The sequence below is a fragment of the Triticum urartu genome, chromosome 7 (assembly GCF_003073215.2).
Source record: "Triticum urartu cultivar G1812 chromosome 7, Tu2.1, whole genome shotgun sequence".
Lineage (NCBI taxonomy): Eukaryota > Viridiplantae > Streptophyta > Magnoliopsida > Poales > Poaceae > Triticum > Triticum urartu.
This window is the reverse complement of record NC_053028.1, coordinates 108234434-108378612: the sequence shown is the minus strand read 5'-3', so window position 1 is coordinate 108378612 and position 144179 is coordinate 108234434.

Here is a 144179-nt window from a genome sequence, read left to right as displayed (position 1 = left end):
CGTGAGATGTGATTGACTGGGCCGATGGGTATGGTTTGTTGTGATGAACTGATGATCCAAATTGTATATTTTTATTATCTGAATGAGCTCTTCAAGTCATAGGAAAAACACAGAAAAATATATGATTAGAAAAAAATGAACACATACACGCTCATATATGTGCACATACATTCACCCCCTACGAACGCACGCACACACATCATATCTATATGAGTATCTTTGAGAAAATGAGCTACCAAATTGTCTTGAGATTGACGAAGTCACCAGAGGCAACTTCGTAGTTGACAGGATGTCTCCTCCCGCTGAAAATATGAGCACCGCCGCAAGTCTAGGACTTAAACCCAGGTGGGCTAGTTCCACCGCAAAGAACCTAAATATCTGAGCTAGGCTCACTTCGCAATTAGGAATTTTTCATGTGGTGAGAACATCTACAAGAAAATCCTGTCCCTTATATACCCATGGACACGTCCATACAACGCCCGAGCTTGTTCGTTTTGAACCCTCACTAGGGGTTGGGGTGCCACCTGGTGGCACCTCCTGAGAGGAAGTTTGTGCGGTGCCAGATTGATAAGCGACCCTTTCACCCCCTTTTTTCTCTAATTGCTGACGAACATGCACATATAAGCAAGGAACTTGCAATAGAATTTCTAACTGATAACAAAACAAACAACCTTTGAACAAACAATAATATTTTAAAGATCTTGATCCCCTTAGGTAGTGGATTATTCTCAACCAGATTAAACACATTCAACAATTAAATATGACTGCCCAATAAGTTTTATAGTAACACTAGGAGGAAGTTTCCCGCACTTGCTGTGTTTTTTTCTCCATGGTAAAAATCTAACTTGCCCGCACAGTGCAGGCTGCCGACATGGACACGGTGGCGCACCCCTGGTGCGTCGCCTGAGCGGAAGCTCTGCGGTGCCAGGTAGGTGGCGTCCTTTCCACTGTCCTTTTTATGCTAATGACCGTGATTAGTGAAGAAAGTGACATTTGTAATAGAACAAAACAGGAGAGATGGAGCACATGTAGCTAGATAATCATGTTATAGACATGAAAGCTGATCAGTGGCAATCTTTGAGGCTACATGCACGAGTTCAAGCTGAGGAAAGTAGTAGTTACAGGACCAACAGAAATGCATTGCTGGAAATGTACATTATTAAAATAAATCAGAGATATTATCACTAGACTTATATGAACATCTTTCATGGACGGTACGTCGACGATGGACAGTGAGACAAAAATTTCTAAACTCAAGCATACACAAAATGAAATCATTTGTTGATGATGATGAATGAGACTTTACTGCAGAGACCCAACAGGAAGCCAAGATTCCTGGACTAAAATTTTGAATCGCGAAAGAGAGTCATAGCAAGCCTATGATCTAAACTACAACCGAGTGCCTTGCTCCTTATTCCGAATTAGAAACTTTAGATTACCAAACAAAGACAATGTTTTAATTTATAATGTCAACAACTGCAACAATGCCAGTACCATCTTTTGGCAACCCGGCATATAATTTTGCTGCATAGGACTTGAGTATTCTTTGAAATACCTAAAGAATGTATTTGATCAGTAATTAATCTACTTAAATTTATCTTATGGGATAACTTATCGAATCGGAAAACATAACTATAGTTACTGAATTAATAAACATGTGTTCAGTTGAACCATATGGTTGATTATTCAAGATTATTTCATGGTACATTCCAGTTCTGTAGGTATGATACCTGTCCTACTCTTTTGAACTGAACGATGCATAGAATCAATAGTAGACACTGCAAGCACACTTACATGGCTCTCCATTGCATGCAACATTTTCAGCAATTGAATTGCGAAATCACCTAATCTTCTTCAGCTATCTGTTGGAAAATAACCAAATTCATGAAGTAATTATACTGACAGACTCCACACAATAAAGAATTGCTTCCAGCAGGACAAAAAAACTAAGCCATTATACTCAGGATCAATGAACATATATTTATCGAACTGAAACTAAGACCAGCTAGATAGATACATTTCAGAATATATGCATCGCTTTGATACCTTGTACTATGCAAATTCTACATCTGATTACCGAAAACGAAACCAATTGCTTTCACAAATTAGTTGAAAACCACTCAATAATAACAAACATTACCTCTACAAAAAGTCCCACCCAAATTATGAGAAGCACAGTATATAAGAACTATCATGAACATGAAAAAACATTACTCAAACAAAAATGTAGTACAGTTTGAATCCAAGCTAATAAGTCAAACTGATAATTATTTAATAAATCTGATTCCACATCAACAGTTAGTTCTTGGCACCAGCTCTGCGCAGCGCTGAACGACCTCTCCCCATCGCCAAGTCCTGCACCAATCCAACAGAAATGAAACACATAACTCAGTGCAATGAAAAGTAACCGGCACTATAAAAATTCTGAGAGATTGGTTTCAAAACGACAACAATGTTACAAGCATATAAGCTCTCAAAGTGCCACATGTACATTGAAAGTAAAGATACTATAATTCTGTTCTACTCGGTGTTGAACCACCTCTCCCCAACAGAAACTAAACACACAATTATGTAGTGTAAAATTATAGCTTGGTGTGCTCAAAGTGGCATTGTTACAAGCATATGGATGCTCAAAGTGCCACACGTACATTGAAATAAAAAGGCCACCTTTCATGCATTTTAATTTTTGATTGATGTGAGATGGAACCAGTGGCATGAGAGAGAGAGAGCAGAGCAGAGCAGAGGAGAGGAATACCTATGCCGGAGTCACTAGTGAGGAGGATCGATCCAGTCGTCGACAGCATGGTGTGCCACTCGTGATCACCACCAGGGGCGGTGTGCCGGCCCTGTCGGGCGCAATCAAGGAGATCCCCCGGGAGTAACAAATGGTGTCTGTTAGGATGAACTTGGACAACCAGCCGTCAAGGGCTTCGATGTATGCCTTCTGAGCGCTGACGTAACTCACGAAGGAGAACCTCTGGTGAAGGAATTCATCTCAGACTTGAGAGTGGTGTGCCGCTGGACATCATTGCAGAATTTCCCATAAGCAGGGTAGGTGAAGGAATTCACCACAAACATTATCTGTCTCTCTTCTTCATGGGAGTCCACCATTACTTTCCTAGCTCTCGCAAAGTTGTCAAGGAGAAGGGAAAAGGCATCAGTATTTTGATTCAGTGAAACTACATCAATCATCAATTCTACACACGGAAAAAGAGAAGTGAAGGTTGTGCCGTTTATAAGTAAAATTAAATTAACAGATTGGAAGCATAGAAGATGCTGAAATATCATAGATGAAAATCTGTATGTAGGTTCCCAGGTCGAATACAATGGTGACCTACAACAGCAATAAGAAATTTGGACAGAGATCAGGTGACTGGAAAACTGTTGTGCTGCTGTTTGTTAACCGATTGAAAAGCTGTTGCTTATCTCTGTAGCTTATCTCAAAAAAGCTTCTGAAGTGTTGCTATTTGTTAACTAACTGAAAAACTGTTTGTTAACCAACTGAAAAAATGCCAATGACTCGCATTCAGTAAGTAACAGGCTGAAAAATGCTACCATATTTGTATTGTTAAGTGACTGTTCATACTATTAACTGATTGAAAAAATGCTATTTGTATTTTCTAATGACAGAAACGGGCTGAAAAACAAGTTTTAAGTATTAGGAATTTCCGAAATGTACATTAGAGAAAAACTTTGGTCAGCAATTCCACTATGTAAACTTGCAGCTACATATTTTACTAACCAATCTTTTCTCTCTCTCTCTTCTCTTAATTTCTAATCTAGAACACGATATATACATATATATATACACACACATATATATATATATGTATATATATATATATTGACTTATCCCCTGTTGAAAAGGCAGTACGAACACTCGATTAGAGGATCCTGCTAGGCCTCTCTACCTCATAGAATTTGATATGGGTTGCCTTGTTCCTCTCATTATTATTCTTCTCAGAACTTAGGGTTCAACGTCCAACCCTAAATTCTGAGAAGAATAAGAATGAGAGGAACAAGGCAACCCCCTGAGAAGAATAAGTCATTATATATATATATATATATATATATATATATATATATATATATATATTGACTTATCCCCTGTTTCAGTTTACACAGAAAACTGAAACCAACCTGTGCATGTATGTTCAACGCCCAACCCTAAATTCTGAGAAGAATAAGAATGAGAGGAACAAGGCAACCCATATCAAATTCTATGAGGTAGAGAGGCCTAGCAGGATCCTCTAATCGAGTGTTCGTACTGCCTTTTCAACAGGAAGATCACAACAGCAAGGGAGCCGACAAAACAATATTAAAATATTACAATATTAATCAATATAGCATGAAGAAACCAACAAATTTAGAAAGAGCAAGCAAATTACCTCCTTCCGTTCAGCGACACTGCCATGTTACACATCATATAACTCTGCAGATTTAGACACAACATATGGCCTCAAAGTTATCACATTGTCTTGATCTTTCTGCTAATGGTGGAATCCCCACAGAACCCACACACGACATGCATTAGTTAAAAGGACACAAAATCACCCTAGATCAAGAAAATGTGATAAGAATCCCATAGAGCGACCAATTCTAATAGGGAACAAAATAGCAACACCAACCCTCTCTCTTTGTATATGCATTAGCAGCAAAATTTTCTCTTCTGCCCTCTGACTTTTTAGTCGCATACACATTAGCAGCAGGAACATCACCTAAATCTTTGCTGACTTATCTCCTCTAATCTTTTGAATTAATCCCCATCGCAACCGCTAGTACAACACTTCCTTTCCCACCTCTCTTTTCACAAACAAATGAACGGTGTAAAAACGGAATCCCAGAGAAATGGTCAGAGAAAAACCTCAACCGGTTGCAAGAAAAATTTCAGGAACTGCCGGCTCGTAGCACTCGTCCACCTACAGAGGAAAAGAGGAGCAATCAATCAGTATAGGCATACCGTCGAACAGATGGTACGCACCTCCCTCGTGCTCCTGCCAGATCTCGCCACTGTTGGAGAGGACATAACACCACTGACCTGCGGAGGAGGTGGTTGCAGCATAGTGAGGAAGCCAACATCAAGAAGGTCGACTAGATTGCTAACCCGCCCATCACCAGATGCATCAGGAGTCGCCGGCTCCGCCTCCGGGAAGATGTTCCCGGATCTGGAGCTGTTGGCCCTTGACGGCGCAGACGAAGAGGCCGTGTCGATGGCGACTTGCCTCCGCGTGACGGTGGTTCTTGTCGAGCTGCTTCTGGCGCCATCGGCAGCACCCTCCTCCACATCCTCGTCCTCCCTGCCGTGCCTGGGTCGAGAGGAGGCGTGGGCGCTTGGATGTGGAGTCTGCTTGGCCGGCGTCGGAGGACGAAGCAAACAACGGGCGATGGGGCGAGGCGGTGGTGGCGGCAGCGAGACAGATATTTTGGGAGAGGCCGCGTGAGTCGAGGGAAAAGGGCTGGAGCGATTTCCTATTTCTCTCCCTCTTTCTTTTCTTCTGGACGAAGCCAACGATGGCGTGGGGGAGCGAAGGGCAAACTGCTACTCCATTTTGTCTTTTACCTAATCCGACGTGGCATGTGCGAGCGACCGCCCTTGATGCGCAGCTGAATGTTTTGGATTTATCCATGCACGCAGGCAATTTGTCTGGTCAAATGCATATATTGGTGAGATGGGAGAGAAAAAGAAAATAATGAATTAAGAAAGAGACAAAGTGATCCATGTCTGACAAGGCGAACTACCCCCAAGACATCCCCATAATTCATAGTATTCTCATATATGGGCTGAGTTTGAGGGTTCATGGACAACCCGAACATACGAGGACGATTTGGGGTGGGGGTGACGTTCTTTCTTCTCTCTCATGTTCAGATCCCGTTCGGGTTGTCTGCCCGGACATATAAGGGCGGTTTGAGGGGTCTGGTTGTACATGATGTGACATTGTTCATCCATTTGTTAGATGAATAGTCTATAGGAAAAATGGAGAAAAAAACTATGAATTCACTTTCATACGAAAAAATACGATCGAATCAAATCTCCTTTTTACATTCCTATGCACAATAAACATGACAATGGTCATAGTTAGCACATTATAACTACATCATACGTTTTAGATATGTTTTAGCTCCCGGTCATAGTTAGCACACCATAACTCCCAGTTGGTGTTTGGTGTCCTCTTCGGTAATGACATCAACTTATGAAAAGTTTGTGGATGTTTTGAAGTGTGTTTGTGTGGATGGTGTCTTGCGGCGACACTCTTCTTCTCCGACCATGTTGGATGAGACGGCAGGGATCAGGTAGAATCGGGGATGATCCCTGGTCGACGTGCCACAAAGACTCGTTTCGCCGCGTGATGTGTGCTATTTAATCGGCTCACAAAGAAGTGTGGTATACAATGGAGCCCTTCCAGATCTTGGTGTGGTGGTTGTTCATGTATTTGTTCGGCGGCACCACGACGACAACAAGAAACGATGACAGTCACTACAAGAAAATTGGGATAATGTGACAAAACTCCTCGTGGCAGTGGGAAAAATGTCACATAAATACCCAACTTGTGATGTTATATACCTAGCATCACAGATTCACAATGGCTAGGTTTAGGACAGGGATCTCCTAAGGTTGAGTTGTAATTATTTTTATTTTTCTCGAGCCTTTTGTCTTTTTAGAGCATAAGGGGATTTGAGCCCTCAGTTCCATTAACGAATGAAACCACACAGTCTTACATTACACTCCCAACTGGAGCATGTTTCGCATATCAGTTCAACTATATTAAAGGGAAATTCAACTGCATCGGCCTCCAGCCTTTCTAATTAAAACTTTTTATATTACATTAATGACGAGCTTCTAAAGAAACCTCAATAGCTCCCAGGCATCATCTCTGATTCAGTCCCATTGGGGGGGGGGGCAACGCAACCTGGCCAGATCGCCTTGTCACGAGCGATCAGCATCAACCTTGCCATCTTGATCTGCTCCACGACATCACTCTTCATCTTCTTGAGCGGCTTGGTCGGCGATCCAGGCATCTCTAGAGGAGTGACTGGGCTTGAAGTAGCTTGGACTTTTTTCTTCGACGGTAAATCCAGCGCCCGTGTAGTGTTCTGTTTCCGAGGATCTTCGCCCGTTTTCAGCGACAGATTAGCGAGCTTAGAGGTTTGTGAGACACCTTCAGTGTCCACTTCACCATCAATCACCCCACTGTCAACTGAAAAGGGGCTGCAAGAATGCTGGATACCCAGAGTGAGATTTGCTGAAGCTTCTCCAGCGTCTCCCCTTTGTACAGGATCATCCATCTTTTGAGTGTTCTCCAGACTAGCCACCATATCTGTTTCAAGTCAGATCAGACAGCGTTGTTAAACACATGGTTATTTCTAATTTTCCATATGCTCCACAAGACACAAGCCACAAAAGCATTCATCGTTGTATGTATTTTGTTAGCTAGCCAAAATCTGGCAATGGATAGATAGTTTGCACCTAAATCAATAGAGAAGAATTTTGAAATATCACTCCAGATTTTCTTGGCAACCACACAATCAAAAAACAAATGATCAACCGTTTCTTGCTCTAGACAGAAAACACATTCCGGGGGGTTTTCAATTCCCCTTTTGAGCAAGTTATTTTTGGTCATCAGTTTGTTGTGTGCTAGTAGCCATAGGAAGACCTGCACTCTGGGTGGTATTACCAAGGAGCATATAGAGGGGATATAAATAGGTGTCACACCCCTAAAATTGATAATAGCATATAGAGAGCTAGAGGTGTAAATCCCTTTCAATTCATACTACCAAATCATAGCATCATCTTCCTCAAAGAGGGGAGTTTTCTTAATGATTTGTTCAAGACAGTACCAATCCTCCATCATAGAAGTGGTAAAGGTTCTTCTAAAAGTAAACTTGATATTCTCTCCATCCCAAACCTCTGACATTGTCACACATTGTTGGTGACAAATAGAGTACAAGTGCCAGAACTGCACAGAGAGGGGTGAGGTCCCAAACCAGATGTCTTCCCAAAATCTGATTTTTGTTCCTCTCCCAACTTTCCATCTATACCCAAATTTCAATGCTTTTGCAGCCCACATTACACCTTGCCAAAAGGTTGAGGCTGCTTGTGGTCTACTAGCAAAGATATTGGGGGCATTTCTAACATACTTATTATCTACAATGGTCTTCCAGATTTTCCCATCATCTTGAGAATATCTCTTAACCCAGCTCCCAAGCAAACAAAGATTTACATCCTTGATATTAGGCACCCCTAGTACTCCATGTTCTTTTTTCATGCAGACTAGGTGCTAGTTTGCTAAGTGAAGCTTCCTATTCCCCTCAAAATCACTCCACAAACAGTGTGCCATTTGACTATTGATTAAGTCCAAGGCCCATTTTGGGAATCTAAAGAAGGATAATAGGTAGACTGGAATACTTGCTAAGAAAGCTTTGATCAGTGTAAGCCTAGCTGAGTAAGAAAGTAATTTCCCTCTCCACCCAGCCATTCTTTTCAAGATCTTGTCTATAAGTGGCTGGATGTCCTCCCTTCTCAGCTTATCATAGTGCAATGGGATCCCTAGGTATTTTATGGGAAAATCACCTATAGTACACCCAAAGATATCTGCAAAAGTTGCTACCTCCCCCTCATCTACACCCAGGGGGATCAGCTCACTTTTAGAATAATTAATTCTAATACCTGAGACATTTTCAAAACAAGTTAGGATTTTTTTAAGATTAGCTGCTTTTGTCTTATCTTCATTCATGAACAGGATAGTGTCATCTGCATATTGCAAGCAGATGACCCCTCTTGGAATGAGATCAGAGGCCAGCCCTCTAATCAAGCTATGTGAGGATGCTTTAGCAAGCATTCTAGTCAATACATCTACAACAAGGTTGAAAAGTAGAGGAGAAGCAGGATCCCCTTGCCTTAATCCTTTGTTTGTTACAAAGAAGTTGCTCTCCACCCCATTTACCTTGATACCCACTGACCCCATATGTGTGATTTGATGGATCCAATTAATCCAAACAGGACCAAAATTCCTTTTATGCAGGATTTCCATCAAAAAAATCTAAATTAACTTTATCAAATGCCTTCTCATAGTCTAGTTTAAGCACTAGACCTGGGTTGTCAGAGTGGTAAGTAGAGTGCAAGACCTCATGGGCAGTCACCACACTTTCTAGAATGAACCTCCCTTTAATGAAGGTTGTCTGATTATTAGAGGTTAGGAAATTCATAATGACATCAAGCCTATTAGTTAGCACCTTGGTGAAAACCTTAAAGATGCAGTTTAACAAGCTAATTGGCCTAAACTTTTTCATACTGGTAGCATCTTCCTCTTTTGGGATAAGAGTAATCATGGAAAAATTGAGCCTGTAGATGTCTAAATTACCAGCATGAAAATCTTTAAACATTGCCATCACATTTTATTTGATGACCTCCCAAAATTCCTGGAGGAATAGGAAAGAGAGGCCATCTGGCCGAGGAGCTCCATCAGAGTAGGAACCAAATATGGCCTCGCTCACCTCCTCCTCAGTAAATGGAGCTTGAAGAGCTTCATTTTTCTCATTTGAAATTTTCTCCTCTGGGGAGAAGAAATCTTGGCTTAGAGAGAAGCCATATCTATCTTCTTTTTTAAATAGATCCTTATAGAAATCAGAAGCTATTTTCAACATCTCATTGATGTTAGATGTGGTGCCATCTGGCCCTTCTAAAGCATGTATCAGGGTCTTCCTTCTCCTTTGATTAGCTACAGCATTAAAATACTTGGTGTTCCTATCTCCCTCCAGGATTTCTTTATCTCTAGATCTCTGCCTAGCTTTTGTTTCTTCCTTCAGCCAGATGACATGAAGTTCCTTAAGGATGTTCTGCATTGTATTATTTTCCACATCAGACAGATGTGTGGTTTCAGATTTGATATCTAGCATATCAAATTCTACAGTAAGCTCATTCTTCTTTTTCCTAATATTAGCCTCTAAATTTCTACTCCAGCCTCTAGAGAATCTCCTAAACCTTCTTACTTTTTCCTGCCACACATCTATAGGTTTAGTCATTTTAACTGGAGCAGCCCAGTTTTTAGCAACTAGGTCTTTGAAATCTTGGTGTAATAGCCACCATTTCTCAAACTTATAGCTAGCTGTTCTAGGGGAGCTCCCCATGCCTGAATCCCAGAGCAGAGGAAACATGCCTGAATCCTTTTGTCTTAATCTCTGAAAGAAATGCCCCCGTGTTTATCTCTTGAAGTGACCACGTGAGTACACATTGTAATTTGTTTTTTGACTGAACATGTGGCAAACCCTATAAAAATTTACTCCATTCATCTTGCTAGCACCAATTAATAATAAAATTATATGGGAAGTAAAGATACCACTACAAATTAAGCATTTAACGACAGCCGGCCATGGGGGAGGCGGTCCGGGGTAGGTGGCCTCGGTTCCCTCCTCCCCGGCGGCGGCTAGAGCGGCCACATCTCCAGTGGCGCAGGGTGGGGGTCTGGGGCAGGTGGCCTCGACCCCCCCTTCTCCTTCGACAGTCAGGACGGCTGCGCCCTCTGGCCTGAGGGTTGGGCCGGGGGGAGTGCTCGGGCAGGCGGCCCCCGCACTTCCCTCTCTTGGCTTACCAGTGACCCAGGGCTTCGGGTTGACGCACTCGTCCGTGGGGCTTGGGAGCCCACCGCCGCCTCCTCCGATAACTTTGGCTGACCCTTCAGCGCGAGGTATTACTCAGGAGGAGGTCATTGCCTTTGGTGGGATCCTTGACCCAGTTTCTGCGGGGCGACAGATGAGTTCTCGTATCCAGGAGCACCCGGAGGTTGATGACATGCAGCAGAGGTGCGCTATGAGGGCGGCCAAGCTTCGTGACATTGAGGTCACTACTGGTATGTCTGTCAATGTGTATAATTATATATTGCATTTTTCTAAAGAGGAGATTATTAATCATGCCAACCAATTAGGAGTTTTGCTAGGGAGTAATAATAGTGAAATTTCCAAGTCGGTTAATGATCTCCTAGATTTGGAAGCGGAACGTGCTTTAGAAACAATTCAAAACCTAGCAGCGGTAAAACCCATGAATGATGCAGAGATTGATGTGTTGGGGGTCAGAGTGCTCAATAATCTTTGTGCGGATCTTGCACCATCCACTCCTGAGTCTGAGGAAGAGATGTAATTCTAGAGGATGCAGTTGCTAGACCCACTGAGCCCGGTTATGAGGACCGGATGGAGGACCAAAGTAAACCCAAACGTAAGTGGAAGCAGAAGATTTATCCCATTTCAGCGATTGTAGGAGTGCTAGGATTCAGACTACCAAAAAATTTCATGATGAACTATGAAAGGAATCTTTTGGAATAGCAGAGGTCTGAAGGACTTGGCTGAAAGAAGGTTTCTTGCTGAGGCGTCTCTCAAGCATAGATTAGATTTTATTGCTCTCTCAGAAACTGGTAGGGATAATTTTGCGCCCCAGTTTCTCAACACTTTATCGGGCGGTGTCGTTTTTATTTGCATTGCCTTCCTCCGCGAGGAAGATCGGGTGGGATCTTGCTTGGAATGAATTGTGATTCACTGGAAGTCCGAAGTGTAGTGATGGGTGACTTCGCGGTTAAGTTTCAGGTCAGGTCCAAAGCTGATGGGTTTAACTGGGCTCTGGTGGCGGTTTATGGTGCCGTGCAACCCGAGCTTAAACCGGAGTTCTGGCGGACCTTGTTTGAATCTGCGGATCCGAGCAGCTCCCAATTTTAGTTGGGGTGACTTCAACATCATTAGGAGGAGAGAGGAAAAGAATAATGATAATTTTGACGTCAGATGGTCGTTTATGTTCAATACCATTATTGAAAGTTTGGATCTGAGAGAGATAGAGCTTTCCGGTAGAAAATTTACCTGGGCTAATGCTTTGCCTAACCCGACGTATGAGAAGCTTGATCGAGTCCTCGCGAGTGTCGAGTGGGAACAAAAGTTCCCCCTCATAATGGTTCAGGCTCTCTCGCGCGGAATCTCGGATCACACACCTTTATTCATGGACTCAGGTGAGCCAAACCATGTGGGAAACAAAAACACCTTCTCTTTCGAGCTGGCGTGGTTTGAACGAGAAGGTTTCTTGGAGCTGATTGCCAGGGAATGGGCTAAGGATGCAGGAGGTATGACTTCTGTCAAGCATTGGCAGAATAAGATTAGGCATTTGAGGAGTTTCCTACGGGGATGGGCTAAACACCTTAGTGGGATTTATAAGGTTGAAAAGGAAAGGTTCCTTTCTCTGATTCAGTCCCTAGATATAAAAGCCGAATCCACGATCTTGCAAGCCGCAGAGCTCCAGGATAAACTAGATGCGGAGATGAGGTTGAAAGAACTTCTCCGCGAAGAAGAATTGAAGTGGGCGTTGCGGGCTAAGGTCCGCAGAGTGGTCTAGGGGGACGCAAACACTCAATTCTTCCACTTGATTGCTAATGGCAAGCACATAAAGAAGAGAATATTTCAGCTTGAACAAGATGAAGGAACTATTGTAGGACAGGACAACCTGAAACTTTACATAACCGAGTATTATAAGCAGTTATTTGGACCTCCGGAGGATAGTTGTGTGTCCCTCGATGAGTCCAGGATTGAGGATGTGCCTCAACTAACTGCTAATGATAATGATATTTTGGTTGCCCCATTCTCGGAGAAGGAGGTGTTTGATGCCAAAGCGCAGATGAAAAACAATAAGGCTCCCGGGCCTGATGGATTCCCGGCGGATTTTTACAGAAAGTGTTGGCATATTATTAAGGGGGATTTGCTACCAATGTTCCATGATCTTTTCTCTGGACAACTTCAGTTATTTCACTTAAATTTTGGAACAATAACATTGCTTCCTAAGAAAACGGATGCTGTGAGAATTGAGCAGTTCAGGCCGATCTGCCTGCTCAATGCTAGTTTCAAAATTTTCACCAAGGTTGGGACTAATCGGCTCACACAGGTTGCGCATTCTGTGGTGCAGCATTCCCAAACTGCTTTCATGCCGGACAGAAACATCCTAGAAGGGGTGGTGGTCCTTCATGAAACGCTCCATGAGATTCACTCAAAAAAATTGGATGGAGTTGTTTTTAAGGTGGATTTTGAGAAAGCATACGATAAAGTAAAATGGCCATTCCTACAACAGGCATTGCGTATGAAAGGTTTTGATGAAGCCTGGCGACGCCAGGTTGAATCATATACGCAAAAAGGGAGTGTTGGAATTAAAGTGAATGACGAGATAGGTCATTATTTCCAGACACATAAGGGCCTGATACAAGGGGATCCGATGTCCCCTATTCTGTTCAACATTGTAGTTTATATGTTAGCAATTATGATAGGAAGGGCTAAGGAGGCTGGTCAAGTGGGTGGCTTGGTACCTCATCTCGTTGACGAAGGTGTGTCTATCCTTCAGTACGCCGATGATACAATCATATTTATGGAGCATGACTTGGCCAAAGCAAGAAATATGAAGCTAGTGTTATGCTTATTTGAACAATTGACCGGGTTAAAGATTAACTTTCACAAAAGCGAGTTGTTCTGCTTTGGTAGAGCCAATGACGAACAAGAGGCATATAGACAATTGTTTGGGTGCGATTTTGGGGCTTTACCTTTCACATACTTAGGAATACCAATCCACCATCGTAAGCTGACAAACAGAGAATGGAAGTGCATCGAGGACCGATTTGAAAAGAAACTGAGTTGCTGGAAGGGCAAGCTCATGTCATACGGAGCCGATTAATTCTGATAAATTTGGTTCTCACGAGTATGCCTATGTTTCTTTTGTCGTTCTTCGAAGTCCCAGTTGGAGTTAGGAAAAGACTAGACTTTTATCGATCACGTTTCTTTTGGCAGGGTGATGAACTAAAAATAAAATACCGTTTAGCCAAATGGGATATCATCTGTAGACCGAAAGACCAAGGGGGTCTTGGTATTGAGAATCTTGATGTTAAGAACAGATGTCTTCTCAGGAAGTGGCTGTGGAAGTTATCAAGTGGGACCGACGCCACTTGGGCACAAATCCTCCGTAGCAAGTATCTTCAAACAAAACTTTGTCTCAGGTGACAGTAAGGCTGACTGACTCACCTTTTTGGAAAGGGCTTATGAAAGTAAAACTATCCCTGTTTAATAGGACAAAGTTTATTGTTGGTAACGGTGCTAGTACGCGTTTCTGGGAGGATACTTGGCTCGGAGAGACACCCTTAGCCATTCAATACCCGTCTTTGTATCGTATTGTTCAACGACATGAGGTGTTTGTTGCAACGGTACTTCAATCTATCCCCCTTAATATTCAGTTCAAAAGGGCGCTAGTGGGCAATCGTTGGGAAGAATGGCTCCGTCTAGTAAGTAGACTGATGGAGGTTCAACTTTCTCAACAACCCGATGAATTATGTTGGAAGCTTACTAGGTCTGGAGTATTTATAGTTAAATCAATATATGTTGATGTTATCAATTCAAGCTCGATTCCTAGGTCCAAACATGTTTGAGTTGTCAAAGTCCCTCTGAAAATCAAAGTGTTTATGTGGTTTGTCCATAAACAAGTTATTTTAAGCAAGGACAATTTGACAAAGTGTAATTGGACAGGACCTACTAGGTGTAGTTTCTGTGATCGGGATGAGACGATAAAACACCCTTTTCCTGATTGCCCGCTAGCCAAAGTTTTATGGCGGACAGTCCATATTTCTTTCAATATTACTCCACCGAGTTCTGTCAACACATTATTTGGAATGTGGGTTAACGGGATAGAGCCTGAGTTAGCGAGACATATTCACGTAGGAGTCTACGCCCTGTTGTGGGCGCTATATAATTGTAGAAATGATTTGGTTTTTAACAGGACAACACGCATTCATTTTTTGCAGGTTATTTTTCAGAGCCACGGCGTTGATCCGTTCGTGGTCGCTACTCACTCCGACGGAGGCCAGGGAGCATTTGGTTACTGGATCTATCGGCTGGGAGATGGTAGCTCGGGATATCTTCAACCGGTTTGGATGATGGTCATGTAATAGGATAGGCAATTAGTTTATCTATCTCTCTTTTGCCAGCCGGTTGTGGCGTCCTTCTAGTCATTTTGGCTCTGTGTGAGCCTTTTTTTATTTTCATTTGGAGACTTTAAGACCTTGTTGGAACCTATTTATTTGTTTAATAAGATGGCCGTATGCATCGTTCTGATGCAGAGGCCGGGGAGCCCCCCCCCTTTTCAAAAAAAACTTTGGTATCCCATAAAAGAGGTGATTCCTAACAACGTATGATCTTTCTAAGCATAATTGTCATGATAGTAAATGGTTTTTTTATGTTGTAAACATGGAACAATCAAGCATCTCTTTTTTCAATATCAATTTGCTTAGGTTGCATGATCGGTTATCCATGTTGCTTCTAATTTGTGTTTGCTATGGAGTGTTACCAATATGTTTGCTAACTGGTTGGGAATTGATATGAATCTTAGAACTCCAGTCCAAGCACGGTGGCATCGTTGTGTTGGTTATAGTTTCTATGAAAAATAATGTGACCTTTCATAAAAGGAAAACTTCTCCCCCCTAGAAGTTATATACTTATATATGTATTGGTCCAGTATTTGGTCATTGATTCATCGATAGGTGCACATGGAGTTGTTTATGGTAGCATGTATCTAGGTGGAACATGTAACGAAGGGTGTTTACTAACCATGAATGGTGGTGTAGTCTTCAAATCGCTCCTTCATCACCTTTATGTTGTTTGTCCCTTTTCTTTACTTTTGATTGTTCTTTTCATCATACTTTTGTAATAAGTAATATTTGTGGGCTCTATGCATGTTGTTATGTGGCTGGGTGTGACTATAATCGTCGTGTCGCCTTGATGTGACTAGAGACTCTATCAAAAATTTGTACAAATACATATAAAATTATGATCCGAGTCATTTATCTATTTCTTATTTGACTGCTTGTGGGTTAACTTGGGCTCTTGCACATTCTGCATTTTAGTCAATAATTACATTTACTCTTAACACACAATCAAATATACTTCAATAACCTTTTATACCCTTTTTCTCAAGTTGCCCCATGATACCATCGGATATATGCATGAAGCAATATTTTTTTAATGTTCAAGTATTATAAAAATTAAAGATGTAATCTCAAATCCTATAACCGTATTTACGGTTGTACTGTAAGATATATGCATGACTTCCTATGTACTATACGGTTATGGAACTTAAGCTTCCAAGATTACACCCTAACACGTGGTCTAGGGATATTGTGGTGGACTCTATGTTCACTGACACTGATAGGTGCAAGATAATTACAATCATGCATGCCATCTGGACCTCTCGAAACCGCTGGACTCATGATCAAGAGGGATATAATCCTGTTTAGGCCATTAAGTGGGAAAGAGATGATCTGTTACTCCTTGAGCTCCCTAAGAGTAACAACAAAATTTACAATGGTCAGTGTTGGCGACCACCTGACCCTGGCTAGATTGAGATCAACACCGATGGAGCGGTAGATCTTCTGGAACAAAAGGGTGGTGCGGGAGGTGTTGTCCGATCACATCTCTCCTTTATTGGGGCATGGAGTAAACCGCTTTCTGGTGTTACAGACCCATTCATCGTCGAGGTCTTGGCTATGCGAGAAGGATTTATATTTGCTCGTCTGAGGGGCTATTCGCATGTGGTGATGGAGGTTGACTGTTTAGAGGTTGTAAACCTCTGGTATTCGCGTCATAATTCGAGGATGCTTCAAGGGAGAATAATGGTCCTACAGACCTGTGCGCCAAACATGCTCTATCTTTACAGGTTTCACATTGTTGGTTGGACGTCAGTCCATCTTTCCTTGTTAGTAGCCTTAGGGCCGACTGTAACCGAATCTCTATTATGTAATAAAGCTCCTGAGTTCATGTCAAAAAAAGATGATTTATTAGGTTACCACTTTCGATATGTAAATGTTAGTAAAATTTAAGATTTTACATTATGGAATATTTTTATGTGAAATCTAATGATACTAGTTTCACAAACCATTATCGGTATTTTCTCATGGATTCAATAATTATAGGTATACATTTTTAAGTGGGTTCGGATTAGGCTGCTTGTCGTATTGGCACTAGTAGAAAACAAGGCTTTGCTTCCGGCCTGGCCAGACCATTAGTCCCGGTTCAGTCACGAACCGGGAACTATGGGGGCATACGTCCAGGTTCGTGAGGCCAAGGGGCCGGCCGGGCCTCGTGGGGCATTGGTCCCGGTTCGTTTGGACCCTGTTGTCCCGGTTCCAGACACGAGCCGGGACCAATGGTCGTCGCTCCTGGCCCACATCCATTGGTCTCGGTTCGCGGCTGGAACCGGGACCAAAGGGTGGCCTTTAGTTCTGGTTCCAGCCACGAACCGGGACCAATGGGGTGCCTATATATACCCCCTCGCCGGCAAGCAGAGCACTCCACTGCTTTTTTTTATGGCCGGTGAGGGGAGGGCTTCGTGGTGCTCTAGCTCACCTCCTATGCACATGAGGTCTTCGATGAAATGCCCGAGCCACACTACTTAAGCTTTCTCCTCTTCAAACTTGACCTCCAAGCTCCATTTTTCTCAAGATTTGTCTAGGTTTAGCGGTCCATCACGTCCCGTCCCCATCTTCACCGCTGTCGATCGCCCGCGCCGATCTCGTCGCCGGCACCACCGTGGTGAGCCTCTCGTTCTTATCTTCTTTCTAAAATAAAAAAAATCTTACTTGTATGATTAGATAGATACTTGTCTAATTTTCTTACTTTTATTATTGCTTGTTATTATATAGTGCGATGGTTTTGGTATCCGCCCCCGTCGGCCCTCGTCCTGACTATGATTCGGATGTGGTATATATATTATCTTTTATAACTATTGGTTCATTTATTGTTTATGACAATTATGACGACCAACGTGACATATATTTTATTTATCTAGGAGGTATGTGAATTGGAAATTTCAGCCGACCCTATTGTCAAGAGGTTAATGAAGGAAATATGCCCTAGAGGCAATAATAAAGTTATTATTTATTTCCTTAAATCATGATAAATGTTTATTATTCATGCTAGAATTGTATTAACCGAAAACATAGTACATGTGTGAATAAATAGACAAACAGAGTGTTCCTAGTATGCCTCTACTTGACTAGCTCGTTTATCAAAGATGGTTATGTTTCCTAGTCATAGACATGTGTTGTCATTTGATGAACGTGATCACATCATTAGGAGAATAATGTGATGGACAAGACCCAATTGTTAGCTTAACATTATGATCATTACAGTTTTATTGCTACTACTCTCTTCATGACTTATACATGTTCCTTGGACTATGAGATTGTGCAACTCCCGAATATCCGGAGGAACACTTTGTGTGCAATCAAATGTCACAACATAAATGGGTGATTATAAAGATGCTCTACAGGTGTCTCCAAAGGTGTTTGTTGGGTTGGCATGAATCGAGATTAGGATTTATCACTCCGTGTTTCGGAGAGGTATCTCTAGGCCCTCTCGGTAATACTCATCACTATAAGCCTTCCAAGCAATGTGACTAATGAGTTAGTTGAAGGAAATATTCCCTAGAGGCAATAATAAAGTTATTATTTATTTCCTTATTCTCATGATAAATTTTTATTATTCATGCTAGAATTGTATTAACCGGAAACGTAATACATGTGTGAATACATAGACAAACAAAGTGTCACTAGTATGCCTCTACTTGACTAGCTTGTTGATCAAAGATGGTTCTATTTCCTAGCCATAGACATGAGTTGTAATTTGATTAACGGGATCACATCATTAGGAGAATGATGTGATTGACTTGACCCATTCCATTAGCTTAGCACTCGATCATTTAGTATTCTGCTATTGCTTTCTTCATGACTTATACATGTTCCTATGACTATGAGATTATGCAACTCCCGTTTACTGGAGGAACACTTTGTGTGCTACCAAACGTCACAACGTAACTGGGTGATTATAAAGGTGCTCTACAGGTGTCTCCGAAGGCTCTTGTTGGGTTGGCGTATTTCGAGATTAGGATTTGTCACTCCGATTGTCGGAGAGGTATCTCTGGGCCCACTCGGTAATGCACATCACTATAAGCCTTGCAAGCATTGCAACTAATGAGTTAGTTGTGGAATGATGTATTACAGAATGAGTAAAGAGACATTCCGGTAATGAGATTGAACTAGGTATTGAGCTACCGACGATCGAATCTCGGGCAAGTAACATACCGATGACAAAGGGAACAACATATGTTGTTATGCGGTTTGAACAATAAAGATCTTCGTAGAATATGTGGGAGCCAATATGAGCATCCAGGTTCCGCTATTGGTTATTGACCGGAGACATGTCTCGGTCATGTCTACATAGTTCTCGAACCCGTAGAGTCCGCATGCTTAAAGTTTGATGACAGTTATATTATGAGTTTATGTGTTTTGATGTACCAAAGATAGTCTCGAAATGATGTGATCACGGACATGACGAGGAGTCTCGAAATGGTCAGGACATAAAGATTGATATATCAGAAGCCTATATTTGGATATCGGAAGTGTTCCAGGTGAAATCGGGATTTTACCGGAGAACCGGGGGTTACCGGAACCCCCTCGGGGGTTTAATGGGCCTACATGGGCCTTAGTGGAGAAGAGGAGGGGCGGCCAGGGCAGGTCACGCGCCCCCTCCCCCTCTAGTCCGAATTGGATAAGGAGGGGGGCGACGCCCCCCTTTCCTTCCTCTCTCCCTCCTCCTTCCCCCTTCTCCTACTCCAACTAGGAAGGGAGGGAGTCCTACTCCCGGTGGGAGTAGGGCTCCTCCTGGCGCGCCTCCTCCTGGCCGGCCGCCTCTCCCTCCTTTGCTCCTTTATATACGGGGGCAGGGGGCATCCCATAGACACAACAATTGATCATAGATCTCTTAGCCGTGTGCGGTGCCCCCCTCCACCATAGTCCACCTCGATAATATTGTAGCGGAGCTTAGGCGAAGCCCTGCGTCGGTAGAACATCATCATCGTCACCACGCCGTCGTGCTGACGGTACTCTCCCTCAAAGATCGGCTGGATCGGAGTTCGAGGGACGTCATCAAGCTGAACGTGTGCTGAACTCGGAGGTGCCGTACGTTCGGTACTTGATCGGTCGGATCATGAAGACATACGACTACATCAACCGCGTTGTGCTAACGCTTCCGCTTTCGGTCTACGAGGGTATGTGGACACACTCTCCCCTCTCGTTGCTATGCATCACCATGATCTTGCATGTGCGTAGGATTTTTTTTAAATTACTATGTTCCCCAACAGTGGCATCCGAGCCAGGTTTTATGCGTAGATGTTATATGCACGAGTAGAACACAAGTGAGTTGTGGGCGATACAATTCATACTGCTTACCAGCATGTCATACTTTGGTTTCACGGTATTTTTGGATGAAGCGGCCCAGACCGACATTACGCGTACGCTTACGCGAGACTGGTTCTACCGACGTGCTTTGCACACAGGTGGCTGGCGGGTGTCAGTTTCTCCAACTTTAGTTGAACCGAGTGTGGCTACGCCCGGTCCTTGAGAAGGTTAAAATAACACTAACTTGACGAACTATCGTTGTGGTTTTGATGCGTAGGTAAGAACGGTTCTTGCTCAGCCCGTAGCAGCCACGTAAAACTTGCAACAACAAAGTAGAGGACGTCTAACTTGTTTTTGCAGGGCATGTTGTGATGTGATATGGTCAAAGCATGATGCTATATTTTATTGTATGAGATGATCATGTTTTGTAACCGAGTTATCGGCAACTGGCAGGAGCCATATGGTTGTTGCTTTATTGTATGCAATGCAATCGCCCTGTAATGCTTTACTTTATCACTAAGCGGTAGCGATAGTCGTAGAAGCATAAGTTGGCGAGACGACAACGATGCTACGATGGAGATCAAGGTGTCGTGCCGGTGACGATGGTGATCATGACGGTGCTTTGGAGATGGAGATCACAAGCACAAGATGATGATGGCCATATCATATCACTTATATTTGATTGCATGTGATGGTTATCTTTTATGCATCTTATCTTGCTTTGATTGACGGTAGCATTATAAGATGATCTCTCACTAAATTTCAAGATAAAAGTGTTCTCCCTGAGTATGCACCATTGTGAAAGTTCTTCGTGCTGAGTCACCACATGATGATCTAGTGTGATAGGCTCTACGTCCAAATACAACGGGTGCAAAACAGTTGCACACGCGGAATACTCAGGTTAAATTTGACGAGCCTAGCATATGCAGATATGGCCTCGGAACACTAAGAACGAAAGGTCGAGCGTGAATCATATTGTAGATATGATCAACATAGTGATGTTCACCATTAAAACTACTTCATCTCACGTGATGATCGGACATGGTTTAGTTGATATGGATCACGTGATCACTTAGATGATTAGAGGGATGTCTATCTAAGTGGGAGTTCTTAAGTAATATGATTAATTGAACTTCAATTTATCATGAACGCAGTCCTGGTAGTATTAGCATATCTCGTCGAAACGGCTCAGCGCGCGAGGTCCACCCGTGTTCAATATGTCGTGAAGCATGCCTTCATAGGTTGCATCCACGGCGGTGAATACTCGGAAGGATCGGTGGATGGCGGTGAGACGACCATCTGTTCTTACGCTACATCATCAACGGGCGAGACAGACTCTTTGTATCAGCTGCAGGATGGCATGCTCGGGGGATGTTCCGACGGCAACAGTATTCCGGACCCCTTTGAGCCGCCAAATCGGGCTGGAGTCTTCATGGCAGGCACGCAACCCGGGCAGAACTCCATAGCTGCAGCAGCAACAACCACCGGGTCGGCAGCAGCCGGGTCAGGAGACCCCGCGCGCCCCCCGACTCAGATTCTAATGGACCTCACAGATAAGTTGACAGCTCTGTTGACTGCCGTGGTGGAGCCGGCGGATAAGGTTTAGCACGACGCGGAGGTGGCACGCGTACATGGAGAGATGGTACAAGCTAAGGAAAATTTAGTAGCAGAAGAGGTCAGGATGGCCGTGGAGCGGGCGGCTTTGGACGCTCGTGCTCAGCAGCTTCAAGCGGAGACTTTCTGGCTCTCGGTTGACCTGAACGCGTCAAACGAGGTCATGAGAAGAAGGCATCAAAAAACTCAGTCACGGCTACCTCTGACGCTCGATCCTAGGAACCTTTTCCATACGCCCGGAGACAACCCAAGTAACCCGACACCCGAGGTACCGGTCAGCCATGCGCCATGGAACCACCGCGTGTACATACCGCTCCACCTCATTATGGGCCAACACCACCGGGTCACTTCCCCAATCCTTTGGAAAACCCCATTGCTACGTCGGCTCGTTTGGCGGCTCTCCCGATGGAAGGCGACTCTCCGACCGCGATCGAGACGCGAAGGGTGAGAGAACTTCTTGAAACAGCTCTGGCGCAGCAGGATGCGTACTCTTACAGTTGAGACAGAATCCATTCAACCCCTCGCCCGAGCCGGAGCCCAAGCTACAGTAGGCATATGGACTCAGCTGATATGTGAAGCAATGCTCAACGCCGCAACTGGCCGCACAGGCACGAGCCGGTACAGGCTGGAGCCCTTAACTTAGTGGATCAGGAGAGGATCCGACAAGAGGCTGAGCGAATGGTTCAACTGGCAGCGGAGCAGGCGGCTCATCAGACTTTTCCGGCTTATCTGGCAACCTCGGTTGAGGGAGGAGTGGCCACGAGAACCGGAGGTGTCCCTTTCCTGGTGCCGGCCATACGTAATGAGCGTTTGCCGAAGGATTTCAAGGGGCCTCGTAAGGTGCCTAATTACACAGCCGACTTGCAGCCTGGGGCCTGGATTAAGAGTTATGAGATGGCAATGGAGCTGTTGGAGGTCAGCGACGCGACAATGGCTAAGTATTTCACTATGATGTTAGATGGAACGGCTCGCACTTGGCTAAAAGGATTGCCCCCCAATTCCATCGGCTCATGGGCAGCATTAAAATCCCGGTTCATTCAAAACCTCAAGGACACATGCAAACAACCTATGTCCATCGTGGACTTGACTAATTGTAAACAAGAGGAAGGTGAGTCCACAACCCATTGGGTACGCCGGGTGAGGGAGTCCGGGATTAGGGGTCTCCGGACAGCCGGATTATACCCTTTGGCCGGACTGTTGGACTATGAAGATACAAGATTGAAGACTTCATCTCGTGTCCGGATGGGACTCTACTTGGCGTGGAAGGCAATCTAGGCAGTACGGATATGGATATCTCCTCCTTTGTAACCGACCTTGTGTAACCCTAGCCCCCTCTGGTGTCTATATAAACCGGAGGGTTTTAGTCCGTAGGACACATTAACATACAATCATACCATAGGCTAGATTTTAGGGTTTAGCCTCTCCGATCTCATGGTAGATCAACTCTTGTAATACTCATATCATCAAGAATAAATCAAGCAGGTCGTAGGGTTTTACCTCCATCAAGAGGGCCCGAACCTGGGTAAAACATCATGTCCCCTGCCTCCTGTTACCATCTGCCTTAGACGCACAGTTTGGGACCCCCTACCTGGGATCTGCCGGTTTTGACACCGACATTGGTGCTTTCATTGAGAGTTCCTCTGTGTCATCGCCGTTAGGATTGATGGCTCCTACGATCATCGATAGCGATGCAGTCCAGGGTGAGACTTTTCTCCCCGTACATATTTTTGTATTCGGCGGCTTCGCACTGCGGGCCAACTCGCTTGGCTATCTGGAGCAGATCGAAAGCTACGCCCCTGGCCACCAGGTCAGGTTTGGAAGCTTAAACTACACGGCCGATATCCGCGGAGACTTGATCTTCGACAGATTCGAGCCTCTACCTTGTGCGTCACGCGGTCACGATGAGTACGATTTAGCTCTACCATCAGACAGCGTCCGGGAGATCGCACCGGCAGCCGCTCCGACCCTCAATTCAGAGCCAGTTGCGCCGTCCATGGACGGGTGGATAGACCCCGCCATGGAGGCCTTACCCTTAGCGGCGATCGAGCCGAACATCGACCTTACCCTGCACGAGAGCCATGTTGTCAGACTGCCGGATCCTTCTCCGCCCATGGACTCCGAACCACCTGCGCCCGTTCCTAGCGAATCTGATTGGGCGTCGATCATGGAGTTTACCTCCGCGGACATTTTTCAGCACTCGCCCTTTGGCGACATACTGAACTCATTAAGGTCTCTCTCCTTGTCAGGAGGATCCTGGCCGAACTATTTCCGGCAGGATTGGGATGCGGATGATGAAGAAATTCGCTGCCCACCCACCACCCACTTAGTAGCCACTGTCGATGACTTAACCGACATGCTCGACTTCGACTCCAAAGACATCGATGGCATGGACGACGATGCAGGAGACGAACAGGAACCAGCGCCTATAGGGCACTGGAAAGCCACCTCGTCGTACGACATATATATGGTGGACACACCCAAAGAAGGCAATGGCGACGGAACAGCGGAGGATGACCCCTCCAAGAAGCAACCTAAGCGCTGGCGTCAGCGGCGCCGCTCTAAATCCCACAAAAGCAAAAACGGTGATTCCGGCACAGGAGATAATAACACCTCAGACAGTGCCGAAGACAACCCCCTCCAGCAAGATTCAACACAGGAGGATGGAGAAGCCAGCCCTCATGAGAGGGCGGCAGATAGTGAGGAAGAGGATGATAATTACATACCTCCCTCCGAAGACGAGGCAAGCCTCGACGATGACGAATTCGTCGTGCCAGAGGATCCCGTCGACCAAGAGCGCTTCAAGCGCCAGCTTATAACTAATCTTAGTCTCCATCACAAACATGTGCATGGTCTATCTCGATTTCTCTCGGGGCATCTTTCTATCGCGCACGCACTCCCTCGATCTCCCACCCATATAGTCCCCTCATGATCTCGATGGGATCTCTCTATCACAAGCACACCCTCTCTCCCTCCCCATGCGTCCATGCCATCCATGTGTCCCTCTCGACCTTTGTTCCTTGTTGGCCAGACCTCTATTGGACATGTGCTACAGGGGTGTCTCTCTCCGTTGCAAACAATCACACACTAGCTATCTTCGTGTATCTCCTCGCCTCGCTTTTCCATCTCGGAGATGCATGCGTGATATGTTTGCATAAGAAACGAAAAAACACACACTCTCTCTAATTTATCGTTTGTTGTTACTTTCTCTTTCACACACGTACTCTTTTTGCACACTTACTCATTCTCCTTCATACGCACTTGATCTATCTCGACTGAGGCACTCTCCTCGGTCCATAGCATATAGATTTATTGAAAAGTCAAACATCACAAAGTTTGACCATGTACGTGGAGAAAAAGAATTACATCTAGTACGGCAAACATATACCATTAGATTCACCATGAGATGTAGTTTTGTATGATGTATCTTTGATATTGTAGATATAAATAACATTTGCGTAAACCTGATCAAAGTTTCCAAAGTTTGACTTCTAAAAAATTTACATGCACTGCATTATCGAGCGGATGGAATATCTCTTCCCCCCTCTCAGCTATCTGACGCACCACTCAGCCTTATCGGGGCTCCTCAATCTCTCTCAAAGTTTATTGGTTAGTTTGGTTCGTGACCTGACCCTCATGCCTTGATGGCCAGTACTGCCTGGTGTGGACATGGGATGTAAAATATTTCTGCCTGGCCAGGCTTGTGTGGTGCTGAAGCATTTGGTTCATGCCTGGGCCAGGCAAACATCAACGTCCCATCAATCAATCCATGCATCAATTATTTAATGCTAATATCCATCCATGTTGCTGTTAGCCTCGTGGCCACACGACCAGGAATGGCCAGGCATTCGAAATCGGTCGCCTGGGCCAGACTACTTGCAGTGTCTGGAGTTCAGCCAAGCTAATTAAAGTGCAAGGGAACCCAGGCCAGGCGGGCTTTCTTTTTCACAGGGTAGCAACCAAACAAGTGTGCATGAAATCCAGCCACAACCCTAGGCCAGGCAAAAGATGCTCAGGACGCAAGCCAAACTGGCCTTATATCTCCCTGGTTCACACATACACATGTCTCGCTCGCGCTATACTTATAGACCCATCCAACACTCTCCACCCTTGTTCTCTCTCCATGTGACACGCACCCCCCTAAGTACCATAATCCCTCACTCCAACATAGGCGCAAGCACTCCCCCTCCTAAGTATGATTATCTCTTACTAGCCATCAGGAACACACGTATTGTCTCCTCCCATCCATATGTCTATCTCGATATCTCTCGGGGCATCTTCTATCGTGCACACACCTTGTCACTCGATCTCCCACCAATGTAGTCCCATCACGATCTCCAGGGGATCTCTTTATGACAAACATACACTCCCTCCTCCCCATGTCTGCATTTTCTCCGTACATCTCTCTCGACCTCTCTCCCTTGTTTGTCAGACCCCTCTTGGCCACGTGCTAGGGGTCTTGCTCTCTCGGTTCCAAACAACCACACACTATCTCCTCACCTTGCCTCCGTTGTCGAAGATGCATGTGTGATATGTTTGCATAAGACACGCACGTTTTTTTCTCTACTTTTATCGTGTGTTGTCCATGTCTCTTTCACACATGCACACACACTTTTTTCACTCACTCACTCTCTCTCTAGTTAGGGACTCTGTCACGTCCATAAGCATATGGATCTTTTGAAAAGTCAAACCTCAGAAAAGTTTGACCAGGTATATGTGGAGAAAAACATTTACATCTGGAACGATCATTAGATTCATCACAACATGTACTTACTTCATACTATCATTTATCTTTGGTATTGTAGATATAAGTAATTTCTTTATAAACTTGGTCAAAGTTTCAAAAGTTTGACTTAAAAAAATGTTGGAACTACATTATCGAATGGAGGGAGTAGCTCTTTCTCTCTCTCTCTACTATCTCTCACAGGCCTCCCCTCTCCCTCAAACTCTCTATACCGACGGATTATACGCTCACTGTGTCAGCGTATAGCTCCGTATATTGTTTAGTTGACCGGTCAACCAATCCACATGCTGCCTTGTCAACTCGTGTTCTGTATCTTCGTGTGCTGGCCCATGTGGCAGTGGGTGAAAATAAGTAAACTAGAGGCCCATCTGACACGCTATGAAGTAAACAAAGTTGAAACCACTTGGGTAGCACCACGCACACTAGTAAATTGAGGGCGCATTGAGGACAAACTTCTTGCGCGCTAAGGACGCACTCGCACACAATTCACCACTGCGCGGCGGCATGCACAGAAGGACGTACTCGCGCACACCCAGCACACAACACACACCAGCACACGTGTACACCGGCGTCGCCGCCGGTTGAGATGGACGGCGAGGCAGCCAACAAGCGGAGGCGACTCGAGCCAAAATCGCATCCGGCGAGCCTGGACTTCATCAGCAGCCTTCCCGACGACATGTTGCTCGTCATCATCGGCCTCCTCCCTACAAAATCTACCATGCGGACCGCCCTGCTCTCCCGGCGGCGGCACCCCCTCTGGCGCTGCGTCCCCCTCAACCTCACCGTCGATAGCTGCCTCTGCGACGGGGATTGCAAATGCATGGCCGCAGTCTCCAAGATCCTTTCATCGCACCCTGGGCCAGCCAGACGCCTTATCATCCGCATGTTCAGTACCAACTACAAGGTCCAACCCAAGTTCGACGAGTGGTTCTTATCCCCCGCCCTAGATCAGCTCGAGGAGCTCAGCTTTGAAGCTGGACGATGTCGCTCTCTGCCGCCGTCCGTGCTATGCCTCACGCCAACGCTGCGCCGCGCCAGCTTCAGCTCCTGCTATCTTCCCTAGATTAACGCCGCACCCACCCTTATTCTCCCTCAACTCAAGTAGCTCGACCTCTTCGACGTTGTCATCTCGAAGAAGGCTATGGAGCACCTGCTCCGCAGTTGTACTGCGCTCGAGTACCTTCGTCTTGAGAAGATCCACGGGTTCATTTGCCTCCACATCGCCTCGACGAATCTCCGATGGATTTATGTGTCTTGCTGGCCCCGCAACAAGACATCAATTGGGAAGAGATCACTCCAGCTGTTCCACGTTATGGTCATTGAGAATGCACCTTTCCTTGAGAGATTGCTTGTATCAGATCTAGAAGGTCCAACAAAAATCAGGGTCATTGACGCGCTGAAATTGACAGCGTTGGTGTACTCATCTACCAAATTCTCCGAACTCTTTATTGGATCCGTAATCGTTCAGGTACATGATACGCCTCCAACATATCTACTTTTCCAAACACTTTTGCCCTTGTTTTGGACTCTAACTTGCATGATTTGAATGGAACTAACCCGGACTGACGCTGTTTTCAGCAAACTTACCATGGTGTTATTTATGTGCAGGAGCAAACGTTCTCGGAATGACCTGAAACTTCACGGAACAACTTTTCAGAAAATATGAAAAATACCTGCAAAAGATGAAGGCCAGGGGGCCCACCACCTCTCCACAAGGGTGGGGGGTGCGCCTGCCCCCCTAGGGCGCGCCCCCTACCTCATGGGCCCCCTGTTGCCTTCATCTTTTGCAAGTATTTTTCATATTTTCTGAAAATTTGTTCCGTGAAGTTTCAGGTCATTCCGAGAACGTTTGCTCCTCCACATAAATAACACCATGGTAATTCTGCTGAAAACAGCGTCAGTCCGGGTTAGGTCCATTCAAATCATGCAAGTTAGAGTCCAAAACAAGGGCAAAAGTGTTTGGAAAAGTAGATACGTTGGAGACGTATCAACTCCCCCAAGCTTAAACCTTTGCTTGTCCTCAAGCAATTCAGTTGACAAACTGAAAGTGATAAAGAAAAACTTTTGCAAACTCTGTTTGCTCTTGTTGTTCTAAATATGTAAAGGCAGCATTCAAGTTTTCAGCAAAGATTATAACTAACCACATTCACAATAACGCATAGATCTCAAGTTTACTCATATCAATAGCAAAATCAACTAGCGAGCCATAATAATAAATCTCGGATGACAACACTTTCTCAAAACAATCATAATATGATATAACAAGGTGGTATCTCGCTAGCCCTTTCTGAGGCCACAAAACATAAATGTAGAGCACCTTTAAAGACCAAGGACTGACTAGATATTGTAATTCATGGTAAAAGAGATCCAGTCAAGTCATACTCAATGTAAACTAACAATAATGAATGCAAATGACAACGGTGCTATCCAACTGGTGCTTTTTAATAAGAGGGTGATGACTCAGCATAAAAGTAAATAGATAGGCCCTTCGCAGAGGGAAGCAGGGATTTGTAGAGGTGCCAGAGCTCGGTTTTGAAACAGAGGTGAATAGTATTTTGAGCGGTATACTTTCATTGTCAACATAACAACCAAGAGATGGCAATATCTTCCATGCTACACACATTATAGGCGGTTCCCAAACAGAATGGTAAAGTTTATACTCCCCCTTCCACCAACAAGCATCAATCCATGGCTTGCTCGAAACAGCGAGTGCCTCCAACTAACAAGAGTCCCAGGGGGAGTTTTGTTTGTAATTATTTTGATTTAGTTTGCATAAAGCATGGGACTAGGCATCCCAGTGACCAGCCATTTATCTCGCGAGTGAGGAGCGGAGTCCACTTCTCTTGAGAATAACCCGCCTAACATGGAAGATACAAACTGCCCTAGTTGATACATGAGCTATTCGAGCATACAAAACAGGATATTTATTTGAAGGTTTAGAGTTTGGCACATACAAATTTACTTGGAACGGCAGCTAGATACCGTATATAGGTAGGTATAGTGGACTCATGTGGAATAACTTTGGGGTTTAAGGGATTGGATGCACAAGCAGTATTCCCGCTTAGTATAGGTGAAGGGTAGCAAAAGACTAGGAAGCGACCAGCTGGAGAGCGACAACATTCATGAACATGCATTAAAATTAATCAACACCGAATGCAAGCATGAGTAGGATATAATCCACCATGAACATAAATATCACGAATGCTATGTTGATTTTTTTTCAACTACATGCGTGAACATGCGCCAAGTCAAGTCACTTAAGTCATTCAGAGGAGGATACCACCCTATCATACCACATCATAACCATTTTAATAGCATGTTGGCACGCAAGGTAAACCATTATAACTCATAGCTAGTCAAGCATGGCGCAAGAAACTATGATCTCTAATTGTCATTGCAAACATGTTTATTCATAATAGGCTGAATCAGGAACGATGAACTAATCATATTTACAAAAACAAAAGAGGTCGAGTTCATACCAGCTTTTCTCATCTCAGTCAGTCCATCATATATCATCATAATTGCCTTTCACTTGCACGTCCAAATGATGTGAATAATAATAATAGTGCACGTGCAATGGACTAAGCTGGAATCTGCAGGCATTCAATAAACAGGAGAAGACAAGGCAATATGGGCTGTTTTGTCAGATAAACAATAATGCATATAAGAGCCACTTCAACAATTTAATCATGGTCTTCTCCTATCGACCCCAAAGAAAAGAAATAAAACTATTTACACGGGAAATCTCCGAACAAGCAAAAAGAAGAACAAGAAATCTTTTTGGGTTTTCTTTTTAATTACTACTACAAGCATGGAAATTGAACTGATTAAAAGCTACAACTATTTTTTTGCTTTTTTCTTAAGGTTTATTAAACACACAAGAAGAAAACATAAAAGGGAATTAAACTAGCATGGATGATACAATGAAAAAGTATGAGCACCGACATCTAGTAATGAGTGTGTGAACATAAATGTAATGTTGGTGGGAAATACATACTCCCCCAAGCTTAGTCTTTTGGCCTAAGTTGGTCTATGGCCACGGCTGGCCTGCCGGATATCCACAATAGTAGCTGGGGTCGTACTGAGAAGAAGAAGAGGAAGACTCCGCTTGCCACTGGCTGACAATCATCTCCGGATCCCACTGGTAATTAGACTGTCGTGAAGGATCAACTTATGGTTCCAGATCTGGCTCCACGGCTGGTGCAGGGTTCCGGTAGGCATGAATAGCCTTCAATGGAACAAGGTACGTTCCTACAGATAAATCAAACAAAGAAAGAGCAGGCAGGGTAGTAGTCTTAGGATGATGTTTATTAAAGAACAATTGATATTTAAGCTTTCCTTCCCTATTCTTAACAATAAAATCATGTGCCACCATACTTTTATAATCTAAATAAACACGAGGCAGCACTTTTTCTTCCTTCTCATAATGCCTAACAGGTATGTTAAAATGTGCAGCTAGGCGTGAAGCATAGATGCCTCCAAATATGGGGCCCTTTGTACGGTTCAGACTTAACCGTTTAGCAATAATGCCGCCCATACTAATAGAGTTATCACCATATAAACCATGGAGCAAAATAATAATATCAGGGATACTAAGGTTTCCACAGTTTCCACGACCAATTAAACAACGACTAGCAAATAATGCAAAGTAACGTAAAACAGGAAAATGTATGCTAGTGATTCGTGCATTGGAAACCTTCCTTGTTTCCCCTACAATGATAGTATCAATGAACCCCTCCACATCATCGCGATGTGGTTCTTCTGTCTTGCCCTCAAAAGGGACTAAACAAACCCGACAAAAATCATAAAGTGACATCTCCTTATGCTCATCATATAAATGGAACTCCACCATAGGTGGTGAGCTCCTAGAATGGAAATGAAAGTTTTGCACAAAGGTATTTGTGAGTAAGAGATACTGATCGCATTGGTCGTGGAGGAAAGCGGTGAGGCCTGCATTCTTAGCCAATTCATGAAAACCTTCATAAATACCAGCTGCTCTCAAGAAATCATCAGAAGTCCATTCACACGCCCGAATCTCCGCGGTGCGAGGCAGATTATACTTAGGCTTGTGAATCTCCTCTCAATTCACATGCCCGAATCTTCATAAAAGCAATCCACTAACAAGGTTGATCAAGTCTTGTTAACGAACTCATTCCGAATAACATGGAACCGGAGAAATTTCGAATAACACTATGTTACCTCAACGGGGATATGCACATCCCCAATAATAAGAATATCATATTTCTTCTTGACAGTAGGAAGAGGAAATTCAAAACCTCCAATTATAATCAATGGCATTATTCCAATAGAGTTAAAACTATGAACTTGAGGTTGTTTCCTCGGAAAATGTACCGTATGCTCATTACCATTAACATGAAAAGTGACATTGCCTTTAGTGCAATCAATAACAGCCCCTGCAGTATTCAAAAAGGGTCTTCCAAGAATAATAGACATACTATCGTCCTCGGGAATATCAAGAATAACAAAGTCCGTTAAAATAGTAAGGCACATCCTCACAAATGCCGACAGGTATAGCAGTTGATTTATCAGCCATTTGCAAAGATATTTCAGTAGGTGTCAACTTATTCAAGTCAAGTCTACGATATAAAGAGAGAGGCATAACACTAACACCGGCTCCAATATCACATAAAGCAGTTTTAACATAGTTTCTTTTAATAGAGCATGGTATAGTGGGTACTCCTGGATCTCCAAGTTTCTTTGGTATTCCACCCTTAAAAGTGTAATTATCAAGCATGGTGGAAATTTCAGCTTCCGATATCTTTCTTTTATTTGTAATAATATCTTTCATGTACTTAGCATAAGGATTGGTTTTGAGTATATCAGTTAATCGCATACGCAAAAAGATAGGTCTAATCATTTCAGCAAAGCGCTCAAAATCCTTGTCATCCTTTTTCTTGGATGGTTGGGTAGGAAAGGGCATGGGTTTCTGAACCCATGGTTCTCTTTCTTTACCATGTTTCCTAGCAACAAAATCTTTTTTTATCATAATGTTGATTCTTTGATTGTGGGTTATCAAGATCAATAGCAGGTTCAATTTCTATGTCATTATCATTACTAGGTTGAGCATCATTATTAACATTATCATTAACATTATCACTAGTTTCAGGTTCATTACCAGATTGAGTTTCAGCATCAGAAATAGAAATATCATTTGGATTCTTAGGTGTTTCAACAATAGGATCGCTAGAAGCATGCAAAGTCCTATCATTTTTCTTTTTCTTCTTTTTAGAAGAACTAGGTACATCTATATTATTTCTCTGAGAATCTTGCTCAATTCTCTTAGGGTGGCCTTCAGGATACAAAGGTTCCTGAGTCATTCTACCAGTTCTAGTAGCCACTCTAACAACATTATCATTACTATTCAATTCATTGAGCAAATCATTTTGAGCTTTAAGTACTTGGTCTACTTGAGTGGTAACCATAGAAGCATGTTTACTAATAAGTTTAAGTTCACCTTTAACATTAGCCATATAATCACCCAAGTGTTCAAGCATATTTGAATTGTATTTCAATTGTCTACCAAAATAAGCATTAAATTCTTCTTGCTTAGCCATAAATTTATCAAACTCATCTAAGCATGGGCTAGCAAATTTAGAAGATGGGATTTCAGCTTTATCATATATATAGAGAGAATTTACCTTTACTACCTGTGTCGGGTTATCAAGACCATGAGTTTCTTCAACAGGCGGTAAATTAAGACCATGTATTTCTTCAATAGGAGGTAAATTCTTAACATCTTCAGCTTTAATACCCTTTTCTTTCATAGATTTCTTTGCCTCTTGCATATCTTCAGGACTGAGAAATAGAATACCCCTCTTCTTCGGAGTTGGTTTAGGAATAGGCTCAGGAATTGGCTCCGGAGGTGTCCAATTATTTTCATTTGTCAACATATTATTCAAAAGAATTTCAGCGTCATCCGGCGTTCTTTCCCTGAAAACAGAACCAGCACAACTATCCAGGTAATCTCTGGAGGCATCGGTTAGTCCATTATAAAAGATATCAAGTATTTCATTTTTCCTAAGAGGATGATCAGGCAAAGCATTAAGTAATTGGAGAAGCCTCCCCCAAGCTTGTGGGAGACTCTCTTCTTCAATTAGCACAAAATTATATATATCCCTTAAAGCAGCTTGTTTCTTATGAGCAGGGAAATATTTAGCAGAGAAGTAATAAATCATATCTTGGGGACTACGCACACAACCAGGATCAAGAGAATCAAACCATATCTTAGCATCACTCTTTAATGAGAACGGAAATATTTTAAGGATATAAAAGTAGTGAGTTCTCTCATCTTTAGTAATCAGGGTAGCTATATCATTTAATTTAGTAAGATATGCCACAATAGTTTCAGATTCATAACCATGAAAAGGACCATATTTAACCAAAGTAATTATATCAGGATCAACAGAGAATTCATAATCCTTATCAGTAACAAAGATAGGTGAAGTAGCAAAAGCAGTGTCAGGTTTCATTCTAGCATTTAGAGATTGCTCACTCCATTTAGCTAATAACCTTTTGAGTTCATTTCTATTTTTGCAAGCTAAAATAGCTAAAGAAGCTTCTTGATCAAAAACATAACCCTTAGGAATAACAAGTGATTCTTCATCACCACTTTCATCAGTATCATTAGATTCAATATTTTCAATTTCTCTAGCCCTAGCAAGTTGTTCATTAAGAAAATCACCAAGTGGCATAGTAGTATCAGGCATAGAGGTAGTTTCATCATAAGTATCATGCATAGCAGAAGTGGCATCATCAATAACATGCGACATATCAGAACGAATAGCAGAAGCAGGTGTAGGTGTCGCAAGCTTACTCAAAACAGAAGGTGAATCAAGTGCAGAGCTAGATGGCAGTTCCTTACCTCCCCTCGTAGTTGAGGGATAATTCTTGGTTTTTGGATCTCTCAAGTTCTTCATAATGATAAGCAGATATATATCCCAAGTGACTCAAAGAATAGAGCTATGCTCCCCGGCAACGGCGCCAGAAAATAGTCTTGATAACCCGCAAGTATAGGGGATCACAACAGTTTTCGAGGGTAAAGTATTCAACCCAAATTTATTGATTCAACACAAGGGGAGCCAAAGAATACTCTCAAGTATTAGCAGCTGAGTTGTCAATTCAACCACACCTGGAAATTTTATATCTATAGAAAAGTATTTAGTAGCAAAGTAATATGATAGTAGTGATAACGGTAACAAAAGGTAACGGTAGTAAAAGCCATGTTTTTGGTATTTTTTAGTGATGATAGCAATAGCAACGGGAAAGTAAATAAGCGAAGAACAATATGTGGAAAGCTCGTAGGCAATGGATTGGTGATGGAGAATTATGCCGGATGAGGTTCATCATGTAATAGTCATAACTTAGGGTGACACAAAACTAGCTCCAGTTCGTCAATGTAATGTAGGCATGTATTCCAAATATAGTCATACGTGCTTATGGAAAAGAACTTGCATGACATCTTTTGTCCTACCCTCCCGTGGTAGCGGGGTCCTTATGGAAACTAAGGGATATTAAGGCCTCCTTTTAATAGAGTACCGGAACAAAACATTAACACATAGTGAATACATGAACTCCTCAAACTACGGTCATCACAGGTAAGTATTCCGATTATTGTCACTTCGGGGTTAACGGATCATAACACATAATAGGTGACTATAGACTTGCAAGATTGGATCAAGAACCCTCATATATTGATGAAAACATAATAGGTTCAGATCTGAAATCATGGCACTCGGGCCCTAGTGACAAGCATTAAGCGTAGCAAAGTCATAGCAACATCAATCTCAGAACATAGTGGACACTAGGGATCAAACCCAAACAAAACTAACTCGATTACATGATAGATCCCATCCAACCCATCACCGTCCAGCAAGCCTATGATGGAATTACTCACGCACGGTGGTGAGCATCACGAAATTGGTGATGGAGGATGGTTGATGATGACGATGGCGACGGATTCCCCTCTCCGGAGCCTCGAATGGACTCCAGATCAGCCCTCCCGAGAGGTTTCGGGGCTTGGCGGCGGCTCCGTATCGTAAAACGCGATGATTTCTTCTCTCTGATTTTTCTCTCCCTGAAACTCAATATATGGAGTTGGAATTGGAGTCAGAGAGGCAACAGGGGGCCCACGAGGTAGGGGGGCGCGCCCTAGGGGGGCAGGCATGCCCCCACCCTCGTGGAGAGGTGGTGGCCCCCTGGCCTTCATCTTTTGCAGGTATTTTTCATATTTTCTGAAAAGTTGTTCTGTGAAGTTTCAGGTCATTCCGAGAACGTTTGCTCCTGCACATAAATAACACCATGGTAATTCTGCTGAAATCAACGTCAGTCCGGGTTAGTTCCATTCAAATCATGCAAGTTAGAGTCCAAAACAAGGGCAAAAGTGTTTGGATACGTTGGAGACGTATCAGTACAACACTCATCTTCTTCTCCGTCTTCTTGAAATTCACATTTTTAAATTTCTTCTTGATGTATTTACGATCGTCTTCCAGAAAATGATTCCCACAAGCTTGACCCAGTCTATGCGCACAGTGAAGATCTTAGCATTAAAATCTATTGACCCCAATCTGGATCAAGTTGTTGGATTCCTTACATGCTTTCTGTGCACGGAGAAGCTACTCATTGAGGTGAAACTTCTTTCCTATAAGTAAACGGTAATCACAACGGAGCTCAATTTTTTCATAATTTTCCCAAATTATGATGACAAGTGTAGTGTTCAAAACTGCATCTATGCACTGCACCGAAAGAAATGTTTTTAGTATTTTTTCTCACGTGATCACCTGCATCGTTTTTATGCTGTACTACTATAGTAGCCTAGGCTAGTCATAGTGGAAAGTAACTTAGACTACTCCAGTAACTCTATGGTTACCCTAAGAGCAAGTACTACCTCTGTCCTGGTTTACTCTTCCAATTTTGTAGTATCAAAATTTGACCATAGATTTAACTGACAACATGTTAATGCATGTCACTAAGAACTATATCGTTCGATTCGTATTTGAACATAATTTCAAATGGTGTAATTTTTAGTGACATGCATTGGCATTTTCTTAGGTAAATCTATGGTCAAAATTTTATACTAAATACGAGGTAGTATTCCCTCCGTCCCAAAATTCTTGTCTTACATTTGTTTAGATACGGATGTATCTAACACTAAAATGTAACTAGATACATCCGTATTTAGACAAATTTAAGACAAGAATTTTGGGATGGAGGGAGTACAAAAGTGGGCCATGTAGGCCAAAACATGTGCCAAATTCACTTGTGATGCATTTGGCATCGATGCCCCTCCATTGCTCACCTGGTGTGCCAATCTGGATCACCTACTTTGCTCCGGTGGCAAATTAACTCACACAATGAAAAAACACTGTGTGGGAGAGAGAGAGGATCGAGGCAATAAAAAACACTTGTTTGGGATAGTGAGAGGCTGGTGTAGTTGGTTTGATTGATTTGTTTATACATGTGGGTCTGTGTGCATAGCGGTGCCAACTGTCTCACATCGCGAGAGCGGCGCCAAAATCTTTTGATTTGACATCGATGCGTATTATGTGGCATACTTTTGCGAAATATGGCATCGGCCACATAGTGGAAGGCAACAAATGCCCAAGCTCTTCACGTGCTCCTAGTTAAATGAGAGGAAACAGAAAGAGAGAGAGAGAGAGAGAGAGAGAGTGAAAAAATATCAATAGCCAGCCAACCCTATCATATGAGCGAATGATACTGGTACCTCTTGATGACACGACAATCTTATGCAGCCAGCTGCTCTAATATGTTCTCTTCTTTTGCAGATAAAAAAATACCTGAAAGTGAAAAATGTGCTGCACTATAACAATCTCATCGAATGCCTTGATCTCCATCTTACAAAAATTGATTTGATCGACTACCGAGGCAGCACATCTGAGATTAAATTGGCCAGGTTCTTTGTTCTGGAGGCAAGTGTGCTCAAGGTAATGAGGTTTGGCGTTCTCTGGCGCAACAATGAATGGTGTGCTGATGACCGCAAGCGTCTAAGCCTAAATGACAAAGTCTCTGCAAAAGCTGAATTTGTTTTTGAAACATCAAGTGGCCAGAGACTCGAAAACTCATTTGCCCATTAGTGACTTATCAGGGCGGTGGATTTTAGTTTGTATGATAATGCTGCATCCACCTAAAGTAACGAAAGTTCTTACGTAAACTTCCTAGTAATTCCCTCTTCGTAGGTGCAACATTACTCCTAACATTTGTAATATCAGTTTGAAACTTGTAATATTGCCGTGTCCTATTCCTGCGTTTTCAAAATCCTGCGAATCAAACAGGTCCTGAGTTGGTGATGATGTTGTGCCTCCCATCTTTCACCAATAGCCGTCGGATCTAGATCTGACGCATACAAACCAAGCTTCTCCATTTTTGCAAAAAGATGCCCGCACTTGTTCCCTATTTACAAACAACTCCTTGTCTCTCACAATCAGCCTTATCTCCTCCCCACCACATCTAGAAGGCCGTGGAAAAATCTGGCGTGATGGCCGCTGCCGGTGCCGTCCACCCCCAATCTTGGTGTTCCGTGCAATGCACGGGCATCTACGCACGGGAAATTATGTCGAACAGGGCTAGTTGTAAGCAGGCTAGCTCTACAGCCATGATGATAGTGACTGAAGACGGTGAGGTTGACTATGGTATGCCAAACACGGCGCCTATACTCAGGTGTCATCTCCGGCGCAGGGTCTTGTCACTTCACTGTGAGGAGCAGCATGTAATAATTTGACCAACGTGTAGTACAGTGCTAGTACTCCTACTACTACATTGGTAGTACTACTACTAGTACTAGTAGCACCACCGTCTGGATTTAGGAGTACTACCACGTCCATCTGGATTTTAGTATTTGACTAGCAATATCTAGTAATGCTTGTCACAAAAAATGTACTGCTCCGTCTGTAAATAAATACATGGTGTTTTATTCCTATCGCCGAGAGAACTTAATGTTTTTTTGCTAACTAGAGTACTGATAGGATTACATGCAATGAACTAAACACTGCATGTCATGTTTGGTAGCCTCAAGTCATTGAAAGCATGCACGGCCCACATCTCTCATTGGTTGATTTGTCACGAAATAAGAAACAAGGAGGGAGTTAATGCACCGTGCCTAAGTATTTTGGGAATATTTGGTTTTCGTAAGGTGACTTACACAACATTTTTGTTTACATGCATTAACATTTTATTAGTTAAATCAAAGGTCAAATCTTGGCGCAAAATGCAAAGGGGACCAATAAACCAGTAAACATCAAACTTCTCTCGTTTGGCCCCAACTAGAGGTCCGGTGAGATGACTATACTGCACCGGCACGGAGGGGGACACAGCTTCATTGACTTACGGCAACTGCCTTCGGTGAATGACACATGGGCCCAGGGGGTGGCTGGCCCACCTATCATACAGCCAAAGGCAGGTGCAGTAGAGGGCCGAGGAGTAGTACGAAATCCTACGCACCTACGCACGCTAACCAAGGGCAAGAGTGATCACTCGAATCGCAAGATCAGTTGACTAGAAGCTAAGCTAGACCCATGGAGGCGATGAGCGCGAGCATCAGTCGGCTGTGCCAGATGGTCCATGACGCCGGCCTGCGGCCCGGCACCGAGGAACGTCTCCAGGTAGTATTGCTTGAGGCCGCCAGGGCAAGGGGCCGCTTGGACGACAGCTTCGTATCCTTGTTCGACGAGGTCCTCGTCTGTTTCCTCGACAAGTTCACCATCGTCAAGAAGCTTGCGGACGACTTTGACATCAGCCTCCAGCCGACGCGCCCAGGCTCTGCGATGCCCGCCACCCTCAACGGCCACTATGGTGACAACCTCTTCGATGCACTGGTGGCCCTGCAACTCCCCGCCGTCACGCCAGAGAATGTCCACCTCGAGGTGGCGCTCGCCGCGCAGCGCCTGGCGCAGCAAGACACCATCGACATAATCACCCACGTCTACGCGCAAATCGTCCACAAGGACTACTACATGCAAGAGGAGGACGATAGGACGCTGGCCTTCTTGGACCGCATGGCAACCTTCGACGACACTGTTCATAAGCACGTTGAGCTCGCCGCCAACGCCACTGCTCCTCACACGTCGGTTGGTGACCCGGCGCACTAGGGCGTGAGGATGTCGTTGATGGATCCGTATGTATTTTTATCTTTCCGTCAAATCCATGTAGTAGCATATGATACTACAGTAATTATCTTACCTTTCCCATCAACTTCATAATTTTCGTACGTACTCCATGCATGAACGGCGCCAGAACCAAACTTCTCATTACTCTAGGCAAAATCGGTATTTTCTATCTATCGATCACGCCATGGAGCAGAACCAAATTTTACAAGTTACGAGTTCAAAAGGAAAATCCTGTCGTGTTCGCGTCGCACCCCCACACGGTTGGTCCGGCACGCCGCTCAAGCGGGAATGCGTGCGGTGTTGCATTTTCACTTACAAGTGGGACCGCAGTTGAGCAAACCGACTATCGGCAAACCCCCACCCCGCCCATCGCGCGATGGCTGAGAAAACAGGAGGGAGAAGAGATGGCTGTAGCATGGACTCCAAGAAAATTGGTGTCGAATGGGACTCGTGTGGGTGGCGTGTGCCGTACTGCTAGACGTGAATGCTAGTTATGGCCCATGCCACCCCACTATATCGAGCCTATATCGAGGTACGTAGAACAAATTTCCTGCAGTCCGTGCTCAGCCCTCCTCTATCTCTCTTCTCAGCCAGCCAGCGGACGCGCGGAGCCCATCGTTTGTTTGCTGACATGCGGCCCCACATGTCAGTGAAAACTCAAGAGGACCCACTGAACCTGCACATCTTTCACCTCGACGTGCTGGTGATGAAAAACAAATCCAATAAAGATCTTCGGTGGCCGCTTTTGGAGTTACTCAAGAGTAGTAAGATTCCATTTACAGTTTAACCCAAGATGCACATCTCGTGGCTTCAACTACCACTCTATTTTCTTTCATGACATGACCTGAATGCTGGATGTCCCATGTGTCGGCAAAAGGAGGAAGAACCCGACCAAATCTTCGGTTGTGCTCTCGGATTAGACTAGTTGTGCTAACTTAAATTTTTTATTGTGTACTCCCTCCGTTCCAAAATAATTGACTTCCATTTGTCCAAAAATGGATGTACCTATATACTAAAACATGTCTAGTTACATATATATTTTGACAAAGAGAAGGCATGTATTGTGCAACGGAGGGAGTAGAATGGATGCAAGTTTTTGTATTGGGAAGAAGAGTACATCCATATATTGATAGAGCGCAATTTAGTAGATGTTCTATCACTTTTAGCTAGCACAGAGGCTAGAGATGAGATTAATGCACTTGTTGATACTCCTACTAGAATAGAGGCTAGACATGAGACTAGATGCGAGGAAGCAACGTCTACTTCTTTACCCTCGAAGAATAAAGAAGCACGCAAGATTGAGCCTCCACAGATCAACAATGAATGCATCGAGAAGGCACTAATCCAACTTACAGGAGTAGTAAAATGTATTATTGTGGTTCTTGTTTTCTTTGGTCTTGCTTTTCTAGTCAAAATTATCGTTGGAGTTCGTGCAAAACGGAGGTCCGTTTGGGGTCGTGCGTTGGAGTTGGCCTTACAAGTGGGACCGCAGTTAAGGAAACCGACTATCGGCAAACCCCCACCTCGCCCGCCACGCGATGGCCGAAGTTAGAGAAACGACGAGGTTGAAGAGATTGCTCTAGCACGGACTCCAAGAAATAATATGGTGTCAGATGGATGTCGTGGTGGTGGCGTGTGCCGTACTCCTGGACGTGAATGCTTGTTCTGGCCCATGCCACCCTACTACTCCTACTACTTACTCCTACTATATAGTACTAGTATCGAGGATTCGAGGTGCTGGTTACGTACATCGAACACATTAACATATGGCTACAGTAAAAACACCCGCCCGACGCGCGAAGCATGTGAAGCTAGTACAAATAGTGTACTACTATTGTTGATTGGCCTCATCCGATAACCTGTTGCAATGCATGTACAATTATGTATTCGGAAAATATTTTTTTGCCTCGTCGCACCACTCACTCAGAGAAGCGACTCGAAAGCCATTCATAAATTTAGTAAGTTTATCACAGGCATATCATTTTATTACATACAACAGGTCATCAACCCACATCGACAACGAGGATACATTATAAATACTAAAGTTTTCACCACACAACAAATAACAAGCAATGAAATGAACTTCAACTCAACCATTCCTCGGAGTTGGAAACGCTTGCTTTGAACCACAAGTGATTCTCTGGGATGGGCCATCTATTGTCGATCTAGAGACCAACGCAGGACTGATCATCCAGGCTGAAGCGGCCTACTATATCAGTACCAGGGTAGGGAACCACCCAAATGTCCGAGGTATAGACACAGTTGCTTCTCATAAATGGTACTAGTAACGTAGGACTGATCAACAGCAGTTGCTTCTCATCTGATTGTTTTATCCAAGGAAGAGCGAGTTTTCTCCAAGACTATCAATTCTGTACCAGGGAGAAGGAGTTGGTGCTAGCACACTAGTATCCATCCCGAATACCATGCAACAGGTGTTGGAATAGGTCCGGAGAGTGCGACCATGGGAGACTACACCTGCTTCCTTAGCAGTAACATCATCAGTGGGTTGTATACACACAAGAAGAGGTGATCCATTGGAATTAGTTGCCAGGTGCCACAGAGTATATGGGCGCTGCTCGTCCTCATGCTCGTGATCATCACCATCGTCATCTCCCCCTTGGTTATAAATTTTTTCAAGTATAGGTGGTGGGATGTTCACAGGACCTTGGAAACACAAGAAGAAGGTTAATTAGTAAAGGGAAACTTGCTAACCCGCATGCATGTGGATGAAACAATTATAATTACGGTGGAATACAAACATACCGAAACTACGAGGATCCCATGCAAAAACAGTTCCACGAGTGGTGGCAGCAAACACAAGGCCCTCGTATTGAATTGCATCACAGTACTCATCCGTGTACAGAAACTGATTTTTGAGCAATATCAATCGAGTCAAACCACCAAGGACGGCAACAAGCTTGTCGAAGATAGCAACAACTTCATAGTTGTTGTAATTCCAAGAGCGGTTGGGAACTCAACAAATTGCTATCTTCCATAGAAGACAGTCACCATGATCGTATTTGAACGTGCGTACAATACCGGTGTGCTCAACCTCGGGGTAGTCTGCTGAGATTTTTGGAAGTGGGACTCGGTCACGAGTGTACACATTCACAAGTTCCCACTCGTAGTTGGACCCAATGTAAACAACCCAATCTCCATTTGCGCCCGCCCAAGCCTTGCCCTCAAGTGATGGAATCTTAACATCATACGTATCATTATCAAGCGGCATCAACTTGCACAGGGTGAGGCCTCCGTCGTGCCGGCGCCAGTCATCAGGGTCACGGCGAAGAAGATAGGGGAGATCAAACCGCTCCTTGACTCTTGGGTTCCTTGTAATGATGTTATTAGTTGAGTTGAGAATGGGCTTGAACGAACCTGCCATGCTAGCCGAGGTGATGACGTCGCATCGATCAATGAGTTCCTCCACCACATCATCTTTCAGATCGGGGCAAGAATAACGGGGTCGTTTCTGGCCTATTCCCTCCATGGAGAAGACGATCGAACAATGGCAGAAGAAAGGGTGAAGGGCTGAAGGAAAATGGAGGAGGGTGAGGAAGAGCGTGCGACAGCAGTTCCAAATCGAGAGGGAAAGGCGAAGAGTCGGTGGACGGTTGCGAGTTTGCCACGGTTCACGAAGAGGCGCCCCGGCCTACACGTCCTTTTGGAAATACTCCTACTACTCACCGTCGTCTCACTGATATGTTGGAATGGGACCACATGTCAACAAAACATGGTCTGTAATTTCTCGTGCAAAATGCGATCTGGCCGCGTTGGCCCGAGGTGCCGCATTAGTTATCGACCTTTATTTTTTTAATGGCGTGCCGATCAGTTTTGAAGCATGACTAACTGGTACTGTACGCAAAGAAAATATAAACTACTCTACCACTACTCCACCTCCAGTACTAGTAGTATAAAAAAGATATATAGGCTGGAGCTTCAGCGCTTTCTTGCTAAGGGCTGCCCACTTGCTTCTCACACTACCACCCTCTTTCCAAATCTAAAAAAGACGGACCCTCTCTCCCTCCTCACCGGTGGTCACAGATCCGCCGGGGAAGAAAAGGACGTGCAGTGTTGACGCACTCGTCATCGGCGAGCGAGGTCATGCACTAACGACAAGGCCGTCCTCTCAGACCTAGCGCCCGCGCGGGATGGCCTCCGTCCCCAAGCTCGCTGCCGTAGTGTGTGCGGAGGACGACGACCACGAGCGAAGCCACTTCCCGCCGACCCTCAGGTATGCTACCTCTTTTCGAACCATAACCTTGTTCTATTGCCCCATCTGCCACGTCGTTGCATGTGGATCTTTTTCCACTCCACCATCTTCCCAATTTGCTATCCTCTGCTTTGCTGGCCACACAGACGAAAACCATAATTTGCACTATTAAAGGAAACCCTACTTCATGCAGACTAATCCATGTCTAGGTTGAATAAGGAAAGGAAGGGAGACTGTACTGTCCAAGAGAGTAGGCATCGAACCCGCATCTAGGTTGAAAAGGGGAAATCAGTAGCTAAGGAACGAGTCTCGTGTCTCTTGGTTGAAGAAGGGTAGAAAGGAATGACAACACAATAGAGAATGACCAGGTCGATCGGTTTGTCGTCCTCGCATAGGAAAAAGGTGGCTAAAGAGAACAAAAATGGGACGTAATCCACATATGCTGCCTAGATATTTGTTGTTCTCGGCAACCATACCTCCCTCACCACTCTGCGTCCGTGGAGGTACATCGTACTGGTGCGCCACTGTCCGAATGGGCCTCCCATGCTCATATTGCCACTTTTTTTGCTGTTAGTATAACGCCAGCAGTCAAGTCAAGCAATGCTACTGCTAAAGTGATGCCACATTTAACTAATGCCACTCTCAGTCTAATGCCACCGATAAATTTAAGCAATGCCATTTAATGTCACTGGATTATTTCAGGGTTAGCTGTTGATTGTGGATGTATTAAAGATTTTTCAGCTAAGGCATTCTAATGCTGTTGCACAGCCAGTATACCAACGATGAAACTTGTTACTACCTTCAAATTTTTGCACTGATAATGCTTATAGATTACATACCTCACTTTCATGAGATAAGTTAATTTTTTTGTACAGTGTCACCAAAATGCCAAGGCGCTGATGTCATTTTATTTTGGTTAAACTACACAGACAATTATGAAGACAAGAGGAAAGGTCAAGAGTGGGCACCTCCTCCTCCGGCTGTTTTCTTGATTCGTTCGATCAAGTTTTTATGTTTGATCGATTATCAAGATTGGGATAGCAATTTTAAGGCCCCCCCGAGTTCGAAATGATATTTACCTTGGAGGTACATGGTTTGCAAATTTTTATACTGTTATTAGTTAACAATGCTAGTTACCTTTAGACTTTTGTATTTGGTTTAATGCTCATGCACAGCTAGTATACCATTGCTGAAACTTGTTACCTTTACATTTTGTATTGTTAATTCTTATAGAAACCTTCCAGTGCTAGAGTTTATTGAAATCTGTTCAGTAAAACCATTGTACTGTACCCTGTAAGAAACTAACTACTCTACTGTTGCACTAGCCACTGGATTAGTGTATATTTGTAGTATTCGAATGGTGTTGCATTAGCGTATGGACATAAATAAAGTGTGGCAAGCTTTCCTAGATATGTGCTCAAGAAAACTACTACCTGTTTTTCTAAATACTAGACGTTTGGGTACTTTAAATTGAACTGTGAAAACGTCTTATATTAAGGAACAAAGGGTGTAGAGTTCACTCAAATTATCCCAGTAAAGCTAGTCACACCTTTGTTAAAATTAATGTTCATTATGTTATCGGAGGAGGTCTGTATGTTTGTCTCTAATGCCTGTCAACTACATACCTGGCATCATGATGTAATGTTAAGTCATTTCCTTTTGTACAGTGTCACTGAATTGTCAAGGCAGTGATGGCATTTTATTTTAGTAGAACTGCACAAAATTTGCCTAAAAGAAGAGGAAAGGTCAGGAATGGCTTAGTTTTTCCAAAAAAACTATGTATGCCTTCCTGACATTAGCCGCTGTTGCTTTATTTATTCCTTCAAACAGGTGGTTAGAAACAGTCTTGCTACCTTTTCCCATTAAGAAATTGGAATGCTCATATTAGTGAGTCTATCCTTCAACTAGTGCCACTTTTAGAGTAATCACACTTTCAATATGTATGCAAACAGGAATGCTCAATTTTAGTGGATCTGCACAAGATGTCCAACTGGTTCAACATTAGGAGCATGTTTTTTTCCAAACCTTTATATCTAATTGGTGGCACTATGAGCTGTTCATTACGAAGGTACATGGTTTGCTACTATCTTGTTACTCTTTTTGTACTGTCATTAGATAGTAATACTAGTGGTTTGCATGTGAATTTATTGGCAGGGTGGACCTACATTGGAGGTGTAGGAAATGATTCAATGATTGGATGCTCAATTTCGGTTGTATCAATTTCACCTCTTCCATCACTGCGAACATGGATATCCTTGGTCTGATGAAGAATAGGCGCTATATTTCTGCTGTGAACCAGCAAATCAATTCAGTATGAAATTGTACAGGGCAAAACATAACTGTATCAGATTGTATAGTGCATAACATGATAGATGCTAAGCGGAAGAGACATGTTTAAACCAAAAATACAAGGTGTGGTATATGTTTACTAGCTGCTTGATATTTGTGCAGACAGAGATGTCTGCCCGTTGCTATTTGTCAAACAAACAAAGTGTCCGCAATTTTGGTTGAACTGCACAAGAGAATAGTATAGTCACTGCATGCAGTGCCATTTGAAAATAGACACAGAATGATTGGATAGTCACTTCATGGACTGCAGAAAAGTAGTACTGTACTATTTATTGGCCAACACTAGGTGCTTCATTGCTTTGTTCTGATTATACAATGGGCATCATTTTGCCTAAGTTAAAGTTTGTATTCCGAAAATAGTCTCGCGTGTGATCGAGAGAAGACTAAATCATATTGCAGTGGATATTCCTCCATCATGTGTGGTTCATTCTCATGGTTCCATCTGTTGGTGAAACCACTTACGTTTGCAAGAGGAATTGTAGACTTCACAAAAAAAATTGTCTTTCAGTCTGTACTGAATGTTGGCCAAGAGAAGCATCCATGTTAGTAGGAAGAACATATGTTTTTTCTAGATCTTTGCTTTTGGAGCTACATATTTGTATATGATCTGTGAATCATTGAGATGCATTAACATGTTGATCTTATGTATGGGAATCATACTAGTTAGTTTTAATTGCGACGCAAGATCCGAAGTGGCTGATCTTTGCTTTTGGAGCTACATATTTGTATATGACCTGTGAATCATTGAGATGCATTAACAGTTACTTATTTCTGTTCGCTCAGTATTTACAAGTTACTGATCGATCACTAGCTAGCCTACAAATGCGCTCTTGGCAGTTTTATTTGCGACGCAAGATGCGAAGTGGCAGTTTTTCGAATAAAAATGCCTACCTCTGAAGAAACTGACAAGCTACACTATCGATCCTACACGGATAAAAATGCCTACCTCTAAAGAAACTGACAAGCTACACTATCGATCCTACATAGATAAATAGCGGATCACGCACGTACTACCTCCTTTCCGGTTTGCAAGGCTCAATTCAAGAAACGACCTACTTGATCCTACATGAATAAATAGCAGATCACGCACGTACTAGTACCTCCTTTCCGGTTTGCAGGGCTTAATTCAAACCTCTCACCAACCAAGGTACTCCCTCCGTCCGGGTTTATTAGTCCTGTGAGCAAAGCAGCAAGACCAAGGCATGGCAATAATTAATGGCATGCAGAAGTTTAAGCCTAATTAATTCTAGCGATTTAAGTGGCTGCATGCGTGCCCTCGGCTGCGACTCGTTGCATGCTGCTTCGCGTACTGCCTGCGAGCGATTCTGAGTGCTTGCATGCAGCCGGCCGTAATTAAGGCAGCTAACTTATGCAAAAAAGATACGCTTTAATTGTTGCGGGCTTTTTAAATCCGTGGAATCATTATTGACAAGGAGGGAGATGATTCGAGTGCACTCGTTTGACCGCCATGCCGGCGTGCGACCCAGACGGGATGGGACGGCACAGTCATAATTTCAGTTTCTCTAGTTTTCCACGGCAAGCTGGCACGCTAAGCCATTATGCATTGAATTCCGATGACCGTCGCGCTACCTTCCGCCTATAAGTACTGTTTCCCGGCCTTCTCCGGTGCCACCGTGACCCAACTCGCCATATCCTCATAAGCCCCCACCGGCCCGACGTCGCTCGCCACGTCCGCCATGCCCCCGCCCGTCCGCGGTAGGCGACGCCGGAGGCGGTCACCGCTGGAACTAGTGTTCGGGTTTTCACTGGAAGGCAGACGGAGGGAGGAGGCATTCTATCTGTCTTTAGATGTTAATGCGGAGATCGAGGAGTTGTTGGAGCGCGACCGCATGACGGAGGAGCAGGAGTTGTTGGAGCGCGACCGCCTGGCGGAGGAGCAGCGTATCGCTGATTTGCGCCGCCAGCGGGACATGGAGCAGCAGCGCACCGACGCTCTAAGTCGCGAGCAGAGCGCCCGCAACTGGGCCGACTACATGGAGGCCGGCGCCCAGCAAATAGCCCTGGAGGCTGTCGGGCATGCACACGTTCGCGATGCCGATTTTTACTACCAGCTCGTCAAGTGGGTTTCCCACTTGGAAGCCGAAGCTTCGGTGGACCAAGCCGGCATGGAAAGGGCCAACGCGTGCGAGCAACACGCCCTATCGCACCTCTTGCAAGTCCGAGGCGAGGCGCACGACGTCGGTGCTGGCGTTTAGCGTGTACCACAGATGGCGGCCGACATCGTCTAGTTAGCTAAGAGTAAGTTAGTACTTGTACGCTACTAGAGTATTAGTGGGAGTAGATAGTTAACTTGGCTATGATGGTTGTCAACGTGGAAGTTCAGTACTCTATATGTGGATCAGACCTGTTACTTTGCTCTGAATGTTGAACTTTCCGTTTGAACGTATGGAATGGGCTGTTATTTTTTTAAATGGGTTGTATTTGTCCTCCACGGGTTTAGAGGCTGACTTGTGGGCCTAGCAAGTTGACGCGTACACAATCAGGAGATGATTGTACGTGAAGAGGATGACAGCAGGGACCCGCCAAGGTCATGGCAGTACGCAAGCAAGTGCCTCCTTATTTCAAGCCAATAAAAAAATGGCTCCTCCTAGTGGATTTCTGACATCTGGGTCCCATGCCATTGTCAACGTAGTCAATAAACAAGAGAATTGCACAACGAGCGGTTGACACCAGGGACCCAGCAGCTCGCCCAGTTATTCTTCTTTTGGGTTAATTTGATAAATGCCACTCCAAATCTGGTGTATCCGAGAAATGCCACTGCAATTTCCAAATTTTGAAAAATGCCATTTCTAGTGGCATTTTTCGAAGTCTGGAGTGGCGTTTTTCAAAGTTTGCAAACTGCAGTGGCGTTTTTCAAAGTTTGCAAAAATTGCAGTGGCATTTTTCAAAGTTTGGAAATTGCAGTGGCATTTTTATGAATCACCATAATTGGAGTGGAATTTATCTAATTTGTTTTTGAGACGGAAGCAGGGTGTCAACTGGGTTGTGCAGGACACTCTGGCCTGTCTAGACAGCCTTTTCTTTTATGTTTACCACAGACCAGCCCAGTAGTTTTTTTTTCTTTCTGAAAATGGCTAGCCTAGTTTTTTTGTGATTTGTCAAGTAAGTCGCTTTATCAAGCTTGTTGGGCTACAAATCTTTCAAGACGAGGAGAGCTTCATTCGGTTGGCCGAGAAAACGGCCTATCAGTAATGAGAAATGGGATGTACATTTTTAAAACACATCAAACCGGCAATTAGTTTCAAATATCTTTTTTTCATTTCAAGATTTTAAATTGCATTGATTTTTATGTGTGGACAATTTATTGGATTTTATATTGATATACATTTATTTTTAAAATCAGTCTAAATGTGGCTCGAAATTTCGGGATTAAAAACAGTTCAGACCGCACCGACATATGCAAAATTTCGTATAATTTTTTAACCGTGGCCACAATATGGGCTGTAATGCTAACAAAAAGAATATGGGCTTCAAAAAAACCCGTAAGAATTAGCAAATGGGATGTAAATTATTTGAAATAATGGTAGATGGGTTGTATGCTGTTTTCCACATATTTGAGGCTTTCCACAGATGGCCTGTATACTGTTGGATGTCCATCCAACGGCCGTCGTGCTTCTTCAATCTCTGCTCTTCCTGCTCCAGCCGCTCAAACAAGCGCCGGCGGGACTGCCTGCTCCCTCCTCCCCGCGGCCGGCTGTGCTGCCGCGCAGGCCTCACCGCCCCACCGTACTCCCATCGCTGGCCTAGCCATCCCTCTACTCACCCACACCTGCTGTTATTCTCCGGCGATGGCAGACGAACCAGTAAACCCTCGTACAGTCGTACTCCCCTCCGCGTGGGAAACAAAAACAACTGCCGAGTCTTCCCTGCCTCCGTGTCGTTCCCTTCCTTGGCCTCGCCGTCGTCCACCGCCCTGGTGTTCTCGGCGTGGCGTGGTCAACGTGGTCAACGACCGACATGCATCTGAAGTGGACTGTACATGGAGAGGTTGAATGCTGGGTCCACGGCCGCATGCAAGGAAATGCCTCCTTATTACACGCAAAATAATGATTTCTCCACCTGACATCTGGGACCCACCGAAAGGGCCTCTGTATTTCGCAAAAAAAATGTTACCGCCGCTGACAGCTCGGACCCACCAGCTATATCTTCGCACGCAAGGAAGTGCCTCCTTATTACGCACAAAAAATGAATACTCCCCCTGCTAGCTGGGACCCAGTATAGTGGGCCTACTAAGTTGACGGGGACGAAGGGCTTTGTCAACTTAGTCAATATGCACGATTCTAGCTCGACTGACCGTACGATGTCCATCCAACGGCCGTAGTGCTTCTTAAACCTCTGGTCTTCTTGCTCCAGCCGCCCAAAGCTGTGCCGGTCGTGCCGCCTGCTCCTGCCTCCCGTGGCCGGCTGTGCTGCCGCGAAGCCTCAACGCCCCCATACTACTCCCACCGCTGGCCAGGCCATCCCTCGACTCCACTCACCCACACCCCCTGTTATTCTGCGACGACAGCAGCGCAGCCGAACCAGTGAACCCTCGTACTCCTCTCCGCGTGGGCATGCACTGCCGCGTCTTCCCTGGCTCCGCGTCGTCCCCTTCCTAGGCCTCGCCGTCGTCCAACGCCATGGTGCTCTCGGCGCGGCGTGGTCAATGTGGTCAACGACCGAATTCCATCGGAAGAATACTGTACATGGAGAGGCTGACAGCTGGGTCCACGGCAGCCGCAAGGAAGTGCCTTCTTATTACGCGGAAAATAATTATTCCTCCACCTGATAGCAGGGACCCACCGGATGCCCACTAGTATTTCGCGAAAAAAATGTTTGCCCCTGACTGCTGGGACCCACCCGACGGGCCACCGTATTTCACGAAAAAAACATTCCCCCTGCTGTCAGCTCGAACCCACCGGAGGTGCCTCCTTATTATGCACAAAAAAATGAATACCCCCATGCTAGCTGGGACCCACCTTGGTGAGAGGCTGACTTGTGGGCCTACTAAGTTGACGGGGATGGAGGGCTTTGTCAACTTAGTCAATATAAACGATTCTAGCTCTAGTGACCGTACGATGTCCATCCAACGGCCGTAGTGCTTCTTCAACCTCTGGTCTTCTTGCTCCAGCCGCCCAAAGCAGCATAGGTCGTGCCACATGCTCCTGCCTCCCGTGGCCGGATGTGCTGCTGTGGAGGCCTCACCACCCCCTACTATTCCCACTGCTGGCCAGGCCCTGCGGCGACGACAGCCTCACACTGCAGCCGAAGCAGTGAACCCTCGTACTCCTCTCCGCGCGGCCTTCCACTGCCGCATCTTCCCCGGCTCTGCGTCGTCCCCTTCCTAGGCCCCGCCGTCGTCCAGCGCCCTGGTGCTCTTGGCGCGGCGTGGTCAACGTGGTCAAGGAACGACTTCCATCGGACGTGGACTGTACGTGGAGAGACTGACAGCTGGGTCTACGGCCGCAGCAAGGAAGTGCCTCCTTATTACGTAGAAAATAATGATTCCTCCACCTGACAGCTGGGACCCACCGGACGGGCCACTGTATTTCGTGAAAAAAACGTTTCCTCCTAACTGCTGGGACCCACCAGCTACATCTTCGCACACAAGGAAGTGCGTCCGGGCAAAAAAACGATTCGCCCCCCTGACTGCTGGGACCCACCAGCTACATCTTCGCACGCAAGGAAGTGCGTCTGGGCAAAAAACGATTCGCCCCCTGACTTCTGGGACCCACTAGCTACATCTTCGCACGCGACAAAGTGCCTGACAGTCGGGACCCACTTGGTCGAAGGGTACGTAGCGTTGTCATTCTGGTTGCGAACGTGTACGTACATATATACTGGTGGATGTAGAGGCACGCACGTGTCGTAGTAGAGGCACGCACGTAGCATGTACACGTACGTACATCGGCCAGGGTGCAAGAAAGAAAATACGGCCACGTATGTGTACATACGGGAGGGGTCTTGAACGCTTACTCGCGCATACGTACGGCGAGGGCTCGTGTACATGGCTGGGTCGGAACGGAGAAAGAGCGTCGTCGTCGTGTTCATGGGGAGGCAACGAAATGTGTCGTGTTCATCGGGAGGCAACATAATGCGTCGTGTTCATCGGGAGGCAACGGAATGCGTTGTGTTCATCGGGAGGCAACAGAACGCGTGGGAACCAACCGACTGGGTCGGAACAAAATGCGTGGTTGTGTTCATCGGGAGGGCTTGGATGGAACAGGCGATGGAAACGAGGCCTGGCGTACCACAGAACGGAGGAAACAGACCTCCTACGGTCAAAACGGGGGTCCTATTGATCGGGAGGGGGTGTGGTGTACCGCAAAACGGAGGAAATGGACCTCCTACGGTCGAAACGGGGGTCCTGTTGATCGGGAGGGGTGTGGCGTACCGCAAAACGGAGGAAACGGACCTCCTACGGTCGAAACGGGGGTCCTGTTCATCGGGAGGGGTGTGGCGTACCGCAAAACGGGACTCCACGGGATACTGTTCATCTCCACCGTCGACGTCCTCCAGCCTCCACGGGCTACCGTCGACCCCCTCCAGCCTCCACGGGCTCCTGTTCATCCAGCCTCCACCATGCGCTTCTCCACGGGCTACTGTTCAACCACCCCTCCACCGTCTACTGTTCATCCAGCCCTCCACACCACGGGGTCCTGTTCAACCACCCCTCCACGGGCACCCCTCCACTGTCTACTATTCATCCAGCCCTCCACACCACAGGGTCCTGTTCATCCGGAGGCAACGCCACCGCTCACTGTTCATCCAACCCCCCGGCAACGCTCACTGTTCATCCAATCGATCGGCTTCAGTTAGCAGCAGTAGCGAAGGAATCACTTGATCGGGTTCAGTTAACAGCCATCGATCGATCGCTCGGGTTCAGTAACGCGTAGCCTGCAGTGCAATCGCTCGGGTTCAGTTAGAGCCCAACGCCTCGCTTGGGTTCAGTTAGAGCCAACGCCTCGCACACACGCGCGTACGTGTACGAGAGAAATGCGCATCACTCAGCCCCCGACCTCCCACCGTAACCGGGAACTCCCCGAAATTTTCCTCCCCCTCGCTTCTACCACGGTTTTTTCCATCATGGACGACCCAAAGAATGTCATGCAGCTGCGTCTCCGGCCCGCCCAGGACGAAAAGCCCATTTTCTGTCATGATTGTTTGTCATAGAAGTAGGAGCCCACCACATCTATGATGATACCGGGTTTTGTCACAATTATCGTCATATAAATGTCATATGTATGACAGAATTTTTTTCGTTTGTCCCAAAATGTCACAGATGTGTCTTTTTTTGTAGTGATGACTACTTGATAGTTTAGTGCACCATGCTTTATGGCTAAGAATCGGGGCTTCAAAGACGTTTTGAATGCCACAGAGCATATGAGATGTTCCAAGAGTTGAAATAGGTATTTCATACTCATGCCCGTGTCGAGAGGTATGAGACCTCTGACAGTACTTTGCCTACAAGATGGAGGAGAATTGCTCATTTAGTGAGCATGTGCTCAGAAGGTCTAAGTACTACAATCACTTGAATCAAGTGGGAGTTAATCTTCCAGATAAGATAGCGATTGACAGAGTTCTCTAGTCACTATCACCAAGTTACTTGAACTTCGTGATGAACTATAATATGCAAGGGATAACGGAAATGATTCCCAAGCTCTTCGTGATGCTAAAATCGACAAAGGTAGAAATTAAGAAAAACATCAGGTGTTGATGGTTGACAAGACCACTAGTTTCAAGAAAAGGGCAGAGGGAAGAAGGGGAACTTCAAGTAGAACGGCAAGCAAGTTGCTGCTCAAGTGAAGAAGCCCAAGTCTGGACCTAAGCCTGAGACTAAAGTGCTTCTACTGCAAAGGGACTGGTCACTGGAAGTGGAACTGCCCCTAGATACTTGGTGAATAAGAAGGATGGCAAAGTGAACAAAGGTATATTGGATATACATGTTATTGATGTGTACTTTACTAGTGTTTATAGCAACCCCTCGGCATTTGATATTGGTTCAGTTGCTCAGAGTAGTAACTCGAAATGGGAGTTGCAGAATGAACAGAAACTAGTTAAGGGCGGGGTGACAATGTGTGTTGGAAATAGTTCCAAGATTGATATGACCATCATCGCACACTCCCTATACTTTCGGGATTAGTGTTGAACCTAAATAAGTGTTATTTGGTGTTTGTGTTGAGCATGAATATGATTTGATCATGTTTATTGCAATACGGTTATTCATTTAAAGTCACAGAATAATTGTTGTTTTGTTTACATGAGTAAAACCTTCGATGGTCATACACCCAATCAAAATAGTTTGTTGGATCTCGATCATAGTGATACACATATTCATAATATTGAAGCCAAAAGATGCAAAGTTAATAATGATAGTGCAACTCATTTGTGGCACTTCCATTCAGGCCATATTGGTGTAAAGCGCATGAAGAAACTCCATGTTGATGGGATTTTGGAATCACTTGATGCTTGCGAACCATGCCTTATGGGCAAGATGACTAAAGACTCCGTTCCCCGGAACAATGGAGCGAGCAACTGACTTATTGGAAATAATACATACTAATATATGCGATCTGATGATTGTTGAGACTTGCGGTGGGTATCGTTATTTTCTGACCTTCACAGATGATTTGAGCAGATATGGGTATATCTACTTGATGAAACATAAGTCTGAAACATTAGAAAAGTTCATATAATTTCAGAGTGAAGTGGAAAATCATCATAACAAGAAAAATAAAGTTTCTATGATCTGATCGTGGAGGAGAATATTTGAGTTACGAGTTTGATCTTCATTTGAAACGATGCGGAATAGTTTCGCAACTCACGCCACCCGGAACACCGCATCGTAATGGTGTGTCCGAACGACGTAATCGTACTTTACTAGATATGGTGCAATCTATGATGTCTCTTACTGATTTACCGCTATCATTTTGGGGTTATGCTTTAGAGACGGCTGCATTCACATTAAATAGGGCACCCTCGAAATCCGTTGACACGACGCCTTATGAACTATGGTTTGGCAAGAAACCAAAGTTTTCGTTTCTTAAAAATTTGGGGTTGCGATGCTTATGTGAAAAAGTTTCATCCTGGTAAGCTCAAACCCAAATCGGAGAAATGTGTCTTCATAGGATACCCAAAGGAGACAGTTGGGTACACCTTCTATCACAGATCCGAAGCCAAGATATTCGTTGCTTATAATGGATCCTTTCTAGAGAAGGAGTTTTTCGTGAAAGAAGAGAGTGGGAGAAAAGTAGAACTTGATGAGGTAACTGTACCTGCTCCCTTATTGGAAAGTAGTTCATCACAGAAATTTGTTCCTGTGACTCCTACACCAATTAGTGAGGAAGCTAATGATGATGATCATGTAACTTCAGATCAAGTTACTACCGAACCTCGTAGGTCCACCAGAGTAAGTTCCGCACCAGAGTGGTACGGTAATCCTGTTCTAGAGGTCATGTTACTTGACCATGACGAACCTACGAACTATGTGGAAGTGATACGTCTCTGTCGTATCTATAATTTTTGATTGTTCCATGCCAATATTATTCAACTTTCATATACTTTTGGCAACTTTTTATACTATTTTTGGGACTAACATATTGATCCAGTGCCCAGTGCTAGTTCCTGTTTGTTGCATGTTTTTTGTTTCGCAGAATATCCATATCAAACGGAGTCCAAATGGGATAAAACTGACAGAGATTTTTTTGGAATATATATGATTTTTGAGGAAAAAATCCACGCGAGACGGTGCCCGAGGTGGCCACGAGGCAGGGGGCGCGCCCCTGACCCTCGTGGGCCACCCGTAAGGCGGTTGATGCCCTTCTTTCTCCGCAACAAAGCTAATATCCGGATAGAGATCGTGTTAAAGTTTCAGCCCAACCGGAGTTACGGATCTCCGGGAATATAAGAAACGGTGAAAGGGTAGAATATGAGAACGCGGAAACAGAGAGAGACAGAGAGACATATCCAATCTCGGAGGGGCTCTCGCCCCTCCCATGCCATGGAGGCCATGGACCAGAGGGGAAACCCTCCTCCCATCTAGGGAGGAGGTCAAGGAAGAAGAAGAAGGAGGGGGGCTCTCTCCCCCTCACCTCCGGTGGCACTGGAGTGCCACCGGGGGCCATCATCATCACCGCAATCTTCACCAACAACTTCACTGCCATCACCACCAACTCTCGCCCCTCTATGCAGTGGTGTAACCTCTCTCTTACCCGCTGTAATCTCTACTTAAACATGGTGCTCAACGCTATATATTATTTCCCAATGATGTATGGCTATCCTATGATGTTTGAGTAGATCCGTTTTGTCCTATGGGTTATTTGATGATCGTGATTGGTTTGAGTTGCATATTTTATTATTGGTGCTGTCCTATGGTGCTCTCCGTGTCGCGCAAGCGTGAGGGATCCCCGCTGTAGGGTGTTGCAATACGTTCATGATTCGCTTATAGTGGGTTGCCTGAGTGACTGAAACACAAACCCGAGTAAGTAGGTTGTTTGCGTATGGGATAAAGAGGACTTGATACTTTAATGCTATGGTTGGGTTTTACCTTAATGATCTTTAGTAGTTGCGGATGCTTGCTAGAGTTCCAATCATAAGTGCATATGATCCAAGTAGAGAAAGTATGTTAGCTTATGCCTCTCCCTCATATAGAATTGCAATAATGATTACCAGTCTAGTTATCGATTGCCTAGGGACAAATAACTTTCTCGTAACAACAATCTCTCTACTAAACCTAACTTAGTTGTGTCTTTACCTAAACAGCCCCTACTTTTTATTTACATAATCTTTATTATCTTGCAAAGCTATCCAACAACACCTACAAAGTACTTCTAGTTTCATACTTGTTCTAGGTAAAGCGAACGTCAAGCGTGCGTAGAGTTGTATCGGCGGTCGATAGAACTTGAGGGAATATTTGTTCTACCTTTAGCTCCTCGTTGGGTTCGACACTCTTACTTATCGAAAGAGGCTACAATTGATCCCCTATACTTGTGGGTTATCAGGAAGTGATGATGAGCCCAGATTCTGCGAAATGGCTTGAGGCCATGAAATCTGAGATGGGATCCATGTATGAGAACAAAGTGTGGACTTTGGTTGACTTGCCCGATGATCGGCAAGCCATAGAAAATAAATGGATCTTCAAGAGGAAGATGGACACTGATAGTAGTGTTACTATGTACAAATCTAGACTTGCCGAAAAAGGTTTTGACAAAGTTCAAGGTGTTGACTATGATGAGATTTTCTCACTCGTAGCGATGCTTAAGTGTGTCCGAATCATGTTAGCAATTGCCGCATTTTATGAAATTTGGCAAATGGATGTCAAAACTGCATTCCTTAATGGATTTCTTAAAGAAGAGTTGTATATGATGCAACCAGAAGGTTTTGTCAATCCAAAAGATGCTAACAAAATGTGTAAGCACTGGTGATCCATTTATGTACTGGTGCAAGCATCTCGAAATTGGAATGTACGTTTTGATAGTGTGATCAAAGCATATAGTTTTATACAGACTTGCGGTGAAGCCTGTATTTACAAGAAAGTGAGTGGGAGCACTACAACCTTTCTAATAAGTGTATGTGAATGACATATTGTTGATCGGAAATGATGTAGAATTTTCTGGAAAGCATAAAGGAGTATTTGAAAGGAGTTTTATCAAAGAAAGACCTCGGTGAAGCTGCTTACATATTGAGCATCAAGATCTATAGAGATAGATCAAGATGCATGATAAAGTTTTTTCAATGAGTACATACTTTGACAAGATTTTGAAGTAGTTCAAAATGGAACAGTCAAAGAAAGAGTTCTTGCCTGTGTTACAAGGTGTGAAATTGAGTAAGACTCAAAGCCCGACCACGGTAGAATATAGAAAGAGAATGAAAGTCATTCCCTATGCCTCAGCCATATGTTCTATAAAGTATGCCATGCTAGGTACCAGATCTATTTTATACCCTACACTGAGTTTAGCAAGGGAGTACAATAGTGATCTACGAGTAGATCACTCGACAACGGTCAAAATTATCCTTAGTGGAATAAGGATATGTTTCTCGATTATGGAGGTGACAAAAGGTTCGTCGTAAAGGGTTACGTCGATGCAAGTTTTGACACTGATCTAGATGACTCTAAGTCTCAATCTAGCTACATATTGAAAGTGGGAGCAGTTAGCTAGAGTAGCTCCGTGCAGAGCATTGTTGACATAGAAATTTGCAAAATACATACGGATCTGAATGTGGCAGACCCATTGACTAAACTTCTCTCACAAGCAAAACATGATCACACCTTAGTACTCTTTGGGTGTTAATCACATAGCAATGTGAACTAGATTATTGACTCTAGTAAACCCTTTGGGTGTTGGTCACAGGACGATGTGAACTATGGGTGTTAATCACATGGTGATGTGAACTATTGGTGTTAAATCACATGGCGATGTGAACTAGATTATTGACTCTAGTGCAAGTGGGAGACTGAAGGAAATATGCCCTAGAGGCAATAATAAAGTTATTATTTATTTCCTTATTCTCATGATAAATGTTTATTATTCATGCTAGAATTGTATTAACTGGAAAAGTAATACATGTGTGAATACATAGAAAAACAGAGTGTCACTAGTATGCCTCTACTTGACTAGCTCGTTAATCGAAGATGGTTATGTTTCCTAACCATAGACATGAGTTGTCATTTGATTAACGGGATCACATCATTAGGAGAATGATGTGATTGACTTAACCCATTCCGTTAGCTTAGCACTCGATCGTTTAGTATTCTGCTATTGCTTTCTTCATGACTTATACATGTTCCTATGACTATGAGATTATGCAACTCCCGTTTACCGGAGGAACACTTTGTGTGCTACGAAATGTCACAATGTAACTGGGTGATTATAAAGGTGCTCTACAGGTGTCTCCGAAGGTACTTGTTGGGTTGGCGTATTTCGGGATTGGGATTTATCACTCCGATTGTCGGAGAGGTATCTCTGGGCCCACTCGGTAATGCACATCACTATAAGCCTTGCAAGCATTGCAGCTAATGAGTTAGTTGTGGAATGATTTATTACATAACGAGTAAAGAGACTTGCCGGTAACGAGATTGAACTAGGTATTGAGATACCGACGATCGAATCTCGGGCAAGAAACATACCGATGATAAAAGGAACAACGTATGTTGTTATGCGGTTTGACTGATAAATATCTTCGTAGAATATGTGGGAGCCAATATGAGCATCTAGGTTCAGCTATTTGTTATTGACCAGAGACGTGTCTTGGTCATGTCTACATAGTTCTCGAACCCGTAGGGTCCGCACGCCTAAAGTTTGATGACAGTTATATTATGAGTTTATGTGTTTTGATGTACTGAAGATAGTTCGGAGTCCCGGATGTGATCACGGACATGACAAGGAGTCTCGAAATGGTCGAGACATAAAGATTGATATAATGTAAGCCTATATTTGGATATTGGAAGTGTTCCAGGTGAAATCGGGATTTTACCGAAGAACTGACGGTTACCCGAACCCCCCCGGGGGTTTAATGGGCCTACATGGGCCTTAGTGGAGAAGAGGAGGGGCGGCCAGGGCAGGCCGCGCCCCCCTCCTCCTCTAGTCCGAATTGGACAAGGAGGGGGGGGGGCGCCCCCCTTTCCTTCCTCTCTCCCTCCTCCTTCCCCCTTCTCCTACTCCAACTAGGAAGGGAGGGAGTCCTACTCCCGGTGGGAGTAGGACTCCTCCTGGCGCGCCTCCTCCTGGATGGCCGCCTCTCCCCCCTTTGCTCCTTTATATACGGGGCAGGGGGGCACCCCATAGACACAACAATTGATCATTGATCTCTTAGCCGTGTGCGGTGCCCCCTCCACCATAGTCCGCCTCGATAATATCGTAGCGGATCTTAGGCGAAGCCCTGCCTCAGTAGAACATCATCATCGTCACCACGCCGTCATGCTGATGGAACTCTCCCTCAAAGCTCGGCTGGATCGGAGTTCGAGGGACGTCATCGAGCTGAACATGTGCTGAACTCGGAGGTGCCGTACGTTCGGTACTTGATTGGTCGGATCGTGAAGACGTACGACTACATCAACCGCGTTGTGCTAACGCTTCCGCTTTTGGTCTACAAGGGTACGTGGACACTGTTGGGGAACGTTGCAGAAAACAAAAATTTTCCTACTCGTTTCACCAAGATCCATCTAGGAGTTCATCTAGCAACGAGTCATCGGATGCATCTACATACCTTTGTAGATCGCGCACGGAAGCGTTCAAAGAACGGGGATGAGGAAGGCGTACTCGACGTGATTCAAATCACCGATGACTAAGCGCCGAACGGAAGGCACCTCCACGTTCAACACACGTACGGGACGGGAGACGTCTCCTCCTTCTTGATCCAGCAAGAGGGAAGGAGAGGTTGATGAAGATCCAGCAGCACGACGGCGTGGTGGTGGATGCAGGGCGTCACAGTAGCAGGGCTTCGCCTATACTATGAGGGAGAGACGTAACGGGGAGAGAGGGAGGCGCCAGGGGCTGGGGTATGAAGTCCCTCCTCTCCCCCACTATATATAGGGGTGCTAGGGGGGGCGCCGGCCCTAGTAGATGGAATCTACTAAGGGGGGCGGCGGCCTAGGGTGGGGGGCTTGCCCCCCCAAGCAAGGGGGCGCCCCCCTTTAGGGTTTCCCCTCAACCCTAGCCGCATGGGCCCTAGGGGGGTGGTGCCCCAGCCCACTATGGGCTGGGTTCCCTCCCAGTTCAGCCCATGGGGCCCTCCGGGATAGGTGGCCCCACCCGGTGGACCCGGTACAATACCGGTGACCCCGAAACTTGTCCCGATGGCCGAAACAGCACTTCCTATATATAATTCTTTACCTACGGACCATTCCGGAACTCCTCGTGACGTCCGGGATCTCATCCGGGACCCCGCGAACAACATTCGGGTTACTGCATATACATATCTTCACAACCCTAGCGTCACCGAACCTTAAGTGTGTAGACCCTACGGGTTCGGGAGACAAGCAGACATGACCGAGACGACTCTCCGGTCAATAACCAACAGCGGGATCTGGATACCCATGTTGGCTCCCACATGCTCCACGATGATCTCATCGGATGAACCACGATGTCGAGGATTCAATCAACCCCGTATGCAATTCCCTTTGTCAATCGATATGTTACTTGCCCGAGATTCGATCGTCGGTATCCCAATACCTCGTTCAATCTCGTTACCGGCAAGTCACTTTACTCGTACCATAATGCATGATCCCGTGACCAGACACTTGGTCACTTTGAGCTCATTATGATGATGCATTACCGAGTGGGCCCAGTGATACCTCTCCGTCATACGGAGTGACAAATCCCAGTCTTGATCCATGTCAACCCAACAGACACTTTCGGAGATACCCGTAGTCTACCTTTATAGTCACCCAGTTACGTTGTGACGTTTGGTATACCCAAAGCACTCCTACGGTATTCGGGAGTTACACGATCTCATGGTCTAAGGAAAAGATACTTGACATTGGAAAACTCTAGCAAACGAACTATATGATCTTGTGCTATGTTTAGGATTGGGTCTTGTCCATCACATCCAATGTCCATAGTCAGGAAACCATGACTATCTGTTGATCAACGAGCTAGTCAACTAGAGGCTTACTAGGGACATGTTGGTGTCTGTTATTCACACATGTATTACGATTTCCGGATAACACAATTATAGCATGAATAAAGACAATTATCATGAACAAGGAAATATAATAATAATGCTTTTATTATTGCCTCTAGGGCATATTTCCAACAGTCTCCCACTTGCACTAGAGTCAATAATCTAGTTACATTGTGATGAATCGAACACCCATGGAATTCTGGTGTTGATCATGTTTTGCTCTAGGGAGAGGTTTAGTCAACGGATCCGCTACATTCAGGTCCGTATGTACCTTACAAATCTCTATGTCTCCATCTTGAACATTTTCACGAATGGAGTTGAAGCGACGCTTGATGTGCCTTGTCTTCTTCTGAAACCTGGGCTCCTTGGCAAGAGCAATAGCTCCAGTGTTGTCACAGAAGAGCTTGATCGGCCCCGATGCATTGGGTATGACTCCTAGGTCGGTGATGAACTCCTTCACCCATATTGCTTCATGTGCTGCCTCCGAGGCTGCCATGTATTCCGCTTCACATGTAGATCCCGCCACGACGCTCTGCTTGCAACTGTACCAGCTTACTGCCCCACCATTCAAAATATACACGTATCCGGTCTGTGACTTAGAGTCATCCAGATCTGTGTCGAAGCTAGCGTCGACGTAACCCTTTACGACGAGCTCTTCGTCACCTCCATAAACGAGAAACATTTCCTTAGTCCTTTTCAGGTACTTCAGGATATTCTTGACCGCTGTTCAGTGTTCCTTGCCGGGATTACTTTGGTACCTTCCTACCAAACTTACGGCAAGGTTTACATCAGGTCTGGTACACAGCATGGCATACATAATAGAACCTATGGCTGATGCATAGGGGATGACGCTCATCTCTTCTATATCTTCTGCCGTGGTCGGACATTGAGCTGAGCTCAATTTCATACCTTGTAACACAGGCAAGAACCCCTTCTTAGATTGATCCATATTGAACTTCTTCAATATCTTATCAAGGTATGTACTTTGTGAAAGACCTATGAGGCGTCTCGATCTATCTCTATAGATTTTGATGCCTAATATATAAGCAGCTTCTCCAAGGTCCTTCATTGAAAAACTCTTATTCAAGTAGGCCTTGATGCTGTCCAAGAGTTCTATATCATTTCCCATCAAAAGTATGTCATCTACATATAATATGAGAAATGCTACAGAGCTCCCACTCACTTTCTTGTAAACGCAGGCTTCTCCATAAGTCTGTGTAAACCCAAACGCTTTGATCATCTCATCAAAGCGAATGTTCCAACTCCGAGATGCTTGCACCAGCCCATAAATCGAGCGTTGGAGCTTGCATACCTTGTCAGCATACTTAGGATCGACAAAACCTTCCGGCTGCATCATATACAATTCTTCCTTAAGGAAACCATTAAGGAATGCCGTTTTGACGTCCATTTGCCATATCTCATAATCGTAGAATGCGGCAATTGCTAACATGATTCGGACGGACTTTAGCTTCGCTACCGGTGAGAAAGTCTCATCGTAGTCAACCCCTTGAACTTGTCGATAACCCTTAGCGACAAGTCGAGCTTTATAGATGGTCACATTACCATCCGCGTCTGTCTTCTTCTTAAAGATCCATTTATTTTCTATGGCTCGCCGTTCAACGGGCAAGTCAGTCAAAGTCCATACTTCATTTTCATACATGGATCCTATCTCGGATTTCATGGCTTCTAGCCATTTGTCGGAATCCGGGCCCGCCATCGCTTCTTCATAGTTCGAAGGTTCACCGTTGTCTAACAACATGATTTCCAAGACAGGGTTGCCGTACCACTCTGGTGCGGAACGTGTCCTTGTGGACCTTCGAATTTCAGTAGGAGCTTGATCAGAAGTATCTTGATCATTATCATTAACCTCCTCTCTAGTCGGTGCAGGCACCTCAGGAACATTTTCTTGAGTTGCGCCATTTTCCGGTTCAAGAGGCAATACTTCATCAAGCTCTACTTTCCTCCCACTTACTTCTTTCAAGAGAAACTCTTTCTCTAGAAAGGACCCATTCTTGGCAACAAAGATCTTGCCTTCGGATCTGAGGTAGAAGGTGTACCCTATAGTTTCTTTTGGGTATCCTATGAAGACGCATTTTTCCGACTTGGGTTCGAGCTTTTCAGGTTGAAGTTTCTTGACATAAGCATCGCATCCCCAAACTTTTAGAAACGACAGCTTAGGTTTCTTCCCAAACCATAATTCATACGGTGTCGTCTCAACGGATTTCGACGGAGCCCTATTTAAAGTGAATGCGGCAATCTCTAAAGCATAGCCCCAAAAAGATAGCGGTAAATCGGTAAGAGACATCATAGATCGCACCATATCTAATAGAGTGCGATTACGACGTTCGGACACACCGTTACGCTGAGGTGTTCCAGGCGGCGTGAGTTGTGAAACTATTCCACATTTTCTTAAGTGTGTGCCAAATTCGTGACTCAAGTATTCTCCTCCACGATCTGATCATAGAAACTTGATTTTCCTGTCACGTTGATTTTCAACCTCACTCTGAAATTCCTTGAACTTTTCAAAGGTTTCAGACTTGTGTTTCATTAAGTAGATATACCCATATCTACTTAAATCATCAGTGAGCGTGAGAACATAACGATAGCCACCGCGAGCCTCAACACTCATTGGACCGCACACATCAGTATGTATGATTTCCAATAAGTCGGTTGCTCGCTCCATTGTTCCTGAGAACGGAGTCTTGGTCATCTTACCCATGAGGCATGGTTCGCACGTGTCAAATGATTCATAATCAAGAGACTCTAAAAGTCCATCTGCATGGAGCTTCTTCATGCGTTTGACACCTATGTGACCAAGGCGGCAGTGCCACAAGTATGTGGGACTATCATTATCAATCTTACATCTTTTGGTACTCACATTATGAACATGTGTAGTATCACGTTCGAGATTCATAAATAATAAACCATTCACCACAGGAGCATGACCATAAAACATATCTCTCATATAAACAGAACTACCATTATTCTCGGATTTAAATGAGTAGCCATCTCGAATTAAACGAGATCCCGATACAATGTTCATGCTCAAAGCTGGCACTAAATAACAATTATTAAGGTTTAAAACTAATCCCGAAGGTAGATATAGAGGTAGCGTGCCGACGGCGATCACATTGACCTTGGAACCATTCCCGACGCGCATCGTCACCTCGTCCTTTGCCAGTTTCCGCTTATTCCGCAGCCCCTGCTTTGAGTTACAAATGTGAGCAACTGCACCAGTATCAAATACCCAGGAGATACTACGGACACTAGTAAGGTACACATAAATTACATGTATATCACATATACCTTTTGTTTTGCCGGCCTTCTTGTCTGCTAAGTATTTAGGGCAGTTCCGCTTCCAGTGACCGCTTCCCTTGCAATAAAAGCACTCAGTCTCGGGCTTGGGTCCATTCTTTGGCTTCTTCCCGGCAGCTTGCTTGCCGGGCGCGGCAACCTCCTTGCCGTCCTTCTTGAAGTTCTTTTTACCCTTGCCTTTCTTGAACTTAGTGGTTTTACTGGCCATCAACACTTGATGTTCCTTCTTGACTTCTACCTCCGCTGATTTCAGCATTGAGAACAACTCAGGAATGGTCTTTTGCATCCCCTGCATGTTGAAGTTCATCACAAAGCTCTTGTAGCTTGGTGGAAGCGACTGGAGGATTCCGTCAATGACCGCATCATCCGGGAGATTAACTCCCAGCTGAGACAAGCGGTTATGTAACCCAGACATAGTGAGTATGTGCTCACTGACAGAACTATTTTCCTCCATCTTACAGCTGAAGAACTTATTGGAGACTTCATATCTCTCGATCCGGGCATGAGCTTGAAAAACCATTTTTAGCTCTTCGAACATCTCGTATGCTCCATGTCTCTCAAAACGTTTTTGGAGCCTCGGCTCCAAGCTGTAAAGCATGCCGCACTGAACGAGGGAGTAGTCGTCAACACGTGTCTGCCAAGCGTTCATAACGTCTTGGTTCTGTGGGACGGGAGCTTCACCTAGCGGTGCTTGTAGGACATAATCTTTCTTGGCAGCTATGAGGATGATCCTCAGGTTCGGGACCCAGTCCGTATAGTTGCTGCCATCGTCTTTCAGCTTGGTTTTCTCTAGGAATGCGTTGAAGTTGAGGACTACGTGGGCCATTTGATCTACAAGACATATTGTAAAAAATATTTTAGACTAAGTTCATGATAATTAAGTTCATCTAATCAAATTATTAATGAACTCCCACTTAGATAGACATCCCTCTTCTAGTCATCTAAGTATAACATGATCCGAGTTAACAAGACCGTGTCCGATCATCACGTGAGACGGACTAGTCAACATCGGTGAACATCTTCATGTTGATCGTATCTTCTATACGACTCATGCTCGACCTTTCGATCTTCTGTGTTCCGAGGCCATGTCTGTACATGCTAGGCTCGTCAAGTCAACCTAAGTGTTTGCATGTGTAAATCTTTCTTACACCCGTTGTATGTGAACGTCTGAATAAAACACCCGATCATCACGTGGTGTTTTGAAACAGCGAACTGTCGCAACGGTGCACAGTTAGGGGGAACACTTCTTGAAATTATTATGAGGGATCGTCTTATTTACTACCGTCGTTATAAGTAAACAAGATGCAAAACATGATAAACATCACATGCAATCAAATAATAAACGTGACATGATATGGCCAATATCACATAGCTCCTTTGATCTCCATCTTGGGGCTCCATGATCATCTTGTCACCGGCTTGACACCATGATCTCCATCATCATGATCTCCATCATCGTGTCTCCATGAAGTTGCTCGCCAACTATTACTTCTACTACTATGGCTAACGCGTTTAGCAATAAAGTAAAGTAATTTACATGGCGTTTCTCAATGACACGCAGGTCATATAAAAGAATAAAGACAACTCCTATGGCTCCTGCCGGTTGTCATACTCATCGACATGCAAGTCGTGATTCCTATTAAAATAGCATGAACATCTCATACATCACATATAGATCATTCATCATTCATCACAACTTTGGCCATATCATATCACAAACCACTTGCTGCAAAAACAAGTTAGACGTCCTCTAATTGTTGTTGCAAGTATTACGTGGCTGAATTAGGGTTCTAGCAAAAACGTCTTCTTACCTACGTTAAAGCCACAACGTGATTTGTCAACTTCTATTTACCCTTCATAAGGACCCTGTTCATCGAATCCGCTCCAACTAAAGTGGGAGAGACAGACACCCGCCAGCCACCTTATGCAACTAGTGCATGTTAGTCGGTGGAACCGGTCTCACGTAAGCGTACGTGTAAGGTTGGTCCGGGCCGCTTAATCCCACAATGCCGCTGAAGCAAGAAAAGACTAGTAGCGGCAAGAAAGTTGACAAATCTACACCCACAACAAATTGTGTTCTACTCGCGCAAGAAGAACTACGCATAGACCTAGCTCATGATGCCACTGTTGGGGAACGTTGCAGAAAACAAAAATTTTCCTACTCGTTTCACCAAGATCCATCTAGGAGTTCATCTAGCAACGAGTCATCGGATGCATCTACATACCTTTGTAGATCGCGCACGGAAGCGTTCAAAGAACGGGGATGAGGAAGGCGTACTCGACGTGATCCAAATCACCGATGACCAAGCGCCGAACGGACGGCACCTCCGCGTTCAACACACGTACGGGACGGGAGACGTCTCCTCCTTCTTGATCCAGCAAGAGGGAAGGAGAGGTTGATGAAGATCCAGTAGCACGACGGCGTGGTGGTGGATGCATGGCGTCACAGTAGCAGGGCTTCGCCTATACTATGAGGGAGAGACGTAACGGGGAGAGAGGGAGGCGCCAGGGGCTGGGGTATGAAGTCCCTCCTCTCCCCCACTATATATAGGGGTGCTAGGGGGGGCGCCGGCCCTAGTAGAAGGAATCTACTAAGGGGGGTGGCGGCCTAGGGTGGGGGGCTTGCCCCCCCAAGCAAGGGGGCGCCCCCCTTTAGGGTTTCCCCTCAACCCTAGCCGCATGGGCCCTAGGGGGGTGGCGCCCCAGCCCACTATGGGCTGGGTTCCCTCCCACTTCAGCCCATGGGGCCCTCCGGGATAGGTGGCCCCACCCGGTGGACCCCCGGGACCCTTCCGGTGGTCCCGGTACAATACCGGTGACCCCGAAACTTGTCCCGATGGCCGAAACAGTACTTCATATATATAATTCTTTACCTCCGGACCATTCCGGAACTCCTCGTGACGTCCGGGATCTCATCCGGGACCCCGAACAACATTCGGGTTACTGCATATACATATCTTCACAACCCTAGCGTCACCGAACCTTAAGTGTGTAGACCCTATGGGTTCGGGAGACAAGCAGACATGACCGAGACGACTCTCCGGTCAATAACCAACAGCGGGATCTGGACACCCATGTTGGCTCCCACATGCTCCACGATGATCTCATCGGATGAACCACGATGTCGAGGATTCAATCAACCCCGTATGCAATTCCCTTTGTCAATCGATATGTTACTTGCCCGAGATTCGATCGTCGGTATCCCAATACCTCGTTCAATCTCGTTACCGGCAAGTCACTTTACTCATACCATAATGCATGATCCCGTGACCAGACACTTGGTCACTTTGAGCTCATTATGATGATGCATTACCGAGTGGGCCCAGTGATACCTCTCCGTCATACGGAGTGACAAATCCCAGTCTTGATCCATGTCAACCCAACAGACACTTTCGGAGATACCCGTAGTCTACCTTTATAGTCACCCAGTTACGTTGTGACGTTTGGTATACCCAAAGCACTCCTACGGTATCTGGGAGTTACACGATCTCATGGTCTAAGGAAAATATACTTGACATTGGAAAACTCTAGCAAACGAACTATACGATCTTGTGCTATGTTTAGGATTGGGTCTTGTCCATCACATCATTCTCCTAATGATGTGATCTCGTTATCAATGACATCCAATGTCCATAGTCAGGAAACCATGACTATCTGTTGATCAACGAGCTAGTCAACTAGAGGCTTACTAGGGACATGTTGGTGTCTGTTATTCACACATGTATTACGATTTCCGGATAACACAATTATAGCATGAATAAAGACAATTATCATGAACAAGGAAATATAATAATAATGCTTTTATTATTGCCTCTAGGGCATATTTGAACATCGGAAAGGTTCCGAGTGGCTCGGGTATTTTTCCGAAGTACCGGGAGGTTACCGGAACCCCCCGGGGGGTTAATGGGCCTTCATGGGCCATAGTGGAAGAGAGGAGGCGGCGATCATGTGGAGGGGTGCGCCCCCAAGCCCAATTCGAATTGGGAGGGGGCCGGCACCCCTTTCCTTCTCTCCCTCTCCTCCTTCCTTTCCCTCTCCTAGTTGGACTAGGAAAGTGGGTAGCCTACCCCTAGTTGGAGTATTCAACCCAAATTTATTGATTCGACACAAGGGGAGCCAAAGAATATTCTCAAAAAGTATTAGCAGCTGAGTTGTCAATTCAACCACACCTGGAAACTTAATATCTGCAGCAAAGTATTTAGTAGCAAAGTAATATGATAGTAGTGGTAACGGTAGCAAAAGGTAACAGTAGTAAAAGTAGTGTTTTTGGTATTTTGTAATGATGATAGCAATAGCAACGGAAAAGTAAATAAGCGAAGAACAATATATGGAAAGTTCGTAGGCAATGGATCGGTGATGGAGAATTATGCCGGATGCGGTTCATCATGTAACAGTCATAACCTAGGGTGACACAGAACTAGCTCCAGTTCATCAATGTAATGTAGGCATGTATTCCAAATATAGTCATATGTGCTTATGGAAAAGAACTTGCATGACATCTTTTGTCCTACCCTCCCGTGGCAGCGGGGTCCTTACAGAAACTAAGGGATATTAAGGCCTCCTTTTAATAGAGTACCGGAACAAAGCATTAACACATAGTGAATACATGAACTCCTCAAACTACGGTCATCACCGGTAAGTATCCCGATTATTGTCACTTCGGGGTTAATGGATCATAACACATAATAGGTGACTATAGACTTGCAAGATAGGATCAAGAACTCTCATATATTGATGAAAACATAATAGGTTCATATCTGAAATCATGGCACTCGGTCCCTAGTGACAAGCATTAAGAGTAGCAAAGTCATATCAACATCAATCTCAGAACATAGTGGACACTAGGGATCAAACCTTAACAAAACTAACTCGATTACATGATAGATCCCATCCAACCCATCACCGTCCAGCAAGCCTACGATGGAATTATACACGCACAGCGGTGAGCATCATGAAATTGGTGATGGAGGATGGTTGATGATGACGATGGCGACGGATTCCCCTCTCCGGAGCCCCGAACGGACTCCAGATCAGCCCTCTCGAGAGGTTTTAGGGCTTGGCGACGACTCTGTATCGTAAAACATGATGAATTCTTTTCTCTGATTTTTTCTCCCCGAAACACAATATATAGAGTTGGAGTTGGAGTCGGAGGAGCTTCAAGGGGCCCACGAGGCAGGGGGCGCGCCCTAGGGGGCAGGCGCGCCCCCCACCCTCGTGGAGAGGTGGTGGGCCCCCTGGCCTTGATCTTTTGCAGGTATTTTTTATATTTTCCAAAAAGTTGCTCCGTGAAGTTTTAGGTCATTCCGAGAACGTTTGTTTCTGCACATAAATAACACCATGGTAATTCTGCTGAAAATAGCGTCAGTCCGGGTTAGTTCCATTCAAATCATGCAAGTTAGAGTCCAAAACAAGGGCAAAAGTGTTTGAAAAAAAGTAGATATGACAGAGACGTATCAACTCCCCCAAGCTTAAACCTTTGCTTGTCCTCAAGAAATTCACTTGATAAACTGAAAGAGATAAAGAAAAACTTTTACAAACTCTTTTTGCTCTTGTTGTTGTAAATATGTAAAGCCAGCATTCAAGTTTTCAGCAAAGATTATAACTAACCACATTCGCAATAACGCTTAGGTCTCAAGTTTACTCATATCAATAGCATAATCAACTAGCGAGCAATAATAATAAATCTCGGATGACAACATTTTCTCAAAAGAGTCATAATATGATATGACAAGATGGTATCTCGCTAGCCCTTTCTGAGACCGCAAAACATAAATGCAGAGCACTTTTAAAGACTAATAACTGACTAGACATTGTAATTCATGGTAAAAGATATCTAGTCAAGTCATACTCAATGTAAACTAACAGTAATGGATGCAAATGACAGCGGTGCTCTCCAGCTGGTGCTTTTTAATAAGAAGATGATGACTCAGCATAAAAGTAAATAGATAAGCCCTTCACACAGGGAACCAGGGATTTGTAGAGGTGCCAGAGCTCGTTTTGAAGTAGAGGTGAATAATATTTTGAGCGGTATACTTTCATTGTCAACATAACAACCAAGAGATGACAATATCTTCCATGCTACACACATTATAGGCGGTTCCCAAATAGAATGGTAAAGTTTATACTCCCCCTTCCACCAACAAGCATCAATCCATGGCTTGCTCGAAACAACGAGGGCCTCCAACTAACAAGAGTCCCAGGGGGAGTTTTGTTTGCAATTATTTTGATTTAGTTTGCATAAAGCATGGGACTGGGCATCCCGGTGACCAGCCATTTGTCTCGTGAGTGAGGAGCGGAGTCCACTCCTCTTGAGAATAACCCGCCTAACATGGAAGATACGGACATCCCTAGTTGATACATGAGCTATTCGAGCATATAAAACAGGATATTTATTTGAATGTTTAGAGTTTGTCACATACAAATTTACTTGGAACGGCAGGTAGATACCGTATATAGGTAGGTATAGTGGACTCATGTGGAATAACTTTGGGGTTTAAGGGATTGGATGCATAAGCGTTATTCCCGCTTAGTACAGGTGAAGGCTAGCAAAAGACTGGGAAGCGACCAGCTAGAGAGCGACAACAGTCATGAACATGCATTAAAATTATTCAACACCGAATGCAAGCATGAGTAGGATATAATTCACCATGAACATAAATATCGTGAAGGCTATGTTGATTTTGTTTCAACTACATGCGTGAACATGCGCCAAGTCAAGTCACTTAAATCATTCAGAGGAGGATACCACCCTATCATACCACATCACAACCATTTTAATAGCATGTTGGCACGCAAGGTAAACCATTATAACTCATAGCTAATCAAGCATGGCACAAGAAACCATGATGTCTAGTTGTCATTGCAAACATGTTTATTCATAATAGGCTGAATCAGGAACGATGAACTAATCGTATTTACAAAAACAAAAGAGGTCGAGTTCATACCAGCTTTTCTCATCTCAGTCAGTCCATCATATATCGTCATAATTGCCTTTCACTTGCATGACCGAACGATGTGAATAATAATAATAGTGCACATGCATTGGACTAAGCTGGAATCTGCAAGCATTCAATAAACAGGAGAAGACAAGGCAATATGGGCTCTTTTGTCAGATCAACAATTATGCATACTAGAGCTGCTTCAACAATTGAATTATGGTCTTCTCCTATCGACCCCCAAGGAAAAGAAAATAAATAAAACTATTTACACGGGAGAGCTCCCAACAAGTAAAAGAAGAACAAGAAATCTTTTTGGGTTTTCTTTTTAATTACTGCTACAAGCATAGAAAGTAAACTAATTAAAAGCTACAACTAATATTTTTTTCTTAAGGTTTATTGAACACACAAGAAGAAAGCATAAAAAGGAAATAAACTAGCATGGATGATACAAATGAAAAAGTCTGAGCACCGACATCTAGAAATGAGTGTGTGAACATATATGTAATGTCGGTGGGAAATACGTACTCCCCCAAGCTTAGGCTTTTGGCCTAAGTTGGTCTATGGCCACGGCTGACCTAGCGGATATCCATAATAGTAGCTGGGGTCGTACTGCGATGAAGAAGAAGACTCGGATTGCCACTGGCTGGCAATCATCTCCGGATCCCACTGGTAATTAGACTGTCGTGAAGGATCAACTTGTGGTTCCGGCTCTGGCTCCATGGCTGGTGTAGGGTTCTGGTAGGTGTGAATAGTCTCTAACGGAACAAGGTACTGGCCTGCAGATAAATCAAACAAAGAAGGGGCAGGTAGGGTAATAGTCTCAGGATGATGTTTATCAAAGAAGAATTTGTATTTAAGCTCTCCTTCCCTATTCTTAACAATAAAATCACGTGCCACCATACTTTTATAATCTAAATAAACACGAGGCATCACTTTTTCTTCCTTCTCATAATGCCTAATAGGTATGTTAAAATGTACAGCTAGGCGTGAAGCATAGATGCCTCCAAAGATGGGGCCCTTGGTAGGGTTCAGACTTAACCGTCTAGCAATAATGCTACCCATACTAACAGAGTTATCACCATATAAACTGTGGAGCAAAATAATAATATCAGGGACACTAAGGTTTCCACAGTTTCCGCGACCAATTAAACAACGACTAGCAAATAATGCAAAATAGCGTAAAACAGGAAAATGTATGCTAGTGATTCGTGCATCGGAAACCTTCCTTGTTTCCCCTATAGTGATAGTATCAATAAACCCATCCACATCCTCACGATGTGGTTCCTCTGTCTTGCCCTCGAAAGGGACTAAACAAACCCGACAAAAATCATAAAGTGACATCTCCTTATGCTCATCATATAAATGAAACTCCACCATAGGTGGTGAGCTCCTAGAATGGAAATGAAAGTTTTGCACAAAGATATTTGTGAGTAAGAGATACTGATCGTGTTGGTCGTGGAGGAAAGTGGTGAGGCCTGCATTCTTAGCCAATTCATAAAAATCTTCATAAATCCCGGCTGCTCTCAAGAAATCATCGGAAGGCCATTCACACGACCGAACCTCCGCGGTGCAAGGCAGATTATACTTAGGCTTCGGTGCCTTTTCCTTCGAGCTTCAGCTCGATGAGCCCCTCAAAAGTCTCTTCATCATTTTCTGAAAAATTCTGAAATGTTTAGTAACTTCAAAATAAAAGTAAACCAAACTCAATAATATTGATAGCAACTACTCCTACAAGTGCCTAGGGCCTATATCATGCATCAAAACTACTTTTGACCATATAAATTTGACATGCAAGCTCAAGAACATGGTCACCTAGACAGCACAAATTTGCAATGAATAAAGCACTAGAACAAAAACTAATTGGACCAATGGAGGAGTCACATACCAAGGAACAATCTCCCCAAGTAGTTTTGTGAGAGGTGCTTTGAGCAAGGAGATCGAAAATAGCAGCAAAATGAGATTAGACTCGGGTTTGAGCTGGATATTCGTGTTTGGGGGAGGAAGGAGTGTGTTGGTGAAAGGATAAGTGGAGGAGGGCCACCGTGGGCCCACGGGGCAGGGGGCGCGCCCAGGGGGGTAGGGCGCGTCCTCCACCCTCGTGGGCAGGTCGGTGACTCCCCTCCTGTGTTCTCAGTGCCAAATATTCTCAAATATTCTAGAAAAAAATCATATTTAAAAATTCATGGCATTTGGAGAACTTTTATTTTCGGGGTATTTTTATATTGCACGGATAATTAGATAACAGACAGAAAAATACTAATTTTCTTTTATTTAATATGAATAACAAAAAGTAAAAGGAGGGTACAGAAGGTTGTGCCTTCTAGTTTCATCCATCTCATGCTCATCAAAAGGAATCCACTAACAAGGTTGATCAAGTCTTGTTAACGAACTCATTCCGAATAACATGGAACCGGAGAAATTTCGAATAACACTATGTTACCTCAACGGGGATATGAACATCCCCAATAATAAGAATATCATATTTCTTCTTGACAGTAGGAAGAGGAAATTCAAAACCTCCAAATATAATCGATGGAATTTTTCCAATAGAGTTGATACTATGAACTTGAGGTTGTTTCCTCGGAAAGTGTACCGTATGCTCATTACTATTAACATGAAAAGTGACATTGCCTTTAGTGCAATCAATAACAGCCCCTGCAGTATTCAAAAAGGGTCTTCCAAGAATAATAGACAAGGGCAAAAGTGTTTGGAAAAGTAGATACGACAGAGACGTATCAGTTCCATGCTATAACTACTATGGTTCTCGAGTCTGCAATAACACGAGGCTCAAAGGAAGAGTCATATGCACATGTGGAATAATAAACGGTAAGAAGCATTCCTAGTCTGGCCTCTAAGACTAGCTCAAGTGTTGCATGATGATTCTATTTTCCTGGTTATGGGCATGTCTATGCCAGCAACTTTGAGGGCACAATGTTAAGAGAACATTTGTGCTGAGTCGACCCAGATTGATGTTATGCTATGAGATTCGTTCGTCACAAGTTAATGGTACATAACACAGAGATGGTTAACGTTTGCAAAATTCCTTAGACCATGAGAGTGTCGAGTTTCTTCATACTTGCTTCATGAACTTTGGGGTTTGTTAAACGTCATCCGTAAATGGGTGGCTATTACGGCGGCTTACGGGTTCATGGAAAAGTGTGTCAAGTAACTTGATAGCTCAAGATTGGGATTTGCTCCTCCGACGAAGGAGAGATATTCTTGGGCCCTCTCGGTGTCACGGCATCCATCATCGTCCGGCCATACACAGTGTGATTTGATCACAGGGATGCCGCAACATGGAAACGAGAAAAGAGAACAAAACCAGTAACGAGGTAACTAGCATAGTGGACAAGTCATTGATCCACGGGGATGCAAGTAAATCTCACCTCGGGTTTTTGTCACATATCACGAAGCAACAGGAATAGCACACGGCAATCGGAGGTTCACACGAATATTCATTCGTGTGGGTATAGGGGTCAATATGGGTGTCCACAGCTCCGATGTTGATCATTGATCGGAAGGGGTTCCAGGTCATGTCTATACTTCACCGAACCTATAGGGTCACACGCTTAAGGTGAAGGGTTTCGTAGTAATTTCAAAACAAATCCTACGCACACGCAAGATCATGGTGATGCATAACAACGAGAGGGGAGAGTGTGATCTACGTACCCTTATAGATCGACAAAGGAAGCGTTTGGTTGATGTAGTCGTACGTCTCCACGGCCCGACCGATCAAGCACCGAAACTATGGCACCTCCGAGTTCTAGCACACGTTCAGATCGATGACGATCCCCGGACTCCGATCCAGCAAAGTGTCGGGGAAGAGTTTCGTCAGCACGACGGTGTGGTGACGATCTTGATGCACTACCGTCGCAGGGCTTCGCCTAAGCACCGCTACAATATTATCGAGGACTATGGTGGAAGGGGGCACCACACACGGCTAAGAATATGATCACGTGGATCAACTTGTGTGTCTAGGGGTGCCCCCTGCCCCCGTATATAAAGGAGCAAGGGGAGGAGGCCGGCCGACCCCTATAGGCGTGCCAGGAGGAGTCCTCCTCCTAGTAGGAGTAGGACTCCTACTAGGAGGGGGAAAGAAGTGGGGAGGGAGAAGGAAAGGGGGGCGCCGCCCCCCTCTCCTAGTCCAATTCGGACCAAGGGGGAGGAGGCGCGCGGCCCACCCTGGCGCCCTTCTCTCTCTCCACTAAGGCCCATATGGCCCATTACTACTCCCGGTAGGGTTCCGGTAACCCTCCGGCTCTCTGGTTTTCTCCAAAATCACTCGGAACACTTCCGGTGTCCGAATATAGCCGTCCAATATATCAATCTTTATGTCTCGACCATTTCAAGACTCCTCGTCATGTCCATGATCACATCCGGGACTTTGAACTATCTTCGGTACATCAAAACTCATAAACTCATAATACAACCGTCATCGAAACCTTAAGCGTGCGGACCCTACGGGTTCGAGAACAATGTAGACATGACCGAGACACGTCTCCGGTCAATAACCAATAGCGGAACCTGGATGCTCATATTGGCTCCTACATATTCTACGAAGATCTTTATCGGTCAGACCGCATAACAACATACGTTGTTCCCTTTGTCATCGGTATGTTACTTGCCCGAGATTCGATCGTCGGTATCTCAATACCTAGTTCAATCTCGTTACCGGCAAGTCTCTTTACTCGTTCCGTAATACATCATCTCACAACTAACTCATTAGTTGCAATGCTTGCAAGGATTATGTGATGTGCATTACCGAGAGGGCCCAGAGATACCTCTCCGACAACCGGAGTGACAAATCCTAATCTCGAAATACGCCAACCCAACATGTTCCTTTGGAGACACCTGTAGAGCTCCTTTATAATCACCCAGTTATGTTGTGACGTTTGGTAGCACACAAAGTGTTCCTCCGGCAAACGGGAGTTGCATAATCTCATAGTCATAGGAACATGTATAAGTCATGAAGAAAGCAATAGCAACATACTAAACGATCGGGGGCTAAGCTAATGGAATGGGTCATGTCAATCAGATCATTCATCTAATGATGTGATCCTGTTAATCAAATGACAACTCTTTGTCCATGGTTAGGAAACATAACCATCTTTGATTAACAAGCTAGTCTAGTAGAGGCATACTAGTGACACTCTGTTTGTCTATGTATTCACACATGTATTATGTTTCCGGTTAATACAATTCTAGCATGAATAATAAACTTTTATCATGATATATAAGGAAATAAATAATAACTTTATTATTGCCTCTAGGGCATATTTCCTTCAGTCTCCCACTTGCACTAGAGTCAATAATCTAGATTACACAGCAATGATTCTAACACCCATGGAGCCTTGGTGCTGATCATGTTTTGCTCGTGGAAGAGGCTTAGTCAACGGGTCTGCTACATTCAGATCTGTATGTATCTTGCAGATCTCTATGTCTCCCACCTGGACTAGATCCCGGATGGAATTGAAGCGTCTATTGATGTGCTTGGTTCTCTTGTGAAATCTGGATTCCTTCGCCAAGGCAATTGCACCAGTATTGTCACAAAAGATTTTCATTGGACCATATGCACTAGGTATGACACCTAGATCGGATAAGAACTCCTTCATCCAGACTCCTTCATTCGCTGCTTCCGAAGCAGCTATGTATTCCGCTTCACACGTAGATCCCGCCACGACGCTCTGTTTAGAACTGCACCAACTGACAGCTCCACCGTTTAATGTAAACACGTATCCGGTTTGCGATTTAGAATCGTCCGGATCAGTGTCAAAGCTTGCATCAACGTAACCGTTTACGATGAGCTCTTTGTCACCTCCATATACGAGAAACATATCCTTAGTCCTTTTCAGGTACTTCAGGATGTTCTTGACCGCTGTCCAGTGATCCACTCCTGGATTACTTTGGTACCTCCCTGCTAGACTTATAGCAAGGCACACATCAGGTCTGGTACACAGCATTGCATACATGATAGAGCCTATGGCTGACGCATAGGGAACATCTTTCATTTTCTCTCTATCTTCTGCAGTGGTCGGGCATTGAGTCTGACTCAACTTCACACCTTGTAACACAGGCAAGAACCCTTTCTTTGCTTGATCCATTTTGAACTTCTTCAAAATCTTGTCAAGGTATGTGCTTTGTGAAAGTCCAATTAAGCGTCTTGATCTATCTCTATAGATCTTTATGCCTAATATGTAAGCAGCTTCACCGAGGTCTTTCATTGAAAAACTCTTATTCAAGTATCCCTTTATGCTATCCAGAAATTCTATATCATTTCCAATCAGTAATATGTCATCCACATATAATATCAGAAATGCTACAGAGCTCCCACTCACTTTCTTGTAAATACAGTCTTCTCCAAAGGTCTGTATAAAACCAAATGCTTTGATCACACTATCAAAGCGTTTATTCCAACTCCGAGAGGCTTGCACCAGTCCATAAATGGATCGCTGGAGCTTGCACACTTTGTTAGCTCCCTTTGGATCGACAAAACCTTCCGGTTGCATCATATACAACTCTTCTTCCAGAAATCCATTTAGGAATGCAGTTTTGACATCCATCTGCCAAATTTCATGATCATAAAATGCGCCAATTGCTAACATGATTCGGACGGACTTAAGCATCGCTACGGGTGAGAAGGTCTCATCGTAGTCAACCCCTTGAACTTGCCGAAAACCTTTTGCGACAAGTCGAGCTTTGTAGACAATAATATTACCGTCAGCGTCAGTCTTCTTCTTGAAGATCCATTTATTCTCAATCGCTTGCCGATCATCGGGCAAGTCAACCAAAGTCCACACTTTGTTCTCATACATGGATCCCATCTCAGATTTCATGGCTTCAAGCCACTTTTCAGAATCTGGGCTCACCATCGCTTCTTCATAGTTCATAGGTTCATCATGATCTAGTAGCATGACTTCCAGAACAGGATTACCGTACCACTCTGGCGCGGATCTTACTCTGGTTGATCTACGAGGTTCAGTAGTATCTTGTTCTGAAGTTTCATGATCATTATCATTAGCTTCCTCACTAATTGGTGTAGGTGTTGCAGAAACAGGTTTCTGTGATGTACTACTTTCCAATAAGGGAGTAGGTACAGTTACCTCGTCAAGTTCTACTTTCCTCCCACTCACTTCTTTCGAGAGAAACTCCTACTCTAGAAAGGATCCATTCTTAGCAACGAATGTCTTGCCTTCGGATCTGTGATAGAAGGTGTACCCAACAGTCTCCTTTGGGTATCCTATGAAGACACATTTCTCCGATTTGGGTTCGAGTTTATCAGGTTGAAGCTTTTTCACATAAGCATCGCAGCCCCAAACTTTAAGAAACGACAACTTTGGTTTCTTGCCAAACCATAGTTCATAAGGTGTCGTCTCAACGGATTTTGATGGTGCCCTATTTAACGTGAATGCGGCCGTCTCTAAAGCATAACGCCAAAATGATAGCGGTAAATTTGTAAGGGACATCATAGATCGTACCATATCAAGTAAAGTACGATTATGACGTTCGGACACACCATTACGCTGAGGTGTTCCGGGTGGCGTGAGTTGCGAAACTATTCCGCATTGTTTCAGATGTAGACCAAACTCGTAACTCAAATATTCTCCTCCACGATCAGATCGCAAAAACTTTATTTTCTTGTTACGATGATTTTCAACTTCACTCTGAAATTCTTTGAACTTTTCAAATGTTTCAGACTTATGCTTCATTAAGTAGATATACCCATATCTGCTTAAATCATCTGTGAAGGTGAGAAAATAACGATATCCACCACGAGCCTCAACATTCATCGGACCACATACGTCTGTATGTATGATTTCCAACAAATCTGTTGCTCTCTCCATTGTACCGGAGAACGGTGTTTTAGTAATCTTGCCCATAAGGCACGGTTCGCAAGTACCAAGTGATTCATAATCAAGAGGTTCCAAAAGTCCATCGGTATGGAGTTTCTTCATGCGCTTTACACCGATATGACCTAAACGGCAGTGCCACAAATAAGTTGCACTGTCATTATCAACTCTGCATCTTTTGGCTTCAACATTATGAATATGTGTGTTACTACTATCGAGATTTATCAAAAATAGACCACTCTTCAAAGGTGCATGACCATAAAAGATATTACTCATATAAATAGAACAACCATTATTCTCTGATTTAAATGAATAACCGTCTCGCATTAAACAAGATCCAGATATAATGTTCATGCTCAACGCTGGCACCAAATAACAATTATTTAGGTCTAATACTAATCCCGAAGGTAGATGTAGAGGTAGCGTGCCGACCGCGATCACATCGACTTTAGAACCATTTCCCACGCGCATCGTCACCTCGTCCTTTGCCAGTGTTCGCTTAATCCGTAGTCCCTGTTTCGAGTTGCAAATATTAGCAACAGAACCAGTATCAAATACCCAGGTGCTACTGCGAGCTCTAGTAAGGTACACATCAATAACATGTATATCACATATACCTTTGTTCACCTTGCCATCCTTCTTATCCGCCAAATACTTGGGGTAGTTCCGCTTCCAGTGACCAGTCTGCTTGCAGTAGAAGCACTCGGTTTCAGGCTTAGGTCCAGACTTGGGTTTCTTCTCCTGATCAGCAACTTGCTTGCTTTTCTTCTTGAAGTTCCCCTTCTTCTTCCCTTTTCCCTTTTTATTGAAACTAGTGGTCTTGTTGACCATCAACACTTGATGCTCCTTCTTGATTTCTACCTCCGCAGCTTTCAGCATTGCGAAGAACTCGGGAATAGTCTTATTCATCCCTTGCATATTATAGTTCATCACAAAGCTCTTGTAGCTTGGTGGCAGTGATTGGAGAATTCTGTCAATGACGCAATCATCTGGAAGATTAACTCCCATCTGAATCAAGTGATTATTATACCCAGACATTTTGAGTATATGCTCACTGACAGAACTGTTCTCCTCCATCTTGCAGCTATAGAACTTATTGGAGACTTCATATCTCTCAATCCGGGCATTTGCTTGAAATATTAACTTCAACTCCTGGAACATCTCATATGCTCCATGACGTTCAAAACGTCGTTGAAGTCCCGATTCTAAGCCGTAAAGCATGGCACACTGAACTATCGAGTAGTCATCAGCTTTGCTCTGCCAGACGTTCATAACATCTGGTGTTGCTCCAGCAGCAGGCCTGGCACCCAGCGGTGCTTCTAGGATGTAATTCTTCTGTGGAGCAATGAGGATAATCCTCAAGTTACGGACCCAGTCCGTGTAATTGCTACCATCATCTTTCAACTTTGCTTTCTCAAGGAACGCATTAAAATTTAACGGAACAACAACACGGGCCATTTATCTACAATTAACATAAACAAGCAAGATACTATCAGGGACTAAGTTCATGATAAATTAAGTTCAATTAATCATATTACTCAAGAACTCCCACTTAGATAGACATCCCTCTAATCATCTAAGTGATCACGTGATCCAAATCAACTAAACCATAACCGATCATCACGTGAAATGGAGTAGTTTTCAATGGTGAACATCGCTATGTTGATCATATCTACTATATGATTCACGCTCGATCTTTCGATCTCAGTGTTCCGGGGCCATATCTGCATATGCTAGGCTCGTCAAGTTTAACCTAAGTATTCTGCGTGTGCAAAACTGGCTTGCACCCGTTGTAGATGGACGTAGAGCTTATCACACCCGATCATCACGTGGTGTCTGGGCATGGCGAACTTTGGCAACGGTGCATACTCTAGGAGAACACTTTTATCTTGAAATTTAGTGAGAGATCATCTTATAATGCTATCGTCAATCAAAGCAAGATAAGATGCATAAAAGATAAACATCACATGCAATCAATATAAGTGATATGATATGCCCATCATCATCTTGTGCTTGTGATCTCCATCCTTGAAGCACCATTGTGATCACCATCGTCAATTGCGCGACACCTTGTGTCGGAGTAAATAGCCGTGGGTAGCCTAGCCGGCTTCCCCTGGCCCTTTTGAAAAAATTACGAGCCCGTCCGGCTCTCAAGAATCCAAGACATGGAGCCGCCTTCCCCTTGCTGGCTGCCATCCAGGCCGGCTTTCGGAAGGCGGCCCGACTTTAGCCCTCATGAAGAAAGCCACGGGAGGGCCGACTTCGGGAAGACGGCCATGAGAAGGCCGACTTCAAGAAGCCGGCTCCCATAAAGCGGTCGAGACCGTACCCTCAAAGTTTGCACCCACCTAACGGCGGTGCGACGGGGCGTGGCTACAGTGAAGCCTGCCACCCCCGAATCCCGGAGCACGCCTGGCATAGTGCGCCGTACGGAGTAGGCATGACCCGTCCGGCGCGGCACTGTTGCCATGTTGACCTTGGTGTCACCCACGACGGACCGCCAGCGTGGCCCACAGATGGTGGGCCCCTTCGGGCAGAGAGACGCCCCGTCGGCAGGCCCAAGGGGCTGGCAGCCGGCGGGACCCACCAGTCGGCGGGCCCCAACAGTCGGCGCAGGAGCCGGCGAGCGCAGTCACAGACGGCTGGGCCCCGCGCCCAGTCGGATTACCATTGTACCCCCGGGGGTGGGCCTATATAAACCCCCCGGGGCACCCATGCAAAGGGTTCGACCCCCTGCTAGTCCTAGACACCACACAAGGAGAAGAAGCAGGCTAGCCGTGCCCTTCTTCCTCTTCTCACCAAACAGCTCAAGGAGCATTGTGTAGCTACTTGTCCATCTAGTGATCATGCGGAGACCCCGCAGAGCAGCAGTAGGGGTGTTATCTCCACGGAGAGCCCCGAAGCTGGGCAAGATCCGCCGGCGCGCATGTCTTCGCCTTATCCCATTTCCAGGAACCGGCGATGTCTTACTGGCTCCCACAATGATAAGCCACCCGTTGGCATATGTCGCACCTACCACCCGACATTTGGCGCCCACCATGGGGCCAGGTGCACCGTCGTCCGGAAACCTGTTCTGGACGGGAACCTTCTTCCTCCCCCGCGAGCGTAGCCAGCCCGGCACGCCCGATGGCGCTTGCCACGACGCGCTGCAAGGCGTCACCAGCGTCTGCGCGGCGAGCAGCCTCGCCGATCTCCTCGACGAAACCCTCATCTCCGACGAGCTCGCCTCCGATGCGGGCACCGACCACCTCGCCAACCTTCTCGGCCAGCTCCATGTCTCCAGCGAGCCCGCTGTGGACCTGGAGTCGGTTGGCTCCACCGACCCGATGCCTGTCGACTCCGACACGGCCTCGTTCAACACCTTCCCCACCAACGTCATGATCTACAACGACCCGCTTCCCCGAGCCGGTGGCTGCGACGCTGTCACCACCGAAGTGATGGTTGTCGGCCACGGCGGCCCGGCCGACGAGAGCGCCCATGACGCCCTGCACGCGGCGGCCCACGACTTGTTCACCCCCTCCCGGCTAATGCCGACGACGAAGCACTGGAGGCACGCCGCCTCGCCCTCCTCGCAGAGGGCCGGAGGCTGGCTTCCATAAGACGCCTCACTGAGGCCTACCAGCGCGAAGCCGACTGCGCCGCCGTCGGCATGCCGGCCCCGGGCGGGCCAAGCCGGGCCGGCCTTGTCAAGCAACGCGGCGCCGTCATCGCTGACACGCTGGGAGTCGACCGCCCGGTCTATGCCACTCCCCTCGAGAACTTGCGCGCCGCCCAGGCGGCCGTAGACGAGTTGGACGGCTTGGAGGCCGAAGACCTCCCCCACATGACCCGGCGCATCCGGCAACTGATTGACGCAGCCGCGCAGCGACATGAAGCCGACACCCGCGCGGAAAGCCCTCCCCCGCGCCGAGATCACGGCGCAACGTCCCGGACACCGACTACGAGCAACACCCGCACGCGGCGCGAGAAAGAGCCGGCTGCCAGCCGCAGCCGGACCCGAATCTCCATCGAGCGAGACGCGGACGGCCATCCCCGAGCCATGGAATGGCGGGGCAACCCGCCTCCGCCTCCGCCCCGTGGAGAGAGATATCCCGCCCCGCCGCCAGTGGCGCACCCGACTCTCAGCGTCCGGCTAGGCCGTCGCGAAGGAGTCGACGAGAACGACGCCCGCCATCGGATCGACCGCCTGGCGCGATCCCTGGCGTTGGAAAAAGAAGACGATGTCGGCCCGCCTTGTTTCGGCCCCCGCATCCGCGACGAGCCCTTCCCCAAAGGGTTCTCGCTCCCAAGAGACACGCCCAAGTACAACGGCTCCGTGAAGCCAGAAGATTGGTTGCTCGACTACTCCACGGCGATTAGCATAGCCAACGGCAACCGGCGCGTTGCCGTGAAGTACGTGCCCCTCATGCTGCAAGGCATGGCGCGGACCTGGCTCAACAGCCTCAAGCCACGTAGCATCAACAGCTGGCTAGACTTCATAGAAGCCTTCATCCGCAACTTCACCAGCACCTACAAGCGGGCTCCCAAGCCCAGACAGCTCTCCTTGTGTGTACAAGGCCCCGCCGAGTCCACTCGCGACTATCTCACGCGTTGGGCCGAGCTCCGCAACTCTTGCGAAGGGGTGCACGAGGTGCAAGCCATAGAATACTTCACAGCCGGATGCCGAGAAGGCACCCTCCTCAAGCACAAGCTCCTCTGCGACGAGCCGACTACCCTCGACGAGGTTCCGGACATAGCGGACAAGTACGCCACCGCCGATTCCTCGATGAAGACCGAGCTTCGGGTAGACGCGTCCGGGAAAGTACTTAACCCGGCGCCCAAGACGCCGGCTGGGGATTCCGGCCGACGCCCACACTCGAACGACCACAAGCGCAAGGGCCCCGCGTCGCCTCCCGCCAGCCGGCAGGTGGCCACAGTTGAATACACGCCGCCTGAAGGGCGACCCGTGCCCAAGAAGCCCAAGGGCGGCAGGCCGGCTTGGCAGCCTACCTTCTCCTACGAGCAAACTCTCGACGCCCCGTGCAAGTTCCACAGCGGAGCGAAGCCATCCAACCACACAACCCGGAAGTGCCATTGGCTCACCCGAATCTCTAAAGGCGAGGGGCTCGTGCCGCCTCCGCCGGCCGGCCCGCCGCCTCCGGCCCCGCCGCCTCCGGCCGCTCGGCCCGCGGTCGGAGCCGTGCACGACGAATTCCCCGACGAGCAAGCAACCTACATCGTCTTTACGAGCCAGCCCGAAGACCGGTGCAGTAGGTGCCGAGAGCACCAGGAAGTCAGCGTGGTCACTGCCAACCCCGCCGGACACATGCATTGGTCAGAAAAGCCCATCAGCTAGAGCCGGGCCGACCATCCAGAGGTGATGCCGTCTCCCGGCTCTTATGCGTTGGTCCTAGAAGCCACCCTCGCGACGGACAGACGCGCTGCCCGCTTCTCCCATGTGTTGATAGACGGCGGGAGCAGCATCAACATCCTGTACCGTGACACCCTGGAGAAGCTAAACGTCAAGACGAAGCAGCTCATGCCTACTCGGACAGTGTTTCATGGCATCGTACCCGGCCTGTCCTGCGCCCCCATTGGCAAGATCAAGATTGATGTACTTTTCGGGGACAAGGAGAATTTCCGCCGGGAAGCGATCTGGTTTGAAGTAGTGGACCTGGAGAGCCCTTACCATGCATTGCTTGGCCGACCTGCCTTGGCCAAATTCATGGCAGTTCCCCACTATGCATACCTCAAGATGAAAATACCAAGCACCAAAGGCGTCATCACCGTAGCCGGCGATTACAAGAAGTCCTCTGAGTACGCAGCAGCCAGCAGCCGGCTGGCCGAGTCCCTTGTGATTGCCAAAGAAAAGAAGATGCTGTACCGAGTCGTGGCCATAGCCGGCAAGCAGTCGGCCGTGTCCCCCGACCCCAAGGAGCATGATGCTCAAGGATCTTTCCAGCCGGCCAAGGAGACGAAGAAGATACCTCTTGACCCCGAGCATCCAGAGAGGTTTGCCATCATCGGGGCAAACCTGAACAGCAAATAGGAAGGCGAGCTCGTCGATTTCCTCCATGAGAATCGGGACATCTTTGCATGGTCCCCCAAGGACATGCCGGGTGTTCCGAGGAAATTCGCCGAGCACAAACTACACGTTTGAGAAGACGCAAAGCCAGTCAAACAACCCCTTCGCCGACTGTCGGAGGAGAAACACATGATTGTAGGGGAGGAGATAGCCCGGCTTCTGGCAGCCAGCTTTATTATGGAAGTTTTCTTTCCAGAGTGGCTCGCCAACCCGGTCCTCGTGCTGAAGAAGAACAACAAGTGGCACATGTGCATAGACTACACAAGCCTCAACAAGGCCTGCCCCAAAGACCCCTTTGCCCTGCCAAGGATTGACCAAGTGATAGACTCCATAGCCGGATGCGAGCTGTTGAGTTTCTTGGATGCTTACTCAGGATATCACCAGATAAAGCTGGATCCGGACGACCGCCTGAAGACCGCCTTCATCACGCCATTTGGAGCCTTCTGCTACCTGACTATGACATTCGGCTTGAGAAATGCCGGTGCCACTTTTCAGCGTTGCATGCAGAAGTGCCTCCTCAAGCATCTCGGCAGAAACGCTCACGTTTACGTGGACGACATTGTGGTGAAGACGGAGAAGCGCGGCACCTTGCTGGGAGACCTCAAGGAAACGTTTGAGAACCTACGCCGGTTCCAAATCAAGCTCAACCCCGAGAAATGCGTGTTCGGAGTGCCAGCCGGCCAGCTCCTAGGCTTCCTGGTCTCCGAAGACGGCATCGAATGCAACCCGGTGAAGATAGGCCATCGAGAGAATGGGGATCCCCACCAAGCTTCGAGACATTAAAAGGTTCACCGGGTGCTTGGCCTCCTTGAACCGCTTCATCAGCCGGCTTAGAGAGAAAGCTCTCCCCCTCTACCGCCTCATGAAGAAGAGCACTCACTTCGAGTGGAACGACCAGGCCGACCAAGCTTTTCACGAGCTGAAGAAGATGTTGGCCACGCCGCCCGTTCTGGCGGCGCCGACTGAGAAAGAGCCCATGCTCCTCTATCGCCGCAACCAGCCGGGTGGTCAGCACCGTCATCGTAGTCCAACGCCCAGAAGAAGGCCGAGCCCAGCCGGTCCAGAGGCCGGTGTATTATTTGAGCAAGGTGCTGTCCGCCTCAAAGCAGAACTACCCGCACTACCAGAAGATGTGTTACGGCATGTACTTCACCGCCAAGAAGCTGAAGCCCTACTTTCAAGAGCATCCCGTCACGGTCGTATGCACCGCCCCGCTGGCCGAGATCATAGGCAGCCAGGACGCATCCGGCCGGGTGGCGAAATGGGCCATCGAGCTGCCCCCCTACACGATCTTCTACCAGCCCCGCACCGCCATCAAGTCCCAAGCACTGGCCGACTTCCTCGTCGACTGGGCCGAGACCCAGTACCTGCCGCCGGCTCCCGACTCCACCCATTGGCGCATGCACTTCAACGGGTCCAAGATGCGCACGGGCTTGGGAGCCGGCGTCGTCCTTACCTCTCCCAAAGGCGACAAGCTCAGATACACGCTACAGATCCACTTTGCCGCCTACAACAACGTGGCCGAGTATGAGGCGCTCATACACGGCTCCGGCTTGCCAAAGAACTTGGCATTCGCCGGATCCTATGTTATGGCGACTCGGACCTGGTGGTCCAGCAATCATCCGGCGACTGGGACGCCAAGGACGCAAATATGGCGAGCTACCGCTTCCTGGTCCAACAACTCAGCGGATACTTTAAAGGATGCGAGTTCCTCCACGTACCACCAGCCGACAACGAGCCAGCCGATGCCCTGGCTCGAATAGGCTCTACTCGGCAAGCAATACCAACCGGCGTCGCTCTACAACGCCTCCTCAAGCCATCTATCAAGCCATCTCCAGAGTCCGACTCCATCTTCGTGCCGCCTGACCCCTATGCGGCCGGGTCCGACTTGAAGAACCAAGCAGGCGACCCCAAGACTCCCGCAGCCGGCCCGAGGACTTCGGCAACCGGCTCGGGGACTGCCACACCCGGCTCGGGGACTGCTGTAGCTGGCCCGGGGACTGCACCAGCACAACAGCCGGCGGCCGACTCCAGCATCTCACCACCCAGCCCGCCCACCCTGGTGGCAGTAGCCACATTGGCAGTAGAAGAAGTCACGGCTCCGTCATGGGCTCAGTCTATCCTCAACTTCCTAGTAAACCAAGATCTGCCGGCTGGCGAAACAGAAGCAAGACAAGTCCAACGTCGAGCCGGAGCATACACAATCGTCAACAGAGAACTAGTCAAGCGCAGTGTCACTGGAATCCTCCAACGGTGCATCGAGCAAGAGAAGGGCATTGCAATCCTCAGAGACATTCACCAAGGAGAATGCGGCCACCATGGGGCCTCAAGATCACTTGTCGCCAAAGCCTTCCGCCATGGTTTCTTCTGGTCGACTGCTTTGGATGACGCCAAAGAATTAGTTAAACATTGCAAGGGGTGCCAACTCTTTAGCTCCAAGCAACACATGCCGGCTTCGGCACTCAAGACCATTCCCCTCACTTGGCCCTTCGCCGTTTGGGGACTGGACATGGTGGGCCCATTCAAGACGGCGCGCGGCGGCATGACGCATTTGCTCATCGCCGTGGACAAATTCACCAAGTGGATTGAGGCAAAGCCGATCAAGAAGCTGAATGGGCGGACTGCTGTGACGTTCATCGCGGACATAACAACTCGGTACGGCGTGCCACACAGCATCATCACCGACAATGGCACGAATTTTGCCAAAGGAGCCTTGGCACGTTTCTGCGCAGCCCAAGGTATCCGACTGGACTTAGCATATGTCGCCCTCCCACAGTCAAACGGCCAGGTCGAGGGAGCCAACGGCCTCATCCTCTCCGGCATCAAGCCCCGACTGGTCGTACCTCTGGAGCGCTCAGCCGGCTGTTGGCTCGATGAGCTGCCGGCTGTCCTCTGGAGTCTGCGCACTACACCAAACAAGTCAACCGGCTTCACCCCTTTCTTCCTTGTGTATGGTGCCGAGGCGGTCATCCCAACTGACATCGAGTTCAACTCGCCTCGAGTAACCATGTACACGGAAGCGGAGGCCAAGGAAGCACGAGAAGACGATGTTGACCTGCTGGAAGAAAGCCGGCTGTTAGCCCTCAGCCAGTCTGCCATCTACCAGCAGGGTTTGCGCCGCTACCACAGCCGGAAGGTCAGGCCAAGATATTTCCAAGAGGGCGATCTTGTGCTCCGGCTGATCCAGCGAACAGCCGGCTAGCACAAACTCTCGGCCCCTTGGGAAGGCCCCTTCGTCATCAGCAGAGCTCTAGGCAACGACTCCTACTACCTGATCGACGCACAGAAGCCGAAGGCACGCAAGAGAGACGACTCCGGCAAGGAGTCGGAACGACCATGGAACGCCAACCTCCTTCGAAGATTTTACAGTTGAAATGCAGTATGTATCACGCTAACTTTTGTATTAAGTATGAGACAATAGGCCCCCCGAGGAGGGCTCGGGGACTGCCATCCCTTATTTATGAATGAAAAGTATCATGCTTATGACCTTGTCATTTCATTTAATTGTTCCGTCCGGCACCGGGTTCGACTAGTCGGCTCAGGGACTGGCCGACTGGAGTTATATTAGAAGTCCTACCCGCAGTCAGACAAGTAGTGTGCCGGCTCCCAAGCCTTCTCTTGCCAAAAGTCGCAGTTCGAAGAACCGGCTGTCTGGCTGGCAAGAGTTAAAGGCAGGAACGGGCGCCCACACGAAAAACGGCTAGGGACTAATGGACTAATATAACAAAAGCCGGTTTTTCTCCCACCGCCGACTGGCTACCAGAGTAGCCGGCCGGCCGGTTTCCATTCACTTCACTTCAATCCAAGAAAGCTCAAGTACTTGCCTCCCCAAAGAGGGAAGGCGGCAAAGGAAAAGGCCTAAGGATAAAAAGCATACGCGAATGGAAACCAAACATGCACATAACAATATTTACATAAAAGACCTTCGAGAGGCCGGCATTCAACATAGTTTGGATACACCCCCAGTGGGTGGAACTGCGAAAACTTAATGAAGATTGTTCAAAAGACAACAAGCAGGAAAAATAAGGACGGCAGGTCAAGCTGGCGGAGCGACCGACGAGCCGGGCTGGTTGGCGGAGACGGTTGTGCCGGCTGAAGGAGCGGCCGGCTGGCGAACCTCGGCTTGGTCACCGCCTCTCGCAGAGGGCGCACTTCCACGTGCCTCGTTGCTGGAGGCACGGTCGGCCTGAGGTCGGCCGGTTGTTCCACCAGCCGGCTCGACGTCTTCGCCGTCCTCCTCTTCGTCATCCTCGCCCTCGTCGCTGGAGGCGATCTCCTCCGCCAAGTCCTCGCCCACCGCCGGGTTCAGCCCGAACCACTCCTCCGGCTGGGCAACACCGTCATCATCGATTTCGGGCACAAAAACGCTGATGTCGGTGCACTCGGCGATCGTCGAAGCCCGCTGGGCGATAGCCGGCCTCGCCTCCTCCAGCTCCGCGTCGGCCTCCATCCGCCAAGTGCGCAACTGGTCCAGGCTCAGCCCTGGGTACCAAACCCGAACGAACTCCAACGCCCGCCCGGCTCCGAGGCGGGCCACCGACGCCTTCCAAGCCTCAAAGCGACCGACTGTGACCTCCAGCCAGTTGGTAGTTCGGCTTGGGGTGCGGGGGATCGTCTCGCCGGGCCAGAGGGCCGCCAACACTTGCGCCCCGGCACGTTGGAGCCAGCGAAGCATCCGATGAGCCGGCTGCAACCGCGCCTGGACAGCCAAGAGCTGCTCCTCAAGCGTCCGGTTCGCATCCGGCGCGATGTTGGCCCCCGCCTGACGGCACGCCTCGCGATGGGCCTCAATGCTTTGGGCGGCGAAGGCGGAGTAGCCGGGGAAGTAGTCTGCACCAAAAAAAAGAACAAGCAGCAGCTCAAGTTAAGCCAAAAACCCAGGCGGCAAGGGGCAGGAGAGGGGCGAGGAAGGCGGCTTACCGTCGATCAAATCCTCAATCCGGCTGAAGCCTTCATCCAGGGCTCGCCGGGTCTCAGCCCAGCTCGTCGCCTCGGTCTCATACTCTGCCTTCAGGGCAGCTTCGCTATCCTGCGCCGCCTGCAGGGCCGCCTTGTGGCTCTTCTCCTGGTCGGCCAGCTTCTTGGCCAGGCGATCACGCTCCTAGACTAAGGTAGCGTACTCGGCATCCTTGGTATGAAGGGCGGCCTGCGCTTCGCCGAGCTCCTTCCTCAAGTCGGCGTTGGCCCCTGAAGACAAAGAAAAAGAAAAACCAATAAGGAAAGAGTCTTCAAGAAAGATCCGACCCGACTGCTCAGCAGTCGGCCCGAATCTCGGGGACTACACCCAGTGGGTGCGCTGACGCGCCCCCACAGGAGACAGACAAGATCGAGTACTTACTTCGGCTGTCGGCCAGGTCGTCGGTCCTCCGGCTCAACTCCCGAGCCTGGGAGTTGAAGGCGGCAGCACGGAGGTTGTGATATTCCTGCAAGTTCAGACAAGAGGCAAAAATAAGGTAGCCGTCAAGAAAGATCCGACTCGACTGCGTAGCAGTCGGCCCGAATCTCGGGGACTACACCCAGTGGGTGCGCTGACGCGCCCCCACGGAAGAAATTAAGAGAGCAAAGCGGCCAAGAATGAAGGACTCACCCGGATGGTGGCTCGCGTCGACAGGAACTCCTGGGTGAACTGTTGCAGCAGGGCGGCCTGAGCTTGCAGCCGGCTCCGGACCCCTTGAGCCGCCACATTCAGCTCGCCAGTCCCTCCGCTAGGAGTCCACTCAGACGTGGCAGTGCTGGCCGGCTCCAGATCTTCCATCGACTGGCCTGCGCCCGCGACTCGGCGCAACTCCGGCGGAGCAGCGCCTCCCCCTGCGCGCCGGCCCGTCACCGGCCGCACCTCGAGGCCGGCTCTATTCTCCGGCTCACCCCCGGTCGGCCCCTCTGGCGCCGCTGACGATTGGCCGCCTTGGCCCGCTTCGGTTGGCGCTGCTGGCGGCGCTCTCCTCGCAAAGGCCACGGGGTCCTCCCACCTCTCCATCAGCGGCGGGTCTTGGATGATCTCCTCCGCCAAGGGCAATGGGGTGTCGGGGGCCACAGCTCGGAGGGGAATGGCGAGCAGCGGAGGCTGGTTGCGCGAACCCTCCGCCTCCATCTCCGCGGTCGCCGCCTCCATCTAGGCCTTGGCTGCCGCGTCGGCCTGCTCCCTCGCCGCCTGGGCGGCCGCCTTCTCCGCCGCCTCGCGCTCCTCCCGCGCTTCACGGGCGTTCCGCTCTTTGGCCTCCCTGAGGTCGGCGCGGGGGTCCACGCGGCGGGAGCTTGAAGAACCTCCAGTCGGCCCAACTACGGAGCCGCCCGGACCACGCTCAAGGGAAAGCGGCGCCCTGTCCAGCAAGCGGAAGAAATTAAGAAGAATACTCAAACAAGAAGAGAATGATGAAGGGCATGCGACAAGGCAATTGACGACTTATGCTAAGACCGCCTAAGGCTGCTTCACCGCCTTGCGGAAGCGGGCCGCTTTCGCAGCCGCCTCATCTCGCTAGGTCGTCGCGGTGGAGGCTTTGGACTTCTTCGGGCGACTGCCGAAGAGGACTGAAGCGGCCCGGCGCTTCTGTGCGCCACCACCGGCAGCCGGCGCAATGGACGAGCCCGCGCCCTGATGGTCGGCTGCCGGCTGGCGACGCGGGGCGACTTCGGCTTCAGCATCGTCGGGCCAGTCCTCGAAGCTCGCGGTGAGCCTTGAGCCCCCGGGCTCGGCGTCGTCCTCCACGACGGCGTCTTCCATGGCGGCCGCCCCCAAGTCCGGATCGTCGACGTCGTCCACCGTGCGGTCGGGGGCATACTGGCGTTCTATCCCCGCTGACCCGGTCGTCGGCCGGAGAAGGGGGTTCTTCTAAGAAGGACCGACTGATTAGAAGTCGGCCATCATAAAGCCGGCTACCAACAAAAAGAAGAAAGAGAAGGAAAGCTTACCACAGGCGGAGGGTTGGCGCGAGAATACGGCGCCTTGCCGTATCGCCAGTCCTCGGCGAGCTTGCAGTTGGAGATATAGTTCACCATATACGATACCTCCGCATGAGGCATCTCCCTGGTGCTCAGCCGGCTTGGGTCGAAGTGGCTGCTCATCTAGCACATCATGTGGGGCCGGCTTTGGAGAGGAGATATCCGGCGCTCCACGAAGGCGGCCACCAAGTCGGCCCCGCTCAGGCTTTCTGACTGGATCATCACCCGAAGCCGGGAGACGGCAGCGTTCCCGGCCTGAGACAGTGACCGGGACCGGAAACTCCATGAAGGCTGCCTCCCACCTGGCGCGCCGGCTACATAAGCCGGCAGGTTGACGTGGTCTCCTTGCTCGGCGACGTCTTCATGCAGAAGTATGACTTCTGCCAGATCTTCACCGACTGGATCAGGGGGATAGGCGGGAACGGGTTGTTCTCGCCCGCCCTCCTCATGGCGATGAAGGCCCCGCAGGGGGCAGGCACGCCTGCGACAATGGTGCCGAGTTTGCTCTGGAAGAACCCCCCCCCCCCCCAGAGCTCCAGCGTGGGGAGCAACCCCAAGAAACCTTCGCAGAGGGAGACGAAGGCCGACAGTAGCATTACTGCATTGGGTGTGAGGTGATGCGGCTGAAGGTTGTAGAACTCGAGGAAGGAGCGTAGAAATCCGCTCGCTGGAAGGCCGAAGCCGCGCAGGAAGTGCGAGCGGAAGACAACCCGCTCGCCCTCCTCCGGCGCCGGCAAGACCTCCGTCTCTGGCGCCAGGCGGACCCGCACGAGGTTGGCGTCGGGCAGGCGCCGAGTCTGGCGGAGGAATTCAACATGGTCCTCATGGACGTTGGAGCCGTCCCACGAGCTTGACAGCGCCATGGGAGCGAGACGATGTGGAGGCGCGGCGGCGCTGAGACGGGAGGCTGCAGCGGCAACGAGAGGAAGAAGAGAGGACGAGAAGGGGCGGAGCGAGAGAGAGCGTGCGAACCTCTGTCGCTCCCCCTCCTCCCCCTACTTATAGGCTCGCGTGGCAGAGCCGAGGAGGCGCGGCGTGGGGAAACGTGGGGATCGATCGTGCCCACTCCCCCGGGTCCCGTGCTTATTGTGCCTTAACGGCGAAATAAAACCGCCGCAGGAAGGCGAGCGGCCCATGTGGGCCACGGAAGATCCGAGCTCGGACCAAGGCCTGCGAGTGGCGGGCCCGGGCCTGCGGCGGTGTCCCATCGCACGCGTGCGCTGGCAGGATCTCGCTGCCATGTGGCCGCGGGAGGGCCCGCGGTCAGCATGCAGGTCGGCCCCCTTTCCCGCCTGCAAGACGCGGAGCTCTCTGAAGTCGGCATACACCCACAAAGCCGGCTCTTCAGGATGGGAAGCTGACCAAGCTTCTCGTCCCTTTGTCTTCCTCGGAGCTCGATCAGCTTCGGGGACTACTATCGGAGTAAATAGCCGTGGGTAGCCTAGCCGGCTTCCCCTGGCCCTTTTGAAAAAATTACGAGCCCGTCCGGCTCTCAAGAATCCAAGACATGGAGCCGCCTTCCCCTTGCTGGCTGCCATCCGACTTTAGCCCTCATGAAGAAATCCACGGGAGGGCCAACTTCGGGAAGCCGGCCATGAGAAGGCTGACTTCAAGAAGCCGGCTCCCATAAAGCGGTCGAGACCGTACCCTCAAAGTTTGCACCCACCTAACGGCGGTGCGACGGGGCGTGGCTACAGTGAAGCCTGCCACCCCCGAATCCCGGAGCACGCCTGGCACAGTGCGCCATACGGAGTAGGCATGACCCGTCCAGCACGGCACTGTTGCCATGTTGACCTTGGTGTCACCCACGACGGACCGCCAGCGTGGCCCACAGATGGTGGGCCCCTTCGGGCAGAGAGACGCCCGAAGGCGGCCACGCCTCCAACCAGTCGGCCTAAGACAGAGCTGGCTCCCCGCAGCCGGCTTGCCGCCTCCCTCGAAGGAGACGCCCCATTAAGGAGACAAGACGCGGTGAGGCTACAGCGATTGCCCGACGGGCGGCGGCACTGTAGCCGCGCCTACCACGACGAAGCCCACGTCACCAAGATGGAGCCACAGTAACCAGCCGCCGACCAGGCCCTGGATAGTGGGGCCTGCCTGTCGACCAAGGGGCAGGCAGCCGGCGGGACCCACCAGTCGGCGGGCCCCAGCAGCCGGCGCAGGAGCCGGCGAGCGCAGTCACAGACGGCTGGGCCCCGCACCCAGTCGGATTACCATTCTACCCCCGGGCGGTGGGCCTATATAAACCCCCACCCATGCAAAGGGTTCGACCCCTTGCTAGTCCTAGACACCACACAAGGAGAAGAAGCAGGCTAGCCGTGCCCTTCTTCCTCCTCTCACCAAACAGCTCAAGGAGTATTGTGTAGCTACTTGTCCATCTAGTGATCATGCGGAGACCCCGTAGAGCAGCAGTAGGGGTGTTATCTCCACGGAGAGCCCCAAAGCTGGGTAAGATCCGCCGGCGCGCATGTCTTCGCCTTATCCCGTTTCCAGGCACCGGCGATGTCTTACTGGCTCCCACAATGATAAGCCACCCGTTGGCATATGTCGCACCTACCACCCGACACCTTGATCTCCATCGTAGCATCGTTGTTGTCTCGCCAATCTTATGCTTCTACGACTATCGCTACCGCTTAGTGATAAAGTAAAGCATTACAGGGCGATTGCATTGCATACAATAAAGCGACAACCATATGGCTCCTGCCAGTTGACGATAACTCGGTTACAAAACATGATCATCTCAAACAATAAAATCATGTCCTCTACTTTGTTGTTACAAGTTTTACGTGGCTGCTACGGGCTTAAGCAAGAACCAATCTTACCTACGCATCAAAACCACAACGATAGTTTGTCAAGTTGGTGCTGTTTTAACCTTCGCAAGGACCGGGCGTAGCCACACTCGGTTCAACTAAAGTTGGAGAAACTGTCACCCGCAAGCCACCTATGTGCAAAGCACGTCGGGAGAACCGGTCTCGCGTAAGCGTACGCGTAATGTCGGTCCGGGCCGCTTCGTCCAACAATACCGCCGAACCAAAGTATGACATGCTGGCAAGCAGTATGACTTATATCACCCACAACTCACTTGTGTTCTACTAGTGCATATAACATCAACATATAAAACCTAGGCTCGGATGACACTGAAGGGTTTCGTAGTAATTTCAAAAAATTTCCTACGCACATGCAAGATCATGGTGATGCATAGCAACGAGAGGGGAGAGTGTGATCTACGTACCCTTGTAGATCGACAACGGAAGCGTTTGGTTGATATAGTCGTACGTCTCCACGGCCCGACCGATCAAGCACCGAAACTACGGCACCTCCGAGTTCTAGCACACGTTCAGCTCGATGACGATCCCCGGACTCCGATCCAGCAAAGTGTCGGGGAAGAGTTCCGTCAGCACGACGGCGTGGTGACGATCTTGATGCACTACCGTCGCAGGGCTTCGCCTAAGCACCGCTACAATATTATCGAGGACTATGGCGGAAGGGGGCACCGCACACGGCTAAGAATATGATCACGTGGATCAACTTGTGTGTCTAGGGGTGCCCCCTGCCCCCGTATATAAAGGAGCAAGGGGAGGAGGCCGGCAGGCCCCTATAGGCGCGCCAGGAGGAGTCCTCCTCCTAGTAGGAGTAGGACTCCTACTAGGAGGGGGGAAGAAGTGGGGAGGGAGAAGGAAAGGGGGGCGCCGCCCCCCCTCTCCTAGTCCAATTCGGACCAAGGGGGGGAGGAGACGCGCGGCCCACCCTGGCGCCCTTCTCTCTCTCCACTAACGCCCATATGGCCCATTACTACTCCCGGTAGGGTTCCGGTAACCCTCCGGCTCTCCGGTTTTCTCCGAAATCACCCGGAACACTTCCGGTGTCCGAATATAGCCGTCCAATATATCAATCTTTATGTCTCGACCATTTCGAGACTCCTCGTCATGTCCGTGATCACATCCAGGACTCAGAACTAGCTTCGGTACATCAAAACTCATAAACTCATAATACAACTGTCATCGAAACCTTAAGCGTGCGGACCCTACGGGTTCGAGAACAATGTAGACATGACCGAGACACGTCTCCGGTCAATAACCAATAGCGGAACCTGGATGCTCATATTGGCTCCTACATATTCTACGAAGATCTTTATCGGTCAGACCGCATAACAACATACGTTGTTCCCTTTGTCATCGGTATGTTACTTGCCCGAGATTCGATCGTCGGTATCTCAATACCTAGTTCAATCTCGTTACTGGCAAGTCTCTTTACTCGTTCCGTAATACATCATCTCACAACTAACTCATTAGTTGCAATGCTTGCAAGGGTTATGTGATGTGCATTACCGAGAGGGCCCAGAGATACCTCTCCGACAATCGGAGTGACAAATCCTAATCTCGAAATACACCAACCCAACATGTACCTTTGGAGACACCTGTAGAGCTCCTTTATAATCACCTAGTTATGTTGTGACGTTTGGTAGCACACAAAGTGTTCCTCCGGCAAACGGGAGTTGCATAATCTCATAGTCATAGGAACATGTATAAGTCATGAAGAAAGCAATAGCAACATACTAAACGATCGGGGGCTAAGCTAATGGAATGGGTCATGTCAATCAGATCATTCATCTAATGATGTGATCCTGTTAATCAAATGACAACTCTTTGTCCATGGTTAGGAAACATAACCATCTTTGATTAACAAGCTAGTCTAGTAGAGGCATACTAGTGACACTCTGTTTGTCTATGTATTCACACATGTATTATGTTTCCGGTTAATACAATTCTAGCATGAATAATAAACTTTTATCATGATATATAAGGAAATAAATAATAACTTTATTATTGCCTCTAGGGCATATTTCCTTCATAAGGGTCATCTATCTGCTGAATACTAGAAGGGAGTCTGAGAGAAAGTCACCGGAAAAGTTTCGGAGACAACGGAAGAGTTCCGAAGAGAGAACACCGAAAGTGTTTCGGTAAAACCGAAAAGTTGTTTCGGAATATATTATTAGGTCAAAATGGTTTCGGCACTCGCCTGGAAATTCTTAGAGGGCCCCAGAATTGGTCTGGGAACTTTTGGGAATTTTCAGAGAGAAAAACCGAAAATGTTCCGGAGCTGCCGTAACCGCCGTTGTTGCTTTTCGCTGATAAAAACCACCACACCGGAAATGTTTCGGATCATGCCTAGAATAATTTTAGAGGGTGCCGGAAATGTTCTGGGACCTTCCGGAATTTTTCATAAAAAATGTTTCGCGGAAAACATCTTGTCTCAGCACGAGGGGACAAGATCCCACGAATCGGGGTTTACATGTTTGGTGGCTTTTTGTGTAGGGAGCACCCATGTTTCTAGGAGACATGTTGGTGGCTTGTTGGGGGGGGCATGGGAGGGGGCAAGGTTGTGGCTGGCCAAGGGGGTGCCTCCATGCTTTCCCCTTGGTGCCCCACTTGAGTTACCATTTCACCCTTCATGTGGGATATGTAGCATGGGTGTTTTGGTATTTCCTCCACCACCCACCCCTTGCCTTGGCCTATAAAAGGAGGATAAGGGGCTGCCATTCTCCTCATCCCTTCTCACATACAAGTGCCATGCAATGATCTGGCTTCTCTCTCCCTCCCCGCGAAATAGTTTCGTAGAGACGAAAGGATGCCTGGGTACCGGCAGGAACTAGTTCTGGACGGCGAAGCCCTGCCGGATAGATGACACCGTATGTGTGCAACTCTGTAGAGAGATCGTAGTTTCGGTCTTAGTTCGTGAGTGCCTCCCGAAGGGCTGTCCGTGCGACCATCCGAGTTTCGAAGGTCCTCCCGAAGGGCTGTCCGAGTGACTGTTCGAGTTTCGAAGGTCCTCCCGAAGGGCTGTCTGAGGGGCAGATGAGGGTATACATCCTCACGGTTGGGAGGTTGTAAATCCTAGCTACGGGATCTGCACCACCGATCGTCATCGACTCTACTTCCCGCTGCGCTACGAGTCGGTAACGAAAAAGATCAAACCATGTATGCAGTCTCCATAGTGGTCCTGGGCTGGTGCGTAGGTCGGAATTTTTTTGTTTTCTGCTGCATTACCCTACATCCCCCCTTGGGCGTGCCCTATGAGGCTGGCCGACCCCCTCCTCCACTCCTTTATATACGGGGGAGGGGGCACCCCATTGACAGAAAAGTTAATCTTTTAGCCGTGTGCGGTGCCTCCCTCCACAGTTTCACACCTCAGTCATATCATCGTAGTGCTTAGGCGAAGCCCTACGCTGGTAACTTCGTCATTACCGTCACCACGTCGTCGTGCTGATGAAACTCTCCCCCGACCTCAGCTGGATCTAGAGTTCGTGGGACGTCACCGAGCCGAACGTGTGCAGATCGTGGAGGTGCCGTGATTTTGGTACTTGGATCGGTCGGACCGTGAAGATGTTCGACTACATCAACCGCGTTGATATAACGCTGCTGCTTACGGTCTACGAGGGTACGTAGACAACACTCTTCCCTCTCGTTGCGATGCATCACCATGATAGATCTTGCGTGTCCGTAGGATTTTTTTGAAATTACTGTGTTCCCAAACAGTGGCATCAGAGCCAGGTCTATGCGTAGATGTTATATGCACGAGTAAAACACAAAGGAGTTGTGGGCGTGGGCGTATACATATTGATTGCCATTACTAGTTGTTACTTGGTTCAGCGGCATTGTGAGATGAAGCGGCCTGGACCGACATTATGCCTACGCTCACGCGAGACTGGTTTCACCGTCATGAGCACTCGTTGCTTAAAGGTGACTGGAAGGTGTCTGTCTATCTGACTTTGGTTGAACCGGTTTCAATGAAGAGGGTTCTTTTAGAAGATCAAAAAGCAATCACTACACCACATTGTGGTTTTGCGCAAGTAAGAATCGGTTCTTCTAAACCCGTAGCAGCCACGTAAAACTTGCAACAACAAAGTTGTCACAACCCTAGTCAGTGCTTGCATTAGAGTGTTTGCATCATGTTTAAATTTCAGTTAAGCTTGAAATCGGGATGCTCAAACCCTAGCACCAAATGGAACTCAAGTAGGTTCAATCCAATTTTTTCAAAGAACCCAAGATGCCCTTTGAAAATGTTCATGATTTCTGATAAAGGTGAAAACCTCTGCCAAAAATGATGAATATATTTCTAGGACATTCTAGATCTTTGAATTAACTCATATCATATTTGAATTGGAGAATTTAAATCCTATAAATATTTTTAAATGCTCTAATAATTCTGAAACTAGTTTTGGGTTGTTGGAAATAATCCAAACACTGCCCACAATTATTTTCAGGATTTTACAAAATGTATTAGTATTTTTACTAATTCAAAACAGAATAAAAGAAATAGAAAACTGAAACAAAAGGAAAAGAGAGCTTACTTGTAATTTACCTGGACCTACCGCCTGTGCAGCCCACTTGGCAGCCCAGCTAACTGGCCCAGCCCACCAGAAGCCCCACCGTCTTCAACCTCTGCCAGTAGGCAGAGGCGTGTCGACGCGCGCGCTCTCGAGCTCCACCTCCTGCTTTTCCCTCGCGCTGTCTCTGTGCCACAAGAAAGGCCTCGACCCCCTCTGCCTCTCCCCTCACTCTGGAGCTCTCTGCCTCTCCTCTAGCTCCCTCCCCGCAGCACCACCGAACACGGCGTCGCCGCCGCTTGCTGCTGCTGCGGCCACCACCACGTCCTCGCCCCTCTGTCGTGCCGATGAGCTCCATGCCGTCGTCCTCGTCTTCTCCGTCAAGCCATGCGTCTCCGGATGCCCTATGGAGCCGCCATCGCCGTCGTCTTCACCTCCGGACGCCCAAGATCGCCGCCGCCGTTCTGCCTGCGTTGGACCTCCCCCGAGCTCGCTGACGCCTTCGCCGGACTCGCGGTGAGCCCCTGAGCATCTCCCCTCTTCCCTTTTGCTCGCTCCCGTGTTGTGGCACTGTTCCCCACCGTGACCGAAGCCGCCATCCGCCATGGCCGTTGTTCCCGCAGCGATTGTGCTTCTCCGCTCGGACCCGCGCACCCTGCATGCTCCTGGAGAAACCAGGAGGCCAACACCACCCCTATCCGGCTTCCTTGCGAGCTGTGGCCCTGCAGCCGCACACCTCCGAGCTCCGGCTGCCGCCCGGTTCGTCGCCGCCACCACTACAGGCCGCACCAGCGCGCACCGCGGCCACCACTAGATGTGCTGCACCGCGGGCTTTCAAACGCACCCAGCCGCGCGTCCAGCCGATGCTGTAGTCGGTCGGACGGGCATCGCCGTCGCGCCGGTTTAGTGTCGGTGATAGCCGCTTGTAACACCCTGGATGTAATTTACCTTATCTGTATCCCAACTCTTGTCATTTCCGGCCTAAGTTATTTTATTTTCCTCGGTGTCAGGTTTTTGTCTCCGTGTGTTGTTGCCTTTTTCATGCATCTCATATCATGTCATCATGTGCATTGCATTTGCATACGTGTTCGTCTTATGCATCCGAGCATTTTCCCCGTTGTCCGTTTTGCATTCCGGCGCTCCTATCTGCTCCGGTGCGCCTTTCTACCTCTTTTCATGTGTGGGGGTTAAACATTTCCGGATTGGACCGAGACTTGTCATGCGGCCTTGGTTTACTGCCAGTAGACCGCCTGTCAAGTTTCGTGCCATTTGGAATTCGTTTGATACTCCAACGGTTAACCGAGGGACCGAAAAGGCCCCGTTTGTGTTGCAGCCCAAAACCCTTCCAATTTGGCCCAAAACCCACCTAAACCTCTTCCATCGTCTAGAGCATTCGATCATGATCACGTGGCCGAAAACCGCACTCCATTTGGAGCTTCCTAGCTCCTCCTACCTATAAAACTAGGCCTCTCCCGAAATTTTCGGATCTTCCACCCCCCTAACTCTAGACCTTTCCCTCTCCTCGCGCGCCAGACAAAGAAGCCGCCGACGGACATGTCCGCTGGACTCTTGCCGCCGCCACGTGGCGCTGCCTGAGTCGCCCGCCTGGCGCCCAGATCGCGGAAGCCCGCCGGGCCCGTGGCCGGCCCGCCCGTGCCTGCGCACGGGCCAGAGGCTGCCGCCCGCGCTGCCTTCGTCCCTGCCCTCGCCGGCCGCCTCCGCCGCCCACCAGCTCGACTCCGGCCGCCGCCTCCCTCACCGACCACCGCCACTGTCGCCGAACTCCACCGCAGCGCCTACCTCGCCGCCCCTCCCCCCGTGGACGCCGCGCGGTGCCCGAGCCGTACCAGCTCGTCGTCCGGCCTCCGCCTCCCACGCGCCGGCGAGCGCCGCCAAGTCCGGCCACCGCGCTGCTCCTACCCTCTAGCGAGCTACAGTCCAATGGCGGTGAACCTCGGGATCCGTTCCGTCCAGATCCAGATCTGGATCTGAAACTTCTCGGTTGACCTTTTTACCCCCGAACCCTAATCTTTTTGCAAACTTTGGCATGCTATAACTCTGCACCCGTAGCTCCGATTTGTGCGTGTAGCATATCAAAATGTTCGTCTCAACGAGTACATCATTTCATCTCACTGCATCATTTTCATTTGAGCTCATCTTGATGCCTGAAATGCTGTTGGAAGAGGGCTATGTGATAAATTTGGCAGATCTGTTTCATCAAATAGCTATTTGTCATTTTTTCCATGATTAACGTGTGCATGCTATGCCCCTGAGCTCTACATGTGTTTTGTTATATGCCATGCCATCTTTATATAGGTGCTTACCATGTATTTTTGTGATATGTGTGGTGACTAGCACCAGCTTGCAAAGTAGCGTAATCGGTAATGCTGATTTCAGGGACATAGAATTTCACAAAGTCCTTGTCCTGATTTTGTCGTTATGCCATATGTTCATGTTGTTTGCTAGTGATCCGTGCCTCTTTTGAGGATGATCAGTAAGGATGATTTGTTAACATTATGGTACTCTATCCATCCATGTATTCGTTTGCATTTATGGAGCACCCTAGCTTGAGTCAATCGAGCTCTACTTTTGCTATATCATGAATCCTGGAAGATTGTTGACTTGTTAGCGATTTTGCCGAGGATGTTGCTATTGATCTGTGCATGCTATGTTGTTGTTCTTGCCATGTCTAGATTCTATGATATGTATTCTTGATGGGTGTATTCTTAGTTTGTCATGCCATTCTTTGTAGTGAGTGCAACGAGCTCGTGAACATCCCTACTCGTTAACTGATTTGCATGCTCCAGTTTTTCACTGTCTGAAATCTGTTTATGTTTTTGCCATGTTCACATGCTTGCAATTGTATTTTCTGATCCCTTTTGGCTCAAGGTCACTAAGGGACTTTTGTTAAGTGCTTTGAGTAGCTTGATGCCATGCCTTGAATTGTCATGTTAAGTTCCTTTAGCATGTAGTTTTCATGCTTTAAAGTGTGCTTCCTGATGTTAAATTCCAGGTTTGTGTTAATTTCACTATGTCTGAAACCTGTTATCATTTGCACTTTTGCCATGCTTGTTTGAACCTATTAATTGATGAATTAGCCGTAGCTCAGTGTTCATCTTTTGTCAAGTATCATGAATGGATCCCTGACATGTATTTTGTTGTCATGTTTGAGTGCTGTAGCATATTTATCTTGATGCTTTAATTTGGTCACTTGCTGATTATCGCAGACCGGTGTCACATTTGTTTTGCTTGCCATGTCCAAACCGTGCATCCGATTCTGGTGATCTTTATATCGATTTCAACCGAAATCACCTCACCTTTCCAGTGGCACTCTTGGATTTCCAAGTTGAGGCCAGGTTCAATCATTCCTTGTCAAATCTTGCATATGCATCACATATCGCATCCCGCATAGCATACCATGTTTGCATCATGTTTGAGCACTGCACGTGGTTGATTGTGTTCCGTTTGCTTGTTGTTCTTGTTTGGGTAGAGCCGGGAGATGAGTTCACGACCGAGGAGCCCGTTGAGTTTGCTTACGAGGATCAAGTCAACTCTGACAACTTTGCATGCAAGATGTTCATACCCTCGAAATCACTTCTATCTTTGCTTGCTAGATGCTCGCTCTTTTGCTATGCCTACGCTACGATACCTACCACTTGCTTATCATGCCTCCCAAATTGCCATGTCAAACCTCTAACCCACCATGTCCTAGCAAACCGTTGATTGGTTATGTTACCACTTTGCTCAACCCCTCTTATAGCGTTGCTAGTTGCAGGTGAAGATTGGAGATCGTTCCTTGTTGGAACATTGTTTATTGTTGGGATATCACCATATTATCTTGTCTATCTTAATGCACCTATATACTTGATAAAGGGTGGAAGGCTCGACCTTTTGCCTAGTGTTTTGTTCCACTCTTGCCGCCCTAGTTTCCGTCATATCGGTGTTATGTTCCCGGATTTTGCGTTCCTTACGCGGTTGGGTTATAATGGGAACCCCTTGACAGTTCGCCTTGAATAAAACTCCTCCAGAAATGCCCAACCTTGGTTTTACCATTTGCCACCTAGCCTCTTTTTCCCTTGGGTTTCCGCAGCCCAAGGGTCATCTTTATTTAAACCCCCCCGGGCCAGTGCTCCTCTGAGTGTTGGTCCAAACTAGAGCCCCTTGCAGCGCCACCTCGGGGAAACTTGAGGGCTGGTTTTAGTTGTACGGATTGCTTATCCGAGTGTGCCCTGAGAACGAGTTATGTGCAGCTCCTATCGGGATTTGTCGGCACATTCGGGCGGTGTTGCTGGACTTGTGTTACCATTGTCGAGGATGTCTTGTAAAACCGGGATGCCGAGTCTGATCGGAATGTCTCGGGAGAAGGAATATCCTTTGTTGACCGTGAGAGCTTGTGATGGGCTAAGTTGGAATCCCCTGCAGGGATTTGAACTTTCGAAAGTCGTGGCCGTGGTTATGGGCAGATGGGAATTTGTTAATGTCTGGTTGTAGATAACATGAAACTTAACTTAATTAAAATGAATCAACCGTGTGAGTTACCGTGATGGTCTCTTCTCGGCGGAGTCCGGGAAGTGAACACGGTGTTGGAGTAATGCTTGGCGTAGGTTGTTCTAGGATCACTTCTTGATCATAGTTCTTCGTTCGTGATTTGCCTTCTCTTCTCGCTCTCTTTCGCGAACAGGTTAGCCACCATATATGCTAGTCGCTTGTTGCAACTCCACATATTACCTTGCCTTACCTATAAGCTTAAATAGTCTTGATCGCGAGGGTGCGAGATTGCTGAGTCCCCGTGACTCACAATTTACTTCCAAACCAGATGCAGGGACCGATGATACCGTTCCAGATGATGCGCTTGAGCTCAAGTGGGAGTTCGATGAAGACTCTCGTCGTTACTATGTGTCTTTCCCAGATGATCAGTAGTGGTGCCCAGTTGGGGCGATCGGGGTCCGTGTCGCATGTGGGGTTGATCTTTTATTTTGGTACCGTAGTCGGACCATGAGTGTATTGGATGATTGTAATGTTATTCATGTATTTGTGTGACGTGGCGAGTGTAAGCAAACTATGTACCTTTTCCCCTTTTATCTATTTACATGGGTTGTTGTGAAGATTACCTTACTTGCGACATTGCTTTCAATGCGGTTATGCCTCTAAGTCGTGCTTCGACACGTAGGAGATATAGCCGCATCGAGGGCGTTACACCGCTGACGTGGCATTTTAGTTAGCGCTAATGACCGGGTTAATTAACCTCTGCCCCGATGACATGTGGGTCCCCCATGTTTATTTATCATTGCTTTTGTTTATGTTTAGTTCTAACTAATCACAGTGGCCCCACGCGTCAGCATTGACTTTGCTGATGTGGCCTTTGACTGGTCCCACCTGTTTGTGAGTCTAACAAGCACAGGGTCACTGACCAATGGGTCCCGCAGGTCAGGTTTGACCTGTCCAACCCAGTTGACCCACTGACATCACCCTGGTGCAATGCTGACGCAATAAGTCATTTTCTGGATTTAATTTAAATTAGAATAACCAGGAAATTCTAGAAAATGTTTAAAACTTCTAAAAATCATAGAAAATCAACCGTAACTCCAAATAAAATAATTTATATATGAAAAATGATCAGAAAAATCCAATCTATCCACCTGTATCATTTTCATGCATGTTAGAACAACTTTTGGCTACTGTTTAAGGCAAATCAAATAAATGGCATTTTAATATACACATATGGAGTTTGAATTTGAACCTTGGGTTCAAACCAAATTCATTTAATTTGTTTCTAGCTGCATTAGCTCAAAACACCAGCATGTTTCCATGTCATGATCATGCATCATAATGTTGCATTGCATTGATTGTGTTTCCTCTCTGTTGCCAGTAATTGTTCCCCCTCAGTAGACGTGGTTCCGAAGATCAGATCGATGACACCGATGAAGAGCTATTACTATCTTCAGAAGTGCCAGGCAAGCAAAAAACCCTTGTTCATTCCGATACAATCCCACTCTCCTGCTTCTACTCTCTTTTACTGCATTAGGACAACAATGATTCAACTATTAATTACATGTTGTGGTAGTTGAACCCCTTTCCTTTGCATGACCTATCATTGCCACAGTAAATAGATGAAACCCACTAGCATGAGTAGGAGTTGTTTGAGCCCTGATGTGCCTACTCATTCATGCTTGTTTGTCATGCCTGCTACTGCTTAGAGTTAAGTCAGGTCTGATTCATCGGGGATGAATTGGAGGTGTGTGAACATGTCTTACTGTTGAGAGCTAAGTGTGTTAACACGATTTGGTAATGGTAGCGATGAGAGGCCATGTAGGAGTACATGTGGGTTGTCTCATTGAAACCATCCTCAGGAACTGAGTTCTGTGTTTGTGATACATGAACAACTACTACCACACATTGGGATCCTTAATTGACTCTCTCGGCTTCTTAACCACCCTTGTCCTCTGTCCCGGAGTTGCAAGTAGTTTTTGGTGTTTGTAGTATGCTGGAGGCCATGCGCAGCGCTGACCCGAGGGGTGGGCTGTGACGCGGTAGGCACGTGGCCGGGTATGTCGGGCACCCATTTGGTGTCATGGAACCCTGTACACATCGTTCGAGGCCGTATGTGGAAACCTCGGCCGGACTCCATGTGCATGGAACCTGAATAGGCGATAAACCTGGACTAGAGACTTGAGTGTTTAGGTAGGCCGTGGCCGACACCCTCGTTGGGCTTCCGCTTGAAGGTTGCCGAGTACATGTCGTGTAAATGGCAGTAAGTGGTGAGAGCATGTGTGAAGTACACCCCTGCAGGGTTAACATCATCTATTTGAATATCCGCGTCCGCGGTAAAGGACTTCTGGGTTGCTTGTACAGTTCATAGACAAGTGAAAGTGGATACTCTAAAATGCGCAAGATAAGCGTTAGTGCTATGGATGGCGTTCTCGTAGGGAGACGGGAGCAGATCCATAGTGGTGTATTGATATGGTGAAAATGTGGACTCATGTGCGCCACCTCAAAAGAGTTACTTGCAGTCGTAGTTTAGGATAGCCACCGAGTCAAAGCTAGCTTGTTGCAGTTAAACTCCACCACCCCCTTTGTTGATACCGATGCATATGTAGTTAGTTTTGATGTAAGTCTTGCTGGGTACATTTGTACTCACGTTTGCTTAATTTATGTTTTTGCAGAGAGACTTCAGTCTCGCTAGTAGTTCTGCGTGGACTTCGACGTTTAGCTTGTTACCTCAGCTACGATCTTGTGCCCTCGGCAGGATCTTGTAGATAGTCAGGCTTCTCAGCCTTTTTCTTTTGTAGTTCTCTGTACTCAGACAAGATAAGCTTCCGCATGTGCTTGTTGCTTGTATGACTTGAATGCTAGGTGATACGTCCCCAACGTATCTATAATTTTTGATTGCTCCATGCTATATTATCTACTATTTTGGACTATATTGGGCTTTATTTTCCACTTTTATATTATTTTTGGGACTAACCTATTAACCGGAGGCCCAACCCAGAATTGCTATTTTTTGCCTATTTCAGTGTCTCGAAGAAACGAACTATCAAACGGAGTCCAAATGGAATAAAATCATCGGGAACGTGAGTTTCTCATCGAACATGATCCAGGAGACTTGGACCCTGCTCCAAGGAACAAAAGAGGCGGTCATGAGGGTGGGGGGCGCCCCCCCTAGGGCGCACCCCCTGCCTCATGGGCCCCTTGTTGCTCCTCCGACATACTTCTTCCTCCTATATATACACACGTACCCCCAAACAATCAGAACAGGAGCCAAAAACCTAATTCCACCGCCGCAACTTTCTGTATCCACGAGATCCCATCTTGGGGCCTGTTCCGGAGCTCTGCCGGAAGAGGGTTGTCATCACGGAGGGCTTCTACATCATCATAGCCTCTCCGATGAAGTGTGAGTAGTTTACCTCAGACCTTCGGGTCCATAGTTAGTAGCTAGATGGCTTCTTCTCTCTCTTTGAATCTCAATACAAAGTTCTCCCCCTCTCTTGTGGAGATCTATTCGATGTAATCTTCTTTTTGCGGTATGTTTTTTGTGACCGATGAATTGTGGGTTTATGATCAAGTCTATCTATGAATAATATTTGAATCTTCTCTGAATTCTTTTATGTATGATTGGTTATCTTTGCAAGTCTCTTCGAATTATCTGTTTGGTTTGGCCAACTAGATTGGTAGTTCTTGCCATGGGAGAAGTGCTTAGCTTTGGGTTCGATCTTGCGGTGTCCTTACCCAGTGACAGAAGGGGCGGCAAGGCACGTATTGTATCGTTGCCATTGAGGATAACAAGATGGGGTTTATTTCATATTGCATGAATTTATCTCTCTAGATCATGTCATCTTGCTTAAGGTGTTACTCTGTTTTTAACTTAATACTCTAGATGCATGCTGGATAGCGGTCGATGAGTGGAGTAATAGTAGTAGATGCAGAATCATTTCTATCTACTTGTCACGAACGTGATGCCTATATACATGATCATACCTAGATATTCTCATAACTATGCTCAATTCTATCAATTGCTCAATAGTAATTTGTTCACCCTCCGTAGAATACTTATGCTCTTGAGAGAAGCCACTAGTGAAACCTATGGCCCCCGGGTCTATTCTCATCATATCAATCTCCATTACTTTAATCTTGCTTTGCTTTTTTACTTTGCTTTTACTTTTTACTTTGCATCTTCATACCAAAAATACCAAAAATATTATATCTATCAGATCTCACTCTCGTAAGTGACCGTGAAGGACTTGACAACCCCTAATCGCGTTGGTTGCGAGTAGCTATCGCTTTGTGCTGGTACGACGGACTTGAGCGTGGGCTCCTACTGGATTGATATCTTGGTTCTCAAAAACTGAGGGAAATACTTACGCTACTCTGCTACATCATCCCTTCCTCCTCGGGGAAAACCAACGCAAGCTCAAGATGTAGCAAGAAGGATTTCTGGCGCCGTTGCTGGGGAGTCTACGCAAAAATTCAACATACCAAGTACCCATCACAATCCCTATCTCTCGCATTACATTATTTGCCATTTGCCTCTTGTTTTCCTCTCCCCCACTTCACCCTTGCCTAGCTAGGGAAACGATAGCGCTTGTTGGGAGGCAACCCAATTTTATTTTTATTCCTTGCCTTTTGCTCCTGTTTAGTAATAAATAAATTATTTAGCCTCTGTTTTTGTTGTGTTTTTTGTGTTTAATTAGTGTTTCTGCCAAGTAGAACCGTTGGGAAGACTTGGGGAAAGTCTTGTTGAACTTGCTGTAAAAAACAGAAACTTTAGCACTCACGAGAACTGCTGTCATTTTTATTTGAAGAGCGAAATTTATTTAATTCCTTTTGAAGATGATTAATATATAAATTCCTCACGTCCAGAAATTTATTTTAGAATTTTTGGGGCTCCAGATCTTGCGCTAGCTACAGATTACTACAGACTGTTCTGTTTTTGACAGATTCTGTTTTCCGTGTGTTGTTTGCTTATTTTGATGAATCTATGGCTAGTAAAATAGTTTATAATCCATAGAGAAGTTGGAATACAGTAGGTTTAACACCAATATAAATAAAGAATGAGTTTATGACAGTACCTTGAAGTGGTCCTTTGTTTTCTTTCGCTAACGGAGCTCACGAGTTTTCTATTTTGAGTTTTGTGTTGTGAAGTTGTCAAGTTTTGGGTGAATTCTTTTGATGGATCATGGAACAAGGAGTGGCAAGAGCCTAAGCTTGGGGATGCCCATGGCACCCCCAAGATAATCCAAGGACACCAAGAAGTCAAAGCTTGGGGATGCCCCGGAAGGCATCCCCTCATTCGTCCACTTCCATCGGTAATTTACTTGGAGCTATATTTTTATTCACCAACATGATATGTGTTTTGCTTGGAGTGTCTTGTATTATTTGTGTCTTTGTGTCTTAGTATGCCACAATCATCCTTGCTGTACACACCTTTTGAGAGATCCATACATGAATTAAAATTTGATAGAATACTCTATGTGCTTCACTTATATCTTTTGAGCTAAGTAGTTTTGCTCTATGTGCTTCACTTATATCTTTTGAGCGTTATAATTTTGCTCTATGTGCTTCACTTAGATCTTCTAGAGCACGGTGGTGGATTTGTTTTAAAGAAACTATTGATCTCTCATGCTTCACTTAAATTATTTTGAGAGTCTCTTAATAGCATGGTAATTTTCTTAATAATAATATGCTTGGTATTCAAGATTTGTGAAACTTTCTTTTGAGTGTGTTGAATACTAAGAAAAGATTGAAGCACGATAATTGTTTTGAGATATGGAGGTGATAATATTAAAGTCATGCTAGTTGAGTAGTTGTGAATTTAAAGAACACTTGTGTTAAGGTTTGTGATTCTCGTAGCATGCACGTATGGTGAACCGTTATGTGATGAAGTCGGAGCATGATTTGTTTATTGACTGTCTTCCTTATGAGTGGCGGTCGGGGACGAGCGATGGTCTTTTCCTACCAATCTATCCCCCTAGGAGCATGTGCGTAATACTTTGCTTTGATAACTTCTAGATTTTTGCAATAAGTATATGAGTTCTTTATGACTAATGTTGAGTCCATGGATTATACGCACTCTCACCCTTCCACCTTTGCTAGCCTCTCTAATACCGCGCACCTTTCGCCGGTATCATACACCTACCATATACCTTCCTCAAGACAGCCACCATACCTACCTATTATGGCATTTCCATAGCCATTCCGAGATATATTGCCATGCAACTTTCCACCATCTAGTTCATCATGACACATTCCATCCTTGTCATATTGCATATCCCGGTACACCGCCGGATGCATTCACATAGAGTCATATTTTGTTCTAAGTATCGAGTTGTAATTGTTGAGTTGTAAGAAAAATAAAAGTGTGATGATCATCATTATTAGAGCATTGTCCCAGTGAGGAAAGAATGATGGAGACTATGATTCCCCCATAAGTCGGGATGAGACTCCGGACGAAAAATAAAATAAATAAAAAAGAGGCCAAAGAAGCCCAAATAAAAAGAGGCCATAAAAAAAGAGAAAAGGCCCAAATAAAAAAATGATGAGAGAAAAAGAGAGAAGGGACAATGTTACTATCCTTTTACCACACTTGTGCTTCAAAGTAGCACCATGATCTTCATAGTAGAGAGTCTCTCATGTTATCACTTTCATATACTAGTGGGAATTTTACATTATAGAACTTGGCTTGTATATTCCAATGATGGGCTTCCTCAATAATTGCCCTAGGTCTTCGTGAGCAAGCAAGTTGGATGCACACCCACTTAGTTTCTTTTTGAGCTTTCATATACTTATAGCTCTAGTGCATCTGTTGCATGGCAATCCCTAGTCACTCACATTGATATCTATTGGTGGGCATCTCCATAGCCCGTTGATACGCCTAGTTGATGTGAGACCATCTTCTCCTTTTTGTCTTCTCCACAACCACCATTCTATTCCACCTATAGTGCTATATCCATGGCTCACGCTCATGTATTGCGTGAAGATTGAAAAAGTTTTGAAAAAGTTAGAGTATGAAACAATTGCTTGGCTTGTCATCGGGGTTGTGCATGATTTAAATACTTTGTGTGGTGAAGATGGAGCATAGCCAGACTATATGATTTTGTAGGGATAACTTTCTTTGGCCATGTTATTTTGAGAAGACATAATTGCTTTGTTAGTATGCTTGAAGTATAATTATTTTTATATCAATATAAACTTTTGTCTTGAATCTTTCTAATCTGAATATTCATATCACAATTAAGAAGATTTGCATTGAAATTATGCCAAGTAGCACTCCGCATCAAAAATTCTCCTTTATCATTTACCTACTCGAGGACGAGCATGAATTAAGCTTGGGGATGCCTGATACGTCTCCAACGTATCTATAATTTTTGATTGCTCCATGCTATATTATATACTATTTTGGACTATATTGGGCTTTATTTTCCACTTTTATATTATTTTTTGGACTAACCTATTAACCGGAGGCCCATCCCAGAATTGATGTTTTTTGCCTATTTCAGTGTTTCGAAGAAACGGAATATCGAACGGAGTCCAAACGGAATAAAATCTTCGGGAACGTGATTTTCTCACCGAACGTGATCCAGGAGACTTGGACCCTGCTCCAAGGAACAAAAGAGGCGGTCATGAGGGTGGGAGGCGCCCCCCCTAGGGCGCACCCCCTGCCTCGTGGGCCCCTCGTTGCTCCTCCGGCGTACTTCTTCCTCCTATATATACACAGGTACCCCCAAATGATCAGAACAGGAGCCAAAAACCTAATTCCACTGCCGCAACTTTCTGTATCCACGAGATCCCATCTTGGGGCCTGTTCCGGAGCTCCGCCGGAAAAGGGCCGTAATCACGGAGGGCTTCTACATCATCATAGCCTCTCCGGTGAAGTGTGAGTAGTTTACCTCGGACCTTCGGGTCCATAGTTAGTAGCTAGATGGCTTCTTCTCTCTCTTTGAATCTCAATACAAAGTTCTCCCCCTCTCTTGTGGAGATCTATTCGATGTAATCTTATTTTTGCGGTGTGTTTGTTGAGACCGATGAATTGTGGGTTTATGATCAAGTCTATCTATGAATAATATTTGAATCTTCTCTGAATTGTTTTATGTATGATTGGTTATCTTTGCAAGTCTCTTCGAATTATCCGTTTGGTTTGGCCAACTAGATTGGTAGTTCTTGCCATGGGAGAAGTGCTTAGCTTTGGGTTCGATCTTGCAGTGTCCTTACCCAGTGACAGAAGGGGCAGCAAGACACGTATTGTATCGTTGCCATCGAGGATAACAAGATGGGGATTATTTCATATTGCATGAATTTATCTCTCTACATCATGTCATCTTGCTTAAGGTGTTACTCTGTTTTTAACTTAATACTCTAGATGCATGCTGGATAGCGGTCGATGAGTGGAGTAATAGTAGTAGATGCAGAATCATTTCGATCTACTTGTCACGGACGTGATGCCTATATACATGATCATACCTAGATATTCTCATAACTATGCTCAATTCTGTCAATTGCTCAACAGTAATTTGTTCACCCTCCGTAGAATACTTATGCTCTTGAGAGAAGCCACTAGTGAAACCTATGGCCCCCGGGTCTATTCTCATCATATCAATCTCCATTACTTTAATCTTGCTTTGCTTTTTTACTTTGCTTTTACTTTTTACTTTGCATCTTTATACCAAATATACCAAAAGTATTATATCTATCAGATCTCACTCTCGTAAGTGACCGTGAAGGGCTTGACAACCCCTAATCGCGTTGGTTGCGAGTAGCTATCACTTTGTGCAGGTATGAGGGACTTGAGCGTGGGCTCCTACTGGATTAATACCTTGGTTCTCAAAAACTAAGGGAAATACTTACGCTACTTTGCTGCATCATCCCTTCCTCTTCGGGGAAAACCAACGCAAGCTCAAGACGTAGCACTGGGTCATCAGACGCACGTTTGTAATATCTGGCTCTTCGGAGCCTAATGAATAAATACTTTGAGTTGTAGAGTTTTGTTGTGATGCCATGTTGTATTTACACATATCGGGCATATTGTGTGTATGATTGAAATGCTTGGTATGTGTGGGATCCGACAACCTAGTTGTTTATCCTTGGTAGCCTATCTTATGGGGAAATGTAGTCTAGTGCTTCTACTGAGCCATGGTAGTCTACTACAGCCTAGTTTACCGGAGTCCTGCTAGCCCAGTTATTACTGCTCCAGAACACTTAGACTGGCCGGCATGTGATCCACTTTGTTCCTGTGTTTGTCCCTCTGGGGAAATGCCACGTGGTGACTTCTGGAGTCCTGCTAGCCTGCTATAGCCCGGTTTACCAGAGTCCTGTTAGCCCAGTTGCTACAGCCCGGATTCACACGCTGATGACCGACACATTCAATGCTGGTTCATGTATGCATGTCCCCGTAAGTTAGCGCCACTTTGGGTTCACGACTAGTCATGTCGGCCCGGGTTCTCTGTCATATGGTTGCTAGTGACACTATCATATACGTGAGCCAAAAGGCGCAAACGGTCCCGGGCCAGGTAAGGTGGCACCCGTGGGAATACCGTGCATTAGGCCGCAAAGTGATATGATGTGTTACATGCTAGATCTGTGTGACTTAGGATCGGGGTCCTGACAGCTTTGGTATCAGAGCCTGACTGCATGTAGGATTACCAAGCCAAACTGGCCGAAGGTGAGTCCAGAAATGCTTTAGTTATATAAGGGAATTGATTGTGGAAGGGAACGTAAGGCTCTTTTTACTCCTTTACATTATGCCCTTCTTATCTGAGTCATCCTCTTCTTTTCTACGGGGATTAAGAACTAGGCTTCTCATCTTTCTATCAGGATCATGTGTTACTAATCCGTAGACTTATATGATTGATGGTTACAAGCCTCATTTCAGTTCCTACTACTTCCGTGTGTTCATAGCTGGCCTCAGAACCTTGATATTGTGATGTTGAGTGGTTATGCCACCTTTTTGTAGGATGTCTCAAATCTTTTTGAGCATTTACAGCCGTTATGCTGTCCGAGTCATCCCAGGTTTCTAAATAGTCTGATGCATTTGCAAATCCCTTCTTTTCGTTCCCGATGTCCCTTTGGGCCAGTTTAACCGCACTAATAGCCGAGTTGAGGTACTCCGTTGCCTCGGCATATATGTTGAAGCCATTATTATGACCCTAGGCGTCTTAGAGAACCACTCAGTAATCTAGCAATGCTTTGTATCCCCAGTGTGATGATTTTGGCCATCATTCTCGAAAGCATCCCATGATGTTATTAGTTAGTAGGTATTCCATTCCTGGGTTTTTGAACCCAAGATTCACTCTACTCACTCATGTTGATAGTGTTTGCTAGTTCCTTTAGGATATTAGTAACCTTTGTGATAGTCCTCAAGATCCATGGTATTTCCTTCTTCCAAATACCATGAACTTCTTATGGCAGAAGTTCCTTTGAACCAAAAGATCACAACCAAGGTGTTCTTGATGAGTTCTCCATTCAACATTGTGAATCTGCCAGTCCTACCTCTCTGCATGGGTTATCTGGAAGAAACCTGTTGAACTTGGTTCGACATACTAATCTATGCATCCACAACTCAGAAAGTTATATGTTCCTTGAGTTGACCCTCCTCAGCTGTATTCTGACCTTCGTTTATCAAATGATAGTCAAGAGTATGTGTGCATTCGTGTTCATCGATGCCTTTTTACTCTTGTGGTCTGTCAAACCGTTCTATTCTAGAATGACTAGGAGAAAACAAACTCTAGTACCTCATCCATATCTAGGATTGGGTCGAAGAAGTTGTATCCCGCAGATCAAAATGTCAATCCAGATTTTGATCTATTCTACCCTGGAGTATTACCCCCTTTATGTCAGGATTGTCATGAGGACTGCACCACCTCTTATGAATTCTTGACGCAGTGACACTCCTCGCCATCATCATTCATTCCTCGGTCTGCATGTTGTTGCAACCAAAATGCCGACAAGTGAACTATGATGTGTGAACTCAATACTCCTAGCAACCGTGTTGCTTGGTAGTTAAAGGAGAATAATTTCATTCTTAGCATTTTGGTTATTGAATCATCATTCTAAAATAGATTGTGCTATCTAGTCCATTTTCCTGGTGCACTCCTCGATCAATGAGTTTGGTTATGTCAATCCCTCGCTCTTTTGATCATACCGTCTTGCCCTGAAAAGCAAGATTGTTCTTGAGCTTAGTAACATATCGGTGGTTCATGATTTCGAGTATCTTCTCGGAAGTATCACTAGGTCGTCACCTGACCGCTATGTTGAGTTCGTGATCAAGTTGGTTTTCTTGTAAACCACCCTTTCTCGAAGAATGTGTCAGATACCCTGGGCTAGTTGGTTAAGGTAAACAACAACTTGGAGAGTTGGAAGATAAAAGCTTACCTGGCTTAGTTCATCCCTAAGGGATATCTTTTGTGTGTGTGTTGAAGAAAGATGATATCCTCATCAATTGGTCCTCGTGATCATTGATTGGATCTATTGTCTTGTCCAAACCTTGATTTGAGTATGGGCTATTGTCAAATCAAATCAGAACCAATGATGTTCATAATGTTGTCTTACTCGCGGTTGTCCCTCGAGCATATACCTTGTTCACATAATTATGGAATTCCACTTATATGGAAGCCTGGATGGGTTGTTGTTGAGCCCATCGACAACATTCCTATCTCCTCCATGATTCATGTTGAACATCAAGCTAGTGTTGGAAACTTTTGTAAGCATTTTCTTCGTGTCCTGTTCATGAAGCATATGTTTGGATGGAAGAAGTGACTTCCTCTAATTCACGTGCATTCGATGCAAGCTGCGTCGTCAATTCGAGAAAGCTTGTTTTTGCTTTCTATGGAATCATCCCAAGTCAGTCATGCACATGTGCGAAGTATTATGTGGTTTGGAGACATGCAACCTTCATTCTACATGTATCCCTAGTGCACCAAGCCACTGATTGATCTGTTCAAGAAAAAGGAGTCTCTTGTGCTAATCCTAGGTCATGCACATGACTTCTTTATCGCCAATGATGGTTCCCAACCTAAACTCGGTAGCGTTTAGTTGTAAGACTACTATGTGGTCATGCTTGTCCGGGACAGCGTGTTCACATGTGTGTAGCAGAACCAGATCATGTTTTGGAGCTTTCTACCGTGGTTCATCTCCCGAGAATCTCGCAACGTCATCTCGTCGATTTGTGTTGCAACCTTTCCTTGTTATACATGCTGTCTGAAATATCCTGTTACCAACCAGATCTGAATCTCAGGAAGATATGATGGTTGGAATTCTCCCAAGATCTATGATGTAGGTTCCGACAAGGTTGATGTTGGCCGACACACCTAGCCGGAAGATCTATTATTGTAGCTTCTTGATCAAACCACTTGACCATTTCTCCATGAGGATTTGGTATGACTGATTCCACAAGTTGTTCCTTATGGATTTTCGTGCTCCCGAAGTCCAACCTTTACTTGATGGCCATGTTGATGTCTTAAGCATAACCATGGTGGCTAGAACATCAAGGAGAACATTAGGAGCGGAATGCTAGATGTCTCTCGGTTGATCATCCAGGTTTTGTTCCTTGGCATTGCTAAGGACAAATCTGAGAAAGTGTTGTCTTCCGATGATCTGCATCGTCCATCACTATTCATCATGGTAGTATGATGTGTCGCCAGGATCCTCGACATGGATATTGGTAAGACCTTGATGAGTAGGGAAATGCTCAAGTTCTTGAGAGCACGCCCAATCACTGGGTTATATCCTCGGCATCATCTGGAATGTGCTTTTTGTTTGCTGGGTTGTCTTATAACTCTAGTTCTCTTTCCAAATTGAGTATGCCATTTCTCCGAACTCCTTCAACCAATTGTTTGTGATTTTCCTTCGGCTGATTTAGACAGTTTCAATAATCTATATATCAAAAGTAATTCTTTTTGCCACTTAAGGGAATAATTCTATGAATCACCTCCTCTAAGGTGCCCCGTTATGGTATGAAGGACAATTAACTCCTCGCTATGCTGAAACTAGTGCACTATCTTACTCAAGCATGGAATTTTTGCCTACCAATTCGAACCTTCGTCATCTGTTTCTTCCATCCCTCTCTATGTGTGTTTTGTGTCTCAATTGGAGAGATATTCTTATGTCTCACTCCATGAATTGATCTTGAGTGCTCGATCTTCGAGGAGATAATTTCCTGCAGAGTTTCTTTTTGTCATCATCGTGTTGGATGAAGACCTGGAAAGCAAAGACATCTAGATCAATTTGAAGCAATGAATCAGCATCTTCAAGAAGGGAAACTGGATCGTGAAGATCGTGCTAGCTTTGTGTCCCTTCTTCCTCTTACCCTACGCCCGAATCTCGGGATGAGATTCTTATTTAGTGGGGGTGAGTTGTCACAACCCTAGTCAGTGCATACATTAGAGTGTTTGCATCTTCTTTAAATTTCAGTTAAACTTGAAATGGGGATGTTCAAACCTTAGCACCAAATGGAACTCAACTACGTTCAATCCAAAATCTTTTTCAAAGAACCCAAGATGCCCTTTCAAAATGTTCATGATTTCTGATAAAGGTGAAAACCTCTGCCAAAAATGATGAATATATTTCTAGGACATTCTGGATCTTTGAATTAACTCATATCGTATTTGAATTGGAGCATTTAAATCCTATAAATATTTTTAAATGCTCTAATAATTCTGAAACTAGTTTTGGGTTGTTGGAAATAATCCAAACACTGCCCACAATTATTTTCAGGATTTTACAAAATGGATTAGTATTTTTTACTAATTCAAAACAGAATAAAAGAAATAGAAAGCTGAAACAAAAGGAAAAGAGAGCTTACATGTAACTTACCTGGACCTACCGCCTGTGCAGCCCACTTGGCAGCCTAGCCAACTGGCCCAGCCCATCAAAAGCCCCACCGTCTTCAACCTCCGCCAGTAGGCAGAGGTGTGTCGACGCGCGCGCGCCCGAGCTCCACCTCCTGCTTTCCCCTCGCGCTGTCTCCGCGCCACAGGAACGGCCTCGACCCCCTCTGCCTCTCCCCCCACTCTGGAGCTCTCTCCCTCTCCTCTAGCTCCCTCCCCGCATCACCACCGAACACGGCATCGCCGCCGCTTGCTGCTGCTGTGGCCACCGCCACGTCCTCGCCCCTCCGTCATGCCCACATGCTCCGTGTCGTCATCCTCGTCTTCTCTGTCAAGCCATGTGTCGGTGTCAAAACCGGCGGATCTCGTGTAGGGGGTCCCGAACTGTGCATCTAGGCAGATGGTAACAGGAGGCGGGGGACACGATGTTTACCCAGGTTCGGGCCCTCTTGATGGAGGTAATACCCTACGTCCTGCTTGATTGTTCTTGATAATATGAGTAGTACAAGAGTTGATCTACCACAAGATCGAAGAGGCTAAACCCTAGAAGCTAGCCTATGGTATGATTGTTGTTCTTGGTCCTACGGACTAAACCCTTCGGTTTATATAGACACCGGAGGGGGCTTGGGTTACACAGAGTCGGTTACAAGGAAGGAGATCTATATATCCGTATTGCCAAGCTTGCCTTCCACGCCAAGGAGAGTCCCATCCGGACACGGGACGAAGTCTTCAATCTTGTATCTTCATAGTCCAACAGTCCAGCCAAAGGATATAATCCGGCTGTCTGGATACCCCCTAATCTAGGACTCCCTCAGTAGCCCCTGAACCAGGCTTCAATGACGATGAGTCTGGCACGCAGATTGTCTTCGGCATTGCAAGGCGGGTTCCTCCTCCGAATACTTCATAGAAGATTTTGAACACGAGGGTCATGTCCGACTCTGCAAAACAAGTTCCACATACAACCGTAGCGAGAATAATATTTTCACAAATCTGATCTGCCGACGCATTCCGCAGTGTGACATCACACCATAGCCAGGTCAACATTCGAATCGTTTTTCACAACCAACCTCAGCGTGTTTCGCGAGGCGGTTTCCTTGGCACGTCTTGTCGAAGCAGAGACCGTGTCCCCTTATTACAGGATTCCCATCAATACGGACGTGGGTAACCCAACCGCGCCATCAATTACGGCGCTTGGGGGATAAGCGAGTTTTACCAGGCTGGTGGGGGCGCATAGTTTCGTCCGCCCTTATAAAGGGATAAGGGTTCAACTTTTTCTACCCACTCCTTCTTCCTCCTTGCTCATCCATTCTCGCGCACTCGAGCTCCAGCGCCCAAGTCCACATCCTTCTCCTGAACCCTCTCCAAACATGTCCAGAGCGGAGGCAAGTGGATAGTATCCTCTGTTGCGAAGGGAGACATCAAAAAGCTGCGCGGAGCCAGATACTTAGCCGTGGATATTGCGCATCGTCTGCCAGCCGCGGGGCTGATCGTCCCTACCCCGGAACCTTACGAAAGGATGGTTTTCCTCACCCACTTCGTCCATGGACTGGGGTTTCCCCTCCATCCATTCGTCTGTGGCTTTATGTTCTATTATGGGCTGGACTTCCATGATCTAGCTCCGAATTTCATCCTCAACATCTCGGCATTCATCGTCGTGTGCGAGGCTTTCCTCCGTGTCCGGCCCCACTTCGGCCTGTGGCTGAAGACCTTCAATGTCAAACCGAAGGTAGTAGGCGGCCAACAAGCGGAATGCGGCGGATCCATGGTGGGCAAAATGCCCAACGTTACATGGCTCGAGGGCTCCTACGTGGAGACCATAAAGGGGTGACAATCGGGGTGGTTCTACATCACTGAGCCGCGCGACACCAACTGGGTGGCGGCCCCCGAGTTTCGATCCTGAATCCCCACGCGGCTCACTTCCTGGAAGGAGAAGGGCCTGTCCTGGGGCTCATCGGTGGAGCTGGACGGACTCCAGAAGTGTATCCGGAACATGATAGGCAAGAAACTCAAGCTTGTCAACATAGTCCAGGTCATGCTCTTCCGCCGGATCCTCCCGTGTCAACAACAGGCTTTCAACTTATGGGAGTTCGACCTAGCCCAGCACCAGACTATGCGTGAGCTCTTAGACACGATGCATAAGGATGTCTGGAAGGTGCTGTTGAAGGGCGCCGAGGTCCCCCCTCCCCTTACCGAGGACCGCAGGCTAAGCGTGACGCGCCCTGCGAATCCGGTAAGTTCTGTACATCTCGTAGGTTATTTATTTTCCATAGGTTAACCATGTGCGGGGTCTGAGTTCCCATGCCTTTGACAGGACTGGGTGGAGACATCGGAGCAGATTGACTGTCCGGCCCCTCTGACCGAAGACCCTGCAGACGCTCTCCTGACGGAGATGCGGACTCTGGCTCCTTATGAGGTGCCGGAGAAGAAGATCAAGAAGAAGGCCACGGGAACCCGAAAGAGTTCCCGGCGCCAGGTGGTATCGGACTCATCGTTCGATAACTCCGAGACGCACTCCTCCCGTGGAAACGAGGAGGAGGAAGATGACGGTTCTCCCCCTCCAGCCAGGGGAGACAGGAAAAGGAAGGCCGCCCCAACCGGGGAGGCCGGAGGGTCCAAGAAGGGAAGGACTCTCCTTCCGGACTGTTCCACCACCGCTGCTAATAGCGAAGATGAGTGGTTACACAGGGCCAAGCCCCTGGTGAAGTCGTAAGTATTCGGATACCAGAGTAACTCATAGCATGCTTTTATTGCACTGCTTCTCCTAACATCGAATATGATCATGCTGTCCGCCCCGAGCCCGCATCGACGTATCCTCGTCGGACAGTTCCTTGGACTCGTTGGATATGAATAGCGAGTCACTTCCGACTGCCTCCTCTCCTCGCCCTACGGACAATGTCGAGGTATTGTCTCAAGGGGCACCGAACCGAGGGGAGGTAGTCCTAGAGGCGCCTCAAGGCGACCTTCCGGACTCCAGGCGCAAAGGGAGCAAGACTCCCAAGGGCTCCAAGTTCGGCCCTCAGCCGAACACCGCGCCGGAACCTCCAGTGGTTCCGGACTCCGGCAGGCGGCCCCCTGCCAAGAGGGGCAAGCCGCCTGTGCCGGTGACCTCTATCTATCCAGAGGCACTGGACAACTTGCTGGGAGCGCTTCGCGGCGCTTCCATCGATGAAGAGCACCGCACTATTATGAGTGCGGTGATCAAGAAGGTTCAGTCCGGCAAGAGCGGACTGACTGAAGCCTATGCCAGCCTCCTAACAGGCATTGATGTAAGTATTTAAAATATAGGAAAATATTACCGCATAGACAGTAGCCCCTGATGCTCTATTTGGTGTTCACAAAGAGAAGCCAAATAGAGGATCAAATAATATCTGCAGGAGTCTAATACAAGTATGTCTATATGCGTATGCAGGCTTCGCTGCTGACCTCTGTCGCATTAACTGCGGAGGTCGCCACACTGAAGCAGAACCTCGAGCGGTCCAAGAAAGAACTCGGCCTTGCCAAGAGGCAGCTCGAGGAGAAAAAAGGTAAGTAATACCTTGTCTATATATATAAGATGTGGTTGCAAAATGATAGGATCATCATGGATGTGCCAGGGGCCACGACCGAAGTGGTGACCCTGAAGTGAGCGTTGTCCGAGGCCGAAAACAAAGCGGCCGAGGAGCGCACCGAGCGGGAGAAACAAGAGGCACGGGTGGGCAAGGTGCAGCAAGAGCTCCAGGCTCTCGTGAAGAAGCACGAGACTTTGGAGCTTGAATCAAAGACGCAAGAGTCCGAGCTTGCCGCGGCCCTCGAGAGCACAAAGCATGCCAGGGCTGAAGCCCAAAAGGCCCTCTAGGAAATTGATACGATGAGGAAGATAGCGGTGGGTAAGGCATTCATTATGCAAAGCAAGCATGTGAAAGTAAATTACTTGTTACTTACCCGAGTCCGGAGCTCTCCAGGATCATTCGCAGATTTACCCCGCAGCGTGTCGGATGCCGCAAAGTACTACCAGACCGAGGAGGGAAACTCGACGGAGAAGTTGTTCTGGTCTTAGTATACTGGGACCGAACACCCGATGCTTGTGAGCGACCAGCTGAAGCAACTGGTCGAGCTGCACAAGGCGGCCGAACAGGCCATGAGGGGCCTTATAGTCCGGATGTGGCCTGGCGACTCCCTTCCCAACAACTACTTTGACCTGGTGAGGCGTCTTGTGGATGCCTGCCCACGGCTGGAAGTCATAAAGCGGTCCGTCTGCATCGAAGGTGCACGCCGGGCATTTGCCCGTGCGAAGGTGCACTGGGCCAAGATGGACGCCGAGAAGCTGGTGAAGGAGGGGCCGCCGCAGGGCAAGGAGCATCGCCACCCTGAAATGTATTATGAGGGTGTCCTGAAGGGTGCCCGTCTTGTGGCGGACGAGTGTGCGAAGGATGTAATTTTTGAATGAACTTGCTCGTGTGATCCTGTATTATGAAAACTTGTTCATGTGCGCTACGCAACGCTTGTCTAAATTTAAAATATTACCTTCTGTGCGGCTGTTTATCAAACCTGAGAGATGGCCAGTCGTCGACTTCTGCCCCCATGCCACGAGTGTTGGGGTGTTCGGGATAAATCTGAGCACTCTTTTTCCCATTGTTGGGTCCTTCGAAGGAGGTGCTCAGCACAACGAACAAGGCAATCAGACTATAATGCTTTATCACTCTCACTTAGCCATAGAAGTCTACAATTTTAAATTTTGGCGAAGCCCCTAGTATTCGGAAGGCCGAATTCGGGCGCTATACACGCCTAAGCCGGACAAAGCCGACTCCTCGCCCTAAGCAGCATAAGTCTTTAGGGACTCGAGACCTCTCGAACAGCGACCAGCTCTCGCCTTATCATGACAGTCAATTTTAGCTTTCTCTACTGAGGGGCTTGCCCAGATGAACCGGGGCACAATCGCAGTAGTTCTCCTAGTGCTACCTTAGCCGATATAGCGGAACGTAAGGTACCAAAACAATGGAGCCGGGCAAACCCAACTATTGACCCAAGACATGATTCGGAGCTGATGCATATAATGCTATAAGTTCGGGGTGCCGCACTGTCGAAAGTGTTCAGACTTCTCACGCCATATTATGGGGTACACTTAACACCTGGCGTATTGGCCCTACCAGAGTGTACGGGTGCTGAATGTCATGAATGAACATATATATAAAAAGAATAGATAATGCGGTAATAGTCTAGTGCTATGCATTGTTTATTCAAAAAGGTGCGTCGAAGTAGAATTATACAAGTAGTGCGATAAGCAAAAAGTAGGACTATTTGACATGTCCCCTCCAAGGGCAAGCTGAGGATTGGTATTTAAAGCAGGTATTTCACTCGTTATCAGAGACCACCTGGGAGTTCCATGGTGTGACGTAGCTTTCTGCCTCCTTGGTTGTTGTATCGTGTGTCCGGCAATCATACTGCCGGACGGGGTTTCCAGAGAGTAAAGTCCTGAAAGAGAGAAAAAATAACAAAGCGGGAAGCCCCTAGTGCGGTTGAGCCGCATTTTGGGGCGTGCCATAGTCGTGCGCCCCCACCTATGCCCATGGTATTTTCAATGCGTAATTATGTACGTGTGGCATGGATTTCGCTGTTTGGCTGGGACTGGGGTGGGGGCCGCATTGCTATGCGAGCTCGGAACATGCCAGGTGGTCTTGTTGCAGATTACTCCGGGCACGCTTGACGGTGTCCGGGTGTTTAATCACCGAACTGGTGGATTGCCTGAAGAGGCTGCTTTGTGCTTCTGCTGCGAGGGCCGTAGTGTGCTCCTCCGTGCAGAGAGAGCGCTATGTGTTTACATTGACTGTGATGACCCCCCGAGGTCATGGCATCTTGAGGTTGAGGTATGCATAATGCGGTACCGCATTGAATCTCGCAAATGCGGTTCGCCCGAGCAGTGCATGATAGCCACTGCGGAACGGGACTAAATCAAAGATTAACTCCTCGCTTCGGAAGTTATCCGGGGATCCGAAGACCACTTCCAGCGTGACTGAGCCAGTGCAATGGGCCTCTACACCTGGTATGACGCCTTTGAAGGTCGTTTTTGTGGGTTTGATCCTTGAGGGGTCTATACCCATTTTGCGCACTGTGTCCTGATAAAGCAGGTTCAGGCTGTTGCCGCCGTCCATAAGGACTCGAGTGAGGTGAAATCCGTCGATGATTGGGTCTAGGACCAGTGCAGCGAATCCGCCATGATGGATACTAGTGGGGTGGTCCCTGCGATCGAAGGTGATTGGACAGGAGGACCATGGGTTGAACTTTGGGGCGACTGACTCCAACGCACATACGTCCCTTAGCGCACGCTTCCGTTCCCTCTTGAGGATGTGGGTTGCGTATATCATGTTCACCGTCCGCACTTGTGGGGGGAACCTCTTCTGTCCTCCGGTGTTCAGCGACCGGGGCTCCTCCTCGTCATCGCTATGTAACCCCTTATCTTTGTTTTCAGCATTTAACTTGCCGGCCTGCTTGAACACCCAACATTCCCTGTTGGTGTGGTTGGCTGGCTTGTCGGGGTGTCGTGTATTTCACACGAGCGATCGAGTATACGGTCCAAACTGGACGGGCCCGGGGTACTTCTTTTGAATGGCTTTTTCCGCTGACCGGGTTTAGAGCCTCTGAATCCGGCATTGACTGCCGTATCCTCGGTATTGTCGTTGTTGATGCGGCGCTTGTGTTTGTTGCGACGTGACCTGCCATTGCTATCCTTGGTATCCGAAGTACCATGGTTCTCTGATATGTTATTGCTTGGAGCCAGCCAGGTGTCCTCTCCCGCGCAAAAGCAGGTCATGAGTGTCGTGAGGGCTACCATAGATTTCGGCTTTTCCTGGCCAAGGTGCCGGGCGAGCCACTCGTCGCGGATGTTGTGCTTAAAAGCTTCTAGGGCCTCTGCATCCGTACAGTTGACAATTTGATTTTTCTTTGTCCGGAACCGTGTCCAGAATTGCCTGGCCGATTCCTCTGGCTGCTGAATTATGTGGCTCAAGTCATCAGCATCTGGTGGTCGCACATAAGTGCCCTGGAAGTTGTCGAGGAATGCGGCTTCCAGATCTTCCCAACAGCCAATGGATTCTGCTGGCAGGCTGTTGATCCAATGCCGAGCTGGTCCTTTGAGTTTGAGTGGGAGGTATTTGATGGCATGTAGATCGTCACCGCGGGCCATGTGGATGTGCAGGAGGAAGTCCTCAATCCATACCGCAGGATCTGTTGTACCGTCGTATGATTCGATATTTACAGATTTGAATCCCTCTGGGATTTGGTGATCCATTACTTCGTCTGTGAAGCGTAGGGGGTGTGCGGCGCCTCTGTACTGGGCTATATCGCGACGCAGCTCAAATGAGTCTTGTCCGCTGTGTTCGGCCCGACTGGATTTACTTTTACTATATCCGGCGTGACGGTTATCATCTCGCATAGTGGCGCGCCCTCATGATCCGTAGATCAATCTTGCGTGTTTTGTTTTGTCCTCCAATGCGTCTCGCAGGTCTAGCGTGTTTCCCTGTGCCTTGACATTTTTATTTGAGTGGCGTCGGGGTGCGGGCTGAGCTTTTGGCTGAAATGCCTCTCTGTAGCGGCCACGAGGTGGCCGATCAGCCGCGCCACACGCTGGAGATGTAGGTTTTAATGCTTCCTCCTCCAGTCGGGGTAGCAACCTGCTCTTTGGGTAACTCTTGGAGGCACGTTCGAGTTCATATTCCTCGGCCGCAAGGACTTCAGCCCATCTGTCACCTAGCAAATCTTGATCAGCTCGAAGCTGCTGTTGCTTTTTCTTAAGGCTATTTGTCGTGGCTATAAGGCGGCACTTGAAATGCTCTTGCTCGACGGGATCCTCAGGCACGACAAATTCGTCATCGTCAAGGCTTGCCTCGTCTTCGGAGGGAGGCATGTAATTATCATCCTCCGCCTCTCCATCTGCCGCTCTCTCGGGAGGGCTGGCTTCTCCATCCTCCTGCTCTAAATCTTGCTGGAGGGGATTGTCGTCATCTTCGGCACTGTCCAGAGTGCTATTATCTCCCGTGCCACCGCTTTTGCCTTGGCAAGACTTAGAGCGGCGCCGTTGACGTCGGCGCTTGGGTTGCTTCTTGGAGGGGTCATCCTCCGTTGTCCCGTCGCCATTGCCTTCTTTGGGTGTGTCCACCATATATATATATCATATGATGAGGTGGCTGTCCAGTGCCCTGTGGCAGTGGTTCTTGTTCGTCTCCTGCATCATCGTCCATACCGTCGATGTCTTCAGAGTTGAAGTCGAGCATGTCGGTCAAATTGTCGATAGTGGCTACTAAGTGGGTGGTGGGTGGGCGGCGAATTTCTTTGTCATCCGCATCCCAATCCCGCCGAACATAGTTCGACCAGGACTCTCCTGACAAGGAGAGAGACCTTAATGAGTTTGGTATGTCGCCGAATGGCGAGTGCTGAAAGATATCCGCGGATGTGAACTCCATGATCGGCGCCTAGTCGGATTCGATAGGCACGGGCACAGGCGGTTCGGAGTCCGTGGCCGGGGAAGAATCTGGCATTTTGGCATCACGGCTCTCATGAAGGGTAAGGTCGATACTCGGCTCGATCACTGCTGAGAATGCGGCCTTCGTGGCGGGGTCTATCCACCCGTCCATGGATGGCGCAATTGGCTCCGAATTGAGGGTCGGAGCGGTTGTCGGTGCGGTCTCCTGAACACTGTCCGATGGTAGAGCTAAATCATGCTCATCATGATAGTGCGGCGCACTCAGCAGGGGCTCGAATCCATCGAAGATCAAGTCTCCGCGGATGTCGGCCGTGTAGTTTAAGCTTCCGAACCTGACCTGGTGGCCAGGGGCGTAACTCTCGATCTGCTCCAAATGGCCAAGCGAGTTGGCCCGCAGTGCGAAGCCGCCAAATACGAAGATCTATCCGAGGAGAAAAGTCTCACCCTGGACTGCATTGCTATCGATGATCGAAGGAGCCATCAAGCCTAACGATGACGACACAGAGGAACTCTCAATGAAAGCACCAATGTCGGTGAGGGAGTCCTAGATTAGGGGGTCTCTGGATAGCCGGACTATCTCCATTGGCTGGACTGTTAGACTATGAAGATACAAGATTGAAGACTTCGTCTCGTGTCCGGATGGGACTCTACTTGGCGTGGAAGGCAAGCTAGGCAATACGGATATGGATATCTCCTCCTTTGTAACCAACCTTATGTAACCCTAACCCTCTCCGGTGTCTATATAAACCGAAGGGTTTTAGTCCGTAGGACAACAGCCACAACATACCATAGGCTAGCTTCTAGGGTTTAGCCTCTCCGATCTCGTGGTAGATCTACTCTTGTACAACCCATATCATCAATATTAATCAAGCAGGACGTAGGGTTTTACCTCCATCAGGAGGGCCCGAACCTGGGTAAAACATTGTGTCCCCTGCCTCCTGTTACCATCCGGCCTAGATGCACCGTTCGGGACCCCCTACCCAAGATCCTCCGGTTTTGACACCGACATTGGTGCTTTCATTGAGAGTTCCGTTGTGCCGTCGCCACCAAGAAGGATGTCTCATCCTGTCTTTAAAGATGGCACTGTTGCAAAGGGAGCTTTGGCTATCGGCCAAACTCTCCGGCTAGGTGGTTTTCTTATGACCGCCTGTTCGGCCGCTGCGCCGACGATGACTTCTCGGGTCATCGAAAGCAATCTTCACGTCAACTCGGAACTCGCCGAGCAGTTAGATCCAATGGAGCTCTCTTCCCTGAACGAGCTCTTGGATCGCATCGCCGCCCTGGGAGTCGCTACAGACTACGATCAGATTGGGCCTAAACCCGATCTGAGAGAGATCAACTCTCCCCAGGTCACCCATCACGTTGAAGTGGTGGAGGAACAATGCGGCAATCCTTCATCTACCTTATAGACTAGCTATGGCCGGATTCCCGATCCCTCCAAACCGGATACCCGCAGAGGGGAGGACGTCACTCAAGGTCTGAACCTAGAGTTAGGCAGCGGGCTAGATTTATCAGAAAACATCCAAGAAACCAAACTTCCGAGTTCGGAAACTCCTTGGCCCCTGAGTCTCAGATTGGGTGAGGACTCGGGTTCAATTCCACGCACCCACCCAAACATAAGCGATCTATCCCAAATTAGGCAAGAGCCCGAAGAAACAGTACACCATTACTGGGCCAGATTCCTCCTGGTCATGAACAGGATAAAGGACTGCCGCGAGGAAGACGCAATTTCATTCTTCTGCAATAATTGCATGGAAAACGGAATCATCAACGCCATAAGTCGCCGCGAAATTACATGCTTTGCCGACTTGGTGTCCATAGTACGAAAGTACTATGCGATGAAAAACGCCTGGAAAACCGAAATAAAATTTTGGGATAATCCGGCCCTGAATACAAACCCAGTCCAAAATAAAAGGGTGCATTATCACAATACACCCGAGTTAACTACCAAAAGGCAAAAGCCCTCTACGGGGCAAAGAACCGTACTGGAGGGATGGCTCAACGGACCCTGCAAAATTCATAGTACAGCGGATGCAATACCAACGCACAGCCTTAGAGCATGTTGGGTACTCCGGCAGGTGGCCAAAAGTGGTGAGGATCTACTCCTCCCGAATACCATAGGGCACCATCCCGTGGACAACAATATGGTGTTAACGGTCTTTGAGACCTTCGCGTCAAATAATAGACGCAAGCGAACACTCCGCGACATGGCCGAAATCTTCCACGTAAGACAAATAAATCCTTGGAGTGACACGGCTATTACCTTCAAAGCCAGTGACGAACCCAAATTCCGAACAGCCCGAGCACCAGCCGCACTGGTCCTCAGTCCAGTCGTGGAAGGCTTTCGACTCTCCAAGGTACTCATGGACGGCGGCAGCGGATTAAACCTCATTTATGAGGAAACTCTTCAAAAGATGGAAGTAGACTGGAGCCGCATTGAGATAAGTAGCACAACCTTTAGGGGAATCATCCCCAGTCGGGAAGCACACTGTGCTGGGAAAATCACACTAGATGTGGTATTCGGCACGCCGGATAATTACAGGTCCGAAGAAATTACATTCCAAGTGGCCCCGTTCAGCAGCGGATACCACGCTCTATTAGGGCGGGAGGCGTTTACAATCTTCCAAGCCATACCGCATTACGGGTACATGAAGCTCAAAATGCCCGGGCCCAACGGAATCATCACTCTTGCTAGTGATCCGGACATAACACTCCACACCGAAAATAAGACTGCCGCACTGGCCCTTGAGGCACTATCCGAAGCCCTAGCGGCCGAGGAACTAACTACGTTGCGCTCCACGGTGAACAGGGACGATGTGATACTCGATAAAAGATCCAAGTCCACCTCCTTTAAACCGGCGGACGATATAGTCAAATTCCAAGTCCATCCAACGGACCCTACAAAAACAGCTTCCGTCGGGGCACAATTAAACCCTGATGTCGATGCTGCACTGCGAGAGTTTCTACGCGAGAACTGGGACATTTTTTCCTGGCACCCTTCAGACATGCCAGGAATCCCACGCAGGCTAGCCGAGCACAGCCTAAATATCCTAAAAGGATTCAAGCCAGTTAAGCAGGCTCTTCGGCGTTTCTCTGAACCTAAGAGACAATCCATGGGAGAGGAACTAGCCAAGCTATTGGAGGCCGGATTCATCAGAGACATAAAACATCCGGACTGGCTAGCAAACCTGGTGATGGTACCAAAGAAGGACAAATCCTGGCGCTTGTGCGTCGATTTTAAGGACCTTAACAAGGCCATCCCAAAGGATCATTTCCCCCTCCCCCGCATCGATCAAATCATCGACGCCACCGCAGGACACGATTCATTGTGTTTCCTTGACGCATACTCCGGCTACCATCAAATTAAAATGGGACCAAGCCGCAACGGCATCCATCACACCATACGGCCCATTCTGCTTCAACACAATGCCCTTCGGGCTCAAAAATGCCGGTGCAACATATCAGCGCATGATTCAGACATGTCTAGCAAACCAGATCGGCAAAACAGTGGAGGCATACGTAGATGACGTGGTCGTTAAAACCAAGCATGTCAAAACTCTAGTAGATGACTTGAGGCTCACATTCGATAACCTCCGAACATATGGCATCAAGCTCCATCCGGAAAAATGCATTTTCAGGCATACCAGCCGGAAAGCTCCTGGGATTCATTGTCTCAAGTAGAGGTATTGAAGCTAATCCGGCCAAAATCCGAGCGTTGTCACAGTTGGCTACCCCAACAGACCTCAAACAAATACAAAAATTGACTGGATGCGTGGCGGCTCTAAGTCGCTTTATCTCCCGCTTGGGAGAAAAGGCATTACCCCTTTATCGCCTCCTCCGGCGCACCGAACACTTCGAGTGGACGGATGCCGCCGTGGCCGGACTCAACGAAATAAAAGCCATATTGGCAACAAACCCAGTCCTGGTCGCGCCAAACATTGGTGAACCAGTGCTATTATACATTGCGGCTACTCATCAAGTAGTAAGCACAGTACTCGTCGTCGAACGAGAAGCGGACGGACACAAATTCCCCCTTTAAAAACCGGTCTACTATGTGTCCACTATCCTTATTCCATGCAAATCACGGTACCCGCATTATCAAAAGATAGCGTACGCAGTATTTATGGCATCTCGGAAGCTGCGACACTACTTTCAAGAGTGTTCGATAACGGTAGCCTTGGAAGTACCACTTAACGATATTATAAACAACCACGACGCGACGGGCCGGATTGCCAAATGGGCCATTGAGCTCCTCCCGTTCGACATAACTTACAAGCCACGGCGAGCTATTAAATCGCAAGTTTTGGCTGACTTCGTCACCGAGTGGACGGAAGCCGAACTCCCTAAGGAGTACAACACATATTCAAACTAGATCATGCACTTCGACGGCTCCAAAATGTTGGCTGGTCTGGGGGCTGGCCTCGTTTTGACGTCCCCAATAGGAGATTCAGTTCAATACGTACTACAGATAATGTATACGGACTCCAACAACGCGGCCGAATATGAGGCCCTTCTACACGGTCTTCGAATGGCAGTATCCATGGGCATTCAACGCCTAGAGGTGCGCGGGGATTCGAACCTCGTGATACCCAAATAAATGGAGACTTTGATGCCAAGGATCCGAAAATGGCCGCTTATCGCAATGCCGTCCTAAAAATGTTAGCTCGGTTCGAGGGGCTCGAATTTCACCATGTGGCTCGGGAAAACAATCAGGCGGCGGATATCCTCGCCCGCATCGGCGCAAAACGCGACGCGGTCCCTCCCAACATATTCCTGGAAAGGCTCTTCAAGCCATCCGTAGCACGGGAAGGGGACACCGGTAACAACAGTCCGGACCCGGCCAAAATACCCGATACCGAACTCTCTGACACAATCGGAAGCTCCGCCACCGAAATAACACATTCAGCCCACGAAATAATGGCCATTATTGCCCCGTGGACAGAACCATTCCTGGCCTACCTAACTAGACAAGAACTTCCGGAGGACCAAATTGAGGCACGCTGCATAGTGCGGCGATCCAAGGCCTACAGGGTCTATGAGGGAGAATTGTACAAAAAAAGCGCTACCGGAGTCCTTCAAAGGTGCATCTCCGAAGAGGAAGGGCGGAACCTTTTGGCAGAAATTCACGCCGGACTCGGCAGTCATCACGCCGCAGCCCGGGCTCTTGTAAGCAAGGCCTTCTGTACAGGATTCTATTGGCCAACGGCCCGGGCAGATGCACAAGACTTGGTCCAACATTGCGCCGGTTGCCAGCTCTTCGCAAATCAAAGCCACATGCCACCCACCGCCCTCCAAACAATCCCCATTACATGGCCCTTCGCGGTCTAGGGGCTTGACATGGTTGGACCCCTTAAAGGGGGAACCCACAAGAAAAATACTTATTGGTCATGGTGGATAAATTCACCAAATGGATAGAGGCTAAACCGGTTAAAACAGCCGAATCCGGACCGGTGATAGATTTCATATCCGGGGTTGTACACCGTTACGGCGTCCCCCACAGCATCATCACTGATAACAGCACGAACTTCACGGGCGATGAGGTAAAACTCTGGTGCAGCAAAATGGGCATCAAGCTCGATTATGCTTCGGTCTATCACCCACAAACCAACGGTCAAGTCGAATGAGCAAATGTTCTTATAATGAGCGGCATTAAACCCAGATTAGTGTGCTCCTTAACGGAGTCTGACACGCACTGGGTAGAGGAGCTCGACTTCGTCCTCTGGTGGCTGCGGATCACGCCGAATCGTAGTACCGGATATACACCATTTTTTATGGTGTACGGCGCAGAGGCAGTCCTGCCCTGTGACATAATTCATGACTCACCTCGAGTGCGCATGTACGAAGAAAGAGAAGCCGAGCTCGATCGGCAGGACAGTTTGGACACCTTGGAGGAAGAGCGCGACGTAGCCAAAGCCCGTTCCACATTTTACCAGCAACAGGCTCGCAGATACCAAAGTAGAGAAGTACGGGCCAAAACTTATAACGTTGGCGAACTAGTTCTACGACTGCCGGATAAGAAAAAGAACAAGCTCGAGCCCAAATGGGAAGGTCCCTTCATTATTGACCAAGTTCTGACCGGTGGAGCATACCGACTGCGGGATGCATCGACTAGTCGACTCGAGCCGAACCCATGGAACGCAGCCAGGCTTTGAAGATTCTACGCCTAGCACCGGACTCTATGTTAGTCCCCTCCCTTTGTCCATTTTCTGCATACGCATCATCTGTCTTGTTTCCCTTTCTTTCTTTTATTTCTCTAGGCCTTCAAGGGTCACCTTGTGCCTCACTCGTACATTATAGATGCGCTAGCCGCACTCTTCATACCTGGGGGCTTCTTTCACAGAAGCTTAAATTATTTAACTGGGCCTCACGCCCAACACATGTGTTATACTTCCACATGTACCTTTTTTCACCATTATATGCATCGATATGACTTAAGTTTTGGCCAAGCTAGGTTGCCTGGCTCTTGTATTTATGCCCTACGTTCCCGTTAATTCGGCTAGGGCATAAGGGGAGCACCTCTGCGATTGTTACCGCCGGGTCAGCCGGACGTGTACCTCAGACTGGATGACTAGCATTCTTAAGGGAATATTCGGTCGGTGAACAAAAGATGACTTCTATTTATTATCCATATCTGCCCCCAGATGCTTTTTCTGCGCTTCTTATCGCAGTCCGGACATGCACTTTAGGGCATGCTTACCCAGGGGAAGGAACCCTTAACGGAACTATTCTCCCTGGAAGATGTTTCTTACTACCCATGTAATATAACATAACTAGTTGGGCACTTGTCTTATAAAGCACTAATGACCCCTACGCCTGGTGTCCACGCATGCCCCGGTTCTTACATAACCGAGAGGCTATTCGGATACACTCCGGACCGTCGGGTCCCAAGGTTGAAGCGAAAAGGTCTGCCACGACAAACGATCTACAATCTGGCTAGAAGGCATTATACATGTCACTTTAAAATTACATAGTCAATTTGACTAGTTGAATTTCTCTTCAATACCATCCAATAGGCTGTCTAGTCTACAGTCCTATTGGGAATACTTTGCGGCCAATTCTACTTGGCCGTACACTAAGCTCACAGGGATCTCCTTCCCATCAGGCCCCACAGGTCCGACTTCGGCCATGTGGTTCGGGTCATCCTTCGTGTACCGTGTCTTAACCATTGCCCAGGCTTCCCTGGCGCCCTAACGGCAGGCCGATATATTCCATAATCAGAAGCGCCACCGCGCTCCCTTCAGCTTTTCTGCAAGCTCTCCAAGGCCTTCAGGTATGGAGACGGATGGCCACAAGGCCTGGGCGACGCCTTGCATCACCTGCCGAATTCGTTCATGCAGCTATGAGAGCTCGGGAAGAAGGTCACCCGTTGAACCGGGCATTTCCTCAGTAGGACGACATGTTAGCATACCTATAGACATAACTCTGTCAGCCATCTTCCTCTCCGAACTCTTTTTCAAAGTTCGTTCAAGCACTTACTAAATATGCCGCGTCGAAGCCGCCGATTCTCCTTAACATAGTCTGACAGTTGGGCACGAATATCTTTTAGTTCCACACCCAGCTTGGTGTTGGCATCTAGGAGATCATTCTTCTCCTGCCTCACCCTCGTAAGCACACTCTTACCGGCCTTCAGCTGGCATAGGAGCTGTTGCTTATCCGGATTTATTCCAGCGTCATCTGCAATTTTATGGTCAGATATGCATATACGCAGCATTCTATATGATACTTATCATTCGAAGGATATGTTACTAGAGGGGGTCTCTTTGGGCTCCCCTGCTGCGGCCAGTGCAGCCTGAAGTTGGGCTTTGCACTCTTCCAGCTCCTCGAACAGTTGAGTATTCTTTTCTGTAAGAACCTGCATAACAAATGATCCTTAAATCAGTTATCCTAACTGTTTCAAGTCTCAGGGGCTACTGATATATATAATCACCAAATTTTCTCACTCGTATGTCTTTTACATACTGCTCCGTGGCTCTGGCTAGACCATTTTGAGCGGCACGGAGGTACGCGTCTCCCGAGTTGAAGGCATCCAATGCCTCTTGGGAGAAACAAGCGTCACGAAGAACAGTCCGGCGACGCCTGTGGTTCATGGCACTTTCCACCTCAGAATTGGTGGCAGACAGTTTATCCGCATCCTCTATCGGAGGAGCGCCTGACGCACGCCTCATATTCGTTCCCGCCTCTGAATCCGGCCTTGGAGCCTGGCTGGTGGAGGCGCGATTGGTAGCCTCTCCGGGTATAGTCCGGCGCGCGCTCTTTTTCCATAAAAGAAGGCATGGGCGTTAATATGCCTCTGAGAATAATGTCTTACAATAAAGACGGCGTGCCGTACTGCTGCGCCGGTGTCTCAATCCGAACTGTGGGTCTTTTCAGCCCGCCTGGCTTCGCGGCCTCTTGTTGGCTAGTCGCCCCAGGCTCGGCCTTCCGCCTCGAGGACCTCCCTTGCAAAACACAGCTGTTATACAGCAATCAAAAAAACACAGGGACGGATCCCCTTTCAAAGTGCTGGGACTTCGGTCTCAGTCACTTGTGAGGCTGGAAGTAGCCCAGGGTAATCGGCCGTAATGGCCACCAAAGCGTTGTCATTACTCGATTGGTAAAATACCCCATCGATCAGCTCCACAGATATGTCCGGATCCTCCTGGGAGGCCGGGTCAAGGGACCGTCCAGGGTCCTCGGGTTGTGGAGGAGGGCTGTTTATCTCCTTTACAGCCTGGCGCAGCTCCTGCAATGAAATCGCTAGGTTGAATACTTAACTACGGGAATACGAAACGGATGGGCGAGAAAAAGTCTCCGCTTACCCAGCTCGGAGGATTGTACATAGAAAATCCGCCCTGCGGGTTGACACGAAGGAATTCCTCCTCTTCTCCCTTGTACAAAGTGGATAAGATCTTTATTAGATCAGCAGCCGATGCCGGCCCTTTGCGGCCGTGGCGGGTGGCGTCATCCTCCCCGTTGAAATCCCACATGGGGTGGCCTCTATATTGAAGCAGCTGCACCCCCCGCATAATACATATGGCCATGACCTCGATCATGGTCAATCTGGATCGAGCTAAAAAACTTATCCGGATCATCAGGTAAAGAACATCCCTGACATCTTCCTCCAGGGAGCTCCATGGACGCCAGCTCCGGTGCTTCTTCAAAGGGGCATTGTCAAACTCAGGAAGGCCGATTCTAATAGGATCCGGGAGGGGGACGTCTTCTATATAAAACCATTCTGAAGGCCAGTCTTCGGACGTCTTCTTTGGGGTTCCGGACAGGTATCCGGTCCCGGCAATACACCACACTTCGGCTCCGCCCACTTGATATATTGACCCCTTCTGAGAACGGGGCACAAGGCAGAACAGCTTCCTCCATAGAGTGAAATGAGCCTCACAGCCCAAAAACAACTCGCAAAGGGCTATGAATCCCGCGATATGCAGCATGGAGGCAGGCGTAAGGTTATGCAACTGGAGGCCGTAGAACTCCAGGAGCCCCCAGAGAAACGGATGAATTGGAAATCCAAGCCCTTTTACCAAATAAGGGACAAGGCATATCCGCTCTCCCTTGGAGGGATTGGGAAGGCTCTCCGCTTGCTCTCCACCATTATAGGTGGCAAGCCCGGCTCAAACTGGGATCAGGTACGCTGGGGGAAGAAATCCCCTCGTCTGAAGCATCACTAATTTGCTGTGCGGGACGGAACATCTCTCCCAATCTCCAGGCTTGGGGCTAGGGGAGCGAGAGGAGGAGCTGCGTCGACCGGCCATGATGGAATGGATCTCTGTCGAATGCGCTCCGATGAAGGCTCGCCAAGGGAGGATGGTGTGATTTGGATCTGAATCCTCGTCTTTTTAATAGGCAGCTCATTCACACAGCTAGGGGGTAAATGTAAAAACACCCTGGCTCTTCACATTCGCTCAACACGTGGAAAGTGGCCATTATTGGGCGTGGAAGCCAAGGAGTGCAACATTCACAAGAGGCCGGACACTATTTTGACAGGTACACGGAATTTGGAGAGGAACCCGCCTTGCAATGCCGAAGATAATACTGCGCGCCGGACTCATCGTCATTGAAGCCTGGTTCAGGGGCTACTGAGGGAGTCCTGGATTAGGGGGTCTCCGGACAGCCGGACTATCTCCATGGGCCGGACTGTTAGACTATGAAGATACAAGATTGAAGACTTCGTCTCGTGTCCGGATGGGACTCTACTTGGCGTGGAAGGCAAGCTAGGCAATACGGATATGGATATCTCCTCCTTTATAACCGACCTTATGTAACCCTAACCCTCTCCGGTGTCTATATAAACCGAAGGGTTTTAGTCCGTAGGACAACAACCACAACATACAATCATACCATAGGCTAGCTTCTAGGGTTTAGCCTCTCCGATCTCGTGGTAGATCTACTCTTGTACAACCCATATCATCAATATTAATCAAGCAGGACGTAGGGTTTTACCTCCATCAGGAGGGCCCGAACCTGGGTAAAACATTGTGTCCCCTGCCTCCTATTACCATTCGCCTAGACGCACAGTTCGGGACCCCCTACCCGAGATCCGCCGGTTTTGACACCGACTGTGCGTCTAGGCGGATGGTAACAGAAGGCGAGGGACACGATGTTTACCCAGGTTTGGGCCCTCTTGATGGAGGTAATACCCTACGTCCTGCTTGATTGTTCTTGATAATATGAGTAGTACAAGAGTTGATCTACCATGAGATCGAAGCGGCTAAACCCTAGAAGCTAGCCTATGGTATGATTGTTGTTCTTGGTCCTACGGACTAAACCCTCCGGTTTATATAGACACCGGAGGGGGCTAGGGTTACACGGAGTCGGTTACAAGGAAGGAGATCTATATAACCGTATTGCCAAGCTTGCCTTCCACGCCAAGGAGAGTCCCATCCGGACACGGGACGAAGTCTTCAATCTTGTATCTTCATAGTCCAACAGTCCGGCCAAAGGATATAATCCGGCTGTCCGGATACCCCCTAATCCAGGACTCCCTCACCATGCATCTCCGGACGCCCTATGGAGCCGCCATCACCGTCGTCTCCACCTCCGGCCGCCTGAGATCGCCGCCGCCATTCTGCCCGCGTTGGACCTCCCCCGAGCTCGCAGACACCTCCGCCGGACTCGCCGTGAGCCCCTGAGCATCTCCCCTCTTCCCTTTTGCTCGCTCCCGTGTTGTGGCACCGTTCCCCGTCGTGACCGAAGCCGCCGTCCACCATGGCCGTTGTTCCCGCAGTGACCGTGCTTCTCCGCTCGGACCCGCGCACCCTGCATGCTCCTGGAGCAACAAGGAGGCCAACGCCACCCCTACCAGGCTTCCTTGCGAGCTTGTCGCCGCCACCACTACAGGCCGCACCAGCGCACACCGCGGCCACCACTAGATGCACTGCATCGCAGGCTTTCAAACGCACCTAGCCGTGCGTCCAGCTGGAGTCGGTCGGACGGGCATTGCCGTCGCGCCGGTTTAGTGCCAGTGATAGCCGCTGACGTGGCATTTTAGTTAGCGCTAATGACCGGGTTAATTAACCTCTGCCCCGATGACATGTGGGTCCCCCATGTCTATTTATCGCTGGTTTTGTTTCTGCTTAGTTCTAACTAATCACAGTGGCCCCACGCGTCAGGATTGACTTTGCTGACGTGGCCTTTGACTGGTCCCACCTGTTTGTGAGTCTAACAAGCACAGGGTCACTGACCAATGGGTCCCGTAGGTCAGGTTTGACCTGGCCAACCTAGTTGACCCGCTGACATCACCCTGGCGCAATGCTGACGCAATAAGTCATTTTCTGGATTTAGTTTAAATTAGAATAACCAGGAAATTCCAGAAAATGTTTAAAACTTCTAAAAATCATAGAAAATCAACCGTAACTCCAAATAAAATAATTTATATATGAAAAATGATCAGAAAAATCCAATCTATCCATCAGTATCATTTTCATGCATGTTAGAACAACTTATGGCTACTGTTTAGGGCAAATCAAATAAATGGCATTTGAATATCCACATATGGAGTTTGAATTTGAACCTTGGGTTCAAACCAAATTCATTCAATTTGTTGCTAGCTGCATTAGCTCAGAACACTAGCATGTTGCCGTGTCTTGATCATGCATCATAATGTTGCATTGCGTTGATTGTGTTTCCTCTCTGCTGCCGGTAATTGTCCCCCCTCAGTAGATGTGGTTCCGACGATGAGATCGATGACACCGATGAAGAGCTATTACTATCTTCAGAAGTGCCATACAAGCAAAACCCCCTTGTTCATTTCAATACAATCCCACTCTCCCTCTTCTGCTCTCTTTTACTGCATTAGGACAACAATGATTCAACTCTTACATGTTGTGGTAGTTGAACCCCTTTCCTCTGCATGACCTCTCATTGCCACAGTAAATAGATGAAACCCACTAGCATGAGTAGGAGTTGTTTGAGCCCTGATGTGCCTACTCATTCATGCTTGTTTTTCATGCCTGCTACTGCTTAGAGTTGAGTCAGGTCTGATTCATCGGGGATGAATTGGAGGTGTGTGAACATGTTTTACTGTTGAGAGCTAAGTGTGTGAACACGATTTGGTAAAGGTAGCGATGGGAGGCCATGTAGGAGTACATGGAGGGTTGTGTCGTTGAAACCGTCCTCAGGAACTGAGTTCTGTGTTTGTGATCCATGAACAGCTACTACCACACATTGGGTTCCTTAATTGACTCTCTCGGCTTCTTAACCACCCTTGTCCTCTGTCCAGGAGTTGCAAGTAGTTTCTGGTTTTTGTAGTATGCTGGAGGCCGTGCGCAACGCTGACCCGAGGGGTGAGCTGCGATGCGGTAGGCACGCGGCCGGGTTTGCCGGGCGCCCGTTTGGTGTCGCGGAACCCTGTACACATCGTTCGGGGCCATATGTGGAAACCTCAGCCGGACTCCCTGCACATGGAACCTGAATAGGCGATAAACCTGGACTAGATACTTGAGTGTTTAGGTAGGCCATGGCCGACACCCTCGTTGGGCTTCCGCTTGAAGGTTGCCAAGTACATGTCATGTAAACGGTGGTAAGTGGTGAGAGCGTGTGTGAAGAAGTACACCCCTGCAGGGTTAACATCATCTATTCGAATAGCCGCGTCCATGATAAAGGACTTCTAGGTTGCCTGTACAGTTCATAGACAAGTGAAAGTGGATACTCTAAAATGCGCAAGATAAGCGTGAGTGCTATGGATGGCGTTCTCGTAGGGAGACGGGAGCGAATCCATAGTGGTGTATTGATATGGTGAATATGTGGACTCATGTGCGCCACCTCAAAAGATTTACTTGCAGTCATAGTTTAGGATAGCCACCGAGTCAAAGCTAGCTTGCTGCAGTTAAACTCCACCACCCCCTTTGTTGATACTGATGCATATGTATTTAGTTCTGATGTAAGTCTTGCTGGGTACATTTGTACTCACGTTTGCTTAATTTATGTTTTTGTAGAGAGACTTCAGTCTCGCTAGTAGTTCCGCGTGGACTTCACGTTTAGCTTGTTACCTCAGCTACGATCTTGTGCCCTCGGCAGGGTCTTTTAGATAGTCAGGCTTCTCAGCCTTTTTCTTTTGTAGTTGTCTGTACTCGGACAAGATAAGCTTTCGCATGTGCTTGTTGGTTGTATGACTTGAATGGTGGGTCATCAGACCCATGTTTGTAATATCTGGCTCTTCGGAGCCTAATGAATAAATACTTTGAGTTGTAGAGTTTTGTTGTGATGCCATGTTGTATTTACACATATCGGGCATATTGTGTGTATGATTGAAATGCTTGGTATGTGTGTGATCGGACAACCTAGTTGTTTAATCCTTGGTAGGCTCTCTTATGGGGAATTCTAGTCTAGTGCTTCCACTGAGCCATGGTAGTCTGCTATAGCCCGGTTTACCGGAGTCCTGCTAGCCCAGTTACTACTGCTCCGGAACCCTTAGACTGGCCGGCATGTGATCCACTTCATTCCTGTGCCTGTCCCTTCGGGGAAATGTCACGCGGTGACTTCCGGAGCCCTGCTAGCCTGCTACAGCCCGGTTTACCGGAGTCCTGTTAGCCCAGTTGCTACAGCCCGGATTCACACAATGATGACCGACACGTTCGATGATGGTTCATGTATGCCTGTCCCCGTAAGTTAGCGCCACTTTGGGTTCATGACTAGTCATGTCGGCCCGGGTTCTCTGTCATATGGATGCCAGCGACACTATCATATACGTGAGCCAAAAGGCGCAAACGGTCCCGGGCCAGGTAAGGTGGCACCCGTGGGAATACCGTGCGTGAGGCCGCAAAGTGATATGATGTGTTACATGCTAGATCAGTGTGACTTAGGATCGGGGTCCTGACAAAAGTAGAGGACGTCTAACTTGTTTTTACAAGGTATGCTTGTGATATGATATGGTCAAGACGTGATGAGATATAAGTTGCTGTATGAGATGATCATGTTTTGTAAAGTTATCGGCAACTGGAGGAGCCTTATGGTTGTTGCTTTATTGTATGCAATGCAATCGCCATGTAAATGCGTTACTGTATCACTAAGCGGTAGTGATAGTCGTGGAAGCAACATTGGCGAGACGACAACGATGCTATGATGGAGATCAAAGTGTCGCGCCGGTGATGATGGAGATCATGACGATGCTTCGGTGATGGAGATCATGAGCACAAGATGATGATGGCCATATCATGTCACATATTTTGATTGCATGTGATGCTTATCCTTTTATGCATCTTATTTTGCTTAGTACGACGATAGCATTATAAGATGATCCCTCACTAAATTTCAAGATATAAGTGTTCTCCCTGAGTATGCACCGTTGCTACAGTTCGTCGTGCCGAGACACCATGTGATGATCGGGTGTGATAAGCTCTACGTTCACATACAATGTGTGCAAGCCAGTTTTGCACAAGCAGAATACTCGGGTTAAACTTGACGAGCCTAGCATATGCAGATATGGTCTCGGAACACTAAGATCGAAAGATCAAGCGTGAATCATATAATAGATATGATCAACATGGTGATGTTCACCGTTGAAAACTACTCCATCTCACGTGATGATCGGACATGGTTTAGTTGAGACGGATCACGTGATCATTTGGATGACCAGAGGGATGTCTATCTAAGTGGTAGTTCTTTAGTAATATGATTAATTGAACTTTAATTTATCATGAACTTAGTACCTGGTAGTATTTTGCATGTCTATGTTGTTGTATATCAATGGCCCGTGCTACCGTTCCTTTGAATTTTAATGCGTTCCTAGATAAAGCTAAGTTGAAAGATGATGGCAGAAACTACACGGAGTGGGTCCGTAACTTGAGGATTATCCTCATTGCTGCACAAAAGAATTATGTCCTGGAAGCACCGTTAGGTGCCAGGTCTGGTGCAACTGCTACTGATGACGTCAAGAATGTCTGGCAAAGCAGAGCTGATGACTACTCGATAGTTCAGTGTGCCATGCTTTATGGCTTAGAACCAGGACTTCAACGATGTTTTGAACGTCATGGAGCATATGAGATGTTCCAGGCGTTGACGTTAATATTTCAAGCAAATGCCCGGATAGAGAGATATGAAGTCTCCAATAAGTTCTACAACTGCAAGATGGAGGAGCATAGTTCTGTCAGTGAACATATACTCAGAATGTCTGGGTACCACAACCACTTGACTCAACTGGGAGTTAATCTTCCCGATGATAGTGTCATTGACAGAGTTCTTCAATCACTGCACCAAGCTACAAAAGCTTCGTGATGAACTATAATATGCAAGGGATGGATAAGACAATTCCCGAGATCTTCGTGATGCTAAAAGCTGCGGAGGTAGAAATCAAAAAGGAGCATCAAGTGTTGATGGTTAACAAGACCACTAGTTTCAAGAAAAAGGGTAAAGGGAAGAAGGGGAACTTCAAGAAGAATGGCAAAAAAAATTTTGCTCAAGTAAAGAAGCCCAAGTCTGGACCTAAGCCTGAGACTGAGTGCTTCTACTACAAAGGGACTGGTCAATGGAAGCGGAATTGCCCCAAGTATTTGGCGGATAAGAAGGATGGCAAAGTGAAAGGTATATTTGATATACATGTTATTGATGTGTACCTTGCTAATACTCGTAGTAGCACCTGGGTATTTGATACTGGTTCTGTTGCTCATATTTGCAACTCAAAATAGGGACTACGGATTAAACGAAGGTTGGCTAAGGACGAGGTGATGATGCGCATGGGAAATGGTTCCAAAGTTGATGTGATCGCAATCGGCATGCTACCTCTACATCTACCTTTGGGATTAGTTTTAGACCTGAATAATTGTTATTTGGTGCCAGCGTTAAGCATGAACATTATATCTGGATTTTGTTTGATGCGAGACGGTTATTCATTTAAATCGTAGAATAATGGTTGTTCTATTTATATGAGTAATATCTTTTATGGTCATGCACCCCTTATGAGTGGTCTATACTTATTGAATCTCGATCGTGATGATACACATGTTCATAGTATTGGAACCAAAAGATGCAAAGTTGATAATGATAGTGCAACTTATTTGTGGCACTGCCATTTAGGTCATATTGGTGTAAAGCGCATGAAGAAACTCCATGCCAGTGGACTTTTGGAATCACTTGATTATGAATCACTTGGTGCTTGCGAACCATGCCTCATGGGCAAGATGACTAAAACTCCGTTCTCCGGAACTATGGAGCGAGCAACTAACTTATTGGAAATAATACATGCTGATGTATGCGGTCTAATGAGTGTTGATGCTCGCGGCGGGTATCATTACTTTCTGACCTTCACAGATGATTTGAGCAGATATGGGTGTATCTACTTGATGAAACATAAGTCTGAAACATTTGAAAAGTTCAAAGAATTTCAGAGTGAAGTGGAAAATCATCGTAACAAGAAAATAAAATTTCTACGATCTGATCGTGGAGGAGAATATTTGAGGTACGAGTTTGGTCTTCATTTGAAACAATGTGGAATAGTTCACAACTGACACCACCCGAAACACCATAGCGTAATGGTGTGTCCGAACGTCGTAACCGTACTTTACTGGATATGGTGCGGTCTATGATGTCTCTTACTGATTTACCGCTATCGTTTTGGGGTTATGCTTTAGAGACGGCTACATTCACTTTAAATA